The 144179-nt window shown below is 36.9% G+C and overlaps 2 protein-coding genes across 2 annotated transcripts; both read right to left on the reverse strand.

The window, feature by feature from the left end:
• Positions 1-12339: 12339 nt before the first annotated feature.
• On the reverse strand, positions 12340-76368 carry ADAM7 (ADAM metallopeptidase domain 7). The gene is made up of 22 exons (XM_050800292.1): positions 76204-76368; positions 74795-74898; positions 68964-69040; positions 57720-57798; positions 55956-56032; positions 54744-54933; positions 52888-52941; positions 44868-44939; positions 38935-39104; positions 35859-35943; positions 33906-34036; positions 31735-31909; positions 30222-30311; positions 28984-29179; positions 28482-28584; positions 27852-28038; positions 21745-21825; positions 20834-20912; positions 20213-20318; positions 19535-19634; positions 13577-13632; positions 12340-12559 (listed from the first exon to the last, which is right to left on the reverse strand). Coding segments are annotated over exons 1-22 (2265 nt in total). The 5' UTR covers positions 76256-76368; the 3' UTR covers positions 12340-12558.
• Positions 76369-111711: 35343 nt separating this feature from the next.
• Positions 111712-133223, reverse strand: ADAMDEC1 (ADAM like decysin 1). Its single transcript, XM_050800293.1, has 14 exons — positions 132916-133223; positions 125167-125285; positions 124210-124286; positions 123397-123475; positions 121710-121786; positions 120043-120229; positions 119759-119821; positions 118944-119015; positions 118462-118628; positions 118029-118110; positions 117210-117340; positions 116169-116346; positions 113965-114050; positions 111712-112430 (listed from the first exon to the last, which is right to left on the reverse strand). Exons 1-14 carry the CDS (start codon positions 132962-132964, stop codon positions 112424-112426), a joined length of 1374 nt encoding a protein of 457 aa, XP_050656250.1. The 5' UTR covers positions 132965-133223; the 3' UTR covers positions 111712-112423.
• Between the last annotated feature and the right edge of the window lie 10956 nt (positions 133224-144179).

Consider the following 144179-nt stretch of genomic DNA (forward strand, 5'->3'; position numbering starts at 1 on the left):
TCCCAAACTGCTGGGATTACAGGTGTGAGCCACCACATCTGGCCATATTTGTGAGTCTTAACATTGTTGTTTACTTTTTCTACTGACCTTTGTTCTGGATGACTTAGTTCCAGTTCCATTCTGTGATTTTCTAAAACAGTCTCATGTTCACAGGAACCTTATTGTGAGATGAAACATTGAGGTTGTGATTAAAGTGGTTTGTATTTAACTTACATTTCTGGATTTATGTTTCTCATTGTTTCTGGACTCTGAGAATAACCTTTACTTTCTTATCAAAACAGCAATCCATTGAAAAGTTAAAAAAAAAAAAATTCCAGAACTTTTCAGAACTTTCTGGTGTTTTGTACCAGGTATGTTTCTTTAGCTTTCTTGTTCACTATTTTGCCAGCTAGGGAAGCTACAATTCAACTTCACTCTTTACTTGTATCCAACCAGGCATTAACTAGAGAAAAAGGAACCAGATTTACCTTCTTATCTGGAACAACTGTAAAAACTTAAATGGCAAACAGTATGAAAACAACAGTTTAAGGCACAAGCCATCCAACAATGAAGGATGATGAATCCTGAGAGACTGGAAATGAAGGATCTGAACTATCTGGTTCCCCAAACTCACTGTCTTCAGAGTTTTCAGGCTGCGGCACACAGAAGGGGGAACCCAGGCAGAGCCCAGCGGATTCCCTGAGGTAAAGAGAAGGAGCTATGGATCCAAGTAGAGTAAGGCAGCTGTATTTCACAGTATGTATTAGTTCATTCTCACACTGCCATAAAGAAATACCCGAGACAGGATAATTTGTGTGTGTGTGTGTGTGTGTGTGTGTGTGTGTTTTGAAAATATTTTATCTCAACCTGTGGCTTGTGTTTCACTTTTCCAATAGTTTCTTTTTTCTTTTTTTTTTTTAATTATACTTGAAGTTCTAGGGTACATGTGCATAACATGCAGGTTTGTTACATATGTATACTTGTGCCATGTTGGTGTGCTGCACCCATCAACTCGTCAGCACCCATCAACTTGTCATTTACATCAGGTATAACTCCCAATGCAATCCCTCCCCACTTCCCCCTCCCCCTTCCCCGTGATAGGCCCCGGTGTGTAACGTTCCCCTTTCTGAGTCCAAGTGATCTCATTGTTCAGTTCCCACCTATGAGTGAGAACATGCAGTGTTTGGTATTCTGTTCTTGCGCTAGTTTGCTGAGAATGATGGTTTCCAGCTGCATCCATGTCCCTACAAAGGACACAAACTCATCCTTTTTTATGGCTGCATAGTATTCCATGGTGTATATGTGCCACATTTTCTTAATCCAGTCTGTCACTGATGGACATTTGGGTTGATTCCAAGTCTTTGCTATTGTGAATAGTGCTGCAATAAACATACGTGTGCATGTGTCTTTATAGCAGCATGATTTATAATCCTTTGGGTATATACCCAGTAATGGGATGGCTGGGTCATATGGTACTTCTAGTTCTAGATCCTTGAGAAGTCGCCATACTGTTTTCCATAATGGTTGAACTAGTTTACAATCCCACCAACAGTGTAAAAGTGTTCCTATTTCTCCACATCCTCTCCAGCACCTGTTGTTTCCTGACTTTTTAATGATTGCCATTCTAACTGGTGTGAGATGGTATCTCATTGTGGTTTTGATTTGCATTTCTCTGATGGCCAGTGATGATGAGCATTTTTTCATGTGTCTGTTGGCTGTATGAATGTCTTCTTTTGAGAAATGTCTATTCATATCCTTTGCCCATTTTTTGATGGGGTTATTTGTTTTTTTCTTGTAAATTTGTTTGAGTTCTTTGTAGGTTCTGGATATTAGCCCTTTGTCAGACGAGTAGATTGCAAAAATTTTCTCCCATTCTGTAGGTTGCCTGTTCACTCTGGTGGTAGTTTCTTTTGCTGTGCAGAAGCTCTTTAGTTTAATTAGATCCCATTTGTCAATATTGGCTTTTGTTGCCATTGCTTTTGGTGTTTTAGACATGAAGTCCTTGCCCATGCCTATGTCCTGAATGGTATTACCTAGGTTTTCTTCTAGGGTTTTTATGGTATTAGGTCTAACATTTAAGTCTCTAATCCATCTTGAATTAATTTTCGTATAAGGAGTAAGGAAAGGATCCAGTTTCAGCTTTCTACTTATGGCTAGCCAATTTTCCCAGCACCATTTATTAAATAGGGAATCCTTTCCCCATTTCTTGTTTTTCTGAGGTTTGTCAAAGATCAGATGGCTGTAGATGTGTGGTATTATTTCTGAGGACTCTGTTCTGTTCCATTGGTCTATATCTCTGTTTTGGTACCAGTACCATGCTGTTTTGGTTACTGTAGCCTTGTAGTATAGTTTGAAGTCAGATAGCGTGATGCCTCCAGCTTTGTTCTTTTGACTTAGGATTGTCTTGGCAATGCGGGCTCTTTTTTGGTTCCATATGAACTTTAAAGCAGTTTTTTCCAATTCTGTGAAGAAACTCATTGGTAGCTTGATGGGGATGGCATTGAATCTATAAATTACGTTGGGCAGTATGGCCATTTTCACGATATTGATTCTTCCTATCCATGAGCATGGAATGTTCTTCCATTTGTTTGTGTCCTCTTTTATTTCACTGAGCAGTGGTTTGTAGTTCTCCTTGAAGAGGTCCTTTATATCCCTTGTAAGTTGGATTCCTAGGTATTTTATTCTCTTTGAAGCAATTGTGAATGGAAGTTCATTCATGATTTGGCTCTCTGTTTGTCTGTTACTGGTGTATAAGAATGCTTGTGATTTTTGCACATTAATTTTGTATCCTGAGACTTTGCTGAAGTTTCTTATCAGCTGAAGGAGATTTTGGGCTGAGACAATGGGGTTTTCTAAATATACAATCATGTCATCTGCAAACGGGGACGATTTGATTTCTTCTTTTCCCAACTGAATACCCTTGATTTCTTTCTCTTGCCTGATTGCCCTAGCCAGAACTTCCAACATTATGTTGAATAGGAGTGGTGAGAGAGGGCATCCCGAGACAGGATAATTTATAAAGAAAAGAGGTTTATAATCCCAGCACTTTGGTAGGCATAGGCAGGCAGATCACTTGAGGTCAGGAGTTTGAGACAAGCCTGGTCAACATAGTGAAACCCCATCTCTACTAAAAATACAAAAATTAGCCTGGTGTGGTGGCACCTGTAATCCCAGCTACTTAGGAGGCTGAGGCAGGAGAATTGCTTGAACTGGGGAGGCAGAGGTTGCAGTGAGCCGAGATTGTGCCACTGCACTCCAGCATGGGCAAGAGAGCGAGATTCCCTCTCAAAAAAAAAAAAAAAAAAAAAGAGTTTTAACTGGCTCATGGTTCCACAGACTGTACAGAAAGTATGGCAGCATCTGCTTCTGGTGAGGCCTCAGGGAGCTTTTACTGATAGCAAAAGGTAAAGCCAAAGTGGGGGTCTTATATGAAAAGAAAACTTAAAATTAACCTAGAACAGACACAGATATTTGATTTAGCAGACTAGGCTCAGAACACTCATTAAAATAATATTCAATATGTTCAAAAATTTAAGTAGAGACATGGAAGATATGAAAGATATTAAACATTTGCAGTGGACTTAGTGTTTCAAGTCGGGGAAACAAGGAAGATTGTGTTGGGTAGAATAGCACAAAATTGTCATTTTGTCTTTTCAAATAGAATGACTTTCTTGCTTGAGGGGACCTTAACTTTTCCCTTGAGAGGCCTTTATTGGGGCTTAGAGTGAAAGTTACAGAGGCGCTTACTCGGGAGAACTATAAAGTCTTTAGGGTTTGTAGAGAATTTTTGGAATAGCCTAATAGTCTTTATCTCACCAATGAGTCTGCAGATGGGCAGGGACCGTGTACTACATAAGAAGCTAGGAGAGTTGGGTCCTGTTTGCACAATTATCCATATTTTATTTATTTTCCACTAGTGGTTTAACTTCACTGGGCTTTGTTTTCAAAACTTCTAAAGGGAACAAGTTGCTTTTAAATCTAAAACAATATTTGATAAACCTACCCTGTACTACATACCCTCTGTTCCTAGTCCAAGGTTCTAGATAGTCAACTGTTAGCACAATAACTGGGTAAAATTGAATGCACATTTTTAAGTAATTTTTTAATGAAAACTCATCTGAGTGTTTCTCAGTATAATTTTTTTTAGATTTTTTGGTTGATACACATGTACATATTTTCAGCATAATGAGTAGGGTGTCTACACTTAACATTCATCAATTGTATATTTCAAAGTAGCTGGAAAAAAATAATTTGAGAGTTCCTCGCATAAAAAGATAAATGTTTAAAGTGATACATATCCCAGTTACCCCAATTTGATTACATAAACTTACCAGTATACTTTTTATCATTATATTAATTCACTATATTTATTTACATAAGAAAGTTAAAAATGCATCAAACTTAAGCTCCATTGTCATCTCCAATCTAACCTGCTTCTTTCTTACTTTCTTTTCTTGGTTAAGGAACCAATAAAACTTCATCTACACAAATCAGAAACATAGAAGACAGCATCAACTCTGCCCTTGACCTCATCCCTGTTCCCTTACCCAATCAAAAAAGAACTTCTTTTAGCCCTCCTTTTAATCTATGTTTCTACCACCCTGGTCTCTCTGAGGTTTTATATCTTCTAACTTGGACAGTACAGTAGCCTTCTCTCATCCAACCTTCAAAATCATGACTTCTCCCCCACTAAAACACAAATTTTACCTTGTTACTTTCATTTAAGTTATTTTACCAAGTCAATTGCCTTTAAGATATCCACAGCAGGGCAGGCACAGTGGCTCATGCCTGTAATCCCAGTACTTTGGGAGGCTGAAGCAGGCATATCACTTGAGGCCAGGAGTTCGAGACTAGCCTGGCCAACATGGCGAAACTCTGTCTCTACAAAAAATTAAAAAATTAGTTGGGTGTGGTGGCACACATCTGTAGTCCCAGCTACTCGGGAGGCTAAGGCAAGAGAATTACTGGAACCCAGGAGGCAGAGTTTGCAGTGAGCTGAGATTGTGCTCCTGCTCTTCAGTCTGGGCAACGTAGCAAGACCTTGTCTCAAACAACAACAGATAACCACATCATAGAATATCCAGTGTAGCCTATCTTTAATGTACTCTCATACCATGCTTTCCTATATAACTTATGATATAACTACACTAACCTACTTTCTGTGATCAGACCCACCAAACTCAGGTATGCTTAGACTCGCTGCTTCTCCCTGGAATGCTAATTCTCTGCTTGGCAAACCTTTGTACCTTTGTTAAGACCTTGATTAAAAGTTACCTCTCTGAAGCCTTCTCCATTCCAGCAAGCATTACAAGGCTTCTCTTCATTCCCTGGGCAATTTCACCTACTGCCTTCCTCTTTGGTGCCATGTATCACATTAATTTATTTTTCTAACTTTTTTCCAGAATTTCATTTTTCATGTATATGTGGCAATGCATTTTATTTTAATTTTATTTTTAATCTTTTAATTTTTGTGGGTACATAGTAGGTATATATATTCAGAGGATGCATAAGATGTTTTCTTACAGACATCACATAATTTATGACCATCCATTTAGAAGCCTGTTTTGCTTGCTCACAGAGCTTGGTTTTCTTAGGGCAGGGCTGTGTACATCTGCATATCTTCACGTCCCTAGAATAATACCTCTAACACAGCCAATATGCGATGGTACATGTTGAACAAAGAAGTTAATGGATAAGTAAACAGAACCTATATGGTATCAGTCCATATTTGTTGTTTATTTTTATAAGTTTTTTTTCCTCTGAAATCTGTAAGCGTGCTTGATCGCTGCCTCTGCTTTTTTGTTGTTATTGTTTCTATTTAGAGGAGTCTAAGAGGGATCCTAGTGAAGAGGGTAATAACTTTGCCTGTTTTGTGATGCGGGAGGTGACGTCATGTGGTTCTGCCATTTTTTTTTTTTTTTTTTTTTTTTTTTTTTTTTTTTTTTTTTTTTGAGACGGAGTCTCGCTCTGTCGCCCAGGCTGGAGTGCAGTGGCCGGATCTCAGCTCACTGCAAGCTCCGCCCCCCGGGTTTACGCCATTCTCCTGCCTTAGCCTCCCGAGTAGCTGGGACTACAGGCGCCCGCCACCGCGCCCGGCTAGTTTTTTGTATTTTTAGTAGAGACGGGGTTTCACCGTGTTAGCCAGGATGTTCTCGATCTCCTGACCTCGTGATCCGCCCGACTCGGCCTCCCAAAGTGCTGGGATTACAGGCTTGAGCCACCGCGCCCGGCCGGTTCTGCCATTTTAACATTGTTCCTTCTGAGCCTGAGTGTTCTTTCTGTTGAAGATTCAAGCGAACCAGGTCAGGAGAATGACATCAGACTGTGCTTGTGCCTGATAATTCATTTCTGAAGGTGCAATATTAAGTGTCGCAGTGTCCAGCTGGTGATATTTTCGGCATAGAAACCTGTTAGACATGGCAGCATTAACGAGATGGAATGAATTGATTTATTTCTCTCCTGAATTGCTTGGCAGTGCCTCAAGATTGAGGCATCAGATTTGCACAATGTGCTACTTAGGAGATTATTTCTTCCTTCCTCCAGCCAGACAGAAGACTACAGTAGGCAATGATAGCTTAAACTTGGGAAATGTCCTTCTTCAGAGACAGCATGAGGGACATTTCAGAGAAGATCAGATTACTCTCCAACTGCTTTCACAGGTGGACCTGAGGAGGCACGCCCCTGAACCAGGTCTTTAAAGGAGAGAGTAGAACAACCTAGAAGCTCAGGAGGTCACTCCAACTATTATTTTCCCATCTGTGGCTTATTGACATACACTTTGACATCAAGGCACTGACACTGATAACATGAGAGAAATGAATAGATTAATTATGGGAGGAGTATTTTAAATGTTAAAGGCTTTGTCTAAAATAATTCACATTTTTCCATCCAGTGGTTCCTCTCTTTGAATCCTGTTAGAATGACAGTAGATCTTTTCATTCTTTCCCTGCTTTGGGCATGACTTTGAAGAACCTGAAGATGTGAAAATGAAATGGATACTGTGCTCCTTTTGGCTAGGATTGGGGAGGGAGCACCAACTGATCTCTGCTACCAGCCACTTTCAACATCAAAGCTACTTTTTTCTTTTCTTTTTTCTTTTTTCTTTTTTTTTTTGAGACAGAATCTGGCTCTGTCGCCAGGCTGGAGTGCAGTGGTGCAGTCGGCTCACTGCAACCTCCGCCTCCTGGGTTCAAGGGATTCCCCTGCCTCAGTCTCCCGAGTAGCTGGGACTACGGGTGCATGCCACCACACTCGGCTAATTTTTTGTGTTTTAGTAGAGATGGGATTTCATTATGTTGGCCAGGATGGTCTCAATCCTAAGCTACTTTAGCAGGATTGAACTCTGAGGTCATCCAGTGGCCAATTGTGATGCTGTTGTCATTCTTAAAACTGGAGTGACTTATCGTTTTTGGTGGTCTGAGGCTTGTGATTCCTGTTTTGCCATTTCTTGGCTGTGTGTTTGAGGACCTCTTATCCCTAGCCTCCTCATTTGTAAAAGAATCCTTTCCATGGACCTTGTGCATTTCATGGAAATATAATAGCATCTTGCAGGTGCCTGGGGTCTGGAAGATGCTTTGTAGGTGCTCTACCTTTCCCTGTGTGTTCCAAGTGACCCTCATCTGGTGCATTCTTCATTTGATTAAAGCAAGGAAGGACGCTTTAGCAGAGGGCTCTATCTCTTGATTGGCCCCTGCCATCCCCTGGCCCACTGTCTTCCCTATTGTGCACAGTGATGGCAGAGACAACAACACACAGCTTGCCCAAACACACTAAGCTGAGTTAAAGCACCACCCAGGTAGAGGTCTATTCTATTAAGCAAGGATCATCCAGAAATTGAGTCACTATAACACAAGGGAAAGATTCAAGGATCACAAAGTCCCTGCTAGGAAGTGACTAATGAGAGCTGCAAAGGGCGTTTAAGTTTTGGTCCATCCCCAGATACAGTTCTTCCTTGGACAACAGCATCTCAGCTATGCTCTGGCTGAACTGGGAGGTGACAGCTGCCTAGCTTTGCTCTTCCTACTTGATATGTTAACTCATGCACCATTGTTACTGTGGTTGGGAAGTATGGTGGACCGTAGATGGAAGAAGAGAATGGGAGTGAGATATTTACACAGTTCTGAATTTTGGGGGTGAGGGCTGTGCGTTTTTCCTGTCAATGTTGTATTTGTATCAGCAGCATAATAATGATTAAAAGCATACTCTTTGGAGTTAGACTTCCTGGCTTAGAATTGTGAACATACTACTTAATCGGCTATCTCTTTTGGCACATTATTTGACTTTTTTAATATCAATTTTCTAAGCTGTAAAATGAAAATAGTAGTAGTATTTAACTCATTGTTTCAAGTTAACTGAAATAATACATATGAAGTGCTTAGAATAATATCTGACAAATAGTGTCCACTCACAAAATGCTATGTTTGTTTTAGCTGCTGTAGTAGCATATCCCTGGTATCCTTGAGCAAGAGACTTTGGCTTTTGAATTTATTTATCTAAGATCCTCTAAGACAGCTCTGATGTAATTTCCTCCCAGCCAGCATTCCTGCAATCCTAAAGACCCCCCTTTTCCATTTTTTTGTCCTTGGAGACTTCTAAGGTTTAAAGTCATGTGTATCTTCTTTCCTTAGCAATCAATACCCATTACATATGTCTCACAATTATAACTTTTCCTGGAAACAGATGTTAATGGATTCTGTCCAACCCAAAAGACCCTCACTTCCCTATACATCAGGTCTTGAGTTTCCTAAAAGCCTGACCTTCAGTTAGAAAGTGATCAGGAAGCTTCTCAAAAAGCCTAGGAATCTAATCAATATGTCTCACTCAATGGTGATGATTAGTAGAGGACATCAACAGTGCACCACAATGTCAGATAAGTAACACAGGATGCAGGCTTCTGACATTCACCATCCATTATACATCCCCCAGGAGGTGGGAGAGCTTCAGGTTTCCATGGCAGCAGTCAGCCAAGTTAATTTGATGGCCTTCAAACAAAATGAACAGATAATACATAATTAAAAAACAACAACAAAAAAAAACTAGACACCCACTCGTAGTAGTTTTCAGGAGCCTGGGTTTTCTTTGGGTCTATCCAAATGCCAATGTCAAGAAAATTGGACTTCATGACTGAGAGTAAAGAAGATTTATGCATTCAGTCTAAAATCTCCATTCAAAGCTTTCTAGCTGAGAGCCCAATTTCCCTTTTGTTTAGGGATATGGTCCCTGTTTGTCTGTTTCCATCCACAGCTCTGCCAGAGACGAAAGCAGTGTTTGAAACAATTCACCCAGATTTCCATCTGTAATCATCAAGAATGGAATTCATCAAATTCCTTAAGATATTTACTGAAAGTCATGATTTTGAGGGCCTAGTGCTCTCCGGAAAAGGGACAGCAGCAGCCTTGATCAGTTTTCCAGCTAACAAGAATTTCGTTAGCTATGTGGCCACCTAGTGGCTCTTCCATGAACGTCACTGATGGATTGTTAGGTACACAGACAATCGTCCACTAATGAAGAAGTTAATATCTTTCTTGGAATATGACTTCCTAATTTTAGCACATGCGATGTGAGTTTCTGAATTCTAGAATCATCCGGCAGGACAGACACTTCGAGAAAAAGGCAGAATAGCTATGGGGAGATGTTTGATATTTGGGAATGATTGCTGGTATATTGGGAATGCTGATGACAGGTCATCTGTCGGCGAAGGTTTTGTTTTGTGTCGTCATTGGTGTATTCCTGGCAGAACTGATGTGAATATGCACATGAAGATTCCTTGGTACAGCAGCAGTTTGATAATATCATATAGCAAGTATGGATTCCGATTTATTGTTTTGAGTGTTTTAAAAAGTGGCTGAACTGGACTTAAACTGCACAACCGATTTCCCCCATCCTCTCCCTTAACTCCCTTCCTGAAATGTACAGCCACGGACATCTCTGCTTGAAGTGTACAGCCACGGACATCTCTGCTCAGGTTTTAATTCTCATGTTTATATTTTATCTTGTTTTCCTATGGGTTGCCCTAGTGTCGGCATGTTATAGTGGTCAGTAATTTGGACAGAAGTTTTGCTTAAACCCCAGGGACCTGTAAAACTTCAGCCCTCAGGCCACTGATCTGTGTATGGGTTGGGAGTGTAATCGAAGCCCATCAGCTTTCAGTCCTCTCTTGGATTTTACTCTCCGTGGTGCTTTCTCAGATACCCACTCCCATGCATGTCACAGGGGTGAGTGGAGAGCTTGGCAACCCTTCCATGCTTCTCTCATTCTCAGAATGCCCCCCCAACTGCGACCCTAATTCCATCCATGGCTGGTCCACTCCTCACCTCAGCTGCACCTCCAGTCCCAGGATAGCCAAGTCACATCTTTGTCCTATTTTCCATAAGTTTTAGTATTTTTGCTTATAAATCATTTGGATTTCTCCTTCCCAACCCAAATCCAGTCCATGGAAGACCATTAGAAATGTAAATGTACAATTAGAAAAATGGTGTTGAAAAGGGCAGTATGTATTATGGGCTCTAAAGGGCAAGATCATTTGCTTCCAGTTACATCTGTGTCTGTTCAGAGCAAAGGGGACATGACCCAACTGCAAGGACAACCCCATACCCTAAAACACATCATCTTCAAATACAACAAACTCAAGTTGAGTTTGGGCAAGTGCCAGCTATGTCCATGTATGGGGTGGGGACTCCCGATATCCATTCCCGGGAAATCATGGCCAGTAACTGGCTCCACGGCCATGGCAGAACTGGGCTGACAAGGGGTCAACAAGTAACGAGGAGCTGTGATGTTTGATTCTGCTCTGTAGACATTGGAAGGAAAGGCTTCTTAACAGCATTTAAAAGGAATAGAAAGTCCTAAGGCCCGGGGTCTACATATGGACAAAACTTGGAGAACGTGACCTAAAATTGAAAAGGGGCTTAACTGTCAGAGGCTTCTGAGGTTGTTGAAAGGAAAGGGAAGCAAATTAGAAATCTAAAGAGATCTGAACAGGAAGCAATGAGTTGGGAGAATGGAGGGGGTATAAGAGATGTTTATTATTGGAGAGAGAACTTCGAAAAAAAAATCACCAGAAAGTAGCAGTTAGTTAAATATGGAGCCCAAGACAGAAGTAATGGAGGGAGGATTTTGTCTGAAAGAGATATGGAGACAATACAAAAATAATGAATCAGAAAGGTGATCCTTTTATAAAGGAAATACGATATCATCAAACTGTGCTTTGTTTATCCACATATGCAGTGTTCAGGAGAATAGGAAGATGTGGCTGTTCTGTAATTTTGGACATCAGAGGCTTATTGTTTGCTTTAATGAGGAAAGCATGTATCAGATGTGGAGTTTCTGGGGTTTCTTTCCCCTCAAATTTACATAAAACGTTTAAATTAGTTTCCTTGGCTTTAAGTACACATTTGTCAACACTCTTTCTTAAAGTGGCAGCTTTGATTAGAACAACAGATGCAGAAAGAAAGCTCCTGTGGTATCCAGTGCTGAGTCACTGCCGTGCTATGCTGCAGGCAGGCTCCGCTCCAGGAAAAAGACAAGTCAGCGGAGCAACAAAAATGTCAACAAGGACAACAGTCTTTCTTCCTTCCGTTGTAGCCTTTATTTATTTCATCGAGTCAGAATATTTTTATTTAGCACTTGAAAACTTTATTTCAGTAAATGGAAAAAAAAAATATTGCATGTAGCTTTAACAGTTCGCAAGAAGAAAATAGAGGACACAAAAGAATACCTTGAGAGGCATCTGTGTAAGCAGCAGCTGAAATCATTCCCAGGGTAACCCCCCATCCCATAACAGACAGACAGGTAGGGGGTGGAGACGGCACAGAAATAGCACATTGTCAAGTAGCACATGATAAAGACCTTAGAAACGCTTCATAGGAGTTTTGAGTATGTCCTCACTTGAAGTACCCTTTCTGAAATTCTTGTAACCCTCTGATTTCTCTGTCAGCTTCTTAAGGAATTCTAGAGAGGTAAACCTAGGAATTTAGAATTGCCAGGAGTATTCTGTGTTTTCCTTTCCTTCCACCGTTATTTTAAGGACTATCCTGCAGTTCTGTCCACTATTCTTCTGCCTCTTTCACTTTCAATTACCTGGTGGAATCCATGCCACTCAGCCCTGCCTTCTTTGGCATTTCTGCAGGAATTTCATTTAAACCAGAGTTAGTGCTAATGATTTCAAGTTTTAAAAAGTACTTTTACATTTCCAAAGAAGTAACTTTTTATATGCAATGTTTTCTTCCTAGACTGTAAGTTATCATCCTCAAAGTTTGGACTCTTAAAATAAACTAGAGTAACATTTTGTAGGAAAATACTATGGCAAGAGTACGAATTTTTATATTGCAGTAAAGAGCATTTGAAAGACCACGAGAAATGTTTTTCTGCAGCGTATGTTTATGATAGAGGGTGTGAATTCTACCGGTAAATATTAACAGGAAGAAGTTGCTTCTCTTAAACATTTTCTGTCTGGATAGAGGACACTGGAAAAACTACCAAAAATTTGAGTAGCAGATATCTAGGTAAGGTTGTAAAGATCTTGCATCCAGAATCCCAAGCCCAGGCTTGCACAGTCATTTTGGATATCCAACGTCAAGCTCTAAATAGAAACAGATGGTTAAAGATAAGTTGTTTACTATGAAATCTGTGAACCATGTATTTCCATTACTCATTTATATCTACTAATTAGAATAACCTTTCTGGATTCTGTAGTCTTACATTTATTCATGCTTTTATAGCTCTCCCTAGCCATTGCTAATTAAGCAGTTATAAAACAAATAGGCCTATTATGAAAGAAAGAAAATAATTTTGTTTTCCATTATGGGATGCCAAACAGTTTGCTGGCACTAAGGAGTGTCTTCACTCTCTACTCTCTGGGGGACAGGTTTGTCATTGTGGAGTGGAAGGATCATTAGAAAACACCCTGCTTTTCAGTGGAGGGGGCGGTAGGTCTGTATTAAGCAAGATTCCTCATAAGAATGCTCTGTGAAAGAACCTTCATACTAATCCAGTGCCTACTGCACTGTGAAAACTCAGCAAAAATGAAGGAGGAAGAAATGAAAACAAACTCAAAATGTACTCAAGCCATGCTCATTTTCTTTCCCTTTGACATAAATCACAATTTTTGAATAAATTTTCTAATATAGACACACTAAGTCGAATGTGAAGTCAGCCCTCCCATTTATTGATTCGATAAGTAAAAAATTTAGAAAAGCAATCATGAAGGAAACTGTTTCTTTTCTGTGATTTCCAGCATTACTAAAGCCCTTTAACATAGTTGAAGAAAATCTGTGGGTATGTATACTCCGACCAACAAAAGTCTGAAAGAATAGTGCTGCTTTCATTATTCCTAACCTGTATCGAGACTCTGGCACTGTTGAATTCTAGATTGCTCCGTTGGTCCAGTTTGAAAGTTTTGGATTAAAACATCCTTAGCAGAATTATATATTAGAAATTTAAGCATATCAGCAAAAAAAAAAAAAAAATTCTAGCCTTCCTAATCTGTTGATAAGTATAGAGGATGTCCCCAGTGAATCAATGAGTAGGTAAAGAACGCAAAACTATGCCAGCATTTGAAAAATAAAAACGGGAGGTACTATCTGTCAGGGTAACCTACCACTTGGCACTTTGATTGGGATCTGTGATTCCTCTTGAATCTTTACTTGCAGGTTTCTGTAATAAATAAATTATGTTGTATTAGGAGCTGCACCAGATGTTACATGCATGTGCATCCACACACGGACATGCGTGTACACACATACATGTGAGCACATACACACAGACCACCTCTACTTGCTCCTTGAAAAATCCAAGACTGTTTGCAAATTGCTTAAGACAGTTTGTAAATTCCTATGGGACTGGGGGAGTGGAGGGTAGATAGTGCTGGTTAAGCAAAGCTGTATCAGAAACCATTATTGGTTGTAAAACTTGTGAATCTTCCCTAGAATATATTAGGTAAGAGATTTGCAAACACTTTTTAAGTATTAGCACTTTCATTCTGATAACATCTCTATTGGAATCTCAGTAAAATTGATTTTAAACATGGACTGCATGGGTTCAAGGAAGAATTCATTCATACAACTCCCCCGGCTGTCTGCCACTTTCTGTAATCCTTTTGTGTGATCGAGGATCGTGTGTAACCACAGATTATAAACGAATCAACTAATCATAGCATTTTAGTCGTCCATAAAGAAAGCTTAACGAGAATGGCTGCTTTTAAAAATACAGAGTTGAAAATCTGTGTGCATTCAGCACCCAGTTCTGAGTAAGAAGTGCTCTACTGAGTAACCTTGAGGATGTAGAGATAGAGATTATAGTCATTTGGGCAATCCATAGAAATCCTGTAGTGGTTGTATTGTGTGTGTGTGTGTGTGTGTGTGTGTGTGTGTGTGTTTTGACTCAGTCTCTAATGCATGCGTATGCTAATATGTGCTAGTATTTTGTTTCTCCCTTATAAATAAAGATGCAGGGATTATACTGCCTCAGCTAACTAAGGGTTCCAGGGGAGAGACTCTGGCTCACTGAAAACCATTGCTGTGTTTTACCTTTCAGAACAGGGGCCAGGACTAGAGTGAGGTGAGTGAGGCATTGGTCTCTGGGGCAGAATTTAAGGGGAGAAAACTAATTCAGTAATTAAGATAAATTATGTGCTAATGTGTTAATTTAAAATATCAAAATTAATTTGCAAGAAAATGAATGTATCAAGATAAACAAAATGCCAACATTTTAAACAAAAAACTGAGTCTGTCCTGGAACTTGCCTGACTCACTTCCCCCTCCTCACCCTAACTGCCACCCTGTTAAGAAGTAGGTCTCTATGCCAGAGTGTCAGGATGTCCCATTTCTACCGCCAATCAGAGAGCTATCCATGTTATATTATTGGTCCTTTTCAAGGAACCAACAGATAAGTTTCATGAAAGTTATTATCGGAAAGGACACAGGCCGCCACCAAGAGGAAGGGGAGGGGGACATACCAGTGTGATGTAGTGGGGACTTGAAAAACTGGTGGGCAGGCTTTCCAAGGATTCTGGAGTTCTCTGCTAGTGAAAAGAGATACTATTAATCTGCAATTCCTAGTAAGTAGACAAATACTAAAAGACCCAGACCTAATATTGTTGCCTAGGTTGTTATCCTACAACACATGAGTCTATCTCAGGACCTGTCTATAAGACAAACCTACATATAAGAAGAGTGGGGATTTATACGTTGTGATATGAATATGATGAGGCAGGTCTGTTAGCCACCAAATGTTACTATCGCTATTTGGCTGTATGCCTGAAATTCCCCAGCCAGCCACAGTCTTTTGGGCCTTGAATGTCTTTGAGAAACTCCACAATTTCCTATTAAAATATAAAAATTCCTAAATGAAGTTTCCCTCTTTAAAGTGTGTTCTGTTAACTCCCCAGTAGATATTAATACAACTAGAAAGCATGGTCCAGTAGAGGCAGGATCTGGATGCCAGAGCAGGGAGAGTAAAAACAAACAAAAAAACAAGCATCATTAACATAACAGGTAAAAGATGCCAAAGACAGACATCCCCCAAACCCCAGTTTTGCTGAGGACTGGTCTTTGATGGGTAACTGTGTCAAATAAGCATCAGTTAAATCATTATTGTTTATAATATTTCATGCCAAAAAATATAAAAACCCTAAATGTGATGTCTGAGGATCCAGCTCTGCTATCTGTGTTAATATCATGGTGTATATGCTATCAGCAGTAAATTGAATTTATTCACATATTCAGCAGATATTTATTCTTCTTTTCTGGGTGCCCCTCATTCAACCAAAAAACCGAAAGCCCTTACAGGAAGCTTAGAATCAAGAATCGTAACAAATATGTCCTAGGCTCTATGGTTATTCATCACTGACCAGTACTCAGCCTACCTTTCCTGACTCCTCTCTCTGGAAGTCCACCTATTTTAACATATTAATTTAAGGAAAATGTAATTAGGAAAGTAACTTTAACAGCACATGAGGCATAGTAGATTAAAATAACACATATTAAGTGCCAAGTATATACCAACCACTGTGCTAGGCATATTTACATACAATTTCTCATTTAAACCTCAAGACAAATGAATGAGAATTATATTAGCATCATGTGGTTTCATTCCTGAAAATCTCAATGTAAACTTAAAAGAAAATCATACATTTTTTTTTTGTTCATTCTAATTGACAATTAAGACTCAGTTTTACCTTCTTAGAGTCACAGCTGGCATAATAAAGAGTAAAAATGGATAAAAATGATAACTAACAAACATATATAACCAGAGAAAGATTCACTATCTCTATACTCCAGTGAAATTCAGCAGAGGCATTTCCACTAAAATGTCATATATGTGTTCTGGGGGATAGAGTGGGGATATGCTCTGCAACATTGTGCAGTAAAAATCACAAAGCTTTTGGCATGCCTAAAGCCATGGCAAAGCGTTCAAAACTTCTGGAACTGTGTAACCAGACCAGACCACCCCACCAACCAAAAATATCCTGATTTTAAAATACTGGCAATATTATATTTTTATTGGCACTTGCATCTAGCAACAGTCAGTTAATTATTAACCTTAACATTGGGGCCTTTTGATCCCTTCTTCATGATTTAAATCCTAATGGGCAGTTTCATCATTTTAAAGAGATAATCTTATCAAGAATCATGCTTTCTTCATCAGCTATTTTTTTTTTAAAAAAAAGCTAATGCCTTTGTAGTTTCTTAATCTTTGCTTACAGGTTTTGTCTTGATCGTTTTTTTATTGTTTTTTTTTTTTTTTTTTTTTTTTTTTTTTTTTTTTTGAGACAAGGTATCACTCTGTAGCCCAGGTTGGAATGCAGTGGCATGATCATAGCTCACTGCAGTCTAGAAATCCTGGGCTCCAGAGGTTTTCGGTGCCTCAGTCTCCCAGCTAGCTAGGGACTACAGGTGTGCACCATTATGCTTGGCTATTTTTTTCTTTTTTTATATAGACAAAGGCTTGCCATATTACCCAGCCTGGTCTAGAACTCCTTGCCTCAAATTACCCTCTTGCCTTAGCCTCTCAAAGTGCTAGAATTATAACTGTGAACCACTGTGCCTGGCCACTGTTTGTTTGTTTGTTTGTTTGTTTGTTTGTTTAATCTTATGTTATTTTTATACTTGAAGTTCTGGGGTACATGTGCAGAACATGCAGGTTTATTACACAGGTATACACGTGGCATGGTGGTTTGCTGTACCCATCAACCTATCACCTACATTAGGTATTTCTCCTAATGCTATCCCTCCCCTTGTCCCCCATCCCCCGACAGGCCTCAGTGTGTGATGGTCCCCTCCCTGGGTCCATGTGTTCTCACTGTTCACCCCCCACTTATGAGTGAGAATGTGCAGTGTTAGGTTTTCTGTTCTTGTGATAGTTTGCTGAGAATGATGGTTTCCAGCTTCATCCATGTCCCTGCAAAGGACATGAACTCACTATTTCTTATGTCTGCATAGTATTCCATGGTATATATATGCCACATTTTCTTTATCCAGTCTATCATTGATGGCCATTTGTGGTGGTTCCAAGTCTTTGCTATTACGAATAGTGCAACAATAAACATACATGTGCATGTGTCTTTATAGTAGAATGATTTATAATCCTTTGGGTATACACCCAGTAATGGGATTGCTGGGTCAAATGGTATTTCTAGTTCTAGATCCTTGAGGAATTGCCATACTGTCTTCCACAATGGTTGAACTAATTTATACAGCCACCAACAGTGTAAAAGCGTTCCTATTTCTCTCCATCCTCTCCAGCATCTGTTGTTTCCTGACTTTTTAATGATCACCATTCTAACAGTTTTTTAAGTGAGTGGAATGTATTGGAAATTATAGCTGTTGCTACAATTATTGAACAAGCTATGATTTGCAGGGACTTCTGTGGGATTTTCAACATTTTTCTTAGATCTTCATATATTGCTTACATTTCTAGTTTACTGAATTTTCTCAGGAATAGATATAATTTTTTCAAATAATTTATCTGCATCTATTGATATGACCATATGATTTTACACTTTCCCTGATAATAGAGTAAATTAGCCTCATTGCTTTTTTGAATGTTAAAGTTTCTTTGCATTATTGCAGTAACACTTGATAATTATTTATTAACCTTTATATATGATCATGATGCATTATCATTTATCATGAGATTCAACTGGCTAAAATCTAATAATAATTCATGCACCTATATTTGTTAGTGTATTAGTTAGTAGTGCTTCCTTCTTGTAATGACTTTTATAAGTAGGTGTCAGAGAAATATTGGCCTCAAAAAATAAATTGGGAATTTCCCCCTTCTTTCCAATTATCTGGAAAAGTTTATGTAGAATTGGTGTTATGTCTTCATGAATTTTTAAATAGAATTCACCAGTAGAGCCTTAGGGGTCAAATATATTTTTGTTTGTGGAAAGGTTTTTACTACAAATTTAACATATTAGATACAGAGTTATTCAGGTTATCTGTTTCTTCATGAGTAAGCTTTAGTAATTTTTGTCTTTCAAAAATTTCCATATCATTGCACTGTCAAATCTATTAAAATAAGGGTTTTCATAATATTTTCTAATTATCAATTTAATATTTATAGTACCTTCATTGATGTTGCCTTTCTGATTCTTGATGTTAATAATACGTACTAACTAGTTAGACTGGCTGGAGGATTATAAAATTTATTAATCTTCTCAAAATACATTTTCTCTGTTATTTTTCTGTTTTCTATTTCGTTAGTGACCAATCAGATATTTACTTTTTCTTTTCCTCTGCATATATTGGGATTCATTTTCTTTACTTTTCTAGTTTCTTAAAGTAAAAGCTGAGGTCATTGATCTTTTACTTTTCTTCTTTTCAAACATAAGCAGAAAAGCGGTATAAATTTTCCTTTACTGATTTTACTACACCCGCGTGTTTTGGTACGTGGTATTTAATTTTCATCCATGTTAAAATACTTTCTAATTTCCCTTTTGATTATTCTTTTGAAATTTGAGTTCCTTAGAATTTGTTATCTAATTTTCAACTGAGAATTTTTCTAATTAGTAATATCTTTCCATTACTTATTTCTATTGGAATTTAATTCTGAGAATATATTTTGTGTGGCTACAATTCTTTTCTTTCTTGTTTCTTTTTTCTTTATATTTTTAGTAGAGACGGGGTTTCACCATGTTGGCCAGGCTCGTCTCAAATTCAAGTGATCTGCCCATCTCGACTTTCAAAAGTTTTGGGATTACAGGCGTGAGCCACTGTGCCCGGCTCAATTCTTTCAAGTTTGTTAAGACTTGCTTTATGGCCCGTACTGTGGTTTATGCTTGTAAATTTTTACAATAGTGCACAAATTAATATTTTATTCAACCAATATATTCTGCTCTGGTATAGTATCTTGGTTATTGTTCCATATTTGTTTTGAATCCTGTCCTCTTTTCTTTCCCTACATGTAGATTCAAAGCTTCACGTGTGTGTGGAACCATGTTAAGTTGCTCCTCTGCACCTGCCACGTCACTTAGCTTAGGACGGGTTCCATTTTAAACATACACAGCTACTTAAAAAAATCAATTAACTAACTGTTGCAAATGGAAGTTTCTTACATTTAGGAAATGAATTTCTGGCAGGATTGGCTCAGTCCTCATCTGCTGCTCATCACCAAAGTATCCTTTATTCTCCACTCCCAGGGTTTCTATAGGTGGGCTGTCAAGAAGGAAATTGAACACCTAATTTATTAGATATAGGGCTATTCAGGTTATTTATTTCTTCATGAGTAAGCTTTAGCAATTTTTATATTTCAAAAGTTTCCATTTCGTTACAATGTTAGATATATGAAATAATGCTTTTTATATTGGCAAATTATCAACTTAATATTATACAATCTTCAGTGATGTCACCTTTTGATTCTTGATGTGGGAAGAATCAGAAACTATGGGATAAACAAACTATGGTATACACTTATGGCTAAAATTACATCATCTACAAGATTTTTAAAATACTGATGCTCAAGTTATACCCAATGACAATTAAATCACAATGTCTTCAACCCACATCGGTATTTTTTGAAAGATCCATTGGTGATTTCAACATGCACAAAGTTTGGGAATCATTGATATTAGCATCTGGATAGGAGCAAGTACATAAAAGCTTGAGTTACTACTATTCTCACCCCATCTTCAGTAAGAAGCTTATACTTCCCCCCATCGAATATCCTCTATAACTACAAAGCTTATATATTCTCAGTAACAATTCCCTTCAACACATAGAAAATGCATATGTACCTCTGAACTTGCTTCAACTTGATACATTTTTGGTAACGAATTAATAGTATGAGAACTCCGATACCAACAATAACCAGGACAAGCACAACAATCAAGATGGCAACATCTGCAACATGAAAAAACACGGACTTCAGCCAGGGTATCAGTTGTAAAACAGTGGAATATTAACATTTAATGGAGCTGTTACAATGCTCCTTATTCCTTTCTATAGGACTTTGATTCTCCTTTCAATTATTTTTATGTAAAGTAAAAAGCCCAAACATTATACAAATTACCATTTGTATTTGCAACTGACGCTCCACCCAGTATTCCATTATATTTAAGGGAACCACAATAATCAGGAAGAGATTTGGTTGTCAGTTACTAACTACAGAAAAGCCCTTGTGTGTTGAGGGTTTGTGGAAGACCTAAGAAAACCTAACTGAGCTAGAAGAGACTACACTCGCTATAAAAGGGAATTGCAGTAAAATCAATTTGGGTATTCATGCAAAATAATATGAAGACCATACAAATCCATATCAAAACACAACAGATAAGTAGCAGACTTGAAAAATAAGAAAAACAACTTTTTTCGTTGGGTAGGCTTTTGATATATGAAAGATTTTGTTTTAGGATGCTCACTGGTAACATTTAAGGTTTCTTCCCAGGCTACAGGTGCCTGTCCTTCCTCACAGTGGCACTGGAGTCCATGGTCATCCATCTGGAAGAGCAGTCAATGACATTTTCTCAAATGACTGATATAAGTTGTGTTCTGCAACTCACTTACTTTAGTACTACCTGTACATCAAACATACATGCACACAAGCACAAGCACGAACTTTTTATTAGTTAATTAAACTGCCTAAGAAAATCAATGATGCATAAAAATAAGTAAACAAAATACAAGAAGCAGCCATCTTTGAAAATGGCCTTTGAATAAGAGAATGATACTGACAAATTCAAAGGCAGATGAACAAGACAGCATGATTTATCTTTCTAGATAAATATATGATATGTATGATAAATATGGTAACCTGATATATATATGTGTGTGTGTGTGATATGTGTGTGTGTGTGTATTACTATATAAGTGTTACTGATTAACCCAGCATATGAGTGATATTAGGCATAAACTGTTAGTAATTGCTGGTATTAGTGTTTATTAAGTGAAAAAATATACAATGTTTGCCGATTTTCTCAAAAGCTTAACTTGACATTGGTGTAATTTAACTGTAAGGCATATTGTAATAGATTCAACTTTAAACATCGGATTTAAACTTTATACATACATTAATCACTGAATTTCTAGATAACCAGTACCATAATGAAAGCTTTACTTGTAACACTGGCTATATCTGTGTATAATAATATGTGGTTTAGCTCCTTGGATCAATTTTGTTGATAACACATGAAAAAATGAATCCCAAATATATATTTGACTTAGAAAACAGCAAACATACATATATACATACATATACATGCACATACAAGCTGAGGAATAAAGTAAATATATGGCTGATAAGACATTAATTTTAAAAGCAGTCATATCTTACAGGATTTTCATGGCACTGAGAGGGGCAATTGGTTGAGTTATAGACCTTTTCCATGTTTAGACATTCACCATTGTTGCACACCTAGAAATGAAGTAATCAAGCATGAATTAAAATGACTTAATGTGAAATTGTAATTTCATGTAATGCATGTGAAGCACACAATTTTGCATGTAATTTACATATGAAATTTTTCAATTTACATGATTTAATTGTAAGTTAGGTAATTTTTCCTATTGTAAAATTCCACATGTAGTGTCTTCTGTGGATAGAGAAATCCTCTATAAATGTTTGAGGAGTGTACTATTCATGCAAACAAATATTTTAAGCTCATTAAAATATTTATGTTCTGAGTAATTATTTCAATATTAGTCTGTCAAAGATTCTACAACTGTAATTGCAACAGTTTCTTTTGTTTCAATGAAGTTTTTCTTTTGATTTGGTTTAACAATGTATGTTTATTTTATCACAGTTGGGCATTTTATTAATTGATGGTTGGGCATTTTATTAATATCAATTAATCTTATTTGTGTTTAATATTTTTGCTTTAAATTTTCCTTTCTCTTGGCAAATTTGATCACCAAAATATTATTGGTTTTGTTATTTTTGGTCTTTGCCTGGTTCATCCTTACTCATTTATTTAATTTTTAAGTGTTATTTTTAATTTTATTTATAGTTAAACATTTATTGCCACCAATTCAAAGATTATATTTACATTTTCTATAGGGAGAACTTAATATATCCATATTATATTTACATTTTCTGTAGGGAGAACTTAATGCATCCATATTTATTGGAATAAGTGATATATATACACTCTTACTCCTTTCATTTTAATTACTTGATTTCCAACATCAGACATTGTAGCTTACCTTTTACTATACTTATCACTTTTATTCAGCTATTGTTTTCTCTAATTTGAAAGCTATATATGCTAATTTCTAAAGGTTGATTTGGTTAACATTAATATATTTGAATCTAAATAATTCTATTATTTTCAAGAAAAAATCACCATTAATTTCTCCTTCTGTAAGATAAGAAATTTATCATGTTTTTGCTTCTTTCCTCTTTCTGTCATTCAAGTTTTTGATTGAGTAAATCAGATTCTACATTGTCAAAATTATTTATTATTCCTGAGATTTTTTACATTGCTGTAATATATTATAATTAATAACTAGAATTTACTCAAAAGTCTTATAGATTTTGTTGCTTGCAATCATTTCTTTAATATCATATCTCCTTATTTTACCTTCTAAATTTAAATTTATTTCTCTGTTGGCTGGAATACATTCTGAACTATTTGTCTTTTCAAAAAACAGGTGGAGTCTATATTACTATGTATTTTATTAGTTATAATATGTGTGAGAGTGTTATTCTATTGCTTTTCTGTCTGAATAATAACTTGGCTGTAAATATAGTTTTAGGGTCTCAACAATTATGTTCCCCAAAGCTCTGTAGATGTTGCTCCATTGTCTTCTGGATACTTGTTGCAGGCAAGTATTATGGTAACCTGATATTTCTTTCTGTAGCAAATTAATGACCTTTTCTCTTTTGTGCTTATGGCATGTATTCTTTATTTTTGACATTCAAGGCATGAGGGTAAGTAAAAGCACTCATCTCTTTCTATAAATTTTTCCTGGTACTAAGTGAATTTTTTCATACATTCTTCAGATCAGGGACACATTGTGATTATTTCATTAATTATATTTTCACCTCTCTTCTGTTTTTTTAAATTTAGAATTCAGATTAAATCTGTGATGAATTTTTTAGAAATCTATTTCCTGCTTTTATTTATTTTCTTTGATTTTTAAAATTCCTTTATCTTATTGTGTTAAGAAGTTTAGCATCTAACTTATTGATTTTTTTTGTAATATCCATTCAGTGGTTTACTGCCCACATTACATATAAACCAGTAATCATATTTTGTACTTTGAAAGCAATGCTCTTTGATCTCAAATTACATGTTTTAATATAGATTTAATATCTTTTAAAATTTCATTCAAAAACTTTTTCTTGATAAAGGAGGACATTTTTGAACATTATATTAGTTCGTTTTCATGCTGCTGATAAAGACATATGTGAGACTGGGCAATTTACAAAAGAAAGAGGTTTAATTGAACTTACAGTTCCACGTGGCTGGGGAAGTCTCATAATCTTGGTGAAAAGCAAGGAGGAGCAAGTCACATCTTACATGGATGGCAGTAGGCAAAGACAGAACTTGTGCAGGAAAACTCAACCTTATAATAACCATTGGATCTCATGAGACTTACTATCAGGAGAACAGCATGGGAAAGACCTGCTCTCATGATTCACTTACCTGCCAGTGGGTCCCTCCCACAAAGTATGGGAATTCAAGATGAGATTTGGGTGGAGACACAGTCAAACCACATCATTCCATCCCTGGCTGCTCCCAAATCTCATGTCCTCACATTTTAAAACCAATCATGCCTTCCCAACTGTCCCCCAGAGACTTAACTCATTTCAGCATTTACTCAAAAGCCCACAGTTCAAAGTCTTGTTCAATACAAGGCAAGTCCCTTCCACCTATAAGCCTGTAAAATCAAAAGCAAGTTACTTACTTCCTGGATACAATGGGGGTACAGGCATTGGAGAAATACAGCCATTCCAAATGGGAGAAATCGGCCAAAACAAAAGGGCTAATAGGCCCCATGCAAGTCTGAATCCAGCAGGGCAGTCAAATCTTAAAGTTCCAAAATGATCCCCTTTGATTCCATGTCTCACATCCAGGTCACACTGATGCAAGAGTTGGGTTCCCAGAGTCTTGAGCAGCTCTGCCTCTGTGGTTTTACAGGGTACAGCCTCCCTCCCGGCTGCTTCCATGGGCTGGCGTTGAGTGTTTGCAGCTTTTCCAGGCGCACAGTGCAAACTGTGGGTGGATCTACAATTCTGGGGTCTGGAGGACAGGGGCCCTTTTCTTACAGCTCTACTAGGCAGTGCCCCAGCAAGGACTGTGTGTGGGGGATCTGTCCCTACATTTCCCATCCACACTGCCCTAGCAGAGATTCTCCATGAGGGCCCCACTCCTGCAGCAAACTTTTGCCTGGGCAGCCAGGCATTTCCACACATCTTCTGAAATCTAGGCCGAGGTTCCCAAACCTCAATTCTTGACTTCTGTGCACCTGCAGGCTCAACACCACGTGGAGGCTGCCAAGGCCTGGGGCTTCCACCCTCTGAAGCAACAGCCCAAGCTGTACCATGGTGCCTTTTAGTCACAGCTGGAGTGGCTGGGGTGCAGGTCACCAAGTCCCTAGACTGCACACAGCACACAGCACGGAGACCCTGAGCCTGAGCCATGAAACCGTTTTCTCCTAGGCCTCTGGTTCTGTGATAGGAGGGGCTGCCATGAAGACCTCTGACATGCTCTGGAGACATTTTCCCTGTTGTCTTTGGGATTAACATTTGGCTCTTTGTTACTTATGCAGATTTCTGCAGCCAGCTTCAATTTCTCCTCAGAAAATGTTTTGTTTTGTTTTGTTTTCTATCACATTGTCAGGCTGCAAATTTTCTGAACTTTTATGCTCTGCTTCCCTTATAAAACTGAATGCCTTTAACAGCACCCAAGTCACCTCTTGAACGCTTTGCTGCTTAGAAATTTCTTCTACCAGATACTCTAAATCATCTCTCTTCAGTTCACAGTTCCACAAATCTCTAGAGCCGGGGCAAAATGCTACCAGTCTGTTTGCTAAAAACATAACAAGAGTCATCTTTGCTCCAGTTCTACCTTATGTTCACCTTTACTTGAAATGGCAATTGAGATTGAATAATTTTTATTTTTTTCTTTAAATTCATTGATTCTTTCTCTTTGATTCCCTCCATTCTTCTGTTGAACTCATTCGCTGAATTTTTTTATTCCCATATTGTAATTTTTCAGTTCTAAAATTTCCATTTGGCTCTTACTTATATTTTGTACATCTTTGCTGGAAGTTTGTTATTTTGCTGAGACCTTCTATTTTTCCATTTATTTCAAGTGTGTGTGTATTTGTTCACTGAAGCATTTTTATAAAGGCAGCTTTAAATTCCTTGTCAGGTAATTCCAACATATGTACCACCTTGTTGTTGCATCTAGAGATTGTCTTTTGTCATTTCAATTGAGATTTCCCTGGTTCTTTGTATGAAGAGTGACTCATTTGTATTCTGGATACTTTGGGGACTATGACCTATGGGATCTTATTCAAACCTGTTGTTTTAACAGAATCATTGCCTCACTCATGCCAGCTGGGGTGGAAACCCAGCCTCCTCACATACTTTCATGACACTGTGGGGCTGGAAGAATTCATCACCACTGAGCTGTGGTGAATGTCCTGACTCCCCATAAGCCTCCGCTGAAACCCTGTCTGGAGCCAGGGCATCTGTTAGAGCTGGAAGAAAATGGAAGACTAGGCTTCCCACTTGATCCTTGCTGATGTAGAAGTAGTCAGACCACTGAACTTTTCACGGCTGTTTGGTTGGAGTGGGACAATTATTACCAAAATGTTTTCTGTCTTGTTAGCCTACTCCTTTTCTTGTCCTTTGGTTTTAGAGAAGCCCTGCTAAAACAACAGATTTGAATAACGTCCCATAACTCATAGTCTAAAAATAGCATATCAATGCCAAAATGAAGATTTTTTTTCCGTTCACATCATTGTGATACCTACATAGACCAGCATTAACTATGCATGAATTTCTTCCTTAGAATTTGGCTGAAGAACTGACACCGCTGTGATGGATGTGCTTCTGCCCTAAGCCTTCTCTTGAAGGAATGAGCTCTCTATGCGGAGTACATGGTCACAGTGTACTTAGGGGATGGAGGTGGATTTCTTCACAACTGCCTTTCTATCAGCCCCTTTCTTCAGTCCTTGCCACTCTTAAAGAAGGAAACGCTTTGTATTTCAGGCTGGTTTTTCATAACTGAGGTGAATAGCAAATCTTTTGGTATTTTCATCTACCTAAGGCTTCACACTTTGTCTTGCTGAATAGCTTTGAATTTTTTAGCTTGCGGTTAGCATACGTACCTTAATCTTCACAAACATAGATTTCTTAGCATGTTGATATTCATTTAATCGTTTTAACAGGAAGTAGTATAGTTAAATATATAGACTCAAAACATAAATCTCTATTAAATATTTAGTTCTAGTTCTCTTTTTTTTACATTCTGAACTTTGGTTTTCCAAGTTATTTCTCTATCACACTATACAAATATCACTGTAATACTTTTGGTGATAGTGTAGAGAGAGAGGGGAAGACATATCACACAGAGAAACTACTCAGTTTCAGATAGCTGATTTTGGGGGCAAAATATCATGTGTTTTCCATATATTCTTTATGAGCCAGCTATTGTTTAGAGTATGCATTCTAATATTGTCATCTTGCCATAAAAAACTCTTTCCAATTTGGTCCCATTCTGTCTTCTCTTCAATTGCATCTTTTGCCATTTATCCCAAAGGTCAAGCCACTTTGAAATTGCTGGTTATCTGAATTATGCCATACACTTCGTACCTTTGCATATTGTGCAGGCATTTTTTGCTAAAATGTCTTCTCCTGTTTCCTGTGTTTTAAAATGTTCAAGTCAAAGCTGAAATGTTGTTACTCATTGAAGATGCCATTTCATCTTCTCTAAGCAAAGTCAGCCACTTTTCCTTTAGACATCAATGTACATTGTTCACACCACTAAGAAAGCAATTTGTTGAACTGTAATAATTTAATTTTTACTGTGTGAAATTCTCATGTATGCTTATCTTTATTGTACAGTTAGTGGCACCATAGTATATGGCCAGTAAATATGATTGAATGAATAAAATAAATGAAGACGTGAGGCTATTTTATAGTCACATTAATTAGAAAAATCCATGTCTATAATTTCATTAGATATCCATTGTAAGTTACTAATTAAGCACATTTGTAACAATTATGTGTCATTTGGCATGACTAAAATTAGGCAAAATGGATATTTATTACAGTGTTATTGCTACTCTGCTCCTCATTAAAAAATAGTTGTCAATATTTTTTCCTTTTCCATATCTAGGCCTCTTTGGAACCAATTACAGTATCCAATAATGTTTTTAAAGGATTGAACTAAGACGTTTTAATAAAACAAAGGTCTTTTGTCTTACCATTCCATCTCCGCATTTTGTTCCTGACGCCACCAGGCCAATGTCTGTAGAATCATGGTACAAAAAAATGGTTTTGCATTTGACAGTAGCATTTTGCTGGGGATCCTTAAGGTGATAGGTCTTGTCTTCTCCAAGGAGATAGGAAAGCTCCCCTCCAGTGCAGTAGATCTTTCCACATCTGACATCTCTGAAGGAAAGGGAGAATATTCCAACTTGGAACTAGAAATACAACTTTTGAGACTAGGCTGGCAATGAAGCCTCCCAGTCACTCTTTTTCTAGATCCAGGTTTCTCACCAAGTTAAGGAGGCTGGAATGGGCCGAGAAAACCAGTGAGCAAAGTCTTGGCCCTGAGAACTGAGATGAGTCCGTACAAAATGTAAAATTATTGTATTTCTTTTGGATTTCCCTGTGAACCTCACAAATCAATACTGGCTTAAGTTTACAGGGGAATTTTTTTTTTATTAGTAATTTGAATTAGCATGATTTTAATCAGGACACCAAGATTTCCTTATTTCCCTCTTCTCCCGATCTCAGTAAAAAGAGGTTAACAGCTTTGGGGACAGGAGCCATTCTGATTTTGACAAAGTGCTGTAAGAAGGCAAATTACTTTTTTTCCACGGGGCACTTACTTCTCCTCACAGGGAAGAAATCTGTTTTCCTTGTTTTTGCAGTACCCAAATTTATTTCCTTTTGTATTCATCTTGTAGCAGATATCATGACTCTCTGTTGCCTCTGGGGTAAAAAATGGTTTAAAAGTAAAACAAAAGCATGACTATCATGAATCATAAAAGACCTTATTTTTCTAATGTAATTAAACTTTCAGAATCATGTCATAGTGAAGTAGAATGGAATACATTATTTAAAAACCATCCTATTGCCTCAGGAGAATATTTTAGGCTGGAGATATAAAACAGTAACAAATATACATAACTCATATACTGAGATAGTTAATATTAGACTTAAGATCAACTAATATGACAGGTAATATACAGAGAAATGCTAAGCATTATCTTGGAATAATGCCACAAATGACATTATCTCTGATCTTGACCCAATTCCTACAGGGCAATAACAGGCCCAATTCCTACAGGCCATCATCTATGTGAATCCTTCACTGTGATTATCTCTCACCATCATCAAATAATTCAGAGCACTGATCCCTACGAGTGGGACATTTCCCCATGAAGCAGTAGCCTTCTGAGTTCTTGCAAGGAAATCCATTGACTCTGAACTGGTCCTTAGGACATGCAGGCGAGTGGCCAGTGCACATCTCAGGAAAATCACATTCATCTTCTGCTGGTCTGCATATGGACCCTGCTTTTTTAATCTGTTGAGGAAATACAAAGAGACTAAATCCTGTTTACATTTAGGTAGGTAAGGTTTAGTAAGTAGACAGAAAGTTGACCCATTCATCTAAAAAAGGTTTTAAGGATGGATCATAGCTTCCTTCTACATTCCACTAAGAATCATTCTCATTTGTAAATGTGTTGGCACTCATGTAATTTTAGGAACGACAAAATGATGTTTTTGAAATTTGGTATTAGAACAGCCTTAGGGAGAGTTGGGATGTACATCAAATGAAGAAATGGGCAGGTGTTCTCATTTATCTTGTCTTTTCTTTGTTCCAAGGGATCCAGTACATGCCCTGCCTACCCCCTACCTACCTCAAACTGGGAACCCCTGCCTATAACGAGGAAATCTCCAGTCCTAACAAATCAGATTCCTGTATATGAAGTGGAGAAGAATACCCTTGCTTTCATTGCTGGAGGGAACTGCATAGAGATATTCTCTCATCCAGCCGTTCAATATGAATTTAATTATGCTGGGTTCTGGATGAATTTGAAGATGCATAAGACACATTTGTTTTCTTTGTGAGTTCACAATAAAGTTGGGTGAAAGAAGTGTCAATAAACCCTCGGACAGAGCCACTGGGGTTTCTGGTTGTCTTCCTCAGGAACGTTTCTCCACTTACTAGCCACTACCACTTTCCAATCCTGATATACCCCTTTCCCTTTTAGCTCACCCTTGGGATTTCAACCATCCTCCCAGCTGAGGTTAAACAGATTGGTGATTATTTACAAAGGAGCAAGAATAGAGCTGGTCATGTGACTTCCCTCCTAAAACTCCAATTGCTACTTGATGTTTCTCCACTCCCCAGGCCATAGCACAGCCCAATGCTCAGATGTTGGAGCATCTCACAAGAATCTCTGTTGGGTACTTGCAAGCCTAGCTTCATTCTGGAATCAGTGGTGCAGGGCTGTCCAGTGGTTAGAAAACTCTTAGATCCTACACATTCTTAAACTGAAACAAAACAAAACAAAACAAAACAAACAAACAAACAAAAACCTTCTCCTGGCACACGACCTTACCTGACAAGATTCACAGCATTCTCCTTCTGCACAAGTAAATCCTGGCTTCAAAACACATGTGTGTGCATCACAGCAAGGATTAGTACACTCCTGGCAATAACCACAAAAGAAATATGAGAAGTTGATATGTGCTTTGACTCCTGTTTGAAGAATTAATTAGTTGTGCTTCTGTGTAATCTGTTACAGTTAAATGCTAATGCATGATTGTTGACTGTGGTACATACATACAGATAACTGTTTAGAACTGGTGTTTGGGACTTTTACTATTTCTCCTTCCCTTGTGCTGTTTGATACACTACAGATAATGGATTCTCACTGACAGAATTAGAGAGTCCAACATTTACAATCTTCAATTATCCTAACGATCTCCATTTCCTTGAAGGGCCTTACTGCTTCCCTGTACTGAAGTATGATGTGAGATAGTTCAACTGCTGAAGATCTCATTTTACGTTTTGCTCAAGCTGCTCATAATTTCAGGCTGACTTTTATTTTTTAATGTATCATTAAATAGCATCAAAATGGTAACCTGTGCCCTATTTTCTCAAACAAAATTAAAACCTCAAAGAAAACGGAGTGTGGCCAGATAAGGTACCTCATGTGTTAGAATGAATCCATGGAACCATTCCAAAGAATGCATATGGACAGGAGGATCAGTTTCCAAAATTAAGAGCCTCTTTACGTTTAACCTGAGACATTTGAAGACATTCTTATAGACTTTGGACAGGTCACTGTCCCCAGTCTGATTATGGAGTCTCTAACTGCTGTCCTACTAGACCTCCTGGTATTGTGGTCCTTGGGCCAGCAGCATCACTGTAACCTTGCCGCTAGGTAAGTGTGCAGAATCTCAGAACCACTCCATACTTACTGAATCTGAGTCCACATTTTAACAACGTCCCCTGGTGATTCATCTGCATTTATTAATTTGAGAGGCAGTTGTATAGAACACATACCTATGTGATAAGCTCTTGAAAGAAATAGCTTCTATGATGGGGAAAAGCATATTAAGAATTACTTTAAAATTTGCTTCAAGGGCTTTCCCTAAATGCTCCAGAGACCACAACTATGATAAATACATGAAACATTAGAACGTTTGTGCTCTATTAAGAGTTTTCCAATAACAGGAACTATCCAACTGTGATGCAGGCTAGCCTCAAAAGTTAATAAATAAAACTTGACTGAGTAAGAGATTTTGTAGAGCAGACTCTGCATGAGACATCAGACTTAAGGACACTTATGGGCCCTTGTCACAAGCAGAACCAATTGTATATAAACAAGGAAAGGTGATGCTGCTGATCTCCAGCAAGGTCATTACACATGTTTCATGACTTGATAAGAAGCCTTGGAATGAGGCTGCACCAATAATTTGTTAAAAAATAAAAATAAAAATGGAAAGCAAAAATTTTAAAAGCTTTACAAGGAACACCATGGTTGGTTTGATTAATGGTCACATCCCTACCTAGGTTCTACCTGATCATAAATTTTGCAATTTAAAGATAGCATTGTTTGCAAATACCTGAGGAGGGCCACAGTCACACTCTTCACCCTCATCCAACTTCTTGTTTCCACAAAATTGGAAATCATCAAAATTGCAAGGAAATGGAATGTTGAGCATGCATGTTGGCTTATAATCCTTCAGGTACTGGTGGTACTGGTTTTGGCTGCATTTACTGAATTTCAGTGCAGGAATGCTAGAGATAGAATGAAGTAAAAATAAATATTAATCCTATCAATGCATAGTGGTGCGACAGCTATGAGCATTTTATGAAGCATTTAGAAAGAACAAATGTAAATGTTTACTGTTAGAGCAGGGAAGTAACTGGGTTACTTTATTACAGAAAATATCTTCTCAAAACACAGTGAACACATGCTATTTTAGTGAAAATATCTTGGCTATAGATCCTCTAGCAAATCCTTCCTGAAGCCCACATTATAGACTGATTGTGTATGTTTATTGCTTCCAAATCCTCTTTAATTTGGTCCTCTTGAAATAACCTATATACTTGTTTATCATCTCTACTAGATTATAAGCATCTCAAAGCAATAATTATATCATGTGCGATTTTAAAAAATAAACATTAGTTAACACAGTGCCTGGCACAAAGTGGTTCTCTATAAATTTGTTAAGACAAGCGGTTTATTTAATAACGTACATATCCATAGGAATGTGATATACTTCTTAACCTGAAATTTATCTCCCTTCCATCTTCCTTTTCTTTTGACTTCCTTAACATTGTTATTGACATAACGATTAAATACAGTAGGACTTTAGAATCTTGATTACACTGGACTGAGATGGTAGGACTCTGTAAAATAATGCTAATTATGTAAATAATAATGTAAACTAAATATTAATTACTGAGTTCTTATTCTATGCCAGTAATCTCATTTGGCTGTGTTAGCCACTTTACTTCATTTAATCAATGTGTGGAAGCATTGATCACCAAGAAACTTTTCTTACTATATACAATGCTTTATGTATACTTGCTCTGAAGGGATTCAAAGATGTGCGAGACTTAGCACCTGACTGCCTGGCAATTTACAGTACAGTGGGGAATGCTGGACGTGCTTTTATTCTGTAACTATTTATGGAGTATTTAATATGTGTTTGGGACTTTTCCAGTAGAGTGGTGATACAACAGTGACCCAAACAGACAAAACCCTCTGACCTTGTGGGACTAGCTTATATTTCAGCAGAAGAGTAAAGTTATAAATAAGCTGAATGCATGAAACAGAGAATATGCTAGATAGTAATAAGTACTAAGGAGAAGACAAAAAACAAAAGGAGTGGGAAGTGAAATGACAGGATATGTGTGTGATCTAGATAACAGGTGGCCAGGGAAAACATTGGTGGGAATAACATTTGAATAAAGATGTGAAGGAAGACATTGTAGCTTATAGAGAAGATGACAAAACAAAGCATGCAGAGTCTATTTCTCCCCTAATTGCCTTGGTAGTGATTGGTAATAATTGTTCATGGTGTACTTTTGCAATTTGCCCAGAAAGAGTTTTGGGATTTCTCTCATGGTATCACTAGAGAGAGACACTACCAGTTGGTAAGATTTAGCCCCAGAAAGGAAACTCTCATGCCTGGTTATGTAATAGACATTTTAGGAAATTCCATAGCTTTACAACATATCCTGTAATAATGGGTTTTGACTCAAAATCCACTTTTGAAATTCTCTTTTCTTTCTTTCCTTTTCTTTCTTTCTTTCTTTCTTTCTTTCTTTCTTTCTTTCTTTCTTTCTTTCTTTCTTTCTTTCTTTCTTTCTTTCTTTTCTTTTCTTTCTTTCTTTCTTTCTTTCATCCATCTTTCTTTCTTTCTTTTCTTTTTTCTTTTTTCTTTTTTCTTTTTTTTTTTTTTTTTTTGGAGATGGAGTTTTGCTCTTGTATCCCAGGCTGGAGTGCAATGGCGTGATCTCGGCTCACTGCAACCTCCACCTGCCGAATTCAAGCAATTCTCCTCCCAAGTAGCTGGGATTACAGGCATGTACCACCAGCCCGGCTAATTTTGTATTTTTAGTAGAGATGGGGTTTCTCCATCTTGGCCAGGCTGGTCTCAAACTCCCAACCTCAGGTGATCCACCCACCTTGGCCCCCAAAGTGCTGGGAATACAGGCATGAGCCACCACGCCCAGCCCACTTCTGAATTATTTAAGTGTATTCTGTGTGTTGTTGGAACCTCACCTTCCATCACTGTCCATCACACATTTTCCTGAAGGACAGGTGCATGGGAACTCATCATGCTGCATCCCAAGGTTATGCCCCAGTTGATGTGCCATTCTGTTTGCAATTATGTTTGTGTCAGGCAAAAGATCCTAATGAAAAAAAAATTGCATTAGAAATTTTTGAAAGATAGCACACTGTAGTACATAGTGCTTCAAACTAGTGGTTGAAAGACCTGGCTTCTAGCTCCTAGTTAACTGGTAACTATTTAAAAAGGCATGGACTCAGTTACCTCTCTCCCCTGTACCTAAGTTTCCTTAATTATATAAGAAGCCCAAGAAAGTGACTTTTTAAATATCTCTAGCTCTAACATTTTGAAATTCCTTCTTTGTGGCATGGTGATAGTTGTTGTTAGATTTATAGAAGCTCATTCTTATAAATAGTTAAAAACTATTAACTAACATTATTATGATTTTTACCTCTTCAAAATGCATATGTTGAAGGTATAAAACTAACTTCAAGGTGATGACACTAGGAGGTGAATCTTTGGAAGGTCATTAAGTCTTGGGGGCAGAGCCCTCATAAGTGGGATTAATGCCCTTATAAAAGAGGCTTGAATGAGATCCCTGCCCCTTCTACCAGGTCAGGACACAGCAAGAAGGTGTCAACTATGAGACAGAGAGGCCTTAACCAGACTCTGAATCTGCTAAGGACTTGATCTTGGATTCTTAGCCGCCTCCGATAAATAAATTTCTATTGTTTCTTACCTGTTCATTTGTGATATTTCGTTACAGCAGCTAGAACGAACTAAGATAAATATCCTACACAATATAATAAGTAATATTGATTGTCCTCTTTGTACTAGATATCCAAATTCTATACAAACAGAAACGTGAGGTTCTTGTTTTCAGCTTATAGTCTCCCATTGCACAACAATGCTATACAATCTTAAAGAGGAAGTTTCTATTACGAGAAACACTTAAATGTCAGATATATCAAATCCATGGAAGAATTGGTTAACTTGGCTCATAGTTCTATTGTATGCTTTAATTTCTATGTTAATACAAAATTAATTTCCAAAAAGAGGTGGGCTATCAGATTACTATAAAGCTAATAAAACATACCTAATTTGGTCATCTCATCTTACTCATATAAAGTTTAAAATGTGTTCTGGAGTGATTATAATATCATAATCTAAGTAGCATATATAGCATATATCATAGTCTAAGTAGCATAATCTAACAGCATATATCAGACGAAATTGACTCTATGATCCAAAACTTATGTTACTGAAATATCATAGGAAAAGCTAAAAGCACAAAATAATTATGTAATAAATAAGTCATGTGGTCATTTAAATAAGTGCTAGCTTTGAGGTCTTTGATCTTAATAACAGACAAAGCATAGCAACAACTAGGCAGCAACATAAAGGAAATAAATAGAAACCTTAGTGTTTTCAAGAATCTCTCAGATGGGGTTACTTGGACAACATTTACTAGAAGCTTAGAGACTTGGAAAGGATCACATAAAAAAAAGGAGTCAACAATTTTTAGGTCTTATGCTTTCTAAAAATGAATTGACAGGTCGTCTTGATATGATACAGGAAGTAGTTTATGTACCTTATTATCAGCACAAGAACAATTATCCTCACTTGCCAAATGAGCCATCAACTTGTGTGTACGTTATTTGTCCTTATAAGTAGCTATATTTCATATGCAAAAGAGCAAAAGAGCTTTACTAATCATTGCATGCTGATCTTTAAACTCTGAACAAAATGAGTTTGCCCTCAACATTTATAATTTTTTAATGAAACATTTTTTATTCATTTAATGAAGAAAACATAACCGTCTGTTCATGACATATCGTAGTGAGTATATATGACAAAATGAACACATAATCTCTTTCCATGGAACCCAGGACTTACAAAAATTTTATTCAAACATTACTAAGTAATATAAATAAAACACAGCCCACCTTAATGATACTGGTCGAATAATAGGGCAGGCACATACCCGCTGGATAAGAAATTCCTTGCACATGTGTGTAGATCCACTTCCCACTACGAAAAAGATGCAAATATACTCTTCAATCTGAGTTAGTAGTTTAATTAACACAAAGATCAAATTGCAGTGAACCCCAACAATGTCAATGCTTTTGCATGTGAAAATGCCTTCTTATTTCTGGAGTTTTGGAATTGAGGCTGACCTTAGTTGATATTGAGCTCATCTTTAACCTGCGGGATATTCGAGGCATTAAAAAAGCCAGTGCATTTGGGAGGCTGAGGCAGGTGGATTCATGAGGTCAAGAGATCAAGACCATCCTGGCCAAAATGGTGAAACCCCATCTCTACTAAAAATAAAAAAATTAGCTGGGCATGGTGGTGCACACCTGTAGTCCCAGGTACTTGGGAGGCTGAGGCAGGAGAATCACTTGAACCCGAGAGGGGGAGGTCGCAATGAACTGAGATTGTGCCACTGCTCTCCAGGACACAGAGTGAGGCTCCAACTCAATTAAAAAAAAAAGAAAAAAGAAAAAAAGAAAAAAAAAAAAGCCAGTGCAATCTTAAACTGAAATTGTAGAAAAGTATAAAACAAAAACAAAAAATACAAATCAAAAAATAAAATCGAAATCCCATTTTACTTGACTCTGTCTACTCTGCCCTCAGCCTTGGATAAAACCACTTACAAGACCAGAAATTAATTAATTAATTAATGAAATTTAAAAGTGCTTAGAAGGAAAAACAAAGTAACATAGTGAATGGACTTAACACCATGATTGATTAGCTACAATTGAAAAATGTTAAGACTTTTAATCAACCATAGAAACTCAGGTATGTTTGATAGCTACAATAAAACACTTAAATGAGTTGTCAGGTAAAATGAGAACTGTTCTTGGATTACTTGAAAAGACAAATGTAGATATTTATATTATAGGAATCCAAATTTGATTTGATTTCAGGGATATTATTTAGAGTTGAACCACTTTAAAAAGAGCCATTAAGGGCTAAAGGGTCACACCTGGAATGTAACAGAACTCAAAGACAAAAAAGGTGGTCAGACTAGATGACCCCTTTCAGTCTAGACCTGTTTTGACCATTTTTTTCTTTATTACTGAAATGTTTCTCTTCTTACATTTTAGGCATCAATATTTGACTATGCTTCTTGGAAAGACAGAATTCTGGTCGTTTTAAACTCTGGGGATATTGAGAAAACCACATATATAGAGGGAACGCACCAGGACAAGAATAATCTTGAGTGTTCTCTCATGGTCGCTTGACATCAAGTAACACATGATAATGCTGTATATACTGTCTTGCCACTTCTACATCTAATGAATACAGAAGGACAGATACCCAAGAAACTTAACACATAAGAAGTCCCAAATATGATGCTCAATTGGCTATTTAGTAGCATTTCACCCCATCTCCTTACTTGCAGACATCCTATTGATATGAGAAGCTACTGGTTAGAATAGGAGATGTTCTAAGGCAGTTAAAAGTTTTCTACTTACACCCATTCAAATATTTTTGGGTTTATTTATTAAATATTTAAAAATACACGTATAAGGAGAGGGTAAAAGAGTTAATCTTGCTCACTCTGAAGTTTATGGCGATGTTTTACTACGCTCCGTTCCCCATGATTTTGGGGCATGCTAATGCATGAATATTCAAGCACAAGCCAGGCACAACTATGCCTCTGGAGATATACGCTATGGGCCATCCCAGATATAAAAAACAGGAATTATGTTACTTTGGAGGTCTGATTCACTCTCATTAATCTGCCAAAGGACTGAATCTGACTTCCAACTACAGGTATCGGAAGCTTCAGGTTTTTGAGTTCAGACGGAAAGTCAACATCTAAATAATAATAGAAGATTAGCAGGCTGGGCTTGCAGACCTTAGGAGAAATACTGATATTATGGGTATATAAAGTAGGAAAAGTGGGCACTAGTCTAATACAGTAGCTTTTAGGGCATCAGAAGAGATGCTAAAAGATGGCATCACTCCAAAGGACTTCTTCCACAATTTAGCATTCTTTAGGATAACAGGACTGTACTAAATATTAGGTTGTATTACATTCAGTTCCATAATTACTTATCCTTTTCTTCCGGGCTAAGTACTGTGCTAGGTATCTTGAATAACAAAAATGATAAAAATTGTCCCCTTTTTAAAGAAATTAAAGATTGAGTAGTCTAGACAAAGTCATGCTTTTAGTTAGGAATATTAAAGCTCTGACAGGTTTCACTTATCAGATTAGTTGTCTGTTCAACTGTAGAGTAGAGAAGACGGTATTGAAGGGCTGGTCACCAGGCAGGCAGATTTTGATGAGGGGAAATGTTCAGAGAGTGAGGTGCTTTCCCAAAAAGGCAGATTTTGGTAGAATATTGGAATGGTACAACATGGGAGGGTGACAGGAGTTAGCTCTGGATGTTCATAAAAAATGTAAATGGATTCTAAAAGCATTTTGCTTACCTAATGGCATTTTTAAGTCTACCAAGGAATATGAATATATCAGATTTTTTCTTTTCTAGTATTAATATTAGAAAGATCATTAAATAGCCCACTTGAAAACTTTCTATTTATTTATTTATTTATTTATTTATTTATTTATTTATTGAGACAAGGTCTCACTCTGTCACTCAGGCTGCAGTGCAGTGACACAACCACAGCTCATGTTATCCTTAACCTCCTGGATTCAAGAGATCCTCCAGCCTCAGCCTCCCAAGTAGCTAGGACCACAGGTGCATGCCCCTATGATCAGCTAATTTTTAAATTTTTTGTACAGATAGGGTCTTGCTATGGTGCCTGGGGCTGGTCTTGAACTCCTAGGCTAAAACAATCCTTCTACTTTGGTCTCCTAAAATGTTGGGATTAAAGGTATAAGCCACTGTGCCTTGCTTGGAAATTTTCTGTATAGGTACAAACAACATTTTGTCCCTATGTACTAGCCAAAAGTCAACTGCTTAAACAGTTTTTTTTTTCTGTTAATTTTTTTGTTTTCTTTTGTAATAATCCACCGAAGGTATGCAAGAAAATAGAGCAATTACCAACCTGAGTAATACAACATGATCAAAATCCTTCCTTGTTTTAAGGATCCTTTCTTGCCAAGATGAAAAACGCAATAAGGTAGTTTCTATATTTGAATGTAGTTCTATTTTATCTTCATGTGTCCATATTTCAATGCCAACCAACGTCACATGGATGTTTAAGGTTTTATAAATCTATTCAAAGAAGAAACCATTTTTCACAAAGTCAGGTTGCTGGAAAGATTCTGCAATATTACTATATTCCTTCACATTTTCCCAAAAACAATAATTTGAACTTGTGAGGTATATAAGTAAACAGTGCAAGCCTCATGTTACAAACAGATATATCAAAAGGGGACAGAGTGCATTGCCCAGAATACCTGGTGAATTTTCTGGGCAACAGTGAAATTTAATCAGAAAGATCTACCTCCTCAAACTATCATAAGTCTTACAGGCACTGTCTCAAGATGTGCTGGAAAAATTTATTAAAGTTCTGAGTTTAGAACTGGCCTAAAAGCATAAATTTACTAACAGTGGCAGGTGGTGTGACTGCTCCTTATTCACCTTCATACTTTAAGCCAAGGGTTCGTTCTGTGACAGGTTAGAAAGTTGGTATTGGTTTTCAAAAACTTACCTGCTGTGTTCGATCTTTATGTTTGATTTCTGTAACTACCTTTTTTTTAAATCTGAGAAATGTTACTAGGGATTGCTCTAAGCAGGCAGAAATAGTTGTAGCCTATAAACCTCACACCTATTTCTACCTGCTTTGTAAACACCTGAGTGATAGGTACTTTTATGCCAGGACAAAAGAAGTTGGAGTTTATGCAATTGTTATGGGAATTTTGAGAGAAAGGACTATGTGTTGTATCAGTTTTATATTCCACAACAGTCAGTACAAGTAGGTTGAAAGACAGTGAATGATAAAGTATCAACACTGAATAAACGGAAATGGAATGATCATTCATACAATGTTACTAGGCAATGTAACTAGTCAATAAGAAGGGTAATACTTATATCATTCCTGTAACAATAAACTTGTGTTAATATTCTACTTTTCGTAACCTGCAAGATATGAATATACTCAATTCCATGTGTCAATAGAGGCCAAAAAGGTCAGTTCATAATCATGAGAATTAGATGCCTTTTAAACTCTCCTGAAGTTAGACATCTAGTCAAACTCTGACTTCAAATCTACAAAGCCTGTGATATGCATCCTTATTCCTCTTGGCCCTAAATTTTTTGTTTGTTTGTTTTTGAGATAGGGTCTCACTCTGTCACCCAGTCTGGAGTGCAGTGGTGAATCATAGCTCATTGCAAAGTTGAAATCCTGGGCTCAAAGGATCCTCCCACCTCAGTTTCCTGAGTAGTTGGAACTACAGGCACATACCACTGCACCTGTCTTTCTTTCTTTCTCTTTCCTTCCTTCCTTCCTTCCTTCCTTCATTTCTCTCTCTCTTTCTTTCTTTCTTTCTTTCTTTTCTTTCTTTCTTTCTTTCTTTCTTTCTTTCTTTCTTTTTTCTTTCTTTCTTTCTTTCTTTCTTTCTTTCTTTCTCTCTCTCTCTCTCTCTCTCTCTTCTTCCTTTCCTTTCCTTTCTTCTTTTTTTTTTGTTGGAATGATGTCTCACTTTGTTGCCCAGTCTAGTCTTGAACTCCTGGGCTCAGTGATTCTCCTGCCTTGATCTTCCAAAGTGTTGGGATTACAAGCATGAGCCACCACACCGGGCTCTTGGCCCTAATCTTCACGACATAGCAATAATTTTAACCTGGGATTTTCGGACCCTCTCTATTCATAAGTGGGCTTTACATTTACAAGACTACACACAAGTGCAAAAGGAAATATTATTTGTCATTCTGATTATATTTTCTTCTCATAAGAACAAATCTTATAAAATAAAAGCCATGCTTTATCTGCTAAATTCTTGGATAGTTTTGGATACACACATATGGAAGGTTGTGGAGAATTGAACTGCTCTTTATAGTAGGGAAATAACTGTGGAATCTCTAAGTTAAAAGGGGTGAAGACATAATGAAAGTCAAAATAAGAAAGGACCCAGTGAAATAATATGAGTATGGGCTCTGTGAAGGATAATAAAGGGTCAGTAAGAAGGGACACAATGGCCAGGAACATGGGCTTTTAGACTTTGTTACCTTAAATTGTTTGTTTTATAATGTGCTATGTAACCTCCCAATCTAAACTACAAATCTTCAGTAAAAGTTCAGCACTATGCAATGGTTTTATATGTATGTTTATTTGAAGATTAGAAACCAAGGAGAGAGTTTTAATCTTGAGTTGGGGTCAATGCCAGGGAAGTGATAAAAGACATAATTGTAAGATAAAAGGAATGGAAGAAAACAGAAGTGATTATGAGATGTAATCATTGCACTCCACACTGTTCCTTCCTCCCTCTTACAAAAAGGCATGGGGAAAATTTTCAATTTCCACAGACATAAATTGAAATAGTTGGGAGAAGTTCTGCTTCTGCCTACAATGTATGAAGTTAGAAAGAATGTTGCCTCTACCCTGACAAAAAGGACAAGCCAGAGAAACTACAAAATCTTATATTTTTTTCTGAGTCCACCTGAGAACTGAGGCAATAGGGCCAACAAGTGTGCCTGAACCTTAGGCAAAGACAGTCTCCTTCAAGGAGAGGTGGTGCCAGAACACTTCCCTTGTGGCAGATAACGAGAAAGAAAGATGGTGAGCACTTTATTAACGGGTAGAAATAATTGACCAAATATCATTAATGAATTGCTTAAGGCCAAGTATGGGAGAGAAGGAGAATGCAGAGCCCCATGGAGATCCAGACACAGGGATCGCAGGTCCGCACACAGATTGATCTCCATGGGCCTCCGTGGATGCCGACAACCACAGTGGGGGACAGAGAGGGAGTTTCAAGATGACCTCTCTCAGTGGGGTGGGCCTGAAGAAGGGGAGAATTGCTGCTTTGCAAAAAAATTATAACATCTACCGAACTCTTTCCCCAAGGAACACAAGCCTTAAGCTGCCAAGGGAGCTATAGCAAATTTTCCCCCCAGAACCCAAATCAAAATTTATTACAGCTGAAGAAAAGGAAAACAAAACAAAGCAAATCAAAACAAAAATAGGCTTCTACTCCTGGAGGAGAGGTGGGAAACTGTCCTGAGCCCAGACCATTCGGGATCTCCTACCAATGGAGAGGAAAATGAACACTGAGAAATACTCAGCCAATGACCCATGGACAGGGCTTCCCTAAGACTGAGGTTAAATCAGGATAATAGAAAGTGCTCTGGGCCCCATAACTAGGCTAGAAGGCACTGAGGAGCAAACAACAGGCCACTATTGAAGAAGGGGTGAGAATGTGAAGGGAGGTGCTGGCTGTCAAAGCCTAAAGTTGAGAATGGAACAGAAATAAGGGGAAAAGCTCTCCAACAATGCAGGACCCATCCTATGCACAAAGTAACACTAGATGAATACGCAGTTGATAGTTCACTGCAGGTAGCAGTAGCAACAGCAAAACCAGCTCAATTTCTGACCAGATTAATCGACTTCCACATGTTAATGACCTAGCAAAAGAAGAAGTGCACCATTTCAGGCATAAATACTATTTTGTTAGACTCTACTATGCATACTGTCTACTATCCAATAAAACATTAAAGAACATACAAAAGAGCATGAAAAGACAACCCACTGTTGGAGAGAAAAGAGCTGACAAAACTAAACTCATAGATGACCCACATGCTGAAATTGTCTGATGGGAAATTTAAATTAGTTATCAGTAATATGTTGAAGGCTCTAATGGAAAAGATGGATGTGGTTTGCAGAATTCTAAGATGGCCCCCAAGGATTCCTGTTCCTGGACACTAACACACTGTGGAATGACCTCCCTTTCAATGTGGGCAGCACTGTGAGTATGATGAATTTCATTAGTATATTTAGGTTATGATACAGCACAAAGATAAAGGGAGCTTACAGCTTTTCAGATGCAATTAAGGTACCCAAATCAGAGGATTCTGAGTTGAATAACAGTGAACTTACTGTAGGTAGACCTAATTTAATCTTTTAAAACAAGTCTAGTAATTTGAAGCGGCAGCATTTCTCCTGGTGGCCCAAAGAAGAAACCTGACATGTTGTAAAAGGGTCCAAGAGGGCACTGTGTGGTAAGAAATTGTCAGGGGCCCCAGTAACTGAGATGGCCCCAGCAGACAGCCAGCAAGAATTTGAGGACTTCAATCCTGCAACTGCATGAACTAAATTCTGCTAACAATAACAAGCTGAGATCGCCAGGCCCGATTTCCTCATTCTGAGATCCTGAGCAGAGAACCCAGTTATGCTGTACCCAGATTCCTGCCTACAAAAATTGTGAGATCGTTAATGAGTATTGTTCTAAGGTGCTAGGTTTGTGGTAACTTGTTATGTAGTAATAAAAAAAATGAATATATTGAAAAACAAGCTTGAAAAGATGAGGGAATTTCAGCAGAGAGGTGGAAACTATAAAAGAGAGTGGATGAAAATAGCAGAGTACATATATAGTAGACACACAGAATACCATTGATGAGTACATCAGTAAGCTAGACATGGGTGAGGAAAGAATCCTGTTGGCCCAAAAAATATTAGCCAAATGGAAACACAAAGAGTTAAGAGTGAAAACCACATAGGGGAAGGTCCAAAGCTGTGGGAAAACCACAAGATCTAATATTCATATAATAGAAATACAACAAAGAGAAGAGAGATAAGAAGGCAGAAGAAATATTTGAAGAGATCATGGTCAATAATTTTCAAAAATAGTATAAAACAGCAAATCACAGATCCAAGAAGTTCATAGAATCCAACACTATAAATACCACACACACACACACACACACACACACACACAGACACACACACAGACACACATACACTGATGAGGGTATGCCAAAGGGACACATAGAACAGCTGAAATATTGCCCAATGGACAAAAGTGAAACAATTTGAGCAACAAAATAAAGTAGTGTTAGGTTGTAATTCAAAGTACGAAATAAATATCCACTGATATAAATAAATTATTAAATACATGTTAATGGAAGAAAAGAGATAAAGCTCTTGCGTAGAAAAATTTCAAGCAATTTATGTAGATGCTCCATTGTCAAGGAGGAAGAGCATAATTTACACTTCTTAAGTGTGAGCTGTGCATAGTAACTTTCTTTCAAAGAATATATTACTGTAAAGAAGCATACACGTTCCATATGACCCAGTATTTCTACTTCTTCGTTATTTACCAAAGAAAAATGAAATTTTATAATTGCACATACAACTATACACAAATGTTTAAAGCCATTGTATTTACAATAGCCAAAAACTACAAGCAGATTAAATGTCCCTCAACTGGTGAATTAGTAACCATTGGCCTAGAGGGGCCTTCCTTACAGCTTTTTCCTATGGGGTCTCTTTATCCTAGTAATAGGGCTGAGGTGTCTCAGAATGAGTCAGCAAAAAAAAAAAAAAAAAAATGTGTTGCAATTCACAATTTGTTTTTTTAAAAGGGTTGTATACCTCATTCTAATTTAGACAAATTAAGCATTTTAATATATTTTACTGAAACACTCCACTTTCTATGCCAAACCATGGACAACAAATTATAGCTTAAAAGACTTTTCATTATACAACTTCACAGAGCAGTGATTTAAAGTAGTGCGATTTGGTTTATAGTGATTGATTTTCATATTCTTTGTACATTGCTTCATAAATTTTGTGGTTAGAGACCAAGTTTTGAAACTTATTTCAATATTAAATGCCATTTACATCGAAAATTGAAAATTCAGAGCTGTGGTTTGTTGTTTTTACTTTTTCCCGTGGATTTTTGTTATGAGTCTACTTGGTGAATCTTTGTGCTTTGTACTCCCTTAATATCAGGTGACTACAATAGTCCGGCAGAGATCTGTGCTGAAAGGTTCTTTGCACTCATATTATTGGCTTGATTCAAAAACTATATCAAACCTTACCATGTTGACGAAATTGACCATTCCCCAAATTCGGTTCCTTAGTTTATTGTGAGGATGACTATTCCTGCGATACTGGAAATATAAATATCATATTAATATTCATTAACAATAGGAGTTACATAAAAGCTCAACAAAATACTTCATTCATCGTCAGCTATTACAAAGAAAAAAAAATCATTGGTCTAATGAAGAAAGAGAACTCCTTTCATTCAGCTAAACACCAGACAACTTAAATAAGTTTTTGATATAAAATAACTAAAGACAGCTCTCCTAAAGACGTGCTTAGGTTTAGTATTACTTCAAGTTTTTCCTTCTAACTTTGTTTCCTTTCCACATTACATTATACTACATTACATTAATTTATTAAACCAACTGATTAGTGTTCTTTAGAGTCCATTTTTTATCATATAGATGAAACAAACCTATTAAAGCTACAAAGCAATCAATATATGGCAAAGAACAGCAACTTTATTAACCCTTCTGTGTCCTTGGTGTTCACAAAGTAAAGAATATGTAATAAAAAAAAACCCCACTGGAGCCGGAGATATGCTGAACAGGGAAAGGAAAGTGTAGCTACCCCTTCCCTCCAGGAAACAGCTATGAGGGCAAACCAGACTTTCATGTCCCGTCTATTCTGACTTTTGTTCTCTCCTTTTAACTGCATTCCCTTTTTGTACCATCGGGATCTTGTATCAATTATCAATTTAGACTTGATCAAATGTACTTAATATTAACATAAGGTGTACTGTAGGGATAAATGCAAATGGTCAAACTTCTTTCATAATAAAAATAAGAAATTAACTTGTCTTTCCTGAATCTTACAAGTATCTGCTTGTTACCATCCCATTGCTCTCCTGTTACGTTAAATATCAAAATAATGCTAAGATATAGCATTCTTCAATTTTCATCTCCCACCTACTCAACCTACTACACTCTGATTATAACTGCCACTATTCCATTGAAACTATTTTTAAAAACCCACAAATATTCTCTTAATTATCAAATAAATTGTGAATATATTTTCCTTTCTGGTCATCTTGTCCACATTTAATGTTGACCATTTTCAATTTCAATAAATTTCTTAACTTCTTGGTTTCTATTACCCCGTACACTCCTGCTATTTTATTGTGCGTTCCCATTATCCTTTTAAATACTGGATGACAAATATGTTTCCCAACAGGATTTCCATTGATTGCTTGATAGATAAGAATTACCCAAAAGTCATTGCCTAAAATTCACTGTGGAGAGAGATTCTGAGGCTATTTTAGGGATCACAAAGATTAGGTACTTTATCAATCAGTGATTTTCAACCAGAGGAGAGGGAGGAGGAATGGTTAGGTATGAGCTTTGTACTTTTATTGCCAAATCTTTATTTAGTAGTTGGTGTTCCCCAGGATTCAGACATTTGTGTTCTGCTCTTCTTTTTCAACTTGCTAGCTGTCAGTGTATCATCCATATCCTCACTTAACTTCCCTGCTGAGAATTCCACACTATCTTCAAGATATGTAAACTTCTCAACATGTTTCCAAAGACTGCCTTTGGTTTCCTTATTTTATTTGATCGGAATGCTCACATTTTCTACCCTTCTCTTGCTTTCTTGCCCTTTTTATTGTTGTTGTTCCTCCAGACAAGGTCTTGCTCTATCATCCAGGCTGGAGTGCATTGGCGTGAACATGACTCATTGCAGCCTTGACCTCCTGGGCTCATTTGATCCTCCTGTCTCAGCCTCCTGTGTAGTTAGATTCACAGGTACACACCACCACACCCAGCTATTTTTTTTTCCTTCTTTTTTTTTGTAGTGATGGGGTCTCGCTCTGTTGCCCAGGCTGGTCTCAAACTCCTGGTCTCAAACAGTCCTCCCACTTTGACTTCCCAAAGTGCTGGGATTACAGGTGTGAGCCACCGCACCTGACCTCTGCTGCTCTTTTTGTTTGGCTATCATATATATCATTAATACTCAGAACCTAGCATACTGAACGCACATTAACTATTTGTCAAATGAAAATGGATGATTTACCATAGGAACTTACGTAAATAAAGAAACCCTTAAATATTTTAAGACGGTATTAAAGCAGCACGTGCAAGAGCTATACACATAAAGCCCAGTTTAATGCAACTAAAATAACACCAAGCAACCCTTCTCCTAGTATCTGAGTAAAAATTTTAATAACCTGTTCTTAGTCTTTGATAACACGTATATTATTATTAAGAGCATAGTGTCTCTTAGCACTCTTTTTAAAATTTCTCAGCAACATGATAGTGTAGGCCTATCTGTTTAGTACTTAGAACTTACAATTTCAATTTAAAATTTTTTTCATAGGTTAACTACAGTTTCCTCTATTTTTAATGTGTAAAAATGTTATATCTTTTCAATTAAAATGGGTCTTACCTTTTTTTTCTTATTACATTGGCTGGGAATTTCAGTAAAAATGCTAAAAACATCTGGTGACAATGAGCATATGTACCTTATTCCCAATTTTGGAGGAAAACTGCCAGCATTTTATTAATAAGTTTAATGTTTATACTAAACAGGAGTTTGGTAAATTTACTTTATTTTCTTCCATTTTTTATATCCTAAGCGTTTTATTATGAATGAGTGTTGAATTATATGTGTGTATACATACACAAATACCTACTATATATATATATATATATATATATATATTTTTGAGATTATCAATTTAAAAATATCTATTCATGTCAAAGCAAAGCAATATTCACATCACTGGAGGAAACCATCACTCTCATGTAAACTGTTTATGGATATATCTTGGCTTGGGTTTGCAAATATTTCTTGGACATTTGAAGTTGCATTTATAAGTGAAATTAGCTTATAATTTTACTTTCTCATAAGATCACGTCTAGATTTGTTACCAATATTATCAGTTGTCATAGATTGTTATTGTAATGACTCAAGGAATCACTCTTACAGGTATCTGTATCTTTTTATAAGTTTCCTCCAACGTTGATTCTAGGCTTGGACATATGACTTACTTTGGGTGAGACATGTAAACATGTACAAACAGAAGCTTGAAAGGCTCTTGCACCTTGGAGCCTCTCCTCTCTTTTGATGCTTTGATGCCCAGCTATGATGCAAGAAAGCACAACCAGCTAGGACACTGGAGAGACATGGCCAGCTGAAACCCAATACCACGTCCCAGGCAAATGACCGTGGCCATCTTAGACTAGCCAGTCAGTGGAGTCAATAGATTATTGCAGCTGCATGAGTCATTGATTACCCACCAGGTTTTGATTAGTTTATGACACAGTGGTAGATAAATAATACAAAGATTAGAATAACCATATAAAATGTGGGATTTTTTCCTCTTTTCCTATTCTTTGGAACAGTTTGTAAAAGGTAAGGTTATTTATTACAACAAACTTTGGTAAAACTTGTCACCAAACTAGTCTGAGCCTGGTGTCTTTATTTGTTGATAGGTTGTGGCCTACTTATGTAATTTTTCAAATTTGTTGTAAATATTTTTGGGATTTCCTATTTATTGTTGAGTCAGCTTGATAACATTTAACTACATACTTCTGTTTATAAATTTATTGGTACATAGTTCTTCGTATATTTTAATGATGTGTAACCTTAATTTTATTTATAATTATATTTTATTTTCTAACTTTACATATATTTTTATTTTTTTTAATCGGCATTGTCAGAAGCTTGTCTATTTCATTAATGTTTTCAGAGAACTAGTACTCGGCTCTGTTGAACTACTCCACTGGACGTTTTTTTGTCTTTTGTTTCGCCTTGTGGTTTTATTGATTTTTCTCATTGTTAAATTACTTTCCTCTTTCTATCTTCTTTGGATTTATACTGTTTTGTTTTCAAATCTCTCTAGTTGGACTCTTAGTCTCTTTATTTTCTTTCTTTTTTCTTAATAAAACTGTTTAAATTGACAAATGTCTAAATACTGGTATGCTACCTGTATCGAGTAAATTTTACTTTAGTGTTTTTTTGTTTTTGGTCAGTTATAAATAGTCCATAATTTCAGATTTAATTTTTTAGACAATTAATATTTGGAAATATATTTTGCTTTAAGTTTCCCAACCAATTGTCTTTTAATGGTCTAATTAAACAATTTTTGTTATAACTTCTAATTTGGTTGTGGTAAAAAAGCAAAAAGTGATCTTATGATATCTCTTTGTTATTTCTATTTATTTTCTTTGTGGCCAGATACCCTGTTAATTTTTTCAAATATGTTATTTGTACATGAAAAATATACATATTCTTTTTAAAAAAATGCAAGGTAGTATATCAATTGGTTAGATCCAACTTACATTTTTGTAGTTCAAATCTTATCAATTTTTGCTGAAGCTATTCCTCTTGACTTAAAATTTTCTGATAGAGAAGAGCTAAAAAATACCCTGCTTTCTCTGGCAAGCCTGTTACATTTTTGTTATCTTTTTATACTTTGTTTTTAGGTGTTTTCATATTTTATGTCCTTCTGGTACTCTTTTTCTAATTAATTTTCCAATTTATCTCAAATAACGTTTTAAATCATAAATTATCCTTTACATACTATTAAAATAATAAGATATCTTTTTGGGGGGAAAGATCTACTTTATGTTATTATTTAATGAGATTTTTCAAGTTTCTGAGAAGTTTAGCTATATTTCTTATAAATGTCATAATATCCTTTTTTATATATACAGTTTGAGACTTTCTAACTTCTTTTTTTGTTGTTGTTTTGTTTTGTATTTTGGGAGATGGAGGGAGTCTCACTCTGTCACCCATGTTGGAGTGCAGTGGCGTGATCTCAGCTCACTGCAACCTCCACCTCCCAGATTCAAGCAATTCTCCTGCCTCAACCTCCTGAGAACCTGGGATTACAGGCGCGTGCCACCTCGCCCAGCTAATTTTCATATTTTTAGTAGAGACGGGGTTTCACTGTGTTGGTCAGGCTGGTCTTGAACTCCTGACCTCAGATGATCCACCCGCCTTGGCCTCCCAAAGTGCTGAGATTACAGGCATGAGCCACCATGCCTGGTCAAGACTTTCTAACCTCTAACAGGCAGATGTAATTGTTACATTTACTCTAATTTCTGACACATTTGGAATTACTTTCACATATTTTATTTTTGTATTTACAATTCTATATGTATGTATGTATATATGTAATATAGTCATACATTGCTTAACAATGGGAATATATTCTGAGAAATGCATTCTTAGGTGATTTCATCTTTGTGCAAACATCATAAAGCATACTTACACAAACCTAGATGTTATAACCTACTACACATGTATACCATATGGTATAGCCTACTGCTCCTAGGCTACAAACCTATAGGGCAGGTTACTATACTGAATATTGTAGGCAATTGTAACATAATGCTTTTTGTATATGTAAACTTAGAAAAAGTACAAAAAATGTTGTAAATGACAAAAAATAAAAAACTGGTATGCCTCCTGGGGAACTAATTATGAATGGAGCTTACAGGACTGAAGGTTTCTCTGAGTGAATCAATGAATGAATCAGTGAGTGAATGTAAAGGCCTAGGACATTACTGTACCTCACGGTGAACTTTGTAAACACTGTACACTTGGCTCCACTATATTTATACAAGTATAATTTTATTTCTTTAATAATAAATTAAGCTTGGCTTACTGTAACTTTTTTACTTTATAAACTAAAAATTTTTGAACTTTTGACTTTTTAGACAACAGTTTAAAATACAAACACATTGTACAGCTGTACAAAAATATTTTTTGTTATATCTATATTCTGTAATCTTTTTTCTAATTTTTATTTTTACTTTTTAAATTTTTGTTAAAAACTAAGACAAAAACCACACATATTAGCCTAAACCTACACAAAATCAGGATCACCAATATCATTGTCTTCCACCTCCATAACTTGTCCCCCCGGAAGGTCTTTGGGGCAATTATATACATATAGCTGCCATCTCCTATGATAACAATGCCTTCTCCTGGAATACCTCCTGAAGGACCCACCTGAGTCTCTTTTACAGTTAACTTTTTAAATATATCAATAAGAATACCCTATAAAATAACAATAAAAAATATAACATAGTGAATACATAAACCAGCAACATAGTTGTTTTTTATTATCAAGTATTGTGTACTATACATAATTGTATGTGCTGTACTTTCATATAACTGGCAATGTGGTAGGTTTGTTTACACCAGCATCACCACAGACACATGAGTGAAACATTGTGCTATAATTTTATGATGGCTATGATGTCACTAGTGTAGGAATTTTTCATTATCATCCAATGGGACCACTTTCATATATGTGGTCTATTGACCAAAACATTGTTATGCGGTGCATGACTGTTGGCATATGTGTGCATGTGTGTATTTTCTTTGAGACTTTCTGTTGGATTGGTCTTTTTTTTTTTTTTAAATGTTCAAATCCATCTATCCCCCTCTACTGTTTTGGGATATTTACATTCTAATTGCTAGGTTAATAGTGATTACAATTAAAATTTTAACACCCATACTTTACTTACCAAGTGTAAAATTGTGACTACCTTTACATTCCTAATCTAAAATTCCCATAGAACATTTTAAGTATGATTTCTTTCTCCCAACCTTTATCCTTGCTGATATTTTAGTACTCAATTTAAATTTTACATTTTGCATTAGCTGTTTGAACATATTGTTCTAGAAACTATGTCTTCTGTTGTTTGAAAGGTATGCTCTGTTTGTGATTTACTTATAGTCAATCTATCTCTTTCTTATAATTGATTTTAAAAGATTTTTTCTTTGTCTTTGATATTCAGAAATTTTTCTACAATGTTACCTGATTTGTTTATTCCTTTCCTTCTGGAAGATTCTCAAGAATTGCCTCTCATTTGTCCTCTGTCATCCAGTCATTCCCATTCACTCTTTATAAACTTCATATTCTGAATTAATATCTCTTATGTTCTCTTTTACAGTTTCCAACTTATTATTTCTCTGGAGAAATGGTTGTTTCTCTAACTCCTCCACTCTACAATTCACTAATTATTTCTTCACATGCGTCTAATCTTCTGTTTAATTTTTCCAAGGGTATATACTTTTTCCTTTTATAAATGTTAAAACAGGTAGTTTTTCAAGTATGCCTGCCCTGTTTTCCAGTCTTTTCTAGTTATTTTAACATCATTTTTATTCATCTTTACATCTTTAATAACTTAAAATATATAATTTAATGTTATAGCATAGTCTGAAATATCGCTGGATGATTTACAGATCCTGGAGAGCTTATTTTCCTTTTCTTTAAGTTGGTTGGCTTCCTTATGTAGTTCATTTTATCTTAGATTATTAAAGAGTCATTTTAGGGCATTTTTGACTTGACCTCCAGCAGTTTAGCAGGCCTCTAATAAGTTTTTATATTAAAAAGTTTGCTTGGCAATGCTGCATCTGAAGAAATATATAATATCATGTCCCACATCTGTGCATAACACAAACAGATTTGTTTTCCCATGTGTAACATTTTACCTGCTCATGGCTACAGGCAGACAGAAAATTTCCTTTATTTCTTGCAGTTTCTGTGGAGCGTTTCTAGTTCCCTTTTCTGAGATGGGCAGCTCTTTATGACTCTGAGAATGATGCAGAGGTCTCCTTTCCAAATTTCAGTATTTTGCTTCTCAGGGGTTTAATTTCTTAATTGCCTCTTTTTGCATTCTATATATCGGGATCACCAAGCCTTTAAATTTTACTTACTGTTCTGACAGAGATTTTCTTCTTCGTTTTTAGTAGTTGTAGATTTTCCACTTTTTCTTTTGAGCTTAACAATAGGTTGCTGAAATGTTTTCAATTTTTTGTATGTCATTCAGCATTTCCATACATTCTTAATGGGGACAGGTGTTCTATTTTGGGTTAGTCTGCTATTGTGGCAAAGGACCCTATAGTCTCTTATGTACATCTGCTTTGGAAAACTAAAAATAGGACTTTGAGCCTAGAATGGAACTCTGATTAGAATACCTTTTTCTCTATGCTAGAATCATAACTACAAGTTCTACAAGGAAGAATAAAGAGAGATATGTTCAGCTGAAAACTTACCACAGTATCATCAGCAACAATGAACAATTCAATGTACTTTTCATTATGGATAGCCTGTAAATTTAAGGAAAATCCAGTTGAAGTATATTAAACACTTTTTATCTTAACCCTTTAAGTTGGAAAAAAAACTAATATTTTCAAGATAAGAAATGTTAATATTATTGATACAAAATGGGGAGGCACATGAATATATAAAAATTATATAAATTTATCTAAATGAGATCTACTATATGATTAAACATGGGGTCCTATATATCGGATTGTAGTATTTCCTATTTGTTCTTTTTATCTTTTCTTTTTTTAAAAAAATTATTTTATTTTTTAATTTCCAGGCTGCATGTGCAGGATGTGTGGGTTTGTTATGTAGGTAAATGTGTGCCATCGTGGTTTGCAGCACCCATCAAACCATCACTTGGTATTAAGTCCAGCATGGATTAGCTCTTTTTCCTAATGCTTTGTTTAGGCTTTCAGGTGAAATAAGAGTTGTAAAGAATCATAAACTCATACTTTAACATTTAGGTTTTGTTTTCTTCATTTACTGAGTCAATGCTTCATTAGTAAGCTTGTGTGAAAAACATCCATCTGTACCTGACAGTTAAAACAGAGGATGGAGTAATAGGACCGACTGCATTTCTTGTACTCCTTCCCCTGCCTCTCAACTTTCTAATTTTCAGTAGTCTCAATTCCAAGGAAACATGTATAAATTTTGCTAATTATAGATCTTTTATTTTTATTTTTATATATTTATTTATTTTTCTTTTGAGAAAGGGTCTCACTCTGTCACCCAGACTAGAGTGCAGTGGCAAGATCTTAGCTCACCGCAGCCTCCACCTCCTGAGTTCAAGCCATTCTTCTTCCTCAGCCTCCCAAGTAACTGGGATTATAGGCACACGCCACTACTGCCTGGCCAATTTTTTGTATTTTTAGTAGACACAGGGTTTCACCATGTTGGCCAGGCTGGTCTCAAACTCTGACCTCAAATGATCCACCTGCCTCAGCCTCCCAAAGTGTTGTGATTATAGGCATGAAGCATGAGCCACCATGCCTGGCTGATCTTTTATGTCTATGAAACACCAATACCAGGAGATTCTTCTAAGTGTTCAGGTTTCAGTATGCATGCACCGAGGTATGTACACATTCTCTGAGGACAAACCAGAGGTAAATTGTTCAAAGATTTGGCTAAATCATTTTTCTATGGACTAGGTAATCATTTATTTGTTGATTTATTCAATCAAGAAACATCCATTAGGCATATAGTATGTTTCAGACACTATATGAATCAAGGACATATGAAAAAGAAAAACAACAATGTAGTTTACAGGCTAACATCCACGGGAATTTAAGGAGATATAGATTAGTTGTGTAGAAAAACCTAAAGCTCCAAGGACTATGTTTATACAACCATCCCACCAGAAACTGAACTTGTTTTATCCTTAATTGTCCTTAACCATTAAAATATTTGGATGATAAAAAGGGCTGACCATAGCTTGCCATCAATAATTCTGCAAAAAAATGTCAGGGAAGACAAGGAAAGATAAATATCTCTAGATTATGTTTTAGGACATTGAAAATTCCATTATTTCCAACTACTCATAGCCCCAGTGCTATCAATCTATACGTAGGATTGTAGAATCATCCTTTGTTGAAACTCATGAAACAAACAGATTTACTCTATGAAAATAAACTTTTTACATAGATAACTGAAACAAAAGTTTTCAAATTTCAAATATCAGATAAAGTGCCAGACTCAAAGTAACACATACATTTCACTAGCTAGACTCATGCTTTCTCCCTAGACATCATCAAGAAAATAAAAGGTGTTTCATTTGGGGTAAAGATGACTTAATAATACTCACTTTCATTTTGGGATCTCCTTCAGATTCAGTATCGCCTGGAACAGTTTTCCTGGTAAAATTAAGCTCTGTACAGGAATAATTGGCAACATACGGCACCCTCGGGTTATATTTGAACACCAAATGTTCTCCCTCATCTGAGTATTTCACTGGTTCAATGAGGTATCTTTGGTCATTTACTCTGAAGAATCCCCTGTAGAAATTGGGAACACAATGTATATTCAAGGTCTATAGTTGCTCTATTTCATTGCACTGACTTTGTCTTTTCAAGAAAGAGAAACTACAAAGCCAGCGCCTCATGAACATGTAGGAGGGTGCTTTCAGTGGTAAGGAAATGCGATGATACGTAGCCTTTGACTGAATCAATACTTTTTTCTAAGAGTCAACTTACTAGATTTTCAGAAGTTGCACAGCCTAATATCTGCTTTGAGTACAGGTAGGGTAGCAAGTCCCACTGGTGGTTGTGGACCGCTGTCAAGTCTTATGACTTATTGCAAAAATTATGTGAGTTTCTATGTCTATCACGACGTGGAATATATATAAAAGTAAATATATGAAAGTAAAAATACTTATATGTGGTAATTGTGTCACTAAAGGGGTTCTCATTCTTGAAAATACTAAGAACTAGTCAAGTAAATTTCCCATAATTAAAGACAAAACTTCCTTGTTCTTCTACTCTTTACCTCTCTACATCATCCTTCTTTGTTCATGAGCCTATGATCTATAGAGAACTATAGGCCTTACTTCTGAATTTTTACTTTCACGAGGCTGCAAACACAGCTGGATTTAGTAAAAACTAAATGGGTCAAGCCTCATGGCATAATGGGAATTCACAAAACTAGTATTCAAAAGACCTGGGTTTTGGACTCAATTTTACCACTAGCAAATGAAATATTCAGGAGACAGTTTCTAATTTCAGTCAGTATCCTGATCAATAAAATGAGAGGCCAGACTAAATGATTATCAGTAATCTTCCAAATATGAATCCCTTATTTATATACTGCAAAGCATGTCTCGTTCAGGACTATGCAATGGACATCTGTTTGTCAAAACTCAAATCATAGGCTAGAGCTGAAACTGCTAAAAGTGCACAGCAACTTTCTTCTTATTCATTTTTCTGTATACCAGGAGTGATAAAAGAAAATCAACGAAGTTAATTTCTTTGAAAATCCATAGGAAAACTCATAAAGGAAAACGAAAGATATTCTGCCTTACCTTAGACCATTACACGTACTGATACTGGCAGCTGAATCATATTCATGTACTATGGATCCTTGGTAAAAACAGTGATCCTAAAATAGAAGAAGACTTTATTACTATATCTATAAATATTGGTATTATATAGATATTAATATCTAAATATTTTCTGTTTGGAATATATCAATATTTTATTTTGACAAATTGCATTGATATTTGTTCATGCATTCATTCATTAAATTTTTTCATTTGGAAATATTTGAGCCTGCTTCAGAGGCCTTTTACCTTAATTATGTGATTATTTTGTGTAAAGCAAAGTATAGATTCTTCCTCTACAAGTTTTATAGTGTATTAATGATGACAGTAGTTTTAGAATTGTGACCATTTTCCTTAGAAATATAACTTCTTAATCCACCCTATAATTTTTATCAAACTAACCCTTCTGTCATAATACTATAATTTTTTCCCAGTTGCCCATGAAATCAAGACAAATGCTTGATGATCATGAAAACTAGGTCTCCCTCTCCAACCAGCTCCCCTAACGCCTTTCTCTCTGGCCTGTTTCAATCAAATTGGTGTCTTTTTTACTCCTTCCTTGATGCTCTGCCCATGGTAGTCCAATCAGATAATTATTTTTCCCATCATTTCCATGTGTTCAAATCCTACCTATGGATGACACTTTCTATGGTCTTCCAGTGACCTCACACTCTCACAAATAACCCACCCCCTGCATCAAAGAATGTTACCCAGTTTTCCTCTTGTCCTATTTTGAAGATTGCATAAAGACTTAGCTCTCATAGAAGTTGGAAGTTGCAGCCGGACACAGTGGCTCATGCCTGTAATTCCAGCACTTTGGGATGTCAAGGCGGGAGGATCCCGAGGCCAAGGGATCGAGACCATCCTGGCCAACATGGTGAAACCCCGCCTCTACTGAAAATACAAAAATTAGTCGGGCGTGGTGGCATGTGCCTGCAGTCCCAGCTACTCGGGAGGCTGAGGCAGGAGAATCGCTTGAACCCGGGAGATGAAGGTTGCGGTGAGTTAAGATTGTGCCACTGCACTCCAGCCTGGCCAAAGAGTGAGACTCCATCTCAAAAAAAAAAAAAAAAAGTGACACTCCATCTCAAAAAAAGAAAAAAAAGTTGACTGTTGCTTTAAATGGAGGAAATACTTTTTTAAATGTATAGTTTTGGTAAAAGTAATGTTCTTGGAAGGTTACAGAGGACCTGCTTTGCAAAAAAGCAATGGGGGTATAAAAATAAAATCTATATCTAGATTTTATTAAAATTAATGGAATTATATTAATAACAAATGAACAAAAAGTCATTTGAGGATTGAAAAAAAGACCTCAATATTGGTGCATCAGAAAAACTGGGTAAAGGGGTGAGAATCACAAAAGGATCAATGAATGGAGATTTTAAACTTGTTTCATAGCTTCAGATTTTATCCATGTAGCTTGATCACAGCCTCATAAGGTGCCTTATATTTTTGCTGTCCTGCTTTACCCTCTCCCAGACTTAACACCATATTGAGTGTATAGAAATCAGTTTAGGAAAAGAAAAGATATATTAGCAGTCAATGATTTGCTTGTCATACAGTAAGAGGTTAGGGTCCACACCATCGTATTTTTATACTATAATTTTTCGGTGAGAGTAATCAATTCAGAACTTATTTCTGATGTAGTACTTTCTGGAGCAGCTTGTACAGATAGAACAGGGTTTCAAAATCACATCAGGAAATACTACTTTTAGAGAAGAGACACAGGAAAGTTCCATAAGATACCATGATCTGAAGATGCCTGGTGAACGCTTCTCCTTTCATGGAGTAGAATGTTTCACTGTAATTGGAGCCTAGGAACTCCCTGAAAAAGAGGGCAGACAGGTGGTGAGACTTGTTCATTCTAAAAATCTGACAGATACAACCAATAATGTGATGGAGAAGTGTCCAGTTTGCTTCCACATCTCAGCAAGATCCTCTTCTGCTAAAAATAGTAAAGCAAAATCAAGCCCACTCATATGAAAAGCCTTTCTAACTAAATACAATGGTTCATAAAGACTGTAGAAAAACTAGAAAATAGATTCTGGCAGTTTTAGCAAACCAGTATTTTTTAAAAAGCTTGGCGAAAATGTTATCTAAGTAAAAACCTGAGACCAAAATTAATGCAAAATACATGCATTAATATATGTGATGAAAATGTCTTATATTCATCACATCATAAGATATATGTGGTGAATATGTCTTAATACATAGTAACCTAACAGCTACATATTTAGGTAAACGCAATATGTACTAATTATAACAAATTCACACTAGCCATGCTGTATTTGGAACTGAGCCCAATCTCTCTCCCCCGTGGCAAGACCTTACCATTGCAGTTGTCTCTATATCTATAGTGATGGGCCTGAATAAAGCCTGGCTTATGGTGCTTTAACAACTGTCACTGAATAATTTTTTCTTTAACATCTTTTTGGACTATCCACGGCCACTTCTTGATCCCAATTTGAACATAAGAAACTTGTAGAAGTTCTTCTAAACTCAGTGCAAAACATACTTCTGACGCCATCAAGCAGATTTTGAGATCCCTTCCTAAGGTGTGTTTCACACTTCCAAAGGTGTTCGTTTTCATGTCTGCCACATTTTTATTATGTATTTTAGAGGTCACCAAACCTTTTCTGTACAGGTGAAGATAATAAGCATTTGAAGCGGCCGGGCGTGGTGGCTCACGCCTGTAATCCCAGCACTTTGGGAGGCTGAGGTGGGTGGATCATGAGGTCAGGAGATTGAGACCATCCTGGCCGACATGGTGACACCTGGTCTCTACTACAAATACAAAAATTATCTGGGCGTGGTGCATGCCTTTAATACCAGCTACTGGGGAGGCTGAGGCAGGAGAATCAATCACTTGAACCAGGGAGTCGGAGGTTGCAGTGAGCCAAGATCGCACCACTGCATTCCAGCCTGGCAACCGAGTGAGACTCCATCTCAAAAATAAATAAATAAATAAAAATAAAATAAAAATAATAAAGATTTTTAAAAATACACATTCAAGGCTACATGGGCCACATACATGGCTGCTATTACATGTTCTTTGTCTGATTTTATTTTTTGTTATTGTTGCTGTTGTTTATACTCCAGATATTCCAAATTTAAGCATTACTCTTAGATTAAGGGATATGCATACATACAAAACATGTCCAATTTGTTGTACCAATTATCATTTGTTCACCCCTGGTGTATTTCAGGTCAGTCTTCAAGGTTACCTGTGAACTACCTTAGGAAAGGGACTTTTTCATTTTTATTTATTTGTGTCTCCTGGTTTCTAAGGTAGTATTTGGAATACTAGGAGTGGTCAAAAAATGCTGAACTAATGTTTAAAATGAACTAAATATAGCATTTTACTACTGCTATGGCTGAATAAGCTACTATCAGACAGACATTCTGTATATAGTTATTTAGTTCTGGATAACATATAAAAAGAAAGTACCTAAAGGGTCTAGGTATGGAGCAAAAACAGCATCCTCCAGGAAAGGGAAGGAGGCACAGGGAAGAAGGCACAGCATGAGATGAAGTTTCCAGTTTTACAGCATTTAACCTGAGGTCAGGCTGAAGTCTGCCTCATAGAGGATGGATAAAACTCTGCTAGAAAACCACAGTTGTTCTGATTTGAAAAGCCATGTAATGGAGTTTAGAGTAATGACAGTAACAGGAATGTACACAGTAATCACGGGGAAAAAAATGAGAGAGTGGGGAGAATCCTCAGTTCTGTAAACAAACTCAGTTTGAAATTCAGAATTTTCCCTGAACTATGACCTGTGAGGGATAGACTAAAAGTAGCCACGCTAAGAATAAAATAACTGAGCTAAAATTTGAGCTGCCACCCAGAAGACAGAATTTGCAGTTTAAGCCCAATAAAGTTAATCTCTAAATACAATGAAAATATGAGAACTCTTCAGCAGAACATAAGAGAATTCAGAGTCCATTTCACATAATATTCAAATTGTTCAGTTCATAATTCAAATTTATACAATGAAGAAACATAAAACATTGAACTATTGTCAAGAGAAAAGATGATCAGCAGAGACTTATCTCAAGTTAATCTAAAACTTGAAATTATAGATAAGACTTTTAAAGCAGCTACTGTAACTATGCTCAGCAAAATAAGAGAAAGTTATTTGCAAAGCATGCAAAAAACTGTGGCAGATAAATATAAGTTACATTTTTAAAAAACAAATTGAAAATGTTATAACTAAAACCTTCCTAGATAAAAGTTTTACTTGATATCCTTAAAATGAGAACAAAACTGATAAAAGAAAGAGCTGACAGACTCAATGAGAGTTCAATAGAAATTATGTAATCTGAAAAAGAGACAGAAAAGAAGTAGAGCTTCAGAGTCAAGTAGATTATATCAAAGGACTAACATACTGATAAGTGGAGTGCTAGAAAGTGGAGAAAGGGTGCAATAGAAAAAAATGGAAAAGTAGTAGCAAAAAATGAACCCAATTTGGAGAAAGACATGAATTGTAATTTCAAGAAGTTCAGCAAACATCAAGCAGCATTTATATGAAGAAAGTCACTCCTTTGCACATCACTGTCAGACTGCAGCATATCAGAAATAAAGACAAAATCTTGAAACCAGCAAGAGAAAGACAACACGTCTTTCTGGCGAAATTTATACGACTGGGGAACAGAAATTTATACGACTATTAACATTGCATTAGAGACCATGTGAGCCAGAAGAGAGGAGAACATCATCAGTCATCATCTTTTCTTAAAAAATACAGAAAATGGACCAGGTGCAGTGGCTCACCCCTGTAATCCCAGCACTTTGGGAAGCCGAGGCGGGTGGATCACGAGTCAGGAGATCAAGACCATCCTGGCTAACATGGTGAAACCCCGTCTCCACTAAAAATACAAACAATTAGTTGGCGTGGTGGCAGGTGCCTGTAGTCCCAGCTACTCAGGAGGCTGAGGCAGGAGAATGGCCTGAACCTGGGAGATGGAGCTTGCAGTGAGCCAAGATCGCACCACTGCACTCCAGCCTGGGTGACAGAGCAAGACTCTGTCGTAAAAAAGAAAATTGGTGAACTCAAAATTTACATGCAGCAAAATGCAGCAAAAATAGCCTTCAAGAAGGAAGACAAAATAGACTTACAGATAAAAGAAAACTGAAGTAAATTTTTGCCACAGATCTATACTACAAAAATTGGTGAAAGTTCTTTAGTTTGAATGAAATTGTAACACATGAGAAACTGAACCTCTAACAAAAGGGAGAGATAAGAAATGATAAATAAATGAATAAACTAAAACATATTTTCACATAAGATACATATAAATGTTTAAAATCAAAATTATAGTTATGCATCATGGGATTAATAATCTATATAAATATATGTATATGGCAACTTTGCACAAATAAGTAGTATCTGTAAGTGAACTTATTGCAATGTTTTTACATTTTACATACAATGACATGGTATTAACTATAAATAATAACGTAATTAATTGTAAATATATGCTGCAATTTCTAAAATGAAAATTTAATGTAGAGAGTCATTGTTACAAATTTAACAGATTAATAAGAAGCCAGTAGGGAAAGTGAAAAATAAAGTAAGCCAAAGATCAAAGGAAAAAGGATAGTAACAGAGGAGATAAACAGAAATGAAATAATTCCAACCATACGAATCATAACATTTAATGTAATGTTAATAGGAATGGTAACATTAACATTAAATGTTAACCTACTAAAAAAGAATAGGCCGGGTGCGATGGCTCACAAATGTAATCCCAGCACTTTGGGAGGCCGAGGTGGGTGGATCATGAGGTCAGGAGATCGAGACCATCCTGGCTAACACAGTGAAACCCCATCTGTACTGAAAATACAAAAAAAAAAAAAAAAAAAAAAAAAAAAAATTAGCCGGGCATGGTTGCACGTGCCTGTAGTCCCAGCTACTCAGGAGGCTGAGGCAGGAGAATTGCTTCAAACTGGGAGGCAGAGGTTCCCTCTGGGAACCGAGTGCAGTGAGCCGAGATTGCGCCACTGCACTCCAGCCAGGGTGACAGAGTGAGACTCTGTCTCAAAAAAAAACCCAAAAAACAAACAAACAAAAACAAGCAAACAAACAAACAAACAAAATAACATTAACATTCAATGTTAATGTTAACATTCCTATTGAAAATCAGAGATTATTAGAATGCATTAAAAATCAGGACCAAACTAATTTCCATCTTACAAAAGACACATTTTAAATGTAAAGACACAGATATGTTGAAAGGAAATGAATAAAAGAATTGTATCTTATTTATATAATAAACATAAGAAGGCTGGAATAGCTGTGTTAATATCAGATAACAAACTGCAAAATACACAAATGATTGGCCCAAAGATATGTTTTAAAAAAATCAAACAAATCCAAACATTGGCAATTAAATAACATACTCTAAAATGATTCATGACTCAAAGAAGAAATCCCAGAAGAAAAAAGAAGATATTTTGAAATGAATGATAATTTTAAAAAATCAAGACTTTTGAAATGTATCTAAATGAAGACTTGAGAGAAATGCTATGACTTCAATATTTTAAATACTTAGAAAATATTAAACATTTCTATAACCAGAGAAAAATAAACACCCAGTAAGAAGAAAAAATAAAATAATACAAATGATAAAGGAGATCAGTGAAATAAATAGACAACCAACTACAATTATTCACAAAGCTAAAGAAAAGATCAGGCCAGGCATGATGGCTCACTCTCGTAATCCTGGCACTTTGGGAGGCCAAGGCAGGAGAATTGCTTGAGCCCTGGAGTTCGAGAGCAGCCTGGGCAATGTGGTGAAAACCCATCTTTACATAAAGGGTTTTAAAAAACAAACCAGGCATGGTGGCACATGCCTATAGTCTCAGCTACTCAGGAGGATGAGGTGGGAGGATGCCTGGAGACTGGGAGGTTGAGGCTGCAATGGCCGTGATTGCACCACTGCACTCCAGCCTGGGAAACACAGTAGGACTCTGTCTCAAAAACAAAAAATAAAAATAAAAATAACTAACTAAATAAAAGGTTGACAATTGATAGTCCCTTTTAGATTGGTACTATAAGAAGAAAAACCCAAATTACCAATGTTAGAAATTTAAAAAAGAGTTATCACTAAATAAATTATTACTTTTTAAAATAATTATAATATTATAAAACACTTCATGCCAAATATGAGGCAACTTAACTGAAATAGACATTTTTCTTGAAAACTGTAATTTAAAACTGATGCATGATAGAATAGAAACTTTGAATAACACCTTATCAATAAATTTGAATTTGTTATAAAACCTCTTTCCTACACATACACAAAAATATGCTCAAGGCACATGTAGTTTCACTTGTAAATTCTACCAAACGCTTTGAATAGAAATAACATCTTTTAAAAAATGTAGGAGAAAATATTTCCCAACTCAGGGGCCCAACATAATCTATTATCAGAATTTGATAAATCTATCATAAAAACTAAAATTTTAGTTTTTTTGGGAATAGCCATCAGTAACATAATTTCAAAAACCCTTAAGATATTGACAAATTAAATACAGTAATTTATTGTAAAATAATATATAATGTATAATGATCAAAAATCAGTGTACACTGCCATATGGACATTTCAATGGATTCAGACAGAATACTTGCAGCAAACTTTTCAAGGAACTTTCTTAATGTGATAAATAAACGACAAATCTACAGGTACTGTCGTATTAATCATTTAATACTGAATACTTTCCCTTTAAGATCAGGAAAAGTGTAAGGTTGCCCTCACTCCTTCTAGTAAAATTGTAATGAAGGTCCTAGCCATTGTCATAAAATAAAGTATAGAAATAAAATAAATAATAATCAGAGAGGAAGATAAAACTATCAGTATTTTCAGATGACAAGATGGTAAATTTCCTAGAAGATTTCTAAGTACTCTCTATAAAACAATCAATAAATTCATTTACTAATGCTTCTCAAATCCAAAGCCTAAATAAAATAATCCATTTTGCTTTTATATTATAGATGCAAATCATAGAAAAATGAAATAATAAAAAAATTCAGCTTATATAACCACCACAACTAGTAAATATATGGAAATAAATCTAACAAGACGGGTGAGAGCTCCACATTGTAAACTTTAAAACATGTTGATCAACATTAAAGAAGACGAGTTATAAGGTAAATACTCAACACTATTGAGATGTTAGTTCTCTCCAAACTTATCTATAGATTCAATAAGTTAAATGAAATTCAATAAAATTCCAGCAGGCCTTTTAATAGAAATTGCCAAGGTGATTCTAAATTTTGTAGGGAAATGCAAAGGGCCTAGAATAAATAAACAATTCTGATTAGAAGAGTTACACATTGTGCCTTTAAGGTATACTAAAAAACTGCAGTAATCAAGGTAGTTTGGCCATGACTTACAGACTGTACATAGATCAATAAGATAGAATAGAGAGCCGATAAACAGTCATTTGATTTTGGCCAAAGGTGCCAAAGTAATCCAATAGCACCAGAAAGATAAATCATAAAAATGGACTGGAATAATTGGCTGTAAATACGGAAAAACAAGAATATTGACTTTTCCAGCAAATCACACCCACACATACACACACACACACACTCACACGTATATGCACATACACAAATTTAAGGTCATAACAGACCAAAACTAAAAGCTAAAATTATGAAGAGCTTAGAAGCAAACATACAATATCTTTGTGATTTGCAGTTAGGCAATGTTTCTTAGGTCCTAGAAAGTGATGACCATAAAGAAAGAAATTGATAAATTGAAATTATCAATTTAAAATTATAAATTTTTACTTGTTAAAAGGCACAATTTGTAAAAAATGAATTAAAAGGTCACAGACAGGAACAAAATATAACAAGAACTATATTTGACTAAGGGCTGCTTTCCAAATTATATGGTGGCTCATGCCTGTAATCCTATCACTATGGGAAGCCAAGGCGGGTGAATCGCCTGAGCTCAGGGGTTCAAGACCAGACTGGCCAACACGGTGAAACCCCATCTCTACTAAAATACAAAAAATTTGCCAGACATTGTGGCGGATGCCTGTTGTCCCAGCTACTGGGGAGGCTGAGGTACGAGAATCACTTGAGTCCAGGAGGCAGAGGTTGCAGTGAGCCAAGATCACGCCACTCTACTCTAGCCTGGATGACAGAGCAAGAAAAAAAAAATCTCCTCAAACTCAATAATAGCAGTACAAATAACCCAATAAAAAAGGATAAATATTTAAAGGTAAAAAATATATAAAAATGATAAAATAAGCACATACATGAGTTTTCAACAGCAAACAGAACATTTAATAAAAATTAAATATTACAACTAACCAACTACTATAGCTAAAATTTTTTAAAGTGACAATATAAAATGATGAAGAATACATACAGCAGCTAGTATTCTCATACGTTGCTGGTAGTTACTAAAATTTTACAAACACCTTGGAAAAGAATCTGTCAGATTTCTATGAAACTAAACATATACATATCCTGTGACTCAGGAGTATCACTCCTTGGTGTTCACCAAAGAGAAATGAAAACATATGTTTGTAAAAAGGCTGTGCGTGAATGCTCATAGAAGTTTTACTCATGATAGCCAAACACTGAAAACAGCCCACATGTCTATCAATAGGAGAATGGATGAACGAACTGCATTATGTTTATTCAACAGAATACTACCAGAAAATAAAGCAAACTTCTGATAAATGCAGCAACATGAATGAATCTCAGTATCAGTATGCTAAACTTTTAAAGTCTTACAAAAAAGAGTATATGTAGTATGATTCTCGTTTTAAAACTTTCCAGAATGGACAAAAGTAATCCGTGGCGAAAAAAACTTCCAAGGACAGATTTTGAGAGGAGGTGGCTAAGACGAAGCGTGAAGAACTTTTCTGAGTGATAGTTCTGTATTTTTATAGGAGTTTTATAGGTATGGGCATTTGCCAGAACTCAATGGATGGACCCAGCAATTCCACTTCTGGGTGTTTATGTAAAAGATTTGGAATCACTATGTGGAAAAGATGTCTCCTCCCCATGTTCATTGCAACACTATTCACAATAGCCAAATTATGGAATCAACCTAGGCGTCCATCAGCAGATGAATAGATAAAGAGAATATGGTAAAGATACACATTGGAATGATGTTCAGTCTTATAAAATTCTGTCATTTATGACAACATGTATGGAATTGGAGAACATTATGCCAAATGAAAAAAGCCAGGCAAAGGAAGACAAGTACTGCATAATCTCGTTGATATGTGGAATCTAGAAAAATTGAACTCATAGAAGCAGAGAGTAATGGCGGCTACCAGTGACTGGAACTGTAGGAAAAAGGGGGAGATGATGGTCAAAGGGTACAAAGCCCAAGTTACATGGGATGAATAAGTTAGTTTGTGTTTTATTGAGATCCATTGCATAGCACAGTGAGTTTACTTAATAATAGTGTGTTTTACGATACAAAATCTTATTGAGTAAATTTCAAATGTTTTCACCACAAAAAAATAAGTATTTGAGGTGATAGATATGTTAATTAGCTTGATTTAATTATTTCACATTGTATTCATTAATCATAACATCACTTTGGCCACATAAATATATACAATCATAGTCTGTCAAATTACAATAAATGAATACATGCATGCATACATACATACATAAAATTCAACAAATATGTAGATGCACATTTAAGATTTATGCATTTCATTTTATGAAAATGTTACACAAATAAAAAATTAATTGTAAACCTATATATTAGGCTGGGTGGAGTGGCACACGCCTGTAATCCTAGCACTTTGGGAGGCCAAGGCAGGAGGATTGCTTGAACCAAAGAGTTTCAGACCAGCCTGGATAACATGGTGAAATGCCATCTCTGCAAAAATACAATTAGCTGGGTGTGGTGGCATGGGCCTGTAGTTGCAGCTACTTGGGAGAATGAGGTGGGAGGATCACCTGAGCCCAGGAGGTTGAGAGCAAGGCTGTTACAGTGAGCCGTTATTGTGCCACTGCACTCCAGCCTGGGTGACAGAGTGAGGCTGTATCTCAAAACAATCAAACAAACCAAAAACAAATACTAAACTCGAATGCTAAGCTTGTTCATGTATTGAGAGGAAAGTAAACTGATGTCTGTAATATAATTTGAAATGCATAAAAATAACATGGAAGATGAATGGATTGATCGATGGATGAATAGATAGAGGAGGAAGACGATATAAAACAGAAATAGTAAAATATGAATGAATATGTGTATGTATGTGTACCTTAATGGGTCTATGGGTATATGTATATGTTAGTGGGTATATGGATTTTTTCAATTCTGCCCTGTGTGTTAAAATTTTATCATAGTAAACTTTTTGGGAACATTAACTAGATGCAACAGGTAAATAGAATATAATTATTTTGTGGTTGTTTTGAAAGAGCAAATATAAATTGTGTAATAAATTGCTTGGTTGTATAGCAGATTCTAAATTAATATTTCTGGGGAGTCATATACATATACAAATAAAACTCTTCATCTATTAATAGATTTATTATAGCGAACAGAAAGTTGACCCAATCAATGTTTCCACGGAATGAATATACAATCTGATTTGACATTGTTGTCATAGAAAAATTCATCACTATTTCTCAACATGAGTTTATAAAATAAGTATGTATTTTTATCAAAACCAAGCTGAATGAAACTTAGAGGGGAAACGTTGAAAAGTGTGGTCATGGAGAAAAAGACAAATAGAAATCTAAATAAGGTCAGTTTCTGTTTATTACTGTGTTATGAAAATATCCAATTACGTAATATTCACAGGTTTGGAGACTCTGTGGTATGCATTAAATTCATTTACTTTGTAGAACTGAGGGAATGAGGCAGTGTTGCCTGTTACACACATTGAAATTAGATTAAACTGCTCTGTGTGTGTGCAACCCAATAACAGGCCACGCCAGGCTGATTAGCAGGATCAAGCAATGGCTAGTACAATGAAATTGACTCAGAGGCCTAGGCAGCCTGGGGGAATTGTGAAAGCAACTTGAAACTCCTCAGTCAGACCACCTGCATCATCGTGTGCTTATAAGTATTGTGACCCCAGACAAGTTATCTTTTCAGTGCACCTATGATTCTTCCTCAGTAAAGTGCAAATTAAACAGTATCTGTCTCATTTACATTTTTCAGGAACTAAAAAGCAACCTAGGGAAAGAGAAATCTCTCAATAAATGTTAGCTTCTTTCATGCTGAGAAGGTAAAAATATGCAGTCTAAATATATCATCAGTATAGTTATGGAATTAAGTTTATTATTCTGCACATGTGTGTGTCTGTGTGTGTGTGTGTGTTGTTATTTACTTTTAGCTAATAGACCAGAGTCTCAATTCCCCAGCAGTATCACTCTTTCTTTCTACTTAGCATTTGACAGCTCCTCATCCTTTTAATATTTGGGACTCTGAGACAGAGCTATTATGTGTAGAAATGGGCCAATGGAGAAACAATGAAAATTAAACAGCAGCAACAAGAGAGATTATTTTGAAGAACGCCTTGAAGAAAGTTATAGGCATTGCAATTACAGTATTTGGCTACACAAGATGTCTTGACAAAGCAAATGCTCTACAGTTCGTAGTTTACTCTGCAATGGAACTTGGTTTGATATCTAGTTTACACAACTTAGAAGTCACTTTAAAAACCATGTTTTTCAAATTTCTTTTGTTCCACTGATTCCCAACACAGTGATGTATTAACCCTGTTCTTAGAGTGACTATATGGAGTTCAAAAAACTCCAAGTATCCAAAGTAGGGAGTTATTTAGGAGTGGGAGAAGAAGAGCGGCATCTATGATTGCCTTTAAGCTTTTGAGATGTGATTGGCTTACACATGAAGAGCTTTTATTTGAAGAGGAAAAATTCAGATTACATACAAATAACAATGACTTGAGGAATCCACTTCACTGGCAGTTTTTATGAAAATTGGGATACCATAGTTACTAAAATCTATAAGGTACTGGATCACAATAGAACTTACCTGGATCTTAGAAGATGAAGGACTAAGGTTTTTCTATTTAGTTTTATTTCATACATCAATTCTTCTTCATACGTTTCCTGAAAAACAAGAGGCATCACATGACTTCAACATGGGCTCATTTAGTGTGTACTGGAGCAAGCAGTGCTTTGGGTGGACGTTCCCTATCTCCAATCCACCCAGCAGTCCTTTCAGCCAAAAGGCAAAATACTGATAAAGATGAATTGAAAGAGAACTAATACTAGAAGGAAGATTTTACAAACCTCCTTCTAGTTATATTTTAGAACTGATTTCTTCTAGTTGTATTTATATTAGAATAAAATATAAATATATTCAGTTATATTTATTCTTTTATATTTTATGTTATTGGTTATATTTTATAGTTTATATTATTAGTTATATTTATATTATAGCTATTTATATTATAATATAGCATATTATAGTTTAATATAATTATAAATAATATATAGCATATTATATATAGTTTCTAGTTATAAAATACAATACAATGGAAAATGCAGATTCTCTCCTCATCCAAGGATACACCATTTACCATATGTCCATGCAGCAGCCCTATACACAGATATCCTGTTCACACATTTTTAAAACAATTTTTATACATACTGTTTTTTCGTCTACTTTCCACTCAATGATAAATCATGACTATTTCCTATTTTAATAAATTTTTCATAGTCTGTGTCTTTAGGCAGCTAAGCACAATGTGAGTGAAACTTCATTTATTTAATCTATATTTACTATGAGAAATTTGGTTTGGGGTATTCCTTGTAGTTGGACAGAGCTGCATTTTCAATGACATGAAAAAAAAATGTAAAGCTTTTGATAAATATTGCCAAACTATCATGAAGAAAGGAAGTGGACATATTTAGAACTTCACCATCAATTTATAGCAGTTTCTGTTTCCTCGCTTTCTTACCAGTAATAGCTATTATGATTAATACAAATATTTCAGACAATGAATTGATAACTTATTGTGATAAATTGTTTTCCTGGATGATCATTCACATCAATATTTTTCCTTTATTTATTGAGTTATTTGTAGTTTTCAAATGGATTCTGATTCATGTTCTTTCACCATTTTCTTTTGTGGTATCTTATTTCTTCATGCTTCATAAAAATTCTCTATAATTTAAGATTCACAGTTGTTGGTCATACGTGTTGCATATTTCCTTGAGATGACTGTCCATTCATTTATTCAATGCCTGCTATTTCAGGCACAGTAATATGGAAAATACAATGGTGTAGAAGGTGGACGTCTCTGCCTCATGGAAGCCCTTGCTTGGCAGAGAAAAACGCTGGATAACCAAGCACACATAGTGGAGTGTAATGAGCATTATAACAGGAGAGGTGCGAGTACTGTGCCAGGAATATTGCAAGAAGTTGGGGGTGGGGGCAGGGAACAGTACATGCCAAGGCCCTGAGCCAGGAAGGAACATGACACATTTGAAGAACAAAGAGAGGATCAATATTGCTGGAAAATCAAATGTAAGTTGAATAGAAATGAAATGACAAGGTGGGAAGGAGTAAATCATGCACAACCTAGTAAGTCAAGGATTTGGGCCTTATCCTAAGGACAAAGAGAAGCTAAATATCTAGGCAGAAATGTATGGTAGCAAGCATGGTGTTTTAGTACTTTACTTATTATAGATAATGGATAAGCAAAACTCAGTACTGTAGCCAGGAAAACCATTTAAGGCTATTGATGAATGCAGGTGATTTGAGCAGAGGAGTAACGAGTAGATAACTTTAAAAGACATTTACATGCTATTTTTTTGTTGTTGTTATACTTTAAGTCCTAGGGTACATGTGCACAATGTGCAGGTTTGTTACATATGTATACTTGTGCCATGTTGGTGTGCTGCACCCATTAATTCATCGTTTACATCAGGTATATCTCCTAATGCTATCCCTCCTCCCTCCCCCCTCCCCACAATAGGCCCCAGTGTGTGATGTTCCCCTTCCTGTGTCCAAGTGATCTCATTGTTCAATTCCCACCTATGAGTGAGAACATGCGGTGTTTGGTTTTCTGTTCTTGTGGTAGTTTGCTGAGAATGATGGTTTCCAGCTGCATCCATGTCCCTACAAAGGACACGAACTCATCCTTTTTTATGGCTGCATAGTATTCCATGGTGTATATGTGCCACATTTTCTTAATCCAGTCTGTCACTGATGGACATTTGGGTTGATTCCAAGTCTTTGGTATTGTGAATAGTGCTGCAATAAACATACATGTGCATGTGTGTTTATAGCAGCATGATTTATAATCCTTTGGGTATACACCCAGTAATGGGATGGCTGGGTCAAATGGTATTTCTAGTTCTAGATCCTTGAGGAATCGCCACACTGCTTTCCACAATGTTTGAACTAGTTTACAGTTCCACCAACAGTGTAAAAGTGTTCCTATTTCTCCACATCCTCTCCAGCACCTGTTGTTTCCTGACTTTTTAATGATTGCCGTTCTAACTGGTATGAGATGGTATCTCATTGTGGTTTTGATTTGCATTTCTCTGATGGCGAGTGACGATGAGCATTTTTTCATATGTCTGTTGGCTGTATGAATGTCTTCTTTTGGGAAGTGTCTGTTCATATCCTTTGCCCACTTTTTGGTGGGGTTATTTGTTTTTTTCTTGTAAATTTGTTTGAGTTCTTTGTAGGTTCTGGATATTATTAGCCGTTTGTCAGATGAGTGGATTGCAAAAATTTTCTCCCATTCTGTAGGTTGCCTGTTCACTCTAATAATAGTTTCTTTTGCTGTGCAGAAGCTCTTTAGTTTAATTAGATCCCATTTGTCAATGTTGGCTTTTGTTGCCATTGCTTTTGGTGTTTTAGACATGAAGTCCTTGCCCATGCCTATGTCCTGAGAATCTACAAGGCTCAGTGATAGTTAGATGATGTAAGACAGAGTAGTCAAGACTAAGCCCAGATTTCTGATTTGTTTAACTTGTAGAGCTATGCTACTATAGCAGGGAGGATCTGAAGAGGGGCAGCTATGAAGTCGGGAAGGAGAGTTTTGTATTTGCTCAATGTTAAGTGTGCATAAGTTAAGGCTGTTTTGACTGCAAGTTGAACAGTAAAATCACAGTTTTATCATAAAGACATAGAATTCCCAGGCGGAGAGCCAAGAAACTAGGCTAGGTACTTAATCAGGTAGAAAGCATTTGGTCACATTTTGCAACATGATGAGTTGTGTGTGTAGAGGTGTGTGTGTGTGTAGAGGTGTGTATGTGTGTGTGTCTGCGTGTATGTGTACATGCATGTATGGGTGTAATGGAAATTTTTGGAAATTCAAATGTGGATTTTATATTAACAAATATTAAAAGATTATTGTTAATATTGTCAATATTGTTAATATATTTTAAATTGTGTCATTAATATTGTTTTTAATAAGAATTTGGTTTTTAATTTTTATTTTGGAATCATTTTAGGTTTATAGAAAAGTTGGAAAGATAGTGCAGAGTTCCACATACTCTGCACTCAGGTTTCCCTGTTTATTAACATCTGACATTACTATAGTCTATTTGTCACAACGAATGAGAGCCCAGATTCATATATTATTATTAATTAAAGTATATAGTTATTCAGATTTTCATAGTTTTTCCCTAATGTACTTTAACTCTTTCAGGATCTGATCCCAGATCCCACACTACATTTAGTTGTCATGTCTCCTTAGCCTCCTCAAGTCTCTCAGTTTCTCAGGTTTTTATTTTTTTATTTTTTATGATCTGGACCTTTATGGGGAGTATCTGTCAAGCATTTTGTAGGATGTCTTACAATTTGTTTTTGTTCTGATGTTTTTCTCATGCTTAGACTGATGTTATGGATTTTGAGGTGAGAACCACAATAGAAAATGCCATTTTATTACACCCTACGAGCCACAGGACTTAACAAGTGTTAAACTTGATCACGTGGCTGAGGTGGTGTTACCATCTTTCTCTCTGTAAAATTACTCTTTCCCCCCTTCAATACTGTACTCCCTGGAAGGAAGTCACCACCTACAGCCCACACTTAATGGGTGGAGATTTAGGTTCCACCTCCTGGAGAGGATAGCATCTACATAAATTATTTGATTCTTCTCCCAGGAGAATTGTCCATTTTTTCCATTTATGTATTATAATTTATTCAATGATTTATTTAGATCAATATGGGCTCATGATATTTATTTATACTTCATGTTATAACACAAAACTGTTATTTATTTTGTTCTTCAAATTATCCCAGCTTTGGGCATTGGGAGCTCTTTCTGTTGGCTTCTGAATTCTTTTGACAAGAGCCCTTCAATGTGGTTTGAATTTTGTTTTGTCTGTTTGAGCACGTTCTGGTACTACAAGAAGCTTTAGGTTCATTGTTTATATTTCTTGCCCTTATCCAAGCTTATCTGGCATATTCATAGTGATATTTTTATTTTATTTTATTTTATTTTATTTTATTTTTTTTTTTGAGAGAGTCTTGCTCTGTTGCCCAGGCTGGAAGCCCAGTGGCATAATCTCAGCTCACTGCAACCTCTGCCTCCTGGGTTCAAGCAATTCTGCCACCTCAGCCTCTGGAGAAGCTGGGATTAGAGGTGCATGCCACCATGCCTGGCTAATTTTTGTAATTTTAGTAGAGATGGGGTTTCACCATGTTGGCCAGGCTGGTCTTGAACTCCTGGCCTTGAGTGATCTGCCCACCTTGGCCTCCCAAAGTGCTGGGGTTACAGGCGTGAGCCACTGCACCCAGCTATAATGAGATTTTTAACATCAGTCTTGATTAAGTCTTAAGACAGTAGTTGTGAGAATAGCCCACCAGTGTATGCACAATGGGTGTTAGACAACTGGTGAAAGCCCCCTTAGCTGAGTACCAATCTTCAGCCAAGACAAAGTTTGAGACAGTGAGAAAAGAGTTGGATATTAAGAGAGAAATCTTTCAAAGAGAATTGTTGAAGAAAAATAGTTATGTGTTACTTCCAAAGGAGAAGAGATGGAGAGTTGCTTTTTTATTTTAATCATCTCAAGTCATAGGAAAGAGATCTCAATGGGACTGTTTAGAAAATTAAAATGTATCTAATGTATGAATGAGAAACCCAACAAGTGAGAACCTGAAAAACTGGCTGTTCTAATGGTGGACAGAAGAAACTCACTGGGAAGGGTTGGGACTTCCATAGTACATTTGGACAAAGTGCCTGTCAATATTGTCCATGAGCTAAATTAAAACCTAAGGCTTAAAAATCAAGTGCCTAATAAAAAATATCTAAGGACATTAATCTAATGTCTTTTATAACAGTGGAAATTGAAAACATCCTAACTTTCAAGCTTGTTCCCACTTATATATATTCTATATTTTCTATAACAAGCATTTGTTACTTTTGAAAGTAATATTTCACATATTGTTATTTAATTTTTAAAATCTGAATAAATACCCTTCTAGGCAACAGACCAAGCAGGTCTTTGAGTTCCTCTGAAAGTTGTACATCTTTGCTGCAGACTCTACAAACCAAAACCTGCATACCAGACCTCTGGAAAGCAAAATGCTCAAGATGACATTCGCCAGGCACTGGCTCAGAACAAATGAGGTTGTTATAAGTCAGCCTGAAAAGCCGTTGGTGGAACTCCATAAACTGGAAAATTTAGAATGGTATCCCCTAAACCTGAGCTTTACTCCTTTTTGTTTTTTAACCCACTGAGAGTTTGCTTATTCCTAAGCACATACTGTATGCTGAATGGGAGTCCTTAGAAAAATTGAAACTCCTCTCTCCCTATTTGCTTTTGGTTGGAGCCAGAGACAACTGTCTACATGCCTGTGAAAGCAATGAGTCTTATTTACTAAATCAAAACCTGTACCTCTATGTCATCATCATGGGTGTGTCCAGTATCTCGCTTCTGCATCAGAGGAAGCTTTTTAGGATAAACCAGTTGTTGACCCTCTACTCCAAGGATGACCTTTTCTACAAGGAAACATAGGGGAAAAATCGGTCTGACATTAACATTCATCCACAGCTGCTAAAAAACAGAATTGTTATAATACAGTTCATTTGCCCCCAATTAGCAGCCATGGACAGCAACACTATGAAATATTATTACCACTTTGCTGGCAAGGAAATTGACACTGATATTTACAAATCAGGAGAATATGAGGAAACTTGGAAAGGAGTCAAATAAATCAATGTCCCTCCATTTTCTCCATATTTTTGCCATGTTCTGCAGCTGTAATTTTATTTTTTATTTTATTTATTTATTTTTTTTGAGATAGTCTCACTCTGTCACCCAGGCTGGAGTGCAGTGGCACGATCTCAGCTCACTGCAACCTCTGCCTCTCCGGTTCCAGCGATTCTTCCACCTCAGCGTCCCGAGTAGCTGGGATTACAAGCACACACCACCATGCCTGGCTAATTTTTGTATTTTTAGTGGAGACGGGGTTTCATCATGTTGGCCAGGCTAGTCTCAAACTCCTGACCTCAGGTGATCCGTCCGCCTCAGCCTCCCAAAGTGCTGGGATTACAGGCATGAGCCACCATGCCCCACCTGCAGCTGTCATTTTATTATCCTCATGCTAACCCCTGGATTTTGTCTCCTGTCAAAGCCTGCACTGTTGGCCTGTTTCAATGTAAATTACTGAATTTGGTCTTCCAGGGATGTTTGCATTTAAACTCTTACCTTCCATAGTTAAGTATAAGGCCTCTACCTGTTAAAGAATTTTGGTCCTGAATCAGTGCTAACCATAATCTTCCATTCATGACCTTAATAGTCATCTTTGAGGTGAGCCCTGCTTAATTAAGGTATGGTACTTAAAGAGCAATAAAGAGGAGAGGGCGGGGGCTTTGTGGAATATGCTCTGATTTGAATCAAGGCTTTACCAATTTATTAGTTGTGTGGTCATGAGTAGCATATCTAATCTCTCTGATCTGTAAATACTCATCTCATTTTCTTTATCTTGTAAAGTGGGGATATTAATTGCGAATTTTAAACACTTTAACATACAAAACAGCTAATGGCCAGCACAGTGCCTGCCATGCTGCAGGTATGCAGTACTTGTCCATTCCCTTCTCCTCCTTACTGTGGGTCAGAGTGTTCAAGAGTGATATGGCATTACACAGATGCATGGACTCTCATGATTAGCCATAATCCAGTCGAAGCTCTCGGCAAAATCACCAATGCATAGTTAGTGTCTTTATCACTTACAATTTAAAGTTTGTGACTAACATGACCTCATAGCATAATAAGAAAGTCCTGATAAAAGGAGCAAGACATACCTTTAACCTGAAGAATGAGTAAAATCATCAAGAATATACACCCGGGAAGCATTCTGAGTGATTCTGGCAGAGGAGCGCACAAGTGCTTGAGAAAAGGTGTTCACCTTTCTTCCTCCTTGCTTCCACTGCAGGGATGAAGCACCTCACAGATAGGTGGGCAGTTTTGATCCAGCACAAGGAAGTGTTCCTTGAGGGAGTTACACAACATGCTAGGTGCTTGAGGCTAAAACCTGGAGGTTGAACATCATGTTCTAATTAAAGATGACGACCAAGGTGGTGGTGGTGAAGGTTGGCTAGACATAGATTCCTACTTCATGTCTAATATAAATTTGATACCAGATATCTGAAAATTTCAAAAGTGGGAAAAAATCAAGAATGTCTTAGGAAAAAAATGTTGAAAAATATTTATATATGCTCTGGTTGTTTGCCATATAAAAACTATAAGGAACATTTGTTAAAATAAATGAAAAATATTGAAAATTTATGTGGCATAAATCACATATTAAAATTAAAATATCCAAACTCCAGGAATGTATGCAATAAATAATTAAAAGGTGGGAGTAAGTGTCCTTATAATATAGAACTCTTTCAAATAAATACAAAAAGGAGAATACTAATGGACAAATGTGCAAAAGGCCTGGATAATTCTACCTGTATGTCTGTGTTCTCTTGTTATGTTAGTAGAGTTATCTCAAGGCCAATATAATCTTTTTATCTTCATTTGAGATTCTATGTCTTGCCTGCATCTATATCTCTCTAATATTTCCAAAAACTGAACCAATCTATGTCAATTGGACGCTTCCTTTTGATATTTAGACCCTCTACTCCAAGGATAACCTTTTCTACAAGGAAACATAAGGGGAAAAATCCATCTGACATTAACATTCATCCATTGTGATTGAAAAACAGAATTGTTCTCATACTTTCACTTGCTCCCAGTTAGCAGCCAAGTATAGCAACATTATAAAATATAATCCCCACTTTGCAGGTGGGGAAATTGACACTGATATTTACAAATTGGGAAAATATAAGCAACCTTGGAAAGGAGGCAAAGAAATCAGAGTCCATTGGCTTAAAATGGGGCTACCATTTTAAGTCAAGACAAAAGTCTCTCCTTTTTGAAAAATTCTCTCTATTCTATATCTCATATACCCCTACTATCAACTTTCTTCCCATTTCCTTTACAGCTAAATTTCTTACACAGTATTATCTGGACTTTTTGCAATTTTCTTACCTCCAACTTGTGCTACCACATCCCAGTTCTAGCATCTGCCTTTATTATTCTACTGAAATGGTCAATATCTCCAGTGATTTTACGATTTCCAAGAGATATTTTGTTTCTCATCTCATTTGCCCTCTTGACAATTTTTGGCACTGTTGACCACATCCTTCCCCTTGAACTATTCTATTTAGCTCCCTTGTCACAATAGCCTTCTTAACTTCTTCCTGGTTCAGTGGCAACTTGTAGGCATATCCTCTTCTATGTAGCATTTAAATTTTTGAGTTCCTGGAGGTATTTATTCAATACCCTCTTTTCCCCCAATTATGCTTGTTCCAAAGCCATCTCATCTTCAGTTATGGTTTAATTATTGCTATGCTATGCTTCATTTTATATTTTTAGCCATTTGGGCAACAGATCTTTACAACGAAATTTCTACTTAACGTCTTCAAGGGAAGGATCAAAGTCCCTGTAAAATCAATATGTGCAAGACTTAAAATACATTTCCCCCCAATTTGTCCTCTGTCTTGGCCAGCAGTGCCATCATCCCTTCAGCATTGCAATTCTGAAAGTCAGGATCATCGTTGACATCCCCTGTAATCAGTCTACCACTAAGTTTTTTTTTTGCCTCCATTCTAGTCCAAGACATTCTTTGGTTACATTGCAACAAGCGTAATTATTTATTTATTTTATTATTTTTGAGATGCAGTCTCACTCTCTCACCCAGCTTAGAGTGCAGTGGTGCAATCTCGGCTTACTGCAACCTCTGCCTCCTGGGTTCAAGCAATTCTCCTGCCTCAGCTTTCTGAGTAGCTGAGACTACAAGTGTGTGCCACCACACCGAGCTAATTTTTGTATTTTTAGTAAAGATGAGGTTTCACCATGTTGGCCAGGCTGGTCTCAAACTCCTGACCTCAAGTGATCCACCTGCCTCAGTTTCCCAAAATGCTGGAATTACAGGTATGAGTCACATGGCCACAAGTGTGATATTTTTAATAGGTAAACCTGACAATGTCACATGCCTGTTAAAAAAATGTTTCAATAGTTTTTCACTGGTGTTAGAAAAAAGACTCACTTGACTTAAATTGCCTGACACTTATTAACTCTGTGGCTTTGGTTAAGGTATGAAACATTTCTATACTTCTGTTTTCTCATCTATAAAATGGGCACAATAATATAAATCTGATAGGAATGACGTGAATATTAAATGAATCCATACTGACAAGCCATCTTTTATACCCTAGTTAATTCACTCCCCACTTCTCTTAACTATTGTATACCCTTTCTTCTTTCCCTATATCTCTAAATCTTCTCTTCATCACTCTCATCTGACCGTCTTGCTTTTCTATTTCACTGGAAAAAAATAAACCATCATAGGAACTCTCACTTTCTCTCATTATGACATCTACCTTACAATGTGTACCCATATAGACTCATTCCTCCCTGTTTTTATGCATGCACTGTTCATGCTTCGAAGGTCTATTTCCCATTAATATGCAGGATTCTATTCCTTCCTGTCCCCTCAATGTCATCACTCCACCAATTGTTCCCCATCTCTACTCTATCATCTCATTATATATATATATATATAAAAAATATCATTTTTTTCTATCCTCTGAAAAATATTTATTCTTTTACATCACTCTCCTTTCAGTTACCACCCATTCTTGGATTCTAACAGTAAAATTTCTAAAATAAATAAATAAATAAATGTCTACAGTTTATTTCCAGTTCCTTTCTCCTTATTTGTTCTTCAGATTAGTCCTGTTAGACTTTTTACCCTTTGCTCAACAAGGCAACGTTACAAATGATCTGTACCTTGCTTAATTCAGTGATCAATTTTGAATCCTCACTCACTTGATCCTTTAGCAGCATTGGACACAGTCGATTATTCTAATTTTTTAAAAGGAATTGAGTCCCTGGTGCACCATGGATTTCCTCCATACTTATTCACTGCATCTTCTTAGTCTCCTTTGTTGGTCCTCTTTCTCTGCCCGATGTGTAAACGCTAAAGATTCCCATGGCTTCATTCTTGAGAATTTCCTCTTCTCTATATACTCATGAGGTGGTTCCTCATTCAATCTTTTGGTCTTCAATGTTATCTATAATATGATGGCTGCCAAATTTATTTGTTTAACATGATCTTTTCTGAATTTCAGACTCATAGAAGGAACTCTCTTTTCAACATCTTCACTTGAAAGACTAATGGATTTCTCAAGCATAAGTACAAAGCCAGATTCTTGCTCTCCCCCTCCAAACCTGGTGTTTCCATAGTCTTTCCTATCTTAGGATATTGCAACTCCATTCTTTCAGTTACTCAGGTGTCATCTTTGATTCGTCTCTTTTCTTCACCCTTTGCATCCCATTCTTTAGCAAATCCAGTTGCCACTATCCTGAAAAGGCATCAAGGCTCTGACCATGTCTTACCACATTTACTGCTACTTAAACTGATTCTTGGATAATCTAGACATTATCATCTCTAGCTTAGTTTATTGAAGCTAAACTCTTAATTAGTCTTACTGTTTTTCTCTTGGTCCCTCACAATGTATTATCCACCAATCACCGAGAATGGTCTTATTAACATGCATCACTTTATGTGATTCCTTCTGTCCAAACTTTTTCAATAACTTCCATTTTCAGAGTATTAGGCAAAGTTCTGATAGACTCCAGGATCTACATGATCTAGCCTGATGTTCTCTGGCTTCATATCTTACTACTCTCCCCCTCCCTCACTCTGAGCCTATTGCCAAGTATTTTTGACATCTACTGAACATGCCAAACACATTCTGCTTCAAGGGTCTTTGCTCAGTGTTCCTTCTTCCTGGAATGTAACCTTCTCAGTCACACGTCTATCCTTTCCTCTCCTTTCAGGTCTCTATTAAAATGCATCACTCTGTGAATCTTCTCTAAGCACCCTATGCAAAATAGACCTGCCCACTCCCGCCCTGGCACCTCTAAGCCCTTTTGTGCCTTGTATTAGTCACCATCTAAAATGTTATACATTTACTTGTTTGTTTACTTATTTTTCATAGCCCGACCCCTCTCCTTAAAATGTAGCTCTGTGAGAATAAAAATTGGGTCTGTTTTGTTTACCACCATATCTTTATTGCCCAGAACAGTAGATTGGCAATAGATTTTTATTGAATGAACGTATAATATACATTTGCAAAGTTGGAAAGGTACCTGGTACATAGCAAACACCCAATAAAAGTAAACTATGGGCCTTCTCCTCTAGGAAGTCCCCTCTCACTGGAGAGAGAGAGCTGTATTCCTTTCTCTTTCTCTTGCCTATTAAAAACTCTACTTCAAAAATAAAGACAGTAAGCTATGATTATTTTAGATTCTAATGATGAGGCGGTTGTAGAGTAGAGTAAATAAAAGTACACACTAAGAACCACACCACCTGGGTTCAATTTCCAGCACTTAACCTTCCTACCTGTAAACCTTGGGCATATCTGATCTCTCTCTGCTTCAGTATCCTTTTATCTCCTGAAATGAGAATAGCAATGTTATCTAACTTGTAGCAATTGTTGTGAGGATTCAATGAAGTGATTTATGTAAATCACTGAAAACAATGCCTCCCATATGTCAATAGATAGATAAGTGTTGATTTTCTAAGAGCTATATAAATGTCGATTTTTGATATTATTACTTTTATTGGTCCAATTGTATCTGCTACTATTTTTTTTCTCTCTTCTGCTCTCTGAGCTCCAGGTTTTCGGGCTTCCCCTCTTTATTCGATATGCAATGCTTTCTCCCATTAAAGGGCCTCTAGACACAATTACCTTTTTATCTGTAGTCTTGTCCTCTCCTCCTTGTGGCCAAATTAATTTCTCCATTTTCAGTTCTCAGTTCAATGTTCACTATCTCAAGAAAGTCTCCCCAATGCCTAAGTCTAGGCCACATTTCTCTGTGAAACAAGATTCCTTTACATCTGAAAATTTATGTTGGTGTGTCCCACACGTGTTAGTCTAAATATTTGAATATTTGTCTCTTCCAGAAAACCAAAGCTCCATAAAGTAAAAAGTGCAGTTGCTTTGCTTACTCTAGTACCACAAACCTAACAAGATCTTGCATATAGACATTGCATTCAATATAAATTTGTTAAACGAATTACTAAATTAATTTGCAAAATAATTATTTTCTGATTAGATCCTTACACATTTTCTTTCCAGAAATTTTGAACCTGTCCTTGAAACAGCTTTAACCCAAATTATCATCTTTACTGGTAGAATTTCTAAGATTCTTTCAGGTCAATAGAAGAGACAGTTGAGGGCCAATGGGCCTACTGAGTGTATCTGACCCTTCACCAAACAAACATTCATTCATGCATCAAGTGGAAATTGTCAGCTTTATTCAGTGACCATTGAAAAGAACATTTTATGTTGGGTGATGGGAAATATGTTGAACTTGCCTCTATTAGAGTTAAGATTGTGGAAAATGAAATAAGTCAATTTTTAAAATACCAGTCATGGAATCTTAGTTATTTATAGTGTCATATTAAAAGATAAGATTTTAAGGCATTTGTCTGATGTCTTTCGGCAACTTATGGTCAAGCCAACTTTCTAGTGTATCTGAAATATTACATATGACATTATCTATGATTACCCCAGGTGAAACAACCAAGAACTTTAAGGAAATTCACAGAAAAGTTTTTGTAACTTATTCAAACAACATAATAAGTGGAAAGCAGAGATGAAAAGAAAATTTCTGCCTAGCGCTGTGTTATTTTTTTTATACAGTGAGGCCTTCCTTTTTTGATCTGGGAGAGGAGAAGCTTTATTCCTTCTCACAATCACACTATGATCAATTTTTCCAACTTGAGGAATATGATCCCTCAATTCTAAATTCTACCAGGTCATTGGTATGGGATAGGAAAAAAAAAATGAAGATTTTCTAACTAGCCCATAGTAGATTCTCATCTCAGGTCACAGCTTTCTATATTTAAATTAATGATATTGTTAAAGTATACAAAGCTTTAAAAAAAAAAAAACCCTGAAGCATTTCAATATCAAAGGAACTCTGTGGAGTCCAAATGCCAAACGAAAGCAGATTTTAGAGAAGATGAAACAAGTATGAGAACGCGCTGTTCTCTTCTTAATTCTCTGCTGTAAATTAGTGAAGCAACCTCTCACAGCAGGTGCTCTGATTGAGTCCCATCTAGGTTTCCTTGAGGAGTTTTGAAGCCGTAGATTCTTCCATTCATTGCTTATCGCCACTGGCATCATCTTTTTACAAAATAGTCAGCCAGGAGTACTTGTCTTGGAGGCCTCACAGCTCTGCACACAGCTTGCCTTTTCCTCCTTTCGATTGCTCTCACAACCCAGATACTCCTTCAGGCTTACCCTCCTAAGTCTCCTCTCTCTAGCGCCCTCATTCCCACTCCCACTCCCAGCTAGCAACTTGGAGAGCAATCTCATCAACCTTCTTCAGGACTTAAAAGAGTGAATTCACAATAATGCAGGCCTGGGAAGAATGGCAGTTGATAAAGAATATATTCTGTGTCAGAAATGGAAAGGTGCCCACCTTGTGGACCCAAAATGCTTACCCTTGTGTCACCTTTGTAAAAAGAAGCATGAAGGAAAGCTGCAATATATTCAAGTGAATGGAGAGACTGAAGAGAATGAATAAAAGTATCTTATTTAAATTATAATTGTAATGGCAAAAAAAGGTTCATATAGAATTACTGGAATAAAAATCAGCATTTTCTATCTGACTTTACAATAAATATCATAAAGTACTCTAAAGACATGTTATTCCAGGAGAATTTGTAATTTTCTTCATAGATTCAGAAGCTCTTTTCAGCTCAGTAATTATGTTTAAGTATTCTGAAAAGAATACCAGATGCTAAATCAGAAGCCCTGTATTCTTCTCTAACTAATTCAGCAAACTTCAGCAAGTCACTTATTTCTGGGGGCCCATGAACCTTATTTATAAATTGGGATAGTTATGCTTGATCCCGTAGATTGTTTTAACAACAAAATGCTATGTTTCCATCACTCTATTGTTCAAATGTTTGCATCTCTTTACTGATTTTTTCTTCTCTTAGACCTTCTTCATTGTAAGTATAGATTTTAACTTATCATAATAATAAAAAACTGAGGTCATTTTATCACTATCGTGTTTTCCATTTCCAACCACAAAGTTATTGATTTATATATAGTAAACGTCAAATAATAAATGCAACAAGAATCAAAAAATTTGACTCACTCTGCTGCCCAAAGGGACAAGGTTATTCCTAGGGAGTGGCAGGCCCAGAGTAAACAGAGTGTATAACAATTTTACCTCTTAATTATGGTAATCGTATTATTTAGCTAGCGACATTGAACAAACTACTTGATATTTCCATTAATGATCTTGTTTAATGTACACAGTGATCCTAGCATTCTATACAGGATCACTGTGTACATTAAACAAGCTAATTAATGAATAGCACATAGCACATGTATAACTCTCAATTTTATGAAAGGGTTGATGTTTTTCTCACTTTCCATCTGACTCTTTCATAACAGCTTTAAGAATTTCACTAAGTTGGCCGGGCGCGGTGGCTCAAGCCTGTAATCCCAGCACTTTGGGAGGCCGAGACAGGCGGATCACGAGGTCAGGAGATCGAGACCATCCTGGCTAACACGGTGAAACCCCGTGTTACTAAAACCCCGTCTCTACTAAAAAATACAAAAAACTAGCCGGCGAGGTGGCGGGCGCCTGTAGTCCCAGCTACTCGGGAGGCTGAGCCAGGAGAATGGTGTGAACCCGGGGGTGGAGCTTGCAGTGAGCTGAGATCTGGCCACTGCACTCCAGCCTGGGCAACAGAGCGAGACTCCGTCTCAAAAAAAAAAAATAAAAATAAAAGAATTTCACTAAGTTCAGTAAGGTCAAAATGGTTTTAATAACACAGGCTTAAAGCCAAGTGGTGACAGGGTATAGAAGGCAGTATAATTAGATTTTTTTCCCCTGTTGAATTACTGGGCCCAAGGTGATGGCATTCATGCTTCTATTCATAAGTTTCATCTTCCAAAACTCAGTCACAGCTTCGCCTCACTCCTCAATCCTCCAGTGGCTCTTCCTTCATCTCTAATAGCTAATTACCTTGCTTCCAACTTATTGAAACAAAGAGAATCAGAAAAGTATTTCTACAAACCCCCACTGCCACATCTACCCACCTGTCTGTGCCCAGATCCTCTGTCTTACAGTTACTGAGAATGAACGAGTCATGCTTCTATCAAAGGCTGATACATCCACTTCTGCATTAGACTCCCACTCTTCTTCCCTATGGAAGGACATTATGGCAATATGAAGGGGAAATCTTGGGACCCCAAAATACCAAGCTAAGGGAAAAGTCAAACTGGGAACTGCTCTGGACAAACCTGCCTTCCATTCTATTCAAAGTCATCCCTCTGCTCATTGAGATAGATGCATAAAACTCAAAGAATTCATACATTTGTCTCTTACCTACCTGTGACCTGGACACCCCCTCCCTGCTTCAAGTTGTCCCTGACTTTCTGGATGGAACCAATGTGCTTCTTACATATATTGATTGATGTCGCACATCTCCCTAAAATGTATGAAACCAAGCTGTGACCCAACCACCTTGGACACATGTCTGCAGGACCTGCTGAGGCTGTGTCGTGGGTGCTTGCCCTTAACTTTGGCAAATAAACCTCCTGAAAATGATCGAGACTTGTCTAGTCATTTTTCTCAACTGACAGCTGCAACTCACCCCCTCTTGCATCCTTTACCCACTCTGTCCTGGAGCATTTCCATGAGCATATAAACAAGTCGCAATTTCCTTCATCTTTAAAAACTTACAGTAACTCTCTTGATCTCACATCTCCATCCAGCTACCTACAGTTTTCTGATCTCTTTATAACAAAATCCCCTCCAAGAGTTATCTATAATCATTGTCACTAGTTCTTCTCACCATTTGCTCTTTAGGCCACCCCACAGGTTTTTGCCCTCATTACTCTGCTGAAACTACTTATCAAGGTCACCAAGAATCCCCAGATTTTACATTCGGTGGTCTGTTCTCAGCAGTCCTGACTTCATTTGACCTCTCATTCAAGTTTGATTTGTTATTGATCATCTGCTGTTTGGATACACTTTCTCTATGTGACTTTCAGCTCAGGTTTTCTTTCTCATTAGCTGCCCACTTTCTCCCCATGCTCCAGACACTTAAACATGGGGAGAGCCCCAAAGCTCACTCGTTTTGCTTATTCTCCTTTCTGTCTACACTTATTCTTTTGGAGAATCTCAATAAATTGCATGTCTTTAAAACGATAGCTGGGTGGTTGATTGTCAAATTCATAGAACCCAGAAATATTTCCTTGACTTCAATTATCTATTTATCATCTCTTCATTTTGGTCTCTAGTAGGCATTTCAAATTTAATACATACAAAAACCAATGTCGTGATCTTCATCCTCCAAGTCCTTTCTCCATTTGTCTTTCTCACCTCAGGTAAATGGCAATGCTGTCAATAAACCTACTCAAGCCAAAGATGCTGAAGTCACCATTGGCGCCTTGCTTCCCCTCACACCTCATAATCTGTAAGGAAATCCTGTGGTCTCATCCTTCAGAATATACTCCGAATCTAACCACTTCTCATCTGCACTGCCCCCACTCAGCTAATCCATAATCATCTCTCACTAGGATTTCTGCAATAGCCTCTTTATTGGCAGTGTCATCACTTTTGTCCTTGCTTCTCTCCCATAATTCCTTTTAAAATGGACACAATACTATGCCATTCTTTGCTGAAAATCCTCCAATAGCTTCCCACCCCACTGTGAGTAGGTGAGTAGAAGCTAAATTCCTTGCAATGATCTCCAAGTCCCCACTTGCTTTGGGGCCTTGTTGTTCATGGACCTTATCCCTTACCCATCCCCTGCTCACCTTCTCTGCCCTTGTTGCTGTATGTAACATGCTGTGTTCTTGCTGTCAAATGCTAGCATGTTGTCATCCCAGGGCTCCTTCCTCCTGGCTCTATCCCTTACTTCTTTTAGTCCTTTCTTTAAATGTCACCTTTGCAGTAAGACCTTCCCACTTTTCAGAAAATATCAGCACTTTCCACTCTACTTTAGATTTCACTCCCCCAACACACATGCATCTAAACATGCATCCCTCTCCCCGCTTGATGTCTCATCATAGCACTTCTTAACACCTGCTCGATTAAAACTTTATTTGTGTATTTCTTCATCTATCCCTCTGTACTACAATAAAACATAGAATTTCATCTGTTGTTCTGTGCTGCACCCTTAATGTCTAGTATAGTTCCTCACATATAGTAGCCTCTCAATAAATACTTTTAGTGTAAATTGACCATTTTAAGGATATTGTCCTTATATTACATTTTCCTGCATTCCTTACAATAGCTTACATGCTCTTTCCAAGAACTGAGTATTATTAATAAATAACCAAGACTCCAGATTCTTCTGGCTTTCTGAAGAAAATTTCCTACTCTCATAAATGCTCAAGTATAAGGAGACATAGGTTATCATGCCCAGTCACTGTTTGGAAAATGTTTTAAAATCATCAACTAAGAAAGAGTAGAGATGTTACTTTTGGCCAACGATCACTTGGTTGGTTGGTCTGCTCAGTTCTTGATGTTCCTGCTCCTTTTATGGCATGTCTGTGTGAATTCTCCCATGCAGCTGTCTTTGCTTTCATCTTCCTACAGATTGTACTGAAAGATAGTTTTCAAGGTTGACTGAACAGAACTCCGAGGGCACCTGTAAAGCCTTTTGCAGCCTAATCATATTTTTGATTCCATGTCCCCTTTCTCCTCCAATCTGACAATATGATAAATCATCCTCTGGCATGAGGGGCTCCCTGTCCCATGCCCATCACTTTCCCCAAACCCACACATGTAATATCACATTCTCCAGGAAACCTCTGTTACCCCTCCCTGTCTCCTAATACGCTGCCTCCCTCTGCTCTACAGTCTCCCTGTTGGTGTGTGAGGGTCTTTGAGTGAGTCTTCAATCTTTTCTTTCCTCATTATTGTGGACTAGTTGTAGTGAGGTGTGAGGTATTCAGTTAGTTTGTTTGTTTAGACCTTAATAAAGTGATAAATCTTAATTTGAAGTCCTCTGCCTATTCCTGCTTCTGAACATTTGCAATGCCAGGAATCAGAGGTCACATTCTCATATTATTTTCTACAATATGTGTAGGCTCTTTGAAGACAGAAACCATGGCTAACATTCATGTGTCTTCTGCAGGGTCTGAAAACACCAGACCGTGCACATTGTTGGGACTCAGTAACTAGTAGTTTAAGAAGTTTATTGATTTATCATAACTTTATTGCCACACCCAATTTATAGAATAGATGATAAATATTATGGATTTGATATGACTGAAAAGCAATTACCACTGTAACCTTTATTTTCCTAAGAATATATACTGCTCTGGGTCTCTACAGTTAGCCCAAGGCTGCTGAAAAGCTCCAGAGTTATCTGGGATCCAGAGCTATTCATAAGCCATTGAACACCAGAGCCAAGGCCATAGTGATAGTTGTAACTACCTGAATATCCATAATCGTTTTGTTCTGTTTTGTTTTGTTGTCTTGAAAAGAGAAATGAATGTGATAGCATCTCTACAGTCTGCTCGTTAAAACTCTGTAAGATCGCTTTCACCCACAGTTGTTCCTTTGGGCACAGCTTGATCTCTGTGTGCCTGTACCAGCAGGTCTCCATTAATCATGGGTCAGAGGCTGAGTGTGGCCCTCAAATTTGTGCCAGAAGCTCCCTGCTGCTAAGATTGTCCCCTGGGAAGAGAAAGTAAAGGAGCGTATTTGGTACCCAGAATGCCCCTTTGGTTGGAAAGCGTGCACTTGAGGCAGGTTTGAAATTAACCCCTCTAGCTAACCATGAAATATAGCCGATATCCTGAGCGTTCCCTCTGTCAGTCTCAGTCATTTTCACAATACATATTAGTTATTGTTTAGCCATTTTACTAATGAGAAAACTGAGACTCAAGAGAAAAATTCACCCACTCTAGGAAAACCAGCAAATGGGGGAGCTTTGTCCTAGCCCAAGTCTCTTAGACAATTAATTTACTGGGTTTCCACTATTCTAACTCTCACTTCTGTGCATCACAGAGAAACCCTTTATCAATGATAGTCTTTAGAAAAACGTTTTTGCTTCTCAAGGCAACCACTACCTGCACAAGATTTAAAATTAAGGAAACCAGTTTCTTCCACTTTCAAACTCTAACCGCAAATGATGCAAAGGTCAAGGGCGTATTTGGAGCCTCTGCCTTCCTCTGTACCTTGTTGGTGGTGCTGCTGTCTGCTCACGCTCATGGTTGTCCTCAGAAATCTAAGAATTTTTAAATTTTCTTTCATCAAAATTCTTCCTTAAAAGATCATGCTTATGTATCCCTAATTATTAAGGAGAATTCACAAAAAAACTATTCTCACTCCCTATGAAGTCAGGAGGTAGGTTTTTGTTTTCTTTGTTCTTTTTTGTTTCTTTTGCTTTATTTTGTTTGTTGTTATGGTTTAAGGCGCTCCAGCATTGGCTTCCATCAAAATCCTTGCTGGACTTTCTCTGTTGCTTTGCCTGAGTAATACATGCTTGTAGCAATTGAATAGTCTTCTAAGAAGATTAAACAAACAAACAAACAAACAGCCAGTTGCTGTGGCTCAGGCCTGTAGTACCTGCACTCTGGGAGGCCGAGACGGGTGAATCACAAGGTCAAGAGAGTGAGACCATCCTGGCCAGCATGGTGAAACACGGTCTCTACTAAAAATACAAAAATTAGCCGGGCATGGTGGTGCGTGCTGGTAGTCCCAGTTACTCAGGAGACTGAGGCAGGAGAATGATGTGAACCCAGGAGGTGGAGCTTGCAGTGAGCCGAGATCGCGCCACTGCACTCCAGCCTGGGCGACAGAGCGAGACTCCGTCTCAAAAAAAAAAAAAAGAAGTCAGTTTGCTAGGGTAAAAAGATAATTTATCCTGGTGGCAATAGCTGCTAAAGATTTTAAATACAGACATAAAATTGTTCAACCTTTTTTTTTTTTTTTTTTTTTTTTTTTTTTTGGAACGATAAGAATATCTGGAATAATGGATTGGAATGGGGAAAGAAGAAAATGGTTGTTATTATGCCTGATGTCATCTTAATTTAGTTTTTTCTCCCACTGACATATTTTATTTTTATCCTTCAGGCTCAGAGATTTTATTCCTGGAGTTTTCTTTTGCTGGAGAAAGGGTACCCAAACTGTATTTAATATAGGATATTAAATGTGATGATTTTCAAGGAATCTTGGAAGATTTTCCCAGTGATTTGGAAGACTGCTGCATGATTTTCTCCAAAATTAAGAAATAAAATGACAGCCATTGCATTTCTTAAGCCAGGGGAAAGGATACTGCAATATATGGAACACAGGTTTTATAAATAAAGTTTTATTGAAACATAGCCATGTCTACTTGTCTGTGGCTGCTTTCATGATACAATGGCAACGTTGTTACAAGAGAAACCATAGGGCCTGTGAGATATAAAATATGTATATACTATCTGGCCTTTACAGGAAATGTATATCAACCTCTGGCTTCAGCGATTTTTTTTATGTTAGTGTTATTTTCCATTTTTGTAAGCATTTTAAATTTGGGGAGATATTTGAACAACTCAAAAGAAAAATTTTCAATAGTATTTATTTAGGGCGACCAGATTCTGGGTCAGGTTTTGGCCCACCAAAAAAAGAGATTAAACTCCAAGGAAATAAACATGGAGCATAAACAAATCATATTCCTTCTAAAATAGATTTTCTACCAACTGTACAACTGCAGTTAAAACTCTATTATATTACAAGAAGGCAGGTGTACAGAAGGAGGAATCATTTTCTTAAGGACATACTTCTCTAGCTCAAAGTATCTGTCGTCCCCAGAGGTTTACTGCATTACATTTTACTATCAAGAGCTCTTAAGAACTGAAATGAAAATTTGAAGAAAGAAGGTGTATAGAAGGCCTCTCAAATAGTAAAAGTAACAGAGCACTGCACATGTACATGCAGATATGTGCATGTGCAAACACATACACACATGTAAACAGAAGAGCATTTTAAACAGACAAAGCAAGAAACAAAGATAAAAATAATTTGTTTGACCTACTGTGTAACTTAATGCTGTATTTTTTTTGTTGTTGTTAGAAAAAGCCAAGTTTGTCTCTTAGAATATCCAACCTCATAATAAACTTCTGAGAATTCTTTACTTAGACACTGGGGCACCCTTCTTTGTTAAAAGTATGTAAAGGATTGTGTCAGTACATGGGACACAGAAGAATGTAGGCCCCAAAAAGTGGACTTAAAGAAGGTGCTCATGTGCCCTGGGCTACCGGTTTAGGTCAGGGAGATAATAGTGCAGTAGAAAATCAGCAGAGCTGTGACATTACATCTGAGATTGAACAAAGACAAAAATCATTTCTATTATTGAGAGTTACTAATGTTACCTTCCATTTGCTGAATGCTTACTGTGTCTCACACACACTGCTAAGCAATCTCTATTAAACCTTTCAAAGATGGTAAAACAAAACCATGCTTTATCCAGGGCTTGCATATCCTATGTCCTCATCTTTAAAATGGGAGGATGGGGTGGTAATTTTATAGATAAAAAAACTAATTTTCCTTTTTAAATTCACACAGATAGTAAGTGGCAGAATAAGGACTCCTGAGTCCATGTCCTAAAAATCCAATTGTTTTTCAGGATATCACAGTAACTCTACTAAAAGTAAATAACTTTTAAAAAAATACCAAGTATCTATTTCTTGCCAAGACTTATGATTCAAAGCAGTTAGAAGTCTCATTTAGGGAATAGGAAAATAGAGTGGTAACTGGCAATATATACTTCTGAAGAAACACGAACTTAATCAGTACTAGGAATCAATATGTGTCCTAAATATAACTTTTTCTAAAATTAGCTCTAAATCCATTAAGGTTGTTCAATATTGAGGTTCTTTTCTAGCTCTAAAATGCTCTTTTTCTAATAATGAAATCTGACTTCAACCGTATGCCCTGAGAAAAAGCACTTTATCTGAAGAGTAAAATTACCGAGAGAACATTTTAGGTCAATCAAATGAATGTTTCCTCCTAATTTACAACAAACTATTTTGATTCTCTAACTCTGTGAAGCTTTTTTTAATTTCCCAGGTGAAAGTAAAACAGAAACATAAAACAATAGAGTCACTTTTTTTAGGAAAAATAATGGATTTTTTTTCATTTGTTTTCTACGTGTGTACATGCGCAGGCCTACATGTGAATGGGTTTTACCATGCAGGGAGAATTAATTCACTAGAAAACTAGTTGATCTATGGGATTTACAAGAAAAGAGAATTTTAAGAACTTTACCTGGTGCTACTTTAACCTATTTTTCTTGTTAGTATAGGTTTTATGATCTTACTTTTATATTTCTGTGGAATATGGAGAAAATTTTTTTTATGTTTCTATGGATTAGATAGATTTTAGATATAAAAACTTTCTAAAAGTCTTTACACAATTTACACCTTCAGTATCGGAAATGATGTAATAATGAAATACATAGCGTAGCAAATTGTAAAAAGTAACACTGACCATTTAAAACAGAGGGGTAAAAACTAGCAAAATTGGACATGTGAGAAAGTATACTACAGAGACAGATTATGGTAGGAACAGAAGTAGTCCCTAAGAACTGACTGACTTTTATGATCAATAACTATTTTTTGAAGTTTTATATAATGATGAATACCTGCTTTTTTTTTCTGTTAGGGCAGAGTTTTTGGAAAATACATTCACATTCCTTTTCTATGTGGTTGTGTTCTTTCTGAAATTTTTCTGTGAATTGATGTGCATTGATGTCAGCATTTCCTATTGAACTTTCATGCTTCTGTGTTGTTTTGTGAAACGAATTTTCGCAAACCCTCATGTGCAGACCACAGATTTGGTGCGAACAATACTGGTGATTGAATAGCAATACCGTTGGGCAAGTGTTTGAGATTATGATCAGCATGACTTTATGCTAATAAATATTTTAAATCTACACAAAATGGGAAAATTTCTTAAGAGATTCAAGTTGTTAAAACAAATTAAACAAGATATAGAAAATCTAAATAGATATAGCCACTAGAAAAATGAAATTTGTAGTTTTAAATCTTTCCACAATGCAAACTCAAGACCCAGATAACTTCCTTGGTGAAATTCATTCCAGCATCTTAAGAATTCTACATGAACTCTTCTAAAATTTTGAGCATGAAGGAAAATGTTCACAATTACATTTTGGGATCAGAATTAACCTATTGCCAAAACCATACAAAATCATTTTTTAAAAATGGTTGGCTTAGAAAGAAAATAGTTCAAAGAAAATGTTAAAAATACAAATAAATGAAATATAGCAATATATAAATGAATAATATAACATGACCAGGTGGAGTTTATCCTAGAAATACAAGTTTGGAATAACATTCAAAAATTAACCCCTACATTTCATCGTTATGAAAGAGAAACTGATACAGGAGCTAGAAACAAATTATTTAGGCAGATAGGAAGGGTCAGAATTCTTGGTAAGGTTTTCCTTTTAATAAAAAGCAGCCCTCAAATAATATCTTTTTTATTATGCTTTAAGTTCTGGGGTACATGTGCAGAACATGCAGGTTTGTTTCATAGGTATACACGTGCCATGGTGGTTTGCTGCACACATCAACCTGTCATGTACATTAGGTATTTCTCCTAATGTTATCACTCCCCAAGGCCCACACCCTGCCACAGGCCCTGGTGTATGATGCTGAGAATGATAGTTTCTAGCTTCATGCATGTTCCTGTAAAGAATATAAACTCATTCTTTTTATCGCTGCATAGTATTCCATGGTGCATATGTGCCACATTTTGTTTATCCAGTCTATCACTCATGGGCATTTGGGTTGGTTCCAAGTCTTTGCTATTGTGAACAGTGCCGCAGTAAACATATGTGTGCATGTGTCTTTATAGTAGAATGATTTATAATCCTTTGGGTATATACCTAGTAATGGGTCTGCTGGGTCAAATGGTATTTCTAGTTCTAGATCCTTGAGGAATCGCCACAGTGTCTTCCACAACGGTTGAACTAATTTACACTCCCACCAACAGTGTAAAAGCATTCCTATTTCTCCACATCCTCTCCAGCATCTGTTGTTTCCTGACTTTTAATGACAGCCATTCTAACTGACGTGAGATGGTATCTCATTGTGGTTTTGATTTGCATTTCTCTAATGACCAGTGATGATGAGCTTTTTTTCATATGTTTGTTGGCTGCATAAATGTCTTCTTTTGAGAAGTGTCTGTTTACGTCCTTCGCCCACTTTTTGATGATGGTGTTTTTTTCTTGTAAATGTGTTTAAGTTCTTTGTAGATTTTGGATATTAGCCCTTTGTCAGATGGATAGATTGCAAAAATGTTCTCTCATTCTGTAGGTTTCCTGTTCATTCTGATGATAGTTTCTTTTGCTGTGCAGAAGCTCTTTTGTTTAATTAGATCCCATTTGTCAATGTTGGCTTTTGTTGCCATTGCTTTTGGTGTTTCAGTCATGAAGTCTTTGCCCTTGCCTATGCCCTGAATGGTATTGCCTAGGTTTTCTTCTAGGGTTTTTATAGTTTTAAGTCTTACGTTTAAGTCTTTAATCCATCTTGAGTTAATTTTTGAGTAAGGTGTAAGAAAGGGATCCTGTTTCAGCTTTCTGCATATGGCTAGCCAGTTTTCCCAACACATTTATAAAATAGGGAATCCTTTCCCCATTTCTTGTTTTTATCTGGTTTGTCAAAGATCAGATGGTTGTAGATGTGTGGTGTTATTTCCGAGGCCAAAAATCAAACCGCATCTTCTCCTCCAAATAATTTCTTTTCTAACAAAGAGCAGCCTGTAAAATTGAGCTGCAGACAAAAATAAGCAAGCTGGAAGCTTGTACAGGTGAATGCCGGCAACTGTGCTAATAGGAAAAGGCTACCTGGGGGCAGGTATGTTCAAAATGGAGGTTCCCTCTTCTGTTTTCTTTGTTGCCACATGTACAGTAAAAAGACAGGAAGGCTGGGCACGGTGGCTGACGCCTGTAATCCCAGCACTTTGGGAGGCTCAGGCAGGCGGATCATCTGAGGTCAGGAGTTCGAGACCAGCCTGGCCTATGTGGTGAAACTCTGTCTCTACTAAAAATATAAAAATTGGCTGGGCGTAGTGGCGAGCGCCTGTAATCTCAGCTACTAGGGAGGCTGAGGCAGGAGAATCAATTCAATCTGGGAGGCTGAGGTTGCAGTGAACCAAGATCACACCACCACACTCCAGCCTGGGCCAAAGCAGAGACTCTGCCAAAAAAAAAAGAAAAAAAAAAAAAAAAAAAAAGAGGCAGGCAACCTGGTAATGGCCAGGTAGAGACCCCATCTTCATAATAAAAGATTAGGGTAGGATGGTCAGCTTCTTCGCACTATGTGAATGGCACACCTGGCTCGACCAATCTTTTGGGCTCTATGCAAATCAGACACTGCCTCCTCAAGCCCATCTATAAAACCCCATGCATTTCACCGCAGAACCAGAAGACCCACTCAAGAACCCCTTTCTCTCTGTAAGAGAGAGAGCTCTTCTCTTTCTTTTGCCTACTAAACCTCTGCTCTTAAACTCACTTCTTGTGTGTCCATATCCTCAATTTCCCCGGTGTGAGACGATGGATTTTGGGTATTTACCCCAGACAGCAATCCCGCTTCAAAATCAAATGACTTACTATAACAATAAAATCCTTTGCTAAAGCTCTACACCCATTGGTTATAAAAGTTCTCAGCAAACCAGAAATGGAGGAGAAATTTCTTAACCTAGTAAGGTGCATCTCCATAAAACCTACGGTTAAAATCACACTTCATAGCAATGTTGCTCAGCTGGGAGTGATTTTTGCCTCTAGAGAACTTTTGAAAATGTTTGGAGACAGGTTTGCTTGCCACAGTTAGGGTGGGGGATGACGTTCCCCCTGTGTTTAGTGAGTAGAGGCCTGAAGTGCTGCAAAATATCCTATAATACACAAGACAGCTGCCTGCACAATGAAGAATTATCTAGCTCCATATGTCAACCTCATCCGTATGGATTGAGAAAGCTTCATAGTGAGTGAATGAGTGAGTGAGTGAATGTTTGCCCCATAAGATCAAATACAAGACAAGGATATTCATTCTCAACAATTCTACTAAATATTTTTCTAGAGTACCTAACATTGTGATACAATAAGAAAAAGAATAAAAGGTGTGCTTATTAGAAAGAAGGAAGTAAAAATCTCTTTATTTGCAGACAACATGATATTGTATGTAGAAAATCCTAAAGAGTCTAAAAAATGCAATTGAAACTAATAAATTAGTTCAGCAAGGCCAAAGCATCCGAAGCGCTGACATACAGATCAACAGAACAGAATAAGGACGACAGAAATGGACTCTCATGTCTATGCTCGCTAATTATTTTTGCAAATGTACAAAGGTAATTCAATGAGGGAAGGATACTTTTTTCAATTAATGGTGCCAGAACTACTGGTTATAGGTATTGAAATGATGAACATTAAACCATATCTAACATCATGCATAAAAATTAACTGGAAATGCCTCAGAAATCTAAGGTAAGAGCTAAAACAATACAATTCTGGAAGAAAATATAGGAGAAAATCTTAGCAACCAAAGAGAAGCAAAGATTTCTTAGTACAGAGAAAATAAGACACAACAGAAGAAAATTATTTGGACTTCATCGAAAACTTCTTGAAAAGATAACATTAAGAAAATGAACAGGGAAAAACAATAGCCTGGGAATGATATTTGTGTAGTGTGGATATCTAATATATCCGGAATATATAAAGAACTGCAATCATTCAATAATAGGACAAAGAACTCATTAAAGACATGCAAATGATTGCAACCCATTTGTGTCAATCAGCATTGAAAACCGTGCTCAATGACATTAGTCATTAAGGAAATGAAAGTTAAAATTACAATGAGACAACATTATATATACAACTGAGTGACTAAAATTTGAAAAAACTGACAATACTACTGTTGTTGAAAATGTAAAGCAACTTGAATTCTCACATATGGCTGTCGGGGATGTAAAGTGACATCATTCTAGAAAACATTTTGTCAGTTTCTTATAAAGTTAAATATATATTGCCATATGGTCTAGAAATTTTACTCTTGGTATTTACTCTGAGAAATGAAAATATATGCCCACACAAAGATTTGTACACAAATGTTCATTACAGTTATATTCGTAATAGCCAAAAACTGGAAACTGCCTCACTACCCATGAACAGTTAAAAAATGATTTCTTAAAACATCTTTAAAAATGATTTTTAAAAATGATTCCATTGTAATTAAATAATGTGGCAGTTTTAATATATATCCACAGATCCTTTGTCAAATTTTTTGGGCCTTCCCTTAAATCTACACTGACCATGATCATGTACTTAAAAGCAACATAATGCAATCAAAGTGACGCTACGTAACCTCCGTGTCTACGTCAGAAAAGGCCAAATGGCTTCTGCCTGGAATCCTGACCTACCAGGTAATGAGTCTTGCTGTTCTGAGACCATGAAGCTATGAGAAGACCGCATAAAAGTGTTCCAGCCCAGACATGCCTTTGAGGTCTCTACCAGTAATCAGCATCAATCCTTAGGCACGTGAGTGAAATCATCCCCATTACTCTGACCCCCAAGCGTTTACTCGCCCTTAGTCTGTCCGTATTCACAGCTGAGGCCCTATGTATCATTGAGCTGTCCCTATTGTGGCCTGATGAAAGTCTGACCTACGGGATCAATGAGCATGCTCAAATGATTGTTCCCTGCCACTGAGTTTGAGGTGACTAGTTATGCAGCAATAGTAACTGGAACAATAAATGAACCTGTTAAACATTACACTGAGTGAAAGATGCTGGACACAAAGCATGCATTCTGGATGATTCCTTTTGCTTGACACTAGAAAAGACAAACTTAATTTATAGTGATAGCAGATCAGTGATTACCTGGGACCCCGGGTGAAGTTGGGCTGACAAGGAAGGGGCATAAAGGAATGGGTAATGGAAATGTTTTACATTGTGATTGCAGAAGCTGTTACATTTGTTAATATTCATTGAACTATGCCCTTAAAGGAACTGCATTTTATTGTGTATAAATTATACCTTAATAAAGTCATATTTCCAAAAAAATGAGAGGCAAACGTATGTAGGTAGCTAGAAACTAGAAAAGAGTGCTGTCTACCTGCCCAAAGGTTGCATAGATGCCTGCAAATATTAGTCCAACTACTGGTCTCTAAATGGCTCACCACCACATCCTCAGGGAAAAAGCCAGGGACGCAGAGGTAGAGAGACAGGTTTGGGGCTGTTTAGAATGTTTCAATGAAAAATGCTTCCTGCTTAATACTGGACTTTTAACAGGCTGCTTAGTACTGGACTTTAAATAGTCAGAAAAAAAAAAGAATAACTTATTTGCTCATCTTCCCCCAGAAGTTTTCATGTCCTAGCAGTTTCTTTTCCATAGAAAAGGCCTGCTTTTGAGAAGAGGGTAAGTTCTTTGTTTCTGACAGCAGGTGTCACAATTGCCTAATAAAAGAGAAGAAAGCTGCAAGATTTCCTAATGCAAAAAAGCAAGCCACCAACACCTAAAAATACAGACTCATTCAGTTAGTATCATTAACATATTGGAACAGCCATGGTAATGAGTACAGTTCCTCCATTCACAGATAGCATGCTGGAATAGACATGGAATAGACAGCATCTATTTCATCACACTTTTTGAGATGAAAAAGGGCAATAGTACCTTATAAAGTGTGTGTGTTTCTATGTGTATATGAATACGTATATGTGCAAAAAATATACATACATATATACTACAAGCAGTATCCAATTTCATGTATGTTAAAATGTGAAAGCACTTGAAATATGGTAACCAACCACATGCTATTTGGAAGGTACCCAGTGAGTCACACATCCCTGCCAATGCTTTCCAGTTTGCCAGGTGTCTCTCTGCCCGATTCTGCTTTCTTTGCACAGAGGCTAACTCTGGAAAGGTGCCATTGCCCCTGCTGGTCAATGACTCATGACAACAATGGAGAATTTTGAGGCAGCGGGCCCTGGGTGGTGAAGGATGGTGGTAGGCACAGTCCTATTTGCTGATGGATACAGGAGGTGGTACTCTTTCTTTCAACGTGCGTTTTAAGAGTAATTAGCAGGGAAATAAAGAATTATCTCTGTTCTTTGTAATCGGAACCTATAGTTAGTAGATGCCTGTTGTCCTGGTCTAGGGCCATAGGGGATACTCAACAAACACAGAGAAAACACAACCACTAACAATCTCTAGCTGGTGATAGTTGCCCGGCAGGCCATGAGAAAGTTCATTTCCCAGCATTTAACCAAACAATTTTTTGGTTTTTTTTCTGAGATGGAGTCTTGCTAAACTGATGCCCAGGCTGGAGTACAGTGCTGTGATCTCAGCTCACTGCAACCTCTGCCTTCCAGGTTCAAGTGATTCTCCTGCCTCAGCCTCTGGAGTAGCTGGGATTACACGCACCCACCACCACACACAGCTAATTTTTGTATTTTTAGTATAAACAGAGTTTCACCATGTTGGCCAGACTGATCTAGAACTTCTGACCTCAGGTGGTCTGCCCATTTCAGCCTCCCAAAGTGCTGGGATTACAGGCATGAGCCACTGCACCCGGCCTCAGCCGAAGTTTTTATCTTCCTGTGCTCACATGCTTAGAGAGGACTTTACCATTGAATACTGTCTGGATTTTTCTTTCCTTTAAAAAAGTAATTTAGTATTCAGTTTTTCATGTCTCTGCATTCAACCCAGGACCTTTCATTTTAGCTAAGATTATTACATCTGTTTTGGTGAATGTTCTTTTGTAGTATGAAGTCTATATCTACTGTGTCAAAAAGATGTCCTCAGAGTAGCTGAGCGGTAAAATTCCCAGACACAAGTCCATCTTCTTCCAATTGAATATTTCTTCCGTATGTCTCTTTAACCCACTGGAGAAGGAATAAGTAATCAAATGAATAAATAAATAATATTAAAGTTAAAAAAGTATTAATCTTTTAAACGCTCAGTTACCAAAGGACAAGGGATTCTCCCTGCACCACCACATAGAGATAGCCCCCTCTGGGGTAAACGCTGAAAGATTCATTTGCTAAATTGAATTTCTGTGCTAAAACTGTTGTCTAAGCAAATATAGATGATGCCTCTGACTTGGAGGATGAAGAAAAGAGAATGACATTCAGGTCACCAACCTGGTGCAAGGAGGAAGTAACTGAGTATGGACCAGAGGGCCATCACATGGCAGGATTAGGGGAGAGCTTCAGGATACAGAACAGGACACACGTGTAGAGTCCAGATCCAATCTGGGTTGTTGATAACTGAGTTGGCTGCACAATGTGATTAGGAACAGTCATCGGTGTCTAAATAATGTGACAAGTCAATGGAGAGTCCTGGATTTACAATCCGGTAGACAAGGTATATCAAGGAAAAGCAATGTCAAAATTCAGAACCTACATAAAAGCTACTAGAATAAGTTAGTTTAGCAAGTTGCAGGATCAATATACAAATCAATAGAACAGAATAGAGAGGCCAAGAATTGATTCTCACATATATGCTTAATGACTTTTTTATTTTACAAATGTATCAAGGCAATGCAATAAAAACAGGATGCATTATTTTCCAGTAAAAGGCGCTGGATCAACTCACCATATATATGGAATAAATGAGCGTTGGACCTTACCTGACACCATATATGAAATGTAGTTTGAAATACATCATACAACCAAATATAAAATCTAAAAGAATGTCAGTTATGAAAGAAAACATAAAAGAAATTCTTATCAACCAAGACGAAGAAAAGGTGTGTTAGTACTGAGCAAATATAAAGCATAAAAGAGAAAAGATAAATTGAATTTCACCAAAATTGAACATTTTTAACCTTGAAAACATGACATTGAGAAAATGAAAAGGCAAGCCCCAGCCTGGGAGGAAATGCTCTATGTACGTACATATATGTGACATATCTGGAATATTTGAAAAATGTTTATAAGACAAAGAACTTGTGCCTAGAATTCGAATCTTCAAAAATGACAGTAGGCAGGGTAGTCATGATCCAAGAGATTTATCTAAATATGGGAAATGAGGCAAGCCTACAGTTGCAAGTAGAACTATCAAGGAAAAAGCAAAGGAACAAGCCATCCCGCATCTGTGGCTTCAGGCTGAGGTTAAGGAGAAGGGAGGGAGATTACGTAGAAGGTGTGCTAGGCCACTCTTTGTGTTGCTGTAAAGAAATAACTGAGACTGGGTAATTCATAAAGAAAAAAGGTTTACTTGGCTCATGGTTCTTCAAACTGTACAGGAAGCATGGTGCGAGCATCTGCTTGGCTTCTGGGGAGGCCTCAGGAAGCTTACAATCATGATGGAAGGTGAAGGAGGAACAGGCATCTCATATGACAAGAGAGGGAGCAAGAGAGGGTGGAGGGGAGGTGCCCCACACTATTAGCCAGATCTCAGGAGAACTCACTCATTATCACAGACAGCACCAAGCCATAAGGGATTGACTTCCATGACCCAAACACCTCCCACCAGGCCTCACCTCCAACATTGGGGATTACATTTCAATAAGAGATTTGGGCAGGACAAATATCTAAACCATATCAGAAGGTAATGAGAAGGTAGCTTTTTCTTTGAGTAAAAGGGGATAGAAAAGGTTGAGTGAACTCTAGGATAGGAGACACTGTGGTTGGACTAATTGTGATACTTCGGAGGAACAGATGATGTTGTCATCTTGCCGGTTATTGCCCTAGTAATGAAACTCAGGGATTTTAGCCCTAAACTCCTGAAAATCCCTTACCTGGAAATCCACCTGATAGGCCTGAGCAGGCATCTTTCTGGCCAGCTGGACTAAGGTTACCTGCCTGGCCTGCTAGTCTGGGCAGGAGGTCTGTTTCTGCTCAAAGACTGTGAGATATGTCAGTCTAGAGCCGGTGATCTGCCCCCAAAAGCTTTAACCTGGACCCCTGATTCCTCTAATTCCCCTTTACCCTTTCTTTTCATACCAATGGACAATAAGCCAGAATCTCCTTAGTATTTGGCCTTTTCCTTTTGCACTCCTGAGTAGAGACAATAAACCTGTGGTCAACCATACCCTGCACAGACTCCAGGTGACAGCTCTGTGCGTCTCTGTGGAAGGTCTCTGCGGGGGTTTGGTGGCACTCAGCTTGTGAATATGCGTGTGCATGAGGCATGTTAACAGCGCCCCAGAGACACTGTTTCCAGAGCATGCATGTTTTCTCCTTCCAAGAGTCTTCTTAGGCTGAAAACTGGCCAAATCAGCCATGAATAAGGAAGAGAATCCTTGCAAACCCTTAATTTCAAATTCAGTTCCAAATAAAAAGTAGAACGGAGATATTTGGGTGGAAGACAGAGATTGATTATTTCTTCATTCAACAGGTAACAAGGGAGGAGTTGGTTGTGCTGAACTAAATGAATGAGGCTTGGCCAGAGATGCAGTTTTCAGCCCAAGAAGCTCAGCTTTTGTTAAGGTGACCTGAAAGGCATGCATAGTGGCTGAGGGTAGAGGCTGTGGGCAGGTTGTTGTTCAGGGACAGGTCCAGTGGAAGCTGTCTGTAAAGCTGGATTTCTCCTCTCTGCCACGGTCACGTGCTCACATACGGCTGGACCAGCACAGCCAGAGGCCTGCAATAAAGCCATTGTCGGCGGGTTGTGTTATCACCTACGATTCAACAGAAGATGGAGACCTGGGCTTTGCTGCTGTCAACATTATGGCCACACGAGGGCGTACAAGGTCCTAGATTTTGCCCACAGAGGCCTGTCTCTGAGTCAGACCCATACCAGGATTCAGGGATCTCCTACTGTGCCTACCTACAGTACACCAGTCACAGCCCCTCTGATGCATGAGGAATGCAGAGGAAATGCAAAGGCAAAGAAAGGAAAGAAGTCCTTGGTCCTGAAGGCGCTCCGCTCCCACCCTGTTCTGTGGGCACAGAGGCCTGTGGGGCTGAAGAAGTGGGTTCACCTTCCCTGTCACCTGCTAAGTGGGCTCCTGGTGGAAAGCATCCACGGAGGTCAGAGGCTTTCCTGGAAGCTGATAGGAAAGGGCCTTGCCGACGGTTCACAAGCAGGATTTTTAAAAATGCAGGGTATCAGGAATTGAGGAGGAAAGATTAGGAAATCGGTAATAAAATGTAGTTTCCTACCTGGAAATGCAGGAGCCGAAAGGGAAGCGGGCATGATACATAAAGACTGGCCAGTCCTTTGGCCTGGAGCTTGTCTTAAGGTCAGAGATCTGCACCCTGGAAAAGTGACTCTATTTAAGTTTTGCGTGTTATCACAGTATTTTTTCTTGTTTTTATTGAGGACAGAGTAAAATTATTTTTTCAGAAAGTTCTTTATTTAGCTTTGCTTTGCTTTTTTGTGATTGAAGATGCATTTGCAAGAAGGAAGTCTAACTATCTCTGGAATCGACGTGGTGCATTCCCAGAGGGAGAGGGAGTGAACTCAGACCACGCTCAACCTGGCAGTCAGAGGCTCTCTTCACAGTATTTGAAAAGTTTTGCCTTTTTCTCCTAAATGCCTCTACTAATTTAATTCATCGGTACTGAATTTTCACGCCTTGACTCTTCCTCTCAGCTTCTTCCCAGGTGTCCATGAAAACCTCATTATGTTCCCTTTCCTCTGATTTCTCACTGTTTTCTTGTATCCTGGGGCCATTATTATACCCGAGATAACAGCGTGTTGGGTTTTTAAATTTTTTTTAAAAGTCTCCATGATGGGTAGGGGGACTGTCTCTTCTTTTTGCAGGTTTCTCTCTTCTGCCTCCTATCCTCAATATAGGTTAATGTGATTTCAGAATGAAACATTCTGCCAATTTAGGGTTGTTACTAGATGGTGGTGGGTTTGGGGGTGGACAAAGTTAGCAAGATGTTGTGTGCAGTCCTCTTCTCCCATTCTCTCATGATGCATTGGTTCATTCTTTCTTTCGTTTTTCTGGTGTCTAGCTGAGGGCAAGGTATGTGCTATGTGCTAAGTGGTGAGGAGATGGGCCTGTGGACACCCTTTTCCTTTTTTCTCAAACCCTCATTCTAAAGAAAACTCCAGGAAGAAAGTGCAATTGAGGGATATCGTCTGGCACAAGATTCTAAATGTTCACCTTAGAATACCTCCCTTAAAACACAGCATTTGTTCCATACTTTTCATCTGTTCTCCATTTGAGTGTATCACAGCAGGTAAAGTCCTCTCTAACATTCTTATTCATAGATATTTCTCATTTGGTATTGATTTTCTGAATCTCAGCCCTGCAAAATTGTCTTCTAAACTATGTCTTTCATACAGTGGCCTTCTTTTTAAACTTTCTTCTACTTTTTAATTAATACATCATAACTTTACATATTTCGGGGGTTCATATGATATTTTGATCCATGTATACAATATGTGGTGATCAAATCAGGGTAATTGGGGTATCCATCACCTCCAATAAATATCCACATTTTTTTCGTGTGTTTCTTTCAAACTTGACTTCTGTAAAAGCTCAAAATATTTGTCTTCCTTTTTAAATGGCCATATTTTAATTTCTTCCGTTTCCAAAAAGTATACTGCTACATGACTTCCTTACTGAAGGTCCTTTCTTGGTTCTAATTTTGTTCCCTCCTCTACCTTGCAATGCTACTTTAATCGGGGAACTCTTCATCAGTTCTCCATCGCATCTTCATTTGTCACCATCCACAGCTAATCGGTCTGATCAGTGAAATCTTCCACGTGCTGCCACCTTCCTTCCCATAGCCCTGTGCCAACATCTGTGCTCTTCTTAGGTCTCCTCAGGGGTGACTGAACTCTGCATTGACCTTACCCAGCATCCTCACTCACTGACATTCTAGGGCAGCTGGCTTCCCAGACTTTTCTCTGGATGTGTCATGATCATTCCCTGTTCCAAATGAGTACTCCAAAGAAGCACACACATGCGTGTACACATGTGTGCACAGACACATATGCACATGTATATGACATATCCCTTGGTTTCTGTGATGTCTAAGGCTTGGTTGGATTAGTCTTTTCATCTAGTCTAATTATTAAGGGTACATATTTCCTTTTCAATTTGTTTCTAGACCAAAATAATAACCACATTTAAAAAATAGGACATGACCTCTAGAGCACTTTATATCTATTTTTCTCTTGGCCAGTTGTTAATGCTATGAGAGCTTACAGAGATTCCTATGTGCTAGGATCCATTGAGCTGAAATCCCAACACAATGCTGGGACTGTGTAAGAAATCTAACATCTTTCCTCTTTTTTTTTTTTTTTTTTTTTTTTTTTAATGATGAAGTCTGGGATCTTATTGTATTCATCACCAGAATGTACATTGTAGCCATTAAGTAATTTCTGATTACCTACCCCTGTCACACCCCTCACCCTTCTGAGTCTCCAGTGTCTATCATTCCATACTGTATGCCCATGTGTACACATTATTTAGCTCCCACTTATAAGTAAGAAAATGAGGTATTTGGCTTTTTGTTTCTGAATTATTTCACTTAAAACAGTGTCCTCCAGTTCCAGCCATGTTGCTGCAAAAACATCATTTCATTTTTTGTTATGAGTGGGTAGTATTCCATGGTAAATATATTCTATTTTTTTAACTTTTAAGTTCAGGGGCACATGTGCAGGATGTGCAAGCTTATTACGTAAGTAAATTTGTGTCATGGGGGTTTGTTGTACAGATTATTTCATCACCCAGGTACTAAGCCCACTACCATTAGTTGTTTTTACTGATCCTCTCCCTCCTTCCACCCTCCACCCTCCATTTGACCCCAGTGTGTGTTGTTCCCCTCTATGTGTACATGTGTCTCATTATTTAACTCCCACTTATAAGTGAGAGCATGCTGTATTTGGTTTTCTCTTCCTGTGTTAGTTTGCTAAGGATAATGGCTTCCAGCTCTGTCCATAACCCTGCAAAGGACAGGATCTTGTTCTTTTTCATGGCTGCATAGTATTCCATGGTGTATATGTACCACATTTTGTTTATCCATTATATCATGGATGAACATTTATGTTGGTTCCATCTCTGCTATTGTGAATAGTGCTGCAATGAACATACACATGCATGCATCTTTATAATAGAATGACTTATATTCCTTTGGGTACATACCTAGTAATGAGATTGGGGGACCTAATGGTATTTTAGGTCTTTGTTGAATTGCCACACTGTCTTTCACAATGTCTGAACTAATTTATACTTCCACCAACAGAGTATAAGTGTTCCTTTTTCTCAATAACCATGCCAGAATCTGTTATTTTTTTGACTTTTTAATAGTAGCCATTCTGACTGGTGTGAAATGGTATCTCATTGTGGTTTTGATTTGCATTTCTCTAATGCAAAGCTGTAGGCATCATGCTACCCAACCTCAAAGTATACTACAGGGTTACATAAACCAAAACAGCATGGTATTGGTATAAGAACAGACACATAGAGCAATGGAACAGAATGGAGAACTCAGAAATAAGACCACACACTTACAAGTATCTCATCTTTGACAAACATGACAAAAACAGGCATTGGAGAAAGGTTTCCCTATTCAATAAATGTTGCTGTGATAACCAGTGCTGGGATAACTGGCTAGCCATATGCAGAAAATTGAAAATGGACCCCTTCCTTATGCCATATACAAAATTTAACTCAATATGGATTAAAGACTTAAATGTAAAACCCAAAACTATAAAAGCCCTAGAAGACAACCTATACAGTACCATTCCAGATATAGGCACAGGCAAAGATTTCTTGACAAAAATGTCAAAAGCAATTACAACAAAAGCAAAAATAGACAGATGGGATCTAATTAAACTAAAGAGCTTCTGCACAGCAAAAGAAACTATCAACAGAGTAAACAGACAGCCTACAGAATGGGAGAAGATTTTTACAAACCATGCATTGGACAAAGGTCTAATGGCCAGCATCTATAAGGAACTTAAGCAAATTTACAAGAAAAAAACAAGTCCATTAAAAAGTAGGCAAAAGACATGAATAGATGCCTCTCAAAGGAAGATATAGATGAGGCCAACAATCATAGGGAAAAAAACTCAATATCACTGATCATTAGAGAAATGCAAATCAAAACCACAGTGAAATACCATCTCACACTAGTCAGAATGGCTACTATCAAAAAGTCAAAAAATCAGAGATTCTGGCAAAGTTGTGGTGAAAAAGGAACACTTACACTCTGTTGGTGGGAGTGTAAATTAGTTCAGCCATTGTGGAAGGCAGTGCAGCAATTCCTCAAAGACCTAAAGGCAGAAATACCATTTGACCCAGCAATCCCATTACTAGGTATATACCCAAAGGAAAATATATCATTCTATTATAAAGATGCATGCATGTGTACATTCATTGCAGCACTATTCACAATAGCATAGAGATAGATCCAACATAAATGTTCATCATTGATAGAATGGATAAATGAAATTTGGTACATATATACCATGGAATACTATGCAGCCATAAAAAAGAACAAGATCATGTCCTTTGCAGGGACATGGATGGAGCTGGAGGCCATTATCCTTAGCAAACTAATGCAGGAACAGAAAACTAAATATGTCATGTTCTCACTTACAAGTGGGAGCTAAATGATGAGACCCATGTACACATAGGGGGTAACAACACAGTGGAGCCATTGGCGGGTGGAGGGTAGAAGGAGGGAGAGGATTAGTAAAAACAACTAATGGGTAGTGAGCTTAACACCTGGGTGATGAAATAATTGTACAACAAACCCCATGACACACATTTCTCTATGTAACAAATCTGCACATCCTGCACATGTACCCCTGAACTTAAAATACAAGTTTAAAAAAGTGTTTGGAAGAAAAAATATTCTTTAGATATCTTCTATACTTCCTACTTAATAATATGCAGGTACATTAGTAAAGTATACAGTATGTGTTCAATAAGCTTCCAGTATATGGTGCATCTGTTTGTTTATAGAAACTCAATATATGTGTTTTTTAATCACTAAAAATGGGAAATTTTGTTTATCCTTGTGTGGACCCAATTTTCTTCCAATTAACTACATTTCAATTTTATATGTAAATTATAAGGCTAAATATTTTTTACTTTAACAGTAAACTCCTAGTGTGAGGCAATTTGGTCAAGGAGCAGTCAGTGTTTTTAGAAAGCAAATTACTCAGCACTATCTGCAGGCATTCGTGCTTCAAACTCACATTCATTTTTAACATCATCCTCAGTTCCCTTATGATTTATGACACCTTATATGTATCAACTAATAAAGTGGCTTCTGAATGCTTTAATATGTGGCATTCATCCACCTCAAGAGATAATTCCATCAGAATGGAAGGTAAGTGGTAGAATTCCTAGCTTTAGGACTGTTTGAATTTGTGTTCTAGGTTTTTTTTTTTCCTTCCTTCCCTCCTTCCTTCCTTCCTTCCTTCCTTCCTTCCTTCCTTTCTCTCTCTCTCTCTCTCTTTCTTTCTTTCTTTCTTTCTTTCTTTCTTTCTTTCTTTCTTTCTTTCTTTCTTTCTTTCAAACAGTGTCTCTTTCTGTTGCCCAGGCTGGAGTGCAGTTCCAAATTCACTGCAGCCTCAAATTCCTGACTCAAATGATCCTCCCACCTCAGCCTCCCAAGTAGCTGGGACCACAGATACTCACCATCACACACAGTCAATATTTTAATCTTTTATAGAGACAAGGCCTTTCTATGTCACCCAGGCTGGTCTTGAACTCCTGGGCTCAGGCAATCCTTCCACCTCCGCCTCTCAAACTGCTGGCATTACAGGCATGAGTCACTGTGCCTGGCCTCTGTTTGCCATAAGTTTTCTGTAGAACCTTAGATAAATCATGTAACAACCTCTCTGGCCACAGATTCTGCCCCTATAAAATTTACATAATAACGATTATGATCATATATGTCTCATTGATTTCATTAAGAATCAAACTAGATAAAAGATGCGAAAATACTTTGAAAGACTTATCCATTGAACAGATAATTAATAGTGTTTTATTTCTGCTTTGGTTGGAAACAATTATGCCTGTGAAAAGTAATTGCTAGATGTTAAAAGTCACATCACATTTAACTGTTAAACTGTATGCATATTGTCAACCATCAAAAGCAAACCATCCAGATGTTTCGTCTACCAACATACCAATCCTCCGGAAGTTTCCAAAAATAGTATTTACCTTTTTATCAAAGAAATGACTATGTTTCCCTAAATAATTCTATGATCCATGCTAAATTCAATAGAAAACTTTTCATTTAAGTTAGTTATTTGGTGATATATTAATTATGCACAACCTTTAAAAATTGCCCAAATGTCTAAGTCAGTTTTCTTAAAGAAAAGTGGATCTTTTCATGACACATGAGGAATCATTTCAAAATTGAAATTTATTGAGTAGGACATTTAGGGTTAGGCAAGGGCTTGGATCTTCGACACCAAAAGCAGTTGGGGTCAGGTTTCACTCCTGCTCCAAAATATACACCAGATTTCAGTGGTTGGATGCTATTAGGTAGAATTAGAAAGGATTCACCCTATTTCCTCCCTTCTCATATCTGTATAGTGTCTCAAGCAATCGCGGCAGAGTATTCTCTTAAGGCAGGAAATAATCAGAATCCTGACTCCTTTTTCTGAGATTTATGTCTATAAATCCATGTTCAACAGACTGCAGGAAGTCTAACTAACCAAAGTTAATTTCAAAACAAAAACAAAAACAAAAACAAAAAAACAGGGATTTTTTTTTTTAAGGAAAAACACTGAAAGAAAGATAGAAGGGCCACACTGTGCAGCTGTACTTGCTCATTGGCTAGGAAGTCAGTGGGGAAGGGGTGGTGATCATATTTCTAGGCTAATATAATCCATCCAACTGCATTCTCTGACCACTCTGATGACATTCACGTGCCTGCCTTAAAGCAGGTAGCTACATATGGAACTTTAAAAATTTATGTTTAAGGTTCTGTAATCTGTGGTATGCTGGTAAATTTTTAAAATCTGACTCCCTGGTAGTCCTACTTTTAATTCTTTAAGGAATCTCCATGCTGTTTTTCATACTGGTTATACTAGTTTATATTCCCACCAGCAGTATGAAAGTGTTCCCTTTTTGGAACTAATCTAAATGCCCATCAACCAATGAGTGGAATAAGAAAATTTGGTATATATACACCTTGGAATACTACTCAGCCATAAAAAGGAATAATGTCTTTTCAGCAGCTTGGGTGGAGCTGGAGGCCATTCTTTTAAGTGGAGTAACCCAGAAATGGACAACCAAATATTGTGTGCTCTCACTTATACGTGTGAGCTAAGCTATCAGGATGCAAAGGCACAAGAATGATATAATAGACTTTGGGGGCGTGGGGGGAAATGTTGGAAGGAGGGTGAGGGATAAAGGACTACATATGGGTACAATGTTCACTGCTCAGGTGATGGGTGCACCAGAATCTCAGAAATCATCACTAGATAACTTATCTAGGTAATCAAAACTACCTGTACCCCAAAATTATTAAAATAGAAATAAAAATTTAAAAAATTAATAATTGTTGATTGTCAAAAAGCTATCTCTTTGGGGAAAAAGAGGATGTGTACATATAAGTACCTGTGTTTATTCTAAATTTCAGTGATATGTAGCATGCAGTTTTCAAATAATAATTAAAAATACAATATTACTGGCCGGGGCGGTGGCTCACGCCTGTAATCCCAGCACTTTGGGAGGCCGAGGCGGGCGGATCACAAGGTCAGGAGATCGAGACCACGGTGAAACCCCATTTCTACTAAAAATACAAAAAATTAGCCGGGCGCGGTGGCGGGCGCCTGTAGTCCCAGCTACTCAGGAGGCTGAGGCAGGAGAATGGCGTGAACCCGGGAGGCGGAGCTTGCAGTGAGCCGAGATTGCGCCACTGCACTCCAGCCTGGGTGACAGAGCGAGACTCTGTCTCAAAAAAAAAAAAAAAAAAAAAAAAAAAAATACAATATTACTATAATTCCAAACAGGCAACTGATTTTAACAGAATGCTTTCATTGGTTTCTGTTGAACTATTATGCCTTAGTCAAACTATGGTGGCAAGCAATGAATGAGTATAGTTCCAACATTTTGGTTGATATTTTTGCTTACATCAATTAGCAAAATTGAAAGAATAAAGATATCTATTAGATTTTCACTCATTCATTAAAAGTGTGACTATTGAGTTGCATGATAGTTTTCAAATAATGAAAACATATCCTCTCAAAATTCTATGCTTTCACATTTTAATTGCTATAAACAAGACTTACTTTTAAATTAAAACTCCATCACTTTCTTAAGTATAGATAATAAGTAAAACAATACATCAAACCTCGATTTGTAGCATTTGGCTATTCTGTGCTAAAGTTCTCCTATCATATACCATTGCAACGTGGTGTCACTGGTCAGAGAGTAGGGAAGAGGTGTCAGAGACTTAAATAACCATAGAGCATAGATGAGTCAAATGTAGTAGAACAGGGAGTGATATGTTTTGAGTATTTCCTTTGATTTTACTAGAATTTATTTAATTATGAATTTATATAGGTTGGGTTTCAGTAGTGGCTGTGTTGAGCAACCAGCTCACAATACTCCTTAAAGTTTAACAGTTGATGTTCACAAGCCTGTACTAGAAGTCTCCAGCATGCCACTGATTTTAATCCCTGCAGCTCAATCAGTTTTACTATAGGAAGCCTCTACCTGAGCACAAGGTCAGGGGTTGGGGGTGGGGTGGAAAGGATGCCCTAAGAAGCCCTTTTTCCTTGGAAGAACTGGCTGGAATTTGTATCAGACCAGTGGGCAGTGGAGATCCTGGCAAGGCATATCCTGGGGCCGCAGCTGGGCTGACACCCACACCTGGCACACAGCTTCACAGGAAACACTGGCAGTGGCAGCCCATCGATGACAGCGAGGCCATAAATGGGGAGACGGCCAACACCAGCATGCAGTGCATCCCAGGAGGCCCTTGGTTTCAAAGCCCAGTCTTTAAAAATATGTGAGTTTCTAGTCTCCCAGCATAGACATCTATGGAAATTTAGGTAACTTTCATTAATTGTTAAAAATTATTTAGAGAAGGAAACCTCAGGAAGAAGCCTAGTCTTCCTGGTGACTGGCCTCACATCATGCCATTTTGGGCGTGAAAAGATGACACGACCTCCTTTTCTCATATCCATATAGCATTGTTTGGCTATTTGTGACAATATTAAATTACCAGAGCGACGATTTTCCAATGATGTGAGAGGCTTCAACACCTAACACAAACCTACAAAGAAGCTTGAAAATACTCAGTTTCATAAATGACCACACAGAAAAGCCTCAAAAATTGCGTTTTTATTGACATTATGGTTCATTAAATCATTAAGCCTTCTTTGCTGGCTCAATTAAAATGTAAGCAATGTAGACTTCTCAGAATAAACTTCATATATAATGATGAAGGAGATGTGTATAGGATATAAATGATAAAATGAAAAATATTTACATTTAATCATTCTTGGCATGAGATAGAAAAATACTGCACGTTCAAGAGCAAGGCAAAGTGAACACAGAGGAATAACATAAAACCTGAATTCTATTCTTCTTTCTATTGCCAAAGCCTTCCCCCATCACGTGGTATTGTTTTTTTATAGGCCATACTAGTAAGATGAAAGAAGCGTTAAAGCATAGTACTTGTAATTTAACAATTCTAGAATGTTAACTCTGAATAATTCAGCGGTGCATTTTAAGGTGCTTTGATGGAAGGCTACTTTCTTTTGTTCTCCAAAGGGCAGAACTAAGTCACAAATTCATGATCTTTAAAAAAAAAAAAAAAAAAAAATGAAAGATTAGGCCTAAACAAACAGCCAACGTCTCTAAGTACATCTGTTTACCTGTTTCCTGGACTGATAACAATATAGAAAGTAGAATAACAAGTGAAAGACCATTATGTCTAAGTACACAGGTGAAAATTCACCAGATTCCTGGGACAGTTAGAGTTGTTGGTTCTTGTCCTGGCAAGGCAGCATCTCAGTGAAGCAGACTTTTGGATTCACTCTCTGATTAAAGGAAAAATAAAGTTTGGAAGCCAGGGTTACTACAAGTTATAAAATATTATGTAATAACAATAATGAAAATGTATAGAATGTAAATTATGTGAATAAGAATTCATATTATTTAAGAGACAATATTATTCGCTGTATTTTATGAGTGAAAAAAAAAAATCTAGTTTAACTGCATTTAAAGTCCCACAGCTAGTTTGGGGCAGAAAAGACTAGAATTTTAGTTTCCTGAGAACACCTCCAATTTTCTTTCCATGGTATAAATTGCATATCTTGCACAGTAAGGGGCATGTTCACCTAGGGTTCCAAGTCCCTAAATTGCTGGATGATTCTTTTTCTTTTGCGATGCTATGTTTCTGGCCTGGGCACAATTTCCAGAATTTCCTGCAGAGTGGAATCATTCCATGATCCACGCAGGCTGCATTAAATGGTGCTTGGTAAATAACCAAGCGTTGGTCCTTATCTTTGACCTTGCCGATCCATTCCCAATGAAATTATAATTGATGGTGCTTGAGTCAATTATTATTATTATTATTATTTTTTTTTTTTTTGAGACGGAGTCTCGCTCTGTCGCCCAGGCTGGAGTGCAGTGGCCGGATCTCAGCTCACTGCAAGCTCCGCCTCCCGGGTTCACTCCATTCTTCTGCCTCAGCCTCCCGAGTAGCTGGGACTGCAGGTGCCCGCCACCTCGCCCGGCTAGTTTTTTTTTTTTTTTGTAGTTTTAGTAGAGACGGGGTTTCACTGTGTTCACCAGGATGGTCTCGATCTCCTGACCTCGTGATCCACCCGTCTCGGCCTCCCAAAGTGCTGGGATTACAGGCTTGAGCCACCGCGCCCGGCCCGAGTCAATTATTTTCTTTATACTCTTTCTGCAGTTTCTATTCCAGAAAAGATTCGGGAAAGGGGAGTAAAGAAAATATATCCTGAGTCTTTCTCCTATTTTTGATTTTTCTTGTTGCCATTTTTATATTTAGAGGTTATTTTTCATTGAAACAAGTACCATTTTCCAAGTAATTGGGTTCCGTAGCCCAACTCATATAGAATTGTATAAGACACAGAACTACTACCTGGGTTATGACTCATTGAAACACTTTAAATGGAGTAAAATTGTCAAATTTTATAGCATGTTCTTAAATGCTATTGATTTTCTGACAGCCTTGCAAATTAAAACTACCAACTTCTAACCAAGAATAAAACGAGCTCATTAACTGAGGCTGTTTTTAAATACACTTTTCTTTTCTCATTTTGGTTGGTATTAAACTCATCGTTCTCTAACAGGAATTTAAACAGGTTTTGGCATAGATTCCAGCAGCCCTAATCTCACAAGGGTCAAAGTAGCTACTTTTCATGAGTGTTTGTCCACAATCCTTCGTCATGTTCATAATGGTTGCTAGTTTTCCTCTCCAAAATTGAGTCATTTGAAAAATATACATTGTGTTTTAGTGTATTATAGAACCCAGTGGCATATTTTTCTCAAATGTGAAATAAAAGTGAGAAAACGTTTTGGAACAAAGAAAGCAAAAGGTCTTACGTGGTATGGTTTGGAGCGTCTCCTCCACAATCAGTTCCAGGCTTCAGTTTACACTTTAGGGCTTCGCAGCAGAGGTTGGTACATTCCTTCAAAGCACACACACAATGGAAAAAGGTGGTTCAACACTTTCTTCCCATAGACTAGGTGATAGAATTCTGGTACAAGATGGCAATGAAAGTTTACTTTTTAAGCTAAATTACTCTGATAGGCGAATTCCAGTGACAATGACCAAGAACATTGAAAAATAGAAAACAAAATATCATCAGCAATGAAGACTACTCCTTAGAAGGTGAGAAATAGAATTATTCAAGAATTTTTCAAAAATAAATTTTGTCTAGATGTATGATGTGTATGTCCAAACTAAAAAAAAGAATGACATACAGCAGAAAGAAAAATATGAAAATAATTTAAAAGGCCTTTCAAAAGTGCAGGAACTCCATGAAGAACTTTATATATATAAATTTCCTCAGAAAATTTAAAGGCAACTTGTCTTTTAAGACAATGCTTAATGTTGTAAAAATATAAGTGCCCTTCAAAGTTAAATATAAATTTAATGCATTTCCATCAAATCTCAATGGTATTTGAGGACAAGTTTGCAATAACAACAGTAATGACAAAATAATGAAAAGATTTGACATTAAAATGCATTATCAAGTTACAATCTTTAAAATAGTGTCATGCCTGGGAGAAATATGTAGACAGAAAGCTTATTTTTAAAATAGAAAAAAACTCCTAATTATATACCTAGGAATAATAAACTGGCATATCAGATCTATGAGAAATTGGATTAATCAATAAACAATACTGTATAAAGTATATATACTACTTTTTGGATAAGAAAACAGTTATTTAGAAATTCAGTTGTTCCTAAACCCAAACTCTCTAGTTTTATTCAATTACAGAAGAAAAATATCAACAAGATATGAAAATAATACAGGAGTTGACTGACATAATTCAAGAATTTTAGATGTTACATATTCTGTATACAATGGTCCTCTCTTGGCCTCTTCCTTCTTCTTTCTCCCTTTCCTTTCTGTAAACACATACCATTTACTTGCTGAAACCAGAAGTACCTAGGGTTTTGAGTATCTTCAATTGTCTTCCACCCAAGAAACCATAGAGGAATTTAAGCAAGTAAGAATGAGATAAACATAACTCTAGTTTATTATAAAATATCAAATCTTTTGTAAAATTCCGTGCTTCTTTATAATTAACAGAAAGTTTACAATATTCTTCACAAATGACTAAGTTATGCTGCATAGACTTCTGATGTAATCTAACCACCTAAAATTTCTGAATACATAAACCGAAGCATAGACAGTTTAGACAACATGCTCATTGTCACAGAGCCATCTTAAGTAATGGATACTTCTTGGGCTGCATCCTGCTTCACCAATGATTAGCTGTGTATCTTTGAAACTAGTTAACTTTTCTGAGCCTCACTTTGTCTCTAAATTGGGACAATGGCAATATTTTGTATATTTGTGAGTAACAGAAGAGATGGTGTATATGAAAGTAATTTTCAGATTATCTGATATGTGCAATATCTTCAAATAAGAATTCTTAGTCTTTGTCTTAAAAGTAAAAGAAACTTGTTATGACAACAGAAATATCTTTTAGAAGCCAATGGGATTGCAAGTGGTCAGCGTTGTTTAGAGTATACAAATGCCTTGAAAGAGTCTGATTTATAGAAATTAACAGAATCATAGTGCTTATTCTGGATGTTCTATGTTAATAGCCCATTTTCTACAGATTTTTGTGATTATTTTTTCTTTTCCTCTTTCTTCTCTGTTTTGTTTACAACCTGGTTTACACGTTGGCTTGATGAGAAAAGACCAACTCTCCCTCTGAGGAGAACTTACTTCTAGATCTCTAATTGTTCCTGTTCAACAGATGATCAACTATGACATTATGTCATTTAGGGATTTCTGACTAATACACGTTTTGGAAAGATCATAAGTGACATGTTATAGTTAACAATTAACTTCTTTACATTTAACTTCATATAATTACATCAAAATCATGTCCTGGTTTTTGAGATGCCTTTCAAAGGTTACTAAATTCAGTAGCAAAAACACAAGTGCAAATCTACTTTTTACTATGATGCGAAGTTTGTCTTTAGAAAGAATTTCCAAAAGAATATTGGAAAACAAAAAGAAAACTGCATAATTCTTCCGCCCCAGTCAAAATCTAATAAATAATACCTTAGGAGAACCACAATCACAATCTTCTCCCACTTCCAGAAGGTGGTTCCCACACACTGGTGTTGTCATTATATTTGTAGGAATAGGTGCTTGCAGCAGGCACTTTGGTTTCTGAGATAAAAGGTATCTTTCAAAATGTGCGCGGCAAGACGTACTGAAATCCTTTGGGAATTTTGAACTGTAATCAGAAGAAAACTCAAATAATATGATATACAGTGTGGTGCCTTCTGCATGAAACACAGAATGAAGATAAAGAAACACGAGACTCTGGCTTATCTAACTGTATTATCGACCTCAATGGAAATTCCAAATTTGGCAACCATTTAGGACTGTACTGTATTAAATGTGGTAGGTGATAGAACATGCATACTGTGGTATTTGGAAATTTTTTTCCTAGAGCCTAAGTCATAGAGCTGAAAGGATTTCCATTGCCATGTGGCCATTTAGTATTGTTCTAAAGGACAGCAGTGACAGCTATCACCATTTGTAATAATCCACTCATTTTGCATTGAGAAATGAGGGGCAAGAGATAATAATAATGAATCAGTGAAAGGAAGTAGTTGCAGGCTTCTGGGCTGTATGGAAATATTTCTTTTCTTCTTTGTGAGCATTTCAAGAACAAAGTATGTTTGATTTATTTTTCTATCCCAAAGTCTTTGCAAAGTGCCTGGCATTCACAGGTAATTCATAAATCGGCAAAAATAGATGATTGGTTGATTGATGATAGGAGTATAAGACGATCCTGTCATCATCATAATGAGATGAATATTTTTAGAAACTATGGGTTCATTTTAAGTTAGACTCATTTTAAGTTAAAATTATAAGGTCACCATACTTGCAAGCTCTATCTTGGCATATTTATAAATCTTAAAGAATAAGCCCTGGTAGTTTTTAAAATTTGTGCCTCAAGAGACCGGAGGTTGAATTAATGGGATACACAACCCTTGGGAAAAAATATGCCCATCCAACATCTGTAGACTGCTTCCGAATTCTTTAAGATTTGGAAAACATCTCTCTTCTTCTAGGATGACGAGGTCTCACCTCAGATACTGATTCATCACACAACTGCCGGAGGGACACTTGGTGTCGAATGGAACATCAGGCATACCAAGGACATGGCCCAGCTCATGTGACATCACTGCTACAAGAGCCACACTATTCTTTTTTTTAGCCTGGAAAAAAAAAAGTAGACACATTTATTTATTCTGTTTTTATTCAATTGTTGCCAATGTGCAGTCTTTAAAAATGGCTTAAGAGATGAAAACTAGTGAACCATTTGCTCCCGTGTATTGCAAAATGTTGAAAGAGCATTGGAAGTGATTGGGTCCTATGGATACAATATATTTTATTCAGTAAATATTTGTTGAACTAATGGATACTAAGTTACCAGTAAATCATGGTTAAATTAATTACATTCTTCATAGGAAGTACTCATAGGCACCATATCAGAGGTCTCCAAAACCTATTGCTATGATATCTATGACACTGGAGTGCTTGGACACATGACATCTGCATGCACCTTTCTTCCTTGTCTGGCCTCTCTGGCCACAGATACTGGGGATGAATAGTGTTAACCCGGGTCACAGAGGGTATTGGATCTCCTTTCTGTTCCAATATTCCTACTCTGGTTTTCTAACATGAACTAAAGAATGACATGGCATGCTCTAGCAAGGCTGATGTAAGGAGATGTTCTGTTTCATAATCCAAGGGGTCTTCAGTGCAATGACCTACCAGTAGTTTCATTTCTACCTTGATTCATTGATTCAGCAAATGTTCATTTTGCTCATTCTATATAAGGTGTTATGCTGGACTTCATAGAGGATGCAGAACCACAGGGAGGCTTACTATAAATTTACACACCTCAATAACAGCAATCGAAGATGGGGAACACAAGGAATTTGAAGCTGCCAGTCCCACGCGTCGATTGTTGAAGCTAATCCCGCTGTATGAAAGTTACAGATACTACTGTCACAATCTGAGCCTTTGTAACAATTAGCTTTTGTTAATTATGTTAATGAATTGCCTCACTGCCCTAGCCTTTTTATATGGACTAGGCCCAAAAAAACTTCTATTCCTTCGTGTTATAATGACCATAGATGGTTATCTTATATCCAAGAGCTCATTCTATCATCTGATTATTGATCCAATAATCTCACAGGTGAATTGCTAGTGGTACAATGTCAAGCACTCTGACGGTTGATCAGGGAACTATTACGGAGCTGAAACCCTTGCTAAGGAACCTTGGGGATAGCGATCCATTCTGCCTACATTCACCTGGCCAGCATGTGCTCACCTGAGGAGCTGAGCATGGTCGTGGATCTTTTCCCTCAGGTTGGAACTGTGCCATCTCAGGAAGTTGTTAAACGTGGTACTTCCGCTGGGCACCACCTTTATCTTATCACCGTCAGACCAGATTTCCATACCTACCAAGGCCACTTGAACATCTATGGTGTTATAAATCTGTAGAAAGAGCATTTATCTTCATACAAATGTTCATGATTCCTTTTGTGTTTGAGAACTTTTGTTGACCCCAAGTGATGGATAAAGTGACAGACTGTAAGTAATGAATTTCCATTTTGAAAGTAAAAATTTTAAAATTTGTCTTTGTTGCAATGCATATAATTTCACCTTGATGTTGATCCTTGTTCTGCTAAAATTTCCCTGAACTGTTTAACTTAAGGCATTTGTGACCTTTTTAACTTCTTGTTGGTGAAATCATAGGGAAGTTCCAGGCTTCTATGCAGAAACACGAGGTTTACATGACTAATGTCTTACCACATTGAGTAGGTTCATCACATCAAACACAAAGCTTCTTATCAGAGTTAGATTCTCATTATAGTTCTTATACTGTAAAATACAAAACACAAAGTATAGTGAAATGGCAAATTACACTGAGAAAGCTGATGGCATACAGGATTTCACATTTTAAGAAAAATTATGCATTTCACTACAATGAACATCTGTGCATTCCATAATTAAATAATGTAAAACTGTGTTCTGGCAAATTCTATTTCAAATGTTAAGAGTTTTTTGATAAAAGTGAGACATTCATGTAAAATTTTAATGTTCTTATAATTTTATGATTTTAAGTTGAATAAATCAAATTAACAATTTTAAGGTTTTTAAACAGAATCATGTGATTAAAATTTGATTACAAAGCAACATTTGCTAGATAGAAATGTAGATTCTAGTATTTTCCTCTGTATCTATCAATATAATTTCTAAGTTATATAGAGTTTTGTGTTGATTTTATATTGACATAATATTTATATTAAATATATTTAATTTTATATTAAGATATGAAGTATTGTAATATTTTAATAATGCATTCTTTTTAATTTTTTTGGTTGATTTCCTGTAGCTATCTGGTGTTAAGTATATCGCCAATATCTAAATATGTTCGTGGCAGATGGATATTAAAGGGGATGAGGAGATAATAACTATTGCTGGCAAGGCAAGTAAACAGCCAAGACACCCAGGTGGACAAATGCCCCATTATTAGCTAAAATAGTTTATTGCTTGCTTTTGCTTGATAAGTAAACTTAAAAGGTGACTGAACTGGCCAAGAGGCCTGTGTGTTTCATACTCACAAAGGCATTATCCAGCACCAAATAGAGATCAATGTATTTCTGTGCCCGAAGAAAGTCTTCTTGCTTTACAAAGAATAAAAGAACATTGTTAGTCACTGTCTTTATCCTAAAAGATTCTAAAGCTTAAAAGGAGACTTTTTTCCCCTAAAATAGAAGATAAATAGAAAAATAAGTAAATAAATTAAAGACTTGACACATGTTACTCATTTCTAAGAATAGTAGTATATCGCCTATCTTTGCTGAGACAATCGAAATAAATGATGAGGTAATGGAATTGTATTCACCTCTGGGCTTTTGAGTGATCTAGAGATTCGAATTGGGCCTTGTTTCCCGCCAGTGCTCCTCACACCACATGTGTAGTTAGCTGGGTCTTGCTCCTCCTGGTTAGATGTAAAGATGGCATGTTCTTTCTCATCTGTGCTTTTCAGAGGTTTTATCAGGTATCTTTGATGATGATGTGTGAAGTATCCTCTGGGAGATATAGAGACTTGTATTTCAGGATTCCTGACACACAGAGTCATATTTGCATCCAAGAATGGATTGATGTCTGCCCCTCCATCCCAATTTCACACATAGTCTTGTTATTCTTAGACCTTTCAGCTAACTTTTGGTAATGTAAGTTAGAATCACTATTTGTCGATATAAAATGAAGCCTAGCTTACTTACCAAGAGAATTCTGAACAAGAATTATAAAGATGAAGCAACCCCAAAGAATTTGGAATTTGCACCATGGTAAATATTTTTCCATAGTTTATTGATTCATTTAACAAATATTTCATGGCAGATCCTAGGACTATAATGGAAAATGGAGTAAGGGAATGTTTAGATAGCAAGAACCCCAGAGGGGAACATGAATGATCAACAGGCCAACCAGAGTAACATGCTGGGATTAGAAGTAGCTTAAAGAATCCCTGTTTCTATAATCATAATAGTATGATAATTTGTTCATAAATAGAAGGTGAATCCATATAATAAAATATTACAATCCAACATAACTGTTCAAAATTATATTCCTGAAGGTATGTTATGATATGTGAAAAACTTGTCATGTGTGTTATGAGCCATGTTGGAAGAACAATGTGTTCTACTTTTTTATTTCAATGCTGTGAAAGATACATTTGTCTATATGTGTATATAAGGGTGCCAACATGACAAAATGTTAATAACACTGATCACTTAGAGGTCAACTTTTGTGGTAGTTGTTATTTTCTTTTTCTTTTTTTTTTTTTTGTTTTGAGATGGAGTCTCGCTCTGTTGCCCAGGCTAGAGTGCAGTGGAGCTATCTTGGCTCACTGCAAGCTCCGCCTCCCAGGTTCATGTCATTCTTCTGCCTCAGCCTCCTGAGTAGCTGGGACTACAGGTGCCCGCCACCACACCTGGCTAATTTTTTTTTGTATTTTTAGTAGAAACGCGGTTTCACCGTGTTAGCCAGGATGGTCTCGATCTCCTGACCTCATGATCCACCCACCTCAGCCTCCCAAAGTGCTGGGATTACAGGTGTGAGGCACCACGCTTGGCCTGTTATTTTCTTATTTGTGCTTTTTCTTACTTTCCAAACTTTCTCTCATTGGCAAGAATTATCTGTGTAAACAGAAACACATATACTTCTACAATTAAGTTCGATTGTGACAATTGCAGGGAAGAATGTTTTAGAAAACAAGAAGTAACTGTTTCAGAGAGTAGGGTGGACAAACATGGAAGTGGATCCAGACATCATCAAGGTCCACAGTGTAGCATTCTTGTTTTACCATTCTAGGCCTGACTTCTCCTAGAGCAGCAGATTATGAAATGATTGTCAGGGTAATACTTTGTTCTTCACTTTAACCACATATATTCAGCATTTCAGCAATGAAAAATTTACCAAAATAGTAAGAAGACAATATCTAGTAGCCCTTAATTCTGTGTAACAAAAAGCATCTTGATCTTGAATGATTTTGATAGTAGTTCTTACCTCAACCCGTCGCAAGTACTAATGCTGGCAACAGAATTCTTTTCATTTAGGATGTTTCCTTTATAGTAACAGTGTTCCTGGAGTGGAAAAAAGAAATTTTGCTTCAGAAATGTGTGTGTGTGTGTGTGTGTGTGTGTGTGTGTGTGTGTGTGTGTGTGTGTGTAAAATGTATGAACTATGAGAATACATGTATCACAGTTGTGAGGAAAGCTACTGTCTTGAATATGTAAAAATTCTTCAAGTAGGGACTGTGGCCAGAGCAATTCTCAGAAACACAAACAGCAAGAACCTCCGAGGTTTTCAGAATTGCTTCACTGGAAGCTCTGTATATTTGGTGACTGAGCTGTTTTTCTGACATTAATTTACACTAAGGAAGAGCCCAGGGAAGTTAAACTTAGGTGGGCTCGTAGTGAAGGTGGTTGTTTTCTCTGAGAAGTGGCCAATACTCTAGGGATTTACAGTACTCCCGGTGGGTCCTCAGGTTTGGGGGTCAGTGCTCAAGAATTTGGCTTCCCTGTCCTGAGTCCCAAAGGCACTGTGCATTACAAATAAGTAAAATGAGACGTCTATTTTTCTAGACTGGGGAATCCTCAATACTTCACACTGTCACTCCTGAGCTCCTCAGACTAACTGATTTAATCACTGTTTTAATTGATCTATTAGTGGAATCCCTTTATCAGCCTCAAAGACTCAAAATTACTTGTCCACAGCTAGAGATTCAGACATGATTGCTGGCCCGCATCTGCAAAGTTAAGGGGCCACTTATGTGGAGTGATCCAAAAAAGGTAACGAAAAAACTCCAGTGCAAAATAAATTGACCTGCCTCAGGGTCTGAAATTCCATCTGTGGTCTTTTCTCCCTGTTTGGAAGAGATCTTGTCAACATAAACATTTTTTCATAGAAGACTTGAGAATATTCCTCATTAATGTATCATCAGCTATTAACAATTAAGCATGAATTAATTTATCAGACACTGTCCGCTGAAGATAGTGTTAGCAAAAATTCAGACGTTCATGAAATAAGTTTTGATGAGCATGGGGAACAAAGAACCATTTTGTGGCAGAAGTCTCTCTCTTTTTTTTTTTTTTAAAATAGAGAAATACACGTTTAGGGTACCTTGTAGGATGGCTCTGAGAAACTCTCCTAGCTTGGGAACGTGAACACCTCTTGACTGAGATTTGTTGTATTCTCTTCCTGATACTATATGCCATGATTCTTAATGTCTGACATTTGGCCCTGGCATTATCTACAGGTTAATGATTTAATCAGATATAAAAATATTAATTAAATAATTGATATTTCATTGCTGACCTCAGGATAAATGCATATATCTCCAGAAAATAGTAAATAGTGACATGAGGTTTTAAGTACCCATAGAGAAGAATTTTTCTAACCTATGGATAAAATGGTCTAGGGACAAGTGGACTTTTGGTTGCTTCCAAAAATGTGACACTTGGAAGCCTTCTGCTGCTCCTATGTTTTAAAAGCTGAATGTGATTTTCCAAACTGTTGTCTCATTGGTCACAGATGAGCACCTTGCTTTCAAGTCCTTTGATTATTTTTTGAAGTTGTTCTTGGACCTATGAATTTTATAAAATAATTGAGTCCTTTGGGGATCTTAGTTAACATTAGCACAAATTAATAACATCTAAACTCAAAAGAGTCTCACAAAGGATTCGGACCCTACCATGTTCTCAGGCTTCGTGGTGATTTCCTCTCCTCTGGGTGAGTACAGTGTTTCAGTATAGTCTGGCCCCAGGAGATGCCTATAGAGAGCAGAGAGCTGCATGAACCACTCTGGGTGGTAAGAAAGCCAGAACTTCCTGAACTTCAGCACTAAAAAAGTGATAGTGTCTACAATGAGAAATAGCTAAGGTTCTGACCTACTAATCCTCTTCCAATATTGGAGCTCTGCTACTGAAGCAAATCAGAGAGTTAGTTCTTCCTATTAAATCTGAGGGAGGAAGTCCCCTCATCTCCTTCTCATCTGTAGATTCCCTGTCTTCAAACTAGTCATTTTGAGATTTCCTGCACCAAGGACACAACCTCTACAGAACCTTTGAAGGGTGCTGAGTCACAAATATGCTTATAGGCCCATTGCATTCAGGGAGAAGTTTACTAACTGTTATAAAACTAGGAGGAACCCTATCCCCTGGAATCTATCTCTAGGTCATGCATCTTGAATCAGCCTTGGACATACATTCTCATAAAAGAATAGAAAGCATCATCAAAGTCTTGAGTTTATATGAGTAGAAAAAGATGTTCAGTAAGTTCCCGGAAGATCAAGGAAGAAAGTCATTTACATATGCCATTCCTTTTGTTTTACACTTTGTATATAATTTCCTAGGAAATCTGCCTTTTTAGCACAAACTAATATCATGTAAAGCTCAAAATGCCTCATGTGTTCTATGTCAAACCACACTAAATGGAGCCTGAAAAAGATTGCTCCCCAATTTCATAACCTAATCCAGTGATTAGACTTTTGGAAGGTACAACTTACTTGGATTTTTGTAGGGAGAGAATGATTTCTTCTCCATTTAAGATCATCTGATATTGAACTTCGGGTTCATACCTTTCCTGAAAACATTTAATTACATCAAACAATTTATATTTCTGAACATAACTAAAATAATTGTAATGATATATGTAGTATATATTAGAAGAACAATTACAAATGCATATAGGATAAAATCAGTTCTCTGGTGTTTTCAAAATATGTAAGACAAAACACATTATGCACTAAAATGGACTTTCAAAAAGTAGAATTATGTGATAATAACACTTATAGATTAAACTAGCTGTAATACATGAGATAGGGACTTCTCATTTGTCCTAATGTACAGTATACTGTCTCAGGATCCCCCAGCCAGGGAATCAAAACAAGGTGTGTATTTTTCTTACTTTAAAACCAAACTAAATACACTTAAAAACAACAACAACAACAACAAAAACTCACAACCCACTAAGAATTAGGTAACAATTACAAAATGAGGGAAATACTTGCAACAATGTAATAGTCAAATAATTGATATCTTTAATCAATAGTAGAAATATTGTGTTAACTATGGATACAAAATTTAATTCTTCACTATTGACAAAACGGCTGAGGAAAAAGACAATTCACTGGAGAAAAGGGGTGGTGGTGAGGCTGGCCAGGAACAACATCTCAGTTAAAGATGGCTGACCTTCCTGGGCTTCTCTCCTCACTCTCAAACTGAGAGAAATGTCTAAGCAGCTTTATCCTTTCTTATCAAGTGACGTTGTTGACTCTGCTGCTTAACCATAGCGGCATTCTGAGAAATTGTGAGCTGTCTCCTGAACACAGAGGAGCTGTATACATGGGCTTCAATATGAAACTATTAGATGGTAACTGTAACATCACTGCTGTTAGTGAAAAGGCTTTTTATTGCCTCTTTGGATGATTGTAACATCTACCACAGTCACTCACCTTGCTTACCTCTTTGCCATGCTTTTCTGTCTGGTTGCTCTCGATCTCTCTTTTGTGTAAAATGTGAAGTTTTATAGGACGAACTATTTCATGGAGCGTTAATTCAGGTGTTTGCTTTATGGCTATTGCTAGAGAAAGAGAATATTCACATAAAAGATTTAAAGGTTTCAGTTTTAGTCGTCTTGTGTTTTGTTTTCATTTGTTGGGTTGCTAAAAGGGCAGTGAAGACTACATTCCTATGTAGAGAGCAAACATTAGGAATAACAAATTGATTCTCCTACTTCAGCTTTGATGACAAGGATTTTTTTTTTTTTTTTTCTCTCCCTCCCCGCATTCTGAAAAGACATGAAGATTACAAAACAGTTCTTCAGATGATCTCTCAGTGCATGCAAACGCTGGACCACCCAGAAAGGACAGGTTATGGATTAAGAACAGGGGTTGTGTGAGCCTAGAATTCTGCCTGTAGTAATCTATTTCCTTCTTGCTTTAGAGTCTTCTTAAAAATCGTGAAATTTTCTCTCAATGCCCTCCAAGACTTTTTTTTTTCTTTTTTATACCCTTTTCCCTCTGAAGCACAACTCCTGACTATACACTCTAAAAATAAAATTTTTCCTTTGTATATAATACTTTACTTTTAGGAAAGACTCTACTAGCAGTAATTTTATTCCTCAGTGTGACAATAAGCCATGATGTTTTTTCTCTCAGCATTTTCCCTCAAGACTTTAGATTTCAAAGAAATAAAGATTTTGTTTGCCTCTCTTTGAAGAGTTTTAAAGCCTTAGAGAGGAAGGAGAAATATTGTTTATGGACACAATGTTCTTCTTGATGTACTTGAAATTACATTACATAGACAGATTTTCATTGTTTACAAATAATAGAAATTATCTTGGAGCCAAAAGATGTGGTCTTATGCCCTAGCTAAATAACCTCATAGAAGTCACTTCAGCTTTGTACCAGTTTATTATCTAAGGTATAGGTTAGTGTAAAACTTGAATAAGATAAAATATATAAAATTATTTAGCACCCTATTAGGAAGATGGCAGCATACTTTTTCTATTTTTTCTTTTAATTATTCAATCATTCTTATAAGGTCAGTCTTATTTCTAAATGCTCACATTTTCATACATACGTATCTGTGCTTAGAGACAGTTTTCCACTCAGTATGACAGAGTGATCTTAGGGAAAACAGGAGATTTTATACCTGGCTGATACAGAAAATGAAATCACAAAGCAAGAATTCCCTCCTAGTCAGCTCCCAAAGTTCTGCTGCAATACTCTCCCGAGCAGGATTCATCACACACTAAAACAGGAAATCTACAAATGTATGAGTAAATGATCTTTTATTAAAAGAGAATATGAGTCCATTAGTGGAAAAAGCCATGCGCTTGGAATGAGAATGAATTTTAACAATGTCTAGTCCCAACGCTAGCACTAATCATGCAATTTTGGAAGAGCCCTCAAAATCTCTGTTTTCCTTCCTCACTTCTTGTTCTACCTACCTTATTTGTCTTTGGGGAAACTTTATAAGAGTAGATTACAATGTGATTTAGACAAAAACCTTTGCAAGATATATAAAGTAAAAAATCAAAACAACAACAACAACAACAAAAACCACCCAAATCAAACAGTGTTGTTGTTTTGTTTTGTTTGTTTGTTTTGAGACAGAGTCTCGCTCTGTCGCCCAGGCTGGAATGCAGTGGCCCGATCTCAGCTCACTGCAACCTCTGCCTCCTGGGTTCAAGCAATTCTCCTGCCTCAACCTCCTGAGTAGCTGGGATTACAGCTGCGTACCACCACACCCGGCTAATTTTTGTATTTTTAGTAGAAATGGGGTTTCACCATGTTGGTTAGGCTGGTCTTGAACTCCTGACCTCGTGATCCACTGCCTTGGCCTCCTAAAGTGCTGGGATTACAGGCATGAGCCATTGTGCCCATCCCAACAGTGTATTTTTAATGAATATCAAAATGATAGTAAAACAAGGTTGAGTGAAATTTCAACCTCTTAAAAACATATTTTAAAAACGGAGACATTGGGTCAATATTATACTCTTAACTATGATGTGTCAGATCACTACATTTGATTTTTTTACATAGAAGAAAAATAATGTAAAAGTATTACATTCTTTTCTAGACAGTAAGCAACTTATCTTCTCTGATATTTCTTTTATATTAAAACTCAAGTATTCATTTGACAAATATGTATTGAATGCTGACTTTAGGCCAAGCACAGTTTGAGGCTGTCAGGTTAAATGAAATAATAGAATAGATAGTGACCCATGCCCTTATAAAATTCATTCTATTGGGAAATGATGTTATATTACATATATTTATACATATGAAGTATACATTATGAATAATTAAATTATTTACAGGTTGGAAGATGATAAATGCTATGGTGATGAAATATATCAGAGTAAAGGAGATTGTGAATGCCGGATTAGAGGTGAGTGTTGCAATTTTAAATAGGGAAGTAATGATAGTCACATCGAGATGATCACTTTTAAGCCAAGACTTCAGGAAGATGTGAGACTGAACAATATCATTCTTTGGGAACAAAGAGTTCCGGATAGAGGAAAGAGCTAGTAATAAGGCTTTAATGTGAGATCCTGGACAGAGAGTGCATTTAAGAAACCACAGGGATCTAGCTGGAATGGAATGAGAAGAGTGAATAATAGAATATGCAAGTAGGTTGGTTATGGAAATGAATAGATTGTGCAAGACCTGATTGACTCTTACAAAATTTGGCTTTTACTCTGTGTGAAATGGGGGCCACTGGAGAGTTCAGAGCAGAGAAGTAACATAATCTGACTTTTGTTTAATAAGATTGCCCTGTCTGATCTGTCAAGAATATCCTGCAAAGAGGCAAGTGTAGAATCAGAGAGATCATTTAGGAGGATACTGCAATAATCTAAGAGAGAGGTGGTGGTGACTTAGATGAAAGTGGTATCAGTGGAAGCAGTGAGGTGTGGTCAGATACTAGATATATTTTGAAAGTGAAATCAATAGAATTGGTGAAGAATTGGATATAGAACATGAAAGAGAGGAATCAAGGATGACTCGATATTCTTGCCTTGAGCAAACAGAATTGCCATTGACAGACTTGGGGAAAGGTGAAGGAAGAATAGATATGTGGGAAAGGTTCTGGGTATGTTGTTTTGAGATATCTACTAGGCATCTGTAGAGGCCAAAGCAACTCCATCTTGGATGCTAATCTGGCAAGCTGGCTTCTGATTAATCCCTGTTCTGGGAGCCCTCTAAGATTTCCAGTGTATCCATTGTTCGTTGTGTAACAGCAGGTACTTATCATAAATGTTGCCTGTAGGTCAAACAGCTGTGATGCTATCATACCTCAATTGTCCTGTACATCCCTTCTGAACCACCCCTCCCCTACAGTATAAAGGCCCTGGATCTGGAGAGTAATGGAATAGGGATCCACTGTCTGTGTTGTCTCGTCACCACTCAGGACACAGACATGAGTTATCTTTGTAAGCCCTTATTAAGACTTGTTTTCTAAAAAACTGGATCTTTTAGCCTCTTTCTTTGGCCTCTCAACTTCCTTGGGCTTTGGGGCGGTTTGCATAGACCTGCCCACCATGAACAGCATCTAAGTGGGTTTGTTAGAAATAAAGTGTACATTTTAGTGTGGAAGCAAAAAGTTGGGAGTTGTCCTCTTGTGGATGGTACTTAAAGCTAAAGATTAGATAAATCACCAAATGACTGAACACTGCTACAAAAGAAAAGAGTATCAAGCACTGAGCCCTGGGCTATTCCAACATTAGGAAATTGAGGAGAAGAGGAGGAACCAGTAAAGGAGGCCAGTGTGAGGTAGGAGTTCACCAAATGAAATGGTGTGTTTCAGGCCATGGAAAAGGAAAGAGAGAGGAAGGCAGAGAAAGAAAGAGTTGAAAAACATGAGAATACGATGCCCCCAAAATGACCACTGGATTAAACATCCTTGAAGCCGTAAGAGCAGTCTTGATGGAGTGCTGGAGATGAAAACTCTGTAGAAGTAGGATAGAAGAGAATAGGGTGAGACTAACTAGAGAAAAAGTGTATACACAGCACCTTTGAAGATTTGTTATGCAAAAGGAAATGTGAGTGATTGGTCAGAGTGGTGGGAAAAACTATAGGGAAAGGATGCAAACCTTCTGAAAGTTCAGAAGATTCTGCAGAGCCCCGGGAAAGAATAACTGAAGGCAGCTGTTCTATAACCCTGAGGCAGAGGGCAAGGAGCAGGTACAAGGGAGTATAGGGGGCTTTCTCTTAAACAGGTTCATCTACTTATGTTGACCTGGAACTGACCTTTGATCATCCACGCACCTGACGTTCCCTGAAAGGGGAACAATAAATGTTAATTACCTACAGGTTGTTTTTGCTCCAGGTTTTCGGCATTGAGCTTGCACTGAATAAAAGCAAGCAGCTCCAGCTTCTCAGGGCTGCTCTCTGGCCACCAGAGCCAGGCGGTCACCTCGCTGTTCTTACAGTACATACCTGTGTCTGAATACTCATTTCATCCATCTGCCAGCATCTGCGGGACAGACCCGGCAGGTGGTGCCCCACGTGAGGAATGCTGCAATGGATGGCGATGAAACCCTCGAGAATGAAAGTGAAGTGACTGCAAAGTAAGTAATTGGTGATTGGTGGGGATTTCAAAGTTTGAGGGGATTTTCAAACTAGGGTTTCATCATGGGACAAAGTTATCAGCTCAACAGCAACAGTATATAAAAGTATTGAAACAGCTGCTTAAAGCTAGTGGAGCCTGTGTCTCAGAGGCACAATTAAAGGACCTAATGCAAACTGTTGCTTTCTATAACCCATGGTTCCCAGAAGAAGGCATGCCAAACCTAGAGCTCTGGGAACAAGTGGGGGAGAAATCTTAACATCATGCACAAGGGCAACAGGTCCCAGTAACATCTTTAACATTATGGGCCTTAGTCAGGGCTGCTTTGTCCCCACTCTACACAGAAGAGCCTTAAAAGGGAAGGAAGGAAGAACCATTATCTACCTTACCGCCGCCTCCTCCTCCCTCAGCCCCACCATTACTGGGTAAAGGTACCACAGAGTGAAACAAATATTTTCTCTGAGCCCCCTCCCCCAATAAAATGGAAAAAATACAAGGGATACACTACCGTTATGGGACCCTGTCTTAGGCAAGTGGAATTAGAAGGGGAACTCTTGACCTGTCCAGTGATGCAAGATCAACAAGGCAAACAGGTACATGAACCCACTGCTTTCAACACTTCTAAAGAAATAAGAAAAAGCATTAGAGAACAGAGCTGCTAGCCCATTTATGAAAGGATTCATTGAGGCCATAGCAGACTTCCATATGACCCCATGGGACTGGTCAGTGCTAGCTAAAACAACTTTAGAGACCAGGCAATACCCCCTCTGGCAGACAGAATATGATGAGCTGTGCAAACAACAAGCCAACCAGAATCAATTGGCCTGGCAAAACGTAACAGCTGCTCTCTGGCCACTAGGGCCAGGCAGCTCTAGCTAGCTGCTCTTACACTGCATACCTGTGTCTGAGTACTCATTTCATCCATCAGCCAGGGTCTGTGGGACACACTTGGCAGGAGAGAGAAAATTTAGGACGTTAATTGGCAGAAGAGAAAGAAAAAGGATATTCATTTTAAGTTGGGAGAATTTATATGCTGACAGGAATGATTCCATAGGGAATATGGAATAGATACAGTAGGAAGGAGGGAAAATGTTAGGTCAATGTCCTTGTATGAGAAGGGATACGATCTAGAAAACAAATAGAGGTGTTAAGCCAGCACAGATAGGTCAGAGAGAGGAGCAGAAGGTAAGGCTGATCATATAGGGACAAGAAGCAGTAGACTGGTGAATATGGTGGAACACAAAGTAAAACCTTCTTACAATCCCTCCCATTTTCCCCAGAAACTTCTGGCATGTTTTTTATATACATAAAGCAAAACAAATGTAATGCTGAAGTTCATTTTGCTTAGCAGTTCAATGAGTACAAGTTTGTTGGAACATGATTGTTTCATGTACTATTCACAATGATGGTAAGATTTTATGGAAGTTCCAGAAAGTTGTGAGCTTGAAAGAAGAATAATTTACTAGATAAGATTGTGTGTGAGTAAACATAACATTACGAGGTATAAAATTATCTAATTAACTGCAACCTAATGAATATCTTCTAAAATAATAGCTTTTATTGTTAACTATTGGGTTATGTAAAGTAATAGGGAGGAACATTTAAAAATGTAGGGCTGCTTGGGCACTATGGATATCGTAGACTCTCATCAAATTCAGAAGTATTTCAGTGACTTTTTCAGCAGAATTTTGAGAGAACAATACAATAGTAATAAAAAGAAGTTTCACTTTTCTAGAAATGTATCAATGACTGTTTTGAGGCCTCTGAGGAATGGGGGAAAAAGATGTGTAGATGATTTTTTTCATTTCAATCAAATTCTATTTCATTATATGTTGTGTGACTTTAGATACAATTCTCATCAGACAGCACAGGCATAGTTGTTCAGTTGGTCAATTAATGTTTTCTTTTGTTTAATAATGCAATTATAATATATCTGATTTTGGTTTAATAATGGAATTATATATGATTTAGCCCTCATTCTATTTTAAACTCTTCCCTGTTATTCATCCTAGCAAAGGTATGATTAGGAAGTTGTCTTAAATACATGGATTTGATTTTTGGCCAGGAAGTTAGTTCTGTGTTGTCATTGGGATGGTGTGTTTTAGAAAAGAAAATAATAGATCTAGTAGGGTTATTAAATAAGAAATACAATTCCAGAGACATCCTTCCCAAATCATTATGCAAATCACGAACTGTTGACTGTAAGGCTGTCCTTTTATATTTATATGGATTGAATAATTGCAAAGACTTCAGTAAGCTATGTATATATATCACATAATTATTAGTATAATACTCTATTTTATCCTTTTTTGGGGTATAGTATTGGTGATGGACAATGAGGAAATATAAAAGAATATGAAAGCTAGAGCCAGCCATATGTGTGGAGCTTTTGCTCAGCAACCTTTAGGCAAGTGAGAATTTTGTGGGGAGTTTGGATAACTCCTCAACTATGTACTTTACCTGTTTCAATACAGGGTTTAGCACAAATATGTTTAACATGGAAATGTGCAAGTTTACAGCTTGACTTTTAACATGCTTATTATGTGATCACTAGTACAATAACCAGTGACTTGAAAATTATTTTTAGGGTGTGTATAGAGTGTCATCAAATTGGTTCATCTATCAATAATCAATCTCAAAGACAAAAGGGATTTCCTTTCCAGAACTAGTAATTCTGACCCTGTCATTCTGCTTTTAAGAATTTTTCTCAAGGAAATATCCCAAAGTGCAGATTTTTAAACAGCCGTGATTCATGAAGATGTTAATAAAACTTTATTTACTAGAGAAAAGACATAATGAATGGAACAACATGTAGCTTTTTGTTCCTCTATTTTGGAAAATACTGTGCAGACATAAAATTTATTTGTTAAAATATATAACAATTGGAGGAAATAGGACAAATTTTAGAATGCATGTTTCATATAGTGGTTTAAAATATCTTCACTCAAAAAGATACACACACATATGTATATATAGTTTGCTTTTGCAGAGAGGTAGAAAATATACCAAAATGCAAATAGTAGTGATCTTTTGACCATAAAAACAGATGCCTTTTCTTTTTTTTTTAAAAAAAAGCACTTTAAACATTCATCAAATAATTTGACTTTTATGTAAAATGCTGGTGTAATGGTACTTACCTTGAGTTTGAACAATGAGCCAGAGTACAGACAGCAGGACCCAAGACATGGTGGCTACTGCAGGTAGCTGGGAGGTCCCACACAGCGTGAAGTTGTGGTCTCCCCAGTGTCCAGTTTTATCTTCCCCAATTTCTCTTTAGAAGTTGAACAAGAAAATGAAAACTCCCACTTTTTGTGTGAGATTGGGGAATGTTTCTTAAGAGGGTTGGGAAATTGTCAAAAAATTGCAGTGTCAACATCATGAGAATGTTCCTCATCTTTGAGAGATATTTACGGCTGTGGTTATAGCTCGTTAAGGACTCACATCTGGACACTGTTTGCCCTTGGTGCTCCTATAGCAGTGGGAATGTGTGAACTGAGACTGAGGTGCTCGCGTGCATATCTACATACTCGCCAAACCAGACCATCACGATTGCTGTTCAGTATCTTTATAGAAATAAATCCGCATATTTAGGACATATATCAGCATTCTGTACATATTTCGAGAAACTGTCACAGTGAACACAATCTAAAAAGCACCAGGCAAAGTCCTACAAACCAAGATACTGCAAATCTCTCAAATGTTCAGTCTCCTTATGAGTCAACAGGGGATGCTGATAATATTAACTACCTCAAGATTCTTATAAAATTCAAATGCATTTGCACACACATGTGCACATGCATGTAAAATTGTAAAGAAATGTGCATGTATAAGAAATGTGCAAAAAATGTAAATAACCTTGACAGTGCTATCCTTGACCAAACTCTACAACCTATGAAATATGTTTCAGGTGTACTTTTTGAGTTCTACCTTATAAAATAACAATGTTTCTCTGACAAATATGGTAGATTTTCATGATCATAATGTCACAAGTTTATTATGGGGAAAAAAGTTGATTGCCAATGATCTGACATCAAGAAATAACTTCTGTTAACATTTTTATAATGTATTTTCATCTTTTTATGGAGAAAAGGAAAGCTAACCTTATTGGGCAAAGGGTTTAAGAAACTTATTTTTTCAAGGCACTATAACATTAGCATTAAGCATTCTCATGACATTGAATATTAAGATGTAATTTTAATGACTATCATATTTTGTGCATACGTTTGTGTTGAGTGTCCATGTAATGTGTGGTTGTGTGTATTTCTTTAATAGAATTTCTGGCGACTTCAGGATAAATGTCTAGAAGTGCTATTTAGCTAAAAAGGTTGAATCAACTTGAGATTATTGATACACATTGACTCAGTGCTTTTCAGAAAGTTAGGGCCAAATTAAATTATTATGTATAGAATTTTCCCAATCTAAAAACCCATACCTTCTAACTGCTGAACTTACTTTCCACTGATACATCTGGGAGTTTCTTAGCATCTAAGAGGAAGTCTAAAAATCCCCTCTCTATGTCTATTCTTCATTTTGTTGCTGTTCTAGCTTCCTTTAAAATAGTAGCATTTTCTCTTATTTTGCATTTCTCTTTCTGGTCCAGAAGATAAGCATTCTTCTTATATCCTTTGTGATCCGCCTTGAATATTTTAACAAAGTATAATTCTAATTATGTCTCTATCAAATAATAAAAGAATCCTGGAATGGTGAACTCTTATCAGTGCCTTACTCTTTGCCACCTTGGAAGTTGTCAAGTATTTCAGTTTGTTATGATTTTGACCCCCATGTTACTCACTATTTTTGTGTTTTCTACAGATGTTTGAAATTATTCATGTGTACCAACTTCTTTGCTCACAGGTCCTTTTAGCATCAGTTATTGTTTCTTTTTAATTCTTCATTAAGCATATTCGTTTTTATTATTTCCATAGGTTTTTGGGGAACAGTTGGTATTTGGTTACTTGACTGAGTTCTTTAGTGGTGATTTGTGAGATTTTGTTGCACCCATCACCTGAGCAGTATACACTGAACCCAATTTGCAGTCTTTTATTCCTCACTCACTTCCCATTCTTTTCCCCCCGAGTCCCGAAAGTCCACTGTATCATTCTTATGCTTTTACATCCTCATAGCTTAGCTCCCACTCATGAGTGAGAACGTACAATGTTTAGTTTTTCATTCCTGAGTTACCTCACTTAGAATAATAGTCTCCAATCCCATCCAGGTTGTTGCAAATGCCATTAATTCATTGTTTTTTATGAATGAGTAGTATTGTGTCATACATATATGGTATATACATGGTGTATATATATGTTATACATGCATACATATATACCATATGTGGTGTGTGTGTGTATATATGTATATGTGTATATATACACATACACATGCATACACACATACCACAGTTTCTTTATCCACTCGTTGAATGATGAGCATTTGGGCTGGTTCCACATTTTTGCAACTGCAAATTCTGCTATAAACATGCAATACACAATGAAATACCACCTTACTCCCACAAAAATAGCCATTATCAAAAAATCATAGATGATGTTGGTGTGGATGCAGTGAAAGGGAACACTTCTACACTGCTGGTTGGAATGCAGACTAGTACAGCTGCTATGGAAAACAGTGTGGAGATTCCATAGAGAACTAAAAGTAGAACTGCCATTTGATCCAGCAATCTCACTACTGGGTGAAATTTTGCTATCTTTCGGTGACCATTGTTGCTGTGGACAATTTTGCTTTCTGGCTATTCAATGGAATTATATAAGTAGTAGTGCTAGGGCAGTTGAATATTGAAATCATATTAAAGTTGTTTCTAATACATTACTACTACATTTCTAAGAATTCTAAGATGATTCTGACACTATCCTTGCTATTCAGATATTCCTGCAATAAAGTCTAATAATGGAGACAGCCACAAACAGGTAGTCTGTACAAATATGAAGTATTATGATTGGTGTTTGTGTATTGTGTTGAGATGGATTTTAGAAGGGACATATCACTTGATAGGTGGAGATAATCAGATAATAACTAGAAAAGGAATAGTAGAGCTGGTACCATGAGCAAAGCCATGAGTGTATAGAAAATCATGGTGTTTGTTGAAGCATATGTTCCTCATGACTTGAACATAACATAAAGGAATCAAACCAAATGTCCACCAATGATAGACTGGATAAAGAAAATGTGGCACATATACACCATGGAATACTATGCAGCCATAAGAAGAGGGTGAGTTCATATCCTTTGCAGGGACATGCATGAAGCTGGAAACCATCATTCTAAGCAAACTAACAAAAGAAAACCAGACACCACATGTTCTCATTCATATAAGTGGGAGCTGAACAATGAGAACACATGGACACAGGGAGGGGAGTATCACACACTGGGGCCTGACCGGGGCCTGTTGGGGGATGGGGAGTTAGGGGAGGGATAGCATTAGGAGAAATACCTTATATAGGTGACGGGTTGATGGGTGCAGCAAACCACCATGGCATGTGTATACCTATGTAACAAAACTGCACGTTCTGAACATGTACCCCAGAACTTAAAGTATAATAAAGTAATAGGTATGTGATATAAAACTTGTAATATATGCAGGGGCCAAGTTATGGGGGAACAAATGATCTTAAAGAAGGTACATATTTGAGCACTACTTAGCTTATAAAAGTGTCAGACTTGCTGATTGATTGTATGTAGCCACTCACAGTTGGAAGAGACAGAGGAATCCAGAATGACTTCTAAGGTTCAGCTTGAGCCACTATATAAGTCTTCCAATTTGGCGTCTTGATGGAAGTTGCAGTTTGTTAATTCATTAAAAACAGGAAATATATATCCTGGGGCACCCTTCAGGACCACAGCACCATGATGGTAATAGATGTTTAAGATATTCATTGAATATATGAACACCATAAAAAATTTGAAAACTAAACTCTGCATAAGATACAGATGCTGTTTATTAGATAGTTGAATATCAGCTTATAAATCAAAACTGTGGGAATAACAGTGAAGAAATTGTTTACCCAGTGCATCTGGAGGGAATGAGAAATAGAATATATACAGAGCCTTATGAAGACAATATTTAAGGATTGACTAAACATAGGATTTAATTTATGATCCTAAAACTAAGAAATCACAACCAACATCCTGATTACCGAGAATTTTATTCCCATAATGCTTGCAACTTAACATTTTGGAATGTTGCAAAATAACATATCTTTGATTTGGGGCAGATGTTTAAATGTTGTCTAACTACAAATGAAAATAGAACAACATGGACAAAAATTTTGGTAATATCTTGCACAAGTAACAACTTTTGCATACATTATTTTCTTTGGTCATATAACAATAGATATAAGCAGTCGGTTCAAAGATTTTGGTTCCCATTTTATAGATGACTCAGAGGTTAGGTGATGTATTATACTTCAAATCACCCAGAAATGTAATAGATGTCCCCAAAGTCATTAAGGTGGGAAAAGACGTGCTTGATAAAGAATTTCAAATATTTTACTGTGGGAGATCTCTAGGGTGGCTTCAACTGCTTCAAAGAAGGCTATCTCAAGGATATGAGAGTGTAAGAGTCAGAAGTTCGAGATGAGAAGTAACATAGTAGTGTCCATGCTCTGAACTCCTTTGATACTCAGGAATCCCTATTTGCTTATGACTGACATTGGGGGAGGGGTCATGTTCCCTACCTCGGTGGTCTATCAGTGTATTGGAATTATCTAATGAGATATTTTTTTTCCAATTTGAGCTTGTCCAAACCCACCAGGAATCCCTACTGGAGAAAGCTGTGTTAATAGTAATATTAGCTGACAATTACATAGCCAGGCATTGTTCTAAGTGGCTTGCATGCATTCAAACATTTTATGTTTATTACAACCCTATTTAAAACATATTTAAACAAAAACATGTTTAAATATCTTGCCTGGATCCTACCAATTTTGCTGACCCATATAATGTCAGTACATCCAGTTTTTCTATTTTTTTCTAATTATGGACATTTTTACCTTAAAATTATAACTGCTAAGACTTTGAAGTAACATAGCAAAAACTTCGTGTTATATTCAGAGCAAAAATAAAGATACAACTTTATGCACATAAATTATACTTTTAGCTTTGGAGTTCAGTGAAATCTTTCACTAATGATACCTTGATGAGCTAGAAAAAAATACATATATGTATAACACATTATCTTTTTGCCTTTATAATTATCACATTTCTTCTAACATTTTATATGTATAGTGTACATAGGTTGTATATATAATGTATATTTAATATATAATTATATATAGTATGTATATAATATATAATATATAAAATATATAATATAATTTATATTTACAAATATTATTTTTATATAATATATAAATAAAATACATACATATAATATTAGAAAGGTGAGAATTGTAAAGGCAAAAAGTGGTTGAGGGATCAAGGTCCCAGAAAGGAAGGAAGTACATGGCGTGAGCTTGACATTCCTCCCAAATTTCCCTCTAGGCATTTAGCACTTCTTGTGTTCCAATTAAGAGGTTAAGAATCCGAGCAGATGAGTAGATTGCAAAAATTTTCTCCCATTCTGTAAGTTGCCTGTTCACTCTGATGGTAGTTTCTTTTGCTGTGCAGAAGCTCTTTAGTTTAATGAGATCCCATTTGTCAATTTTGGCTTTTGTTGCCGTTGCTTTTGGTGTTTTAGACATGAAGTCCTTGCCCATGCCTATGTCCTGAATGGTATTACCTAGGTTTTCTTCTAGGGTTTTTATGGTATTAGGTCTAACATTTAAGTCTCTAATCCATTTTGAATTAATTTTCGTATAAGGAGTAAGGAAAGGATCCAGTTTCAGCTTTCTACTTATGGCTAGCCAATTTTCCCAGCACCATTTATTAAATAGGGAATCCTTTCCCCATTTCTTGTTTCTCTCAGGTTTGTCAAAGATCAGATGGCTGTAGATGTGTGGTATTATTTCTGAGGACTCTGTTCTGTTCCATTGGTCTATATCTCTGTTTTGGTACCAGTACCATGCTGTTTTGGTTACTGTAGCCTTGTAGTATAGTTTGAAGTCAGGTAGCGTGATGCCTCCAGCTTTGTTCTTTTGACTTAGGATTGTCTTGGCAATGCGGGCTCTTTTTTGGTTCCATATGAACTTTAAAGCAGTTTTTTCCAATTCTGTGAAGAAACTCATTGGTAGCTTGATGGGAATGGCATTGAATCTATAAATTACCTTGGGCAGTATGGCCATTTTCACGATATTGATTCTTCCTATCCATGAGCATGGTAGATTCTTCCATTTGTTTGTGTCCTCTTTTATTTCACTGAGCAGTGGTTTGTAGTTCTCCTTGAAGAGGTCCTTTACATCCCTTGTAAGTTGGATTCCTAGGTATTTTATTCTCTTTGAAGCTACTCATCTGACAAAGGGCTAATATCTAGAACCTACAAAGAACTCAAACAAATTTACAAGAAAAAAACAAACAACCCCATCAAAAAGTGGGCAAAGGATATGAACAGATAGTTCTCAAAAGAAGACATTCATACAGCCAACAGATATGAAAAAATGCTCATCATCACTGGCCATCAGAGAAATGCAAATCAAAACCACAATGAGATACCATCTCACACCAGTTAGAATGGCAATCATTCAAAAGTCAGGAAACAACAGGTGCTGGAGAGGATGTGGAGAAATAGGAACACTTTTACACTGTTGGTGGGGTTGTAAACTAGTTCAACCATTATGGAAAACAGTATGGCGATTCCTCAAGGATCTAGAACCAGAAGTACCATATGACCCAGCCATCCCATTACTGGGTATATACCCAAAGGATTATAAATCATGCTGCTATAAAGACACATGCACACGTATGTTTATTGCGGCACTATTCACAATAGCAAAGACTTTGAATCAACCCAAATGTCCATCAGTGACAGACTGGATTAAGAAAATATGGCACATATACACCATGGAATATGATGCAGCCATGAAAAAGGATGAGTTTGTGTCCTTTGTAGGGACATGGATGCAGCTGGAAACTATCATTCTCAGCAAACTATCACAAGAACAGAAAACCAAACACTTCATGTTCTCACTCATAGGTGGGAACTGAACAATGAGATCACTTGGACTCAGGAAGGGGAACATCATACACCGGGGCCTATCACGGGGAGGGTGAAGAGGGGAGGGATTGCATTGGGAGTTATACCTGACGTAAATGACGAGTTGATGGGTGCTGACGAGTTGATGGGTGCAGCACGCCAACATGGCACAAGTATACATATGTAACAAACCTGCACGTTATGCACATGTACCCTAGAACTTAAAGTATAATAATAAAAAAATAATAAATAAATAATCCCCCCCCCCAAAAAAAAAAAAAAAAAGAATCCGAGCAGAGTTCTCTGAGCCTCACAGTGCTACAAAGACAAAAACTGGAATGAAGGATCTCTCAAGAAGGAGGATGGGTCCAATACATTTCCTAAGAATAGTTTGAGACCAAGGAGAGTCTACACTCTCAACCCTAGTTGCCCAGTTAAGGCAAGTCAGAAATACTCTAGACCTTAACAAAATTGAAAACTAGCTTCTGATTAACTCAATCCAGATTGGGTTAAAGTGATTTACCTTGAGATTAACTGCTTGCCAAAAGTAAAGTATATTTTGGTATAGCCACACAGTGAAATTCTAGATAGCAGTAAAAATGTGTGATCTACTACATGCAGAATCACGCAAATATTACAAATACATTTTGAAAAAGGTTATGATTTCACCGAAATACAGTCCTAAACTGGTAAAATTGATCTAAGGTTTTAGATATCAGGTAGTGGTTTCCTTTGGGAAGGAGAGATTACATTGACTGCAAAGAGATATGCTGTCTTCTAGGGCACACTCTTAATGTAATATTTGCTGACTGGACTGGTATCTACATGGGATATATACTTGGTGATTATTCATTGAGCTGTACCATTGTATATTTTGTGCACTTTTTTGAATAAATACATGAAGCTGAGAAAATATATCTCACTAGTTATGGCTGCATTTTAAATAATAGGCTGTTAGGAAATCTCCATTCTGGGGGAAAAAAAAGTTTCCAGGAACCACTATTCAGTTGAGCTGTTGCTTTCACTATAGCAAATTTTTACAAGTATATATCATTTGGAATTTGTATATATTTAGATTTATTCCTGGAAGAAGCACAATGTTTTAACCCCTTCGTAAGATTAGTATCTTAGGAATTACTTAAAACAAATATTTTAAGTAATACAGTACATCTCGCATGTTCCATCAGTTGACCATTTCATATTTATTGCTAGTTACTTGATAATTTCTGATACTATTATAAAATTACCTTGTCTTTAATTTTTTGATATTTCTTCCTTTGTTTTTTCATATATTCATACAGTTGTATGACTTTAAAAAATCATAAGTAACTCATTGATTTACTTAGTGACTTTATTAGAAATCAGTTGATCTCTGTGTAGGTCTGTTTCCCCTTTTTTTCATCAATATCACACTGTCTTGATAACTGTAGTTCTATTTAAAACAACAAAACACTTAAAATCAAGTAGTGTATGTAATCCATGATTCTTATTTACAAGTTTGTTTTAGCTCTTCTGGGTCTGTTACATTTTCATACCAATTTTGAATTCAACCTATTAAGTCCCAGTAAAGAGCTTACTAGGATTTTGATTGGGATTGCATCGAATCATTCAGTCAAATTGGTAATAATTGATATTCTAACTGTATTGGTATTCTGATGCATAAGCGTGTATTTCTCTGCTTAGGTCTTTTTAAATATTTGTCTCATTGATGGTTTGTGCTTTTTAAAATAGAGGACTTGGACAAATTTCATCAAATGTATTTTGAAATATTTTTTGCTTTTCGATGGTATTGTAAATAAAATTATTTCTCCATTATTTATTGATAGCATATAGCAATACAACAAACACAATCTTGATTAAGTGGAGTTTATTTCAAGAATGCAAGATTGTTTGTTAATTGCAAAGACCATAATTTACCTTATTGACAGAATAAAGGAGAAAAACCATAGAACCATTTCAATAAGTTCCAAAAGAAAAAAATCCAACATTTTTCACAAAAACTCAACAAATTGCCAATAGAAGGGGAACTTCTTAATCTAAAAAGGGCAAAATAAAACTTACAATAACTTATTTGTTGATGAAATTTTGAACATATTTTACAAATATTTGTTCTACTGGTTCTAGAAGTATAAAAGGGCAAATAAATAAGCATACATGTTGAAAAGGAGTAGTGAGACTTGCTTTTTACAGGTGGCATGATAGTTTACGTTGAAAATCTTCTAGAATGAATAAGATTTATGTATGTGTGTATGTGTATATATGATGTATATGTACATAAATATGTAGTGTTTTCTTAGGGAGTTTTGTACCCATATTCATTAGAGATGTTTTCTTACAATTTACTTTTCTTGTAATGCCTTTTTAAGATTGTGATATAGCAAAATTATGTTGATCTTATAAAACAAACTGCATAGAGTCCTATTCTTCCATATTCTAAAAGAATTTCTTTAGGATATTCTTTTTTTATTATACTTTAAGTTCTGGGGTACATGTGCAGAACATGCAATTTTGTTACAAAGGTATACATGTGCCGTGGTGGTTTGCTGTACCCATCAGCCTGTCACCTACATTAGGTATTTCTCCTAATGCTATCCCTCCCCTAGCTGCACCCCCCTCCCCGACAGGCCCCAATGTGTGATGTTCCCCTCCCCATGTCCATGTACTCTCATTGTTCAACTCCCACTTATGAGTGAGAACGTGCAGTGTTTGGTTTTCTGTTCCTGTGTTACTTTGCTGAGAAGGATGATTTCCAGCTTCATCCATGTCCCTACAAAGGACATGAATTCATTTTTTATGGCTGCATAGTATTCCATGGTGTATATGTGCCACATTTTCTTTAGCCTATCATTTATGGACATTAGGGTTGGTTCCAAGTCTTTACTATTGTGAATAGTGCCGCAATAAACATACATGTGCATGTGTCTTTATAGTAGGTTGATTTATAATCCTTTGGGTACATACCCAGTAATGGGATTGCTGGATCAAATGGTATTTCTGGCTCTAGATCCTTGAGGAATCACCACACTGTCTTCCACATGGTTGAACTAATTTACACTCCCACCAACAGTGTAAAAGTGATCCTATTTCTCTACATCCTCTCCAGCATCTGTTTCCTGACTTTTTAATGATCACCATTCTAACTGGTGTGAGATGGTATCTCATTGTGGTTTGATTTGCATTTCTCTAATGACTAGTGATGATGAGCTTTTTATCAGGTTTGTTAGCTGCATAAATGTCTTCTTTTGAGAAGTGTCTGTTCATTTCCTTTGCCCACTTTTTGATGGGGGTTGTTTTTTTTTCCTTGTAAATTTAAGTTCTTTTAGATTCTGGGTGTTAGCCCTTTGTCAAATGTGTAGACTGCAAAAATTTTCTCCCATTTTGTAGGTTGCCTTTTCACTCTGATGATAGTTTCTTTTGCTGTGCAGAAGCTCTTTAGTTTAATTAGATCCCATTTGTCAATTTTGGCTTTTGTTGCCATTGCTTTTGGTGTTTTAGACATGAAGTCTTTGCCCATGCCTATGTCCTGAATTGTACTGCTTAGGTTTTCTTCTAGGATTTTTAGGGTTTTAGGTCTTATGTTTAAGTCTTTAGGATATTGTTTTATTCTGATAGTTTCTTCATTAATTTTGAATAGGATTTATCAGTGAAACCATGTGAGCAAGAATTTTATTTGTGAGAAGATTTTTAATTAAAATTCAATTTGTAGATACATATATAGGGGAATTAGAATTTCTTGAGTCAGTTTTAATGTGTTTTTAAATTTTTTATATTGAAATAACTATACTTGCATATGCAGCGTAAGATGTAATATGGAGAGATTTCATATACCCTTTACTCATTTTTCCCAGTGGTAACATCTTGCAAAACCCTAGTACAATACCACAATCGAAACATTGACATTGGTACAGTTACAATACAAAATAATTCCATCACCACAAGGATGCCTCCTGTTGACCTTTTATAGCCACAGCCACTTCCACCCACCCTGCATCCTCCTCAACCCCTGACAATGACTAATCTACTCCATTTCTACACTCTTGTCATTTAAAAATGTTATGTATGTGGAACCATACAGTATGTAAGTTTTGGGGATTGTTCATTTCTCCAGGATAAACACCCAGCAGTGTAATTTCAGCATCATGTTAGTTGTATTTGTTTTTGTTTGTTTGTTTTGAGAAATTGCCAACCATTTTTCAGAGAATCTGTACCATTTTACCATTTTCACCAGTGACATATGGATGATCCAGTTTCTCTGCATCCTTGCTTATTTTCAATGTTGTCACTATTTTTCATTTTAGCCATTCTGTCTGGTGTTAAGGA

This window comes from Macaca thibetana, chromosome 8 (genome assembly GCF_024542745.1).
Source record: "Macaca thibetana thibetana isolate TM-01 chromosome 8, ASM2454274v1, whole genome shotgun sequence".
Taxonomy (NCBI): Eukaryota; Metazoa; Chordata; class Mammalia; order Primates; family Cercopithecidae; genus Macaca; species Macaca thibetana.

Excerpts from the sequence above, each read along its gene's own strand:
- ADAMDEC1 (XM_050800293.1), bottom strand. The coding sequence starts at position 132,964 with ATGTCTTGGGTCCTGCTGTCTGTACTCTGGCTCATTGTTCAAACTCAA. Across the intron at positions 125,286-132,915 it reads GCTCATTGTTCAAACTCAAG|CAATAGCCATAAAGCAAACA; the intron begins GTAAGTACCATT and ends CTCTTTCTCTAG. Across the intron at positions 119,016-119,758 it reads TGGTGCTGGATAATGCCTTT|TATAAGAACTATAATGAGAA; the intron begins GTGAGTATGAAA and ends TGTATTTTACAG.
- ADAM7 (XM_050800292.1), bottom strand. The coding sequence starts at position 76,255 with ATGCTTCCCGGGTGTATATTCTTGATGATTTTACTCATTCTTCAGGTT. Across the intron at positions 54,934-55,955 it reads AGTACGTGTAATGGTCTAAG|GGGATTCTTCAGAGTAAATG; the intron begins GTAAGGCAGAAT and ends CAATTTCTACAG. Across the intron at positions 34,037-35,858 it reads ATTCGACCAGTATCATTAAG|GATCTTTTGCCTGACACAAA; the intron begins GTGGGCTGTGTT and ends TTTTTTCATTAG.